Source organism: Anomaloglossus baeobatrachus, chromosome 1, assembly GCF_048569485.1.
Source record: "Anomaloglossus baeobatrachus isolate aAnoBae1 chromosome 1, aAnoBae1.hap1, whole genome shotgun sequence".
Taxonomy (NCBI): Eukaryota; Metazoa; Chordata; class Amphibia; order Anura; family Aromobatidae; genus Anomaloglossus; species Anomaloglossus baeobatrachus.
Window position 1 is genome coordinate 500,679,968 of NC_134353.1, and position 144,179 is coordinate 500,824,146.

Consider the following 144,179-nt stretch of genomic DNA (forward strand, 5'->3'; position numbering starts at 1 on the left):
ATAAAGTGATACTGTGCAAGTATAGAGTTCACAATCAACCTCAAAATTCAAGAGGCCGCAATCATTCGCCTCAACGCGTTTCCCCATTTCATGGTTCATCAGGAGGCCGATATCAATCTGTTGTGGCCCGATATACCTATGATAGCCAGTATGCTGCTAGTTTTTCATGATGCTAAGGGGGCCACAAGGTGCATCAATCTACCTTATAACCCCTCAGGTGTCCTCCAAGCCCAGATCCTAACCAATCAGCATGGTGATTATTAATTGCCTTACTTACTTTTACAGTGTAATCTGTCAATGCTCCTCCACATGCCATGCAATGATGACCGCGTTCACTTCCGCATTCCACAATGAAACGCACCAGCATCCCGCCCCCACACACGTAGGACTGTGCCACAGCGGACCTTCAGACAGGATTCCCTAACCCCCAAGGGAATTAATGAACAGTTATCCTACACATGTTTCTTGTAACAACAGGGTGACACTAGATATGGTCCTGAGATAAAGAGTCTGGCAAAGCTCTCCTGTTTATAGGATAGCAATAAGTTATGTATTTATTTATCATTTCAGGTGTCCTTCATGACCCAGAATATAATAAAGTGGTATTAGTATTTGTGTGATAATCCTCACAACAATGTCCCCTCCTCACAATAAGCCCACCCAGTTACCCCCCCCCCCCCACCCCACCCCCGATAAGGGATCCGTTTGGAATATTCTTATAGCCTAACAAATATATCTATAATATAAGTTATGATGTTACTTCTAGTCCTTTTCTACCATAGCGTTTGCGGGTTGTTTATATATAATCCGGCTAATCAATCATTGTACTGGAATCTATGATCTAGAAGTGTCATGCATGACATGATCTAGAAGGCATGCGTTCCACTGTGGAACGCAGAAGTAATGAGGCTATGACAGTGATCGGCCCGCTCAGTATGCGCCCTGGACCCACCCTATTCTTGAGGGTGGAGTTAGTGACGCTGCGCCTATGTGCGGTGGGCGGGGTGACGCATGTGCATAGGATGCGTTCTACCTTGGAGCGCATTTGGGGCACGCCCCTTTGAGCGCACGCTGTGGCACAGTCCTACGTGTGTGGGGGCGGGATGCTGGTGCGTTCCATTGTGGAATGCGGAAGTGAACGCGGTCATCATTGTATGGCATGTGGAGGAGCATTGACAGATCACACTGTGAAAGTAAGGCAATTAATAATCACCATGCTGATTGGTTAGGATCTGGGCTTGAAGGACACCTGAGGGGTTATAAGGTAGATTGATGCACCTTGTGGCCCCCTTAGCATCATGAAAATCTAGCAGCATACTGGCTGTCATAGGTATATCGGGCCACAACAGATTGATATCGGCCTCCTGATGAACCATGAAATGGGGAAACGCGTTGAGGCGTGAGGCAGTATAAGCTAAGTATCATATGTCCCTGCTATAATTTAGGTTCTCACTGAGAACGATTGCGGCCTCTTGAATTTTGAGGTTGATTGTGAACTCTATACTTGCACAGTATCACTTTATGTATATGCACTGCACTTTATGTATGCGCACTGCACCTTATCTTTGTGTTTAGGGGTTCACAGTGACATAGCAGGGACAGCCGTCGAGGACTGGGGGCGCCTCTACGTATCTTTAGGGTGCCAACCTCCACGGCTAGGTAGGATGCAGGAGGGAGTGGACATTGTAGGGATTGATTTTCCCTCTCTCTTCTGTGCACTGAGTCACTTTATTCACATGAATTGTGGTATTTTACCTTTTAGAAGTATCATTAAATGTTGTTTTAGTTAGGGTTTTATGGAATTTGGTGTTTGTGGTTCCCAGTGTGTGTGGTGTGTTGTGCGGTGCGTGTGTGGCGGTGTGTGTGTTTTGGGGGAGGTGTGCACCCCCATTGTGCTCCATCCCCCATGCTGCGCTCCCCCATCATGCTCCATCCCCCATGCTGCGCATCCCCATCGTGCTCCATCCCCCATGCTGCGCACCCCCATCGTGCTCCATGCCTCATGCTGCACACCCCCATTGTGCTCCATCTTCCTTGCTGCGCACCCCCATCATGCTCTATTCCCCATGCTGCACACCCCTATTGTGCTTCATCCCCCCCATGCTGCACACCCCCCATCGTACTTTATCCTCCCATGCTGCGCACCCCCCATAGTGCTTCTTCTCCCCATGCTGCGCACCCTCCATCATGCTTCCTCCCCCCATGCTGCACACCCCCCATCGTGCTCCATCCCCCATGCTGCACACCCCTCAGAGAGGAGTATAACAGGAGGACTATAATAGGAGGAGTAGTCCTGGAGGTGAGTATAATAGGAGGAGTAGTCCTGGAGGCAAGCCGAACCGCGACCGCTTCGCTCATCTCTAGTTAGGAGTATAATAGGAGGAGTAGTCCTGGGGAAAGAGGAGTATAATAGGAGGAGTAGTCCTGGGGGGAGAGGAGTATAATAGGAGGAGTAGTCCTGGGGAGAGAGGAGTATAATAGGAGGAGTAGTCCTGGAGAGAGAGGAGTATAATAGGAGGATTAGTCCTGGGGGGAGAGGAGGATAATAGGGGGAGTAGTCCTGGGGGGAGAGGAGAGGAGTATAATAGGAGGAGTAGTCCTAGGGGGAGAGGAGGATAATAGGGGGAGTAGTCCTGGGGGAAGAGGAGGATAATAGGAGGAGTAGTCTTGGGGGGAGAGGAATATAATAGGAAGAGTAGTCCTGGGGGGGAGAGGAGTATAATAGGAGGAGTAGTTCTGGGGAGAGAGGAGTATAATAGGAGGAGTAGTCCTGGGGTGGGGTGGGGGGAGAGGAGTATAATAGGAGGAGTAGTCCTGGGGAGAGAGGAGGATAATAGGGGGAGTAGTCCTGGGGGGAGAGGAGTATAAAAGGAGGAGTAGTCCTTGGGGGAGAGGAGTATAATAGGAGTAGTCCTGGGGGGAGAGGAGTGTAATAGGAGGAGTAGTCCTGGGGAGAGAGAAGTATAATAGGCCCAATGTGTGCGGGGGGTGGGGCCGAGCGACCAACGTGTGCGGGGCCAAGCGGCCAACGTGAGCGGTGGGCGGGCCCAGCGGCCAACGTGTGCGCGGGGCGGGGCCGAGCAGCCAACGTGTGCGGTGCCGAGCGGCCAACGTGTGCGGGGGCGGGGTCGAGCAGCCAATGTGTGTGGGGGGCATGGCTAGCCCATCGATCGGCCAATGCGTGCGGGGGCGGGGCCGGGCTGAGCGGCCAATGTGACGGTTGTCACTGTAATGATGTAATTTTTGAGCAAGACAGACAGACAGACAGAATAAGGCAATTATATATATATATATAATAATAACTAAAAGTTGTTAATATCATACCATGTTACCATTTTACCATTACTTCAGTAAATACAGTAAATTTATCACTTAAACATGAGCCATGCATGAGGGAGTCACAGTCGTGGAGTTGGAGTCCGGGAAATTGAGAAGTCGGAGACGGAGGCTTGGCTTACTGACTCCACAGCCCTGCTGATAAACTGGAAATAGGCAATGATGAACCGGAAACAGTGTCAGGATGTGATAGGCCTGCTATCACAAATCCATCTACTCATGTAGAGGCAGAAGAGGAAGTGACCAGCTCACAGTCAACCAGGGCAACTGAGCATAGTTTTACATTGTCAAAAGCCTCACCATCCACCAACAGAGGCTCTCGCCATTTCAAACAGACCAATGACATCCAGTTGGATAATTTGGATTTTTTCCAGGGAGGCACTCTCGATGCTCAGACATTCTGAGGCAGAAGTCAAATATGATTATTTAGGTTTTGATGTAGCAGGTTGCATCAGTGATATGCCACATGATAGATTAGGACAGCAGAAACTCCATTGTATACAAACCAGCAGCAAACGCAAAATTGACATGAAGAAAGGGATTAACCTGGAGCTGCAGAATCGGACCCCAGCCAATGTAAAAGAGTTTGTGCTAGATAACTGCTGATCAAAAGATGGAAAAATTGGCTGACTAATTTGAAGAACTGAAAATTCTTAGGACAATCAATGTCTGCCTCAGCTCTGTGACAAGTTTAACAAAGTTAATCATATTGAAAAAGTTGGAATTAAGTGATAACATCTTTTGGTGGACTGGCAATCCTATCATAAACATGTCCAAAACTCACACCTCAACCTAATTGGAAACAAAATAAAGGACCAGAGCACAATAGAAGCACTGAAAAAATTAGAGACCCTAAACCTCTGTGACTACCAAGAAAATGTCTTCAAGCTCCTACCCCAGGTCACGTATTTAGATGGGTATGACTGTGATGAGAAAGAAGCACTTGACTCTAATGCACAAGTCTATGTGGAAAATTTAGATGATGAAGATAATGAGGAACTATGATGAGGATGCTCCCCCAGGTGCAGAAGATGATGAAGAAGATGCGGAAGAAGAGGACATGAGCGGCAAAGAGGAAAGAGGAGGAGGATGAAGAAGCTTCTAGAGAAGAAGAGGATGAGACTGCCCAAAATGCAGAAAAAGGTCAGAAAAGAAATTGGGACCTTGAAGATGAAGGAGAAGAGGATGAGTAAAATGCAGGACAAGGTAGATGTAGAGCGAACCTTGTGACTGACAGAGTACTGAACCCCCAAGACCCATTTTGAAAAAAGCTGTTCTACTTTTGACCTTGTTTTGACCTTGTTTTTACCTTGAATTTCCCTGACTTTTATCTTCCCCATGCTTGGTATTCTTTACTGCTGTTCTTGCAAATGTTTCTAATTATAAGTTTTATTTTGTGTTTTAGCAATTAATTCAATACAGCCCCATTTTTTTCCAATGCCCATTTTTCAGATTTTCTCTTTGTTCTGTGTCCCTTTTAGCTGCCTTTAAAAAAAGTCAGTTACAGTGGACCTCAAGTATCAAACCTGTCCTAGAATAAAAAGTGATACAGATGCACACTAGCCATATTTGAATCTGCAACTACAAAATTAAAGGCAGAAACTGTATCAATACTTGAGGACAAGGGGTTGACATTAAAGGGGTTCGCCAGTCATATACCAGTGACTATAATTACTCACTTCCTTTTCTGTACTGATATGGTAACCATATTATGACTTTGTTACCTGGCAGTAGCCTCCAATTCCGTTATCTGCAGTAGGATGTGCTTATATTCCAGGTCGAAGGCCGGTTTCACAAGTTCAATATTCATGGTCCAAGTGCCGACTGCTTTGTTTGGAGCTGCCAGGGTCTCCTAACCTGAACTCAACAGCTTCATAGACATCTATCTGGCTGTTGAATTGTGGCCTGGAGACCCCCGACGGTTCGGAACATCGTGGATTGTGCTTAGACCGTGAATGTTTGATAGCTTAAATGGAACTTGTTACCAGGTTTTCCCCATATGGAGTGCGGCTACCACCATGAAGGCGGCCTCTTTAGAAACATTCTGGAATGTTCTGGAACAGCTTCTGGTCCCCTTTGCAAATCCCCCCAAAAAATCTTATTATTCATAGATTGTAATCTTGCAAGCAGGGCCCTCACTCCACATTATATTTGTTGAATTGTGCTATTCTGTCATATCTGATATTGTCTGTATATGTCCCTTTTGTCCACTTTGAATAGTAAAGTGCTGCAGAATATGTTGGCGCTATATAAATGAAACATATTGTTATTTTAGACAGCTGTCTTTTTGTATCTGTAATGTTTTCACTACTAGATCACTAACGATCTCCAACCCCCCTTCCAAATGTTACTCATATCATTTCAGGGATGCATAACATATTTCATATAAAAGAGAACACTCTTCCTAGGTTGGGGCAGTCTGTGGTGTGCACATGTATTGTAGGAAGGCGTTAGCGCACAATGCGCTCCTGTCCCACAAATTAAGAGGAGTAGCAGAACCAGTGTTCCCCAGAGCTGTTTGTCCCCCAGTAACGTGCATAGCCCCCAGAATTGTATGCTTCCAGTGCTGTATGCCAACCAAGCAACGTGTGTACCCCCAAGTGCTGTATGTCTCCCCAAGCAATATGTATGCCCCCCTGTATGCCACCCCAGTAACGTGTATGCCCCCAGTAATATGTATGCTCCCAAGTAATGTGTGTGCCCCCCAGTAATGCATATGTCCCTCAGTAATGTATGTGCCACTAAGAAAAAAGTATGCCCCCCAGTAATGTATTCTCTACCAGTAATGTGTATGCTCCTCAGTAATGTATATAGAAGCTTGTAATGTGTATGCCCCCCTATATCACACTCCCGGGATCCCGGCGCCACCCGTCACTCACCAATCTGGTCCCCGGTCGCTCTGACCGCGGCCGCTGCTCCCGCTCTTCCTCCTGTGCGTTCTCCATGCTCCCTGCCCGTCGGACCCGGCATCCCGCTGCGGTCCAGGATTCTGCTTCCGGCTCCCCTGCATCTCCTCCTCCTCTACGTCCTGCATTGGTCTCCGGTGCTCGGGCTTCGCGCATGCGCACTAGGGCACGGGCGCGCTCACTCACCTCTTCTTAAAGGGCTAGCATCGCTGACACAGGATATGGCTGATTACAGGTACAGGGTATACAAGACTTCCTTTTCTGTGTGGGCGGTGCCTTTTCAATGTGTTCTTGTAGCTTGCCTCTTGCGCTAAGTGTACAGGTCCCTCTGTTCTTCATACCCAGGTTAAACCTGTCTCTGTCCACAGTGTCCGACTGCCAGCCTGAGTCTGTCCAGTCTTCCGGTTTCCCAGGAGTTGCCCCGGTGACTATCAGCTGTGGATCCCATCATCTTCCACCAGCCTGTACCCGTCGCCATTTCTGGATTCCATCTGGCAACATCAGCCTGCACTCCTCGTTGGAACCGGACTCCGTCTGTTGTTACCACTTGGCACCTGTACCCGGTTCCAGTCATCCGTCCTGCCCACATCTATCATTGGACTAATGGCCATATCCCATATGGACATCTGAAGGACGCGAAACCTGAACTCACTTGTTTCCCGGCTGCTGTCCATCTACGCCCTCTGGGGGGGCCGCCAGACAGTCCCTGTATAGGGGCTCACTCCTGGTTGTCTCTTTGGGGGAGTCCGGTGCACGGTCCCGTGGATCCACCTCTGGACTGAACACCCTAGTAATAAGTATACCCCCCCAAGAATGTGTATTCCCCACCAGTAACGTGGATGCCCCCAAGTAATGTGTATGCCCCCAGCCTTCCCTGTGATGTCTATGCCCTCAGTGATGTACAGTTTCTACAAGTAGTATTCAACCCCCTGCAGATTTAGCAGGTTTGATAAGATGCAAATAAGTTAGAGCCTGCAAACTTCAAACAAGAGCAGGATTTATTAACAGATGCATAAATCTTACAAACCAACAAGTTATGTTGCTCAGTTAAATTTTAATACATTTTCAACATAAAAGTGTGGGTCAATTATTATTCAAGCCCTAGGTTTAATATTTTGTGGAATAACCCTTGTTTGCAATTACAGCTAATAATCGTCTTTTATAAGACCTGATCAGGCTGGCACAGGTCTCTGGAGTTATCTTGGCCCAATCCTCCATGCAGATCTTCTCCAAGTTATCTAGGTTCTTTGGGTGTCTCATGTGGACTTTAATCTTGAGCTCCTTCCACAAGTTTTCAATTGGGTTAAGGTCAGGAGACTAACTAGGCCACTGCAACACCTTGATTTTTTCCCTCTTGAACCAGGCCTTGGTTTTCTTGGCTGTGTGCTTTGGGTCGTTGTCTTGTTGGAAGATGAAATGACGACCCATCTTAAGATCCTTGATGGAGGAGCGGAGGTTCTTGGCCAAAATCTCCAGGTAGGCCGTGCTATCCATCTTCCCATGGATGCGGACCAGATGGCCAGGCCCCTTGGCTGAGAAACAGTCCCACAGCATGATGCTGCCACCACCATGCTTGACTGTAGGGATGGTATTCCTGGGGTTGTATGCAGTGCCATCCAGTCTCCAAACGTCACGTGTGTGGTTGGCACCAAAGATCTCGATTTTGGTCTCATCAGACCAGAGAACCTTGAACCAGTTTGTCTCAGAGTCCTCCAAGTGATCATGAGCAAACTGTAGACGAGCCTTGACATGACGCTTTGAAAGTAAAGGTACCTTACGGGCTTGTCTGGAACGGAGACCATTGCGGTGGAGTACGTTACTTATGGTACTGACTGAAACCAATGTCCCCATTGCCATGAGATCTTCCCGGAGCTCCTTCCTTGTTGTCCTTGGGTTAGCCTTGACTCTTCGGACAAGCCTGGCCTCGGCACGGGTGGAAACTTTCAAAGGCTGTCCAGGCCGTGGAAGGCTAACAGTAGTTCCATAAGCCTTCCACTTCCGAATGATGCTCCCAACAGTGGAGACAGGTAGGCCCAACTCCTTGGAAAGGGTTTTGTACCTCTTGCCAGCCTTGTGACCCTCCACGATCTTGTCTCTGATGGCCTTGGAATGCTCCTTTGTCTTTCCCATGTTGACCAAGTATGAGTGCTGTTCACAAGTTTGGGGAGGGTCTTAATTAGTCAGAAAAGGCTGGAAAAAGAGATAATTAATCCAAACATGTGAAGCTCATTGTTCTTTGTGACTGAAATACTTCTTAATACTTTAGGGGAACCAAACAGAATTCTGGTGGTTTGAGGGGTTGAATAATAAATGACCCTCTGAATAAACTTTTCACAATTTAAGAAAAAAAAAAAAGAAATAACATTCTTTTTTGCTGCAGTGCATTTCACACTTCCAGGCTGATCTACAGTCCAAATGTCACAATGCCAAGTTAATTCCGAATGTGTAAACCTGCTAAATCTGCAGGGGGTTGAATACTACTTGTAGGCACTGTGTATGCCCTAAGCCCCTCCTCTGATGTATTTGCCCCAAGCCTCCCCTGTGATGTATATATAGCAGTGCGTGCCATGTCTGTTAAAGTGGCAGCCATCACGCAGCTTGGCCTGCACAGCCACATGCCCGGGAGGAGCTGGATGGGAGACAACCCAGAAGGAGGTGAGTGAGGCTGGCTGCCAGCTTCCCCATATTAAAAATATGTCTAATTTGTCTTTGTGTGTACATGTATAATGTGTGTATCTATGTATGTCAGTATATATATATTTATGTCTGTTTATCATGTTCATTTCAGTGAATGCTTTGTAAACATTTAAAGGGCTTGTTTTAAGCCCTAAAGTTTTAAGTCTGCAGTCACTCTATATGACTACAGACTTGTGAATCCTCATTAGAGAGGAGCAAACATGTTCGTTTTGCTTTCACTAATTTCAAATTCGGTACAAGCATTTCCCTATCTGGTTCTAGGTCATTTACACAAGCAGGACAAACCTCTGGATCTACTGCTTCGTCCACTACTTCTGCTTCCTCCACCTCCTCTAGGGCCTCCACCTGCTCCCTTAACCTCTCTCTTAATGTAACACATGTTCCAACATTGCAGAGAGAATCCCCGCACCTCCGCACAGCTCAACGGGAATCAGGCAGTGCTGAAATTAATATGCATTGGAGAACACAATCACACAGCTACAGAGTTGTGGACCGCTATCCAGGTCGAGTTTGATTAATGGCAGGCTCCACTTAACCTGGAGCCAGGGAAGGCTGTGTGCGATATCGGCTCTAGGCCTGGGACGTCATACATGTGCCTTGCATGGCTCACATCCTCAACCCGGTTGTACAGCAATTTCTACGCCACTATTCTGATCTGGATGTGCTGCTGAAAGCATGGTTGCTGTGTACTCAAATTTAAAAATGGAACTGCCAGGCCACATCCTGTGTTTTGCATGGACTACACCTGACTGTTGTGGAAAGACTATGGGGAAATGAGGGGGGGGGACAATTGATGCCACTGTCCTGCTGTCTGCCTGAAATGTTCTTAAATATCAAGACTCCAAGATGAGTCTCTAAGTTGTGTCTTGTCTGTACTGGCAGGGATGTGGGAGCAAGAGGCATAATCCTGTCACTCTTCCACCTCCTTATTTTTAAAATAGAAATGCCAGGCCACATCCATGGACCATACCTCACTGCTGTGCAAAGAAATGATGGGGAAAGGAGGGGCTTGTCTGTAGTAGTAGGGGGTATGGGAGCAACAGCCATACACCTGTCTTTCATCCACCTCAATATTTCTTATGTCAATAGTCTAAAGCGGGCTTTACATGCTGCGATCTCGCTAGCGAGATCGCAAGTGATCGTACCCACCCCCGTCGGTTGTGCGACACGGGTAAATCGCTTGCCCGTGCTGCACAACCTCGCTTAGCCCCGTCACACGTACTTAACTGCTCTGTGACGTCGCTCTGGCCGGCGATCCACCTCCTTTCTAAGGGGGCGGTTCGTGCGGCGTCACAGCGACGTCACACGGCAGGCATCCAATAGAAGCGGAGGGGCGGAGATGAGCGGGACGTAACACCCTGCCCACCTCCTTCCTTCCACATTGCCGGTGGAGGCAGGTAAGGAGATGTTCTTCGCTCCTGCGGTGTCACACACAGCGATGTGTGCTGCTGCAGGAACGACGAATAACATCGCTAATAAACAGAAAACGATTTTTTGTTTCAGGACGACCTCTCTGCGGCAAACGATTTTGACCGCTTTTGCAATCGTTTTAGGTCGCTCATAAGTGTCACACACTGCAATATCGTTAATGATGCCGGATGTGCGTCACAAACACCGTAACTCCGACGATAATTCATTAACGATATCGCAGTGGGGCTGCACTGTAAAAAGTACTTTTGCTGTTTTAAGCTTTTCGACCACCCTAAAGGTGTTTTCTCTGCCTTAGGTTTGGCCTCCCATTGAATCCAAAGGGTTTCGAAAAGGTTAAATGAATCGTCAGATGAACTGTTCAGCGAAAATTTGAAAATTTGCCAAACATCAGCGAACCAAACTTTGAAAGGTTCATTCATCTCTAATTAGGAGAACTGATCTCAATTTATATCATTTATTTCCCAGAACAAATTCCTTCAAAGTTTCAAAGTATAACAACATTTCTGCAAATTGGAAATATGACTTAGAAAAACTACAAAAACCATTTTCATAAAAGACAAAGTTTGGCTAGTCAAACTCAATGTCTTAAAATGAAAAACATACAAAAAGAAACACATTTTGAGAATAGTTCTGTTGTGCTTTTAGTTATGAGTTGTTTCTCTGATTTCACATCTCAGCATGATTCCAATTATGCGCTCTATAAATTGGTTATTATTTATGTGATTGAGAAATCATTTTAGGATTGACATTTAAAGTGCCGTATAATCAGTGTCCTCTGTTAGTACAATCCCACTCGTTTCTGTCAACCTGCTGTTGATGGTTAGTTGACAGTTTATAGAGCTGTGGTGCTTTTACAGGCAACCAATATATTCCATCTTTTGCTTTCACACTGAACCTGTGCATATCAGGGTAGGAAGTCACTAAACAACCTATTATACAAGGACAGAGCTTCCTAAGATGGACAAAAGTAGCTGGAACTAAACATATAAATACCTTATCACATGACACTCAGGGACGCAACACTTACTGGGGGGATTTCAAGTACAACAGACATGCTGTCAGAGCGGCAGCATGGGACACTATGGCTTTAACCATTCAGGATCCAAGCAAAGATGAATGAAGAAAGAAACAAAAAACTTCTGCTGATTTAGTAGAGAAATGGACTATTGTCTGCTAGAACCTCCAAAAAGTCATTACATAAGGTCAAGGGAAATGCTTTTGTCTTCCTTTTTGTAAATTAACAATCATTTTTGTTCAATTAACTCTTTCATTTTTTGTCAATAATTTTTATTCCATATAAAATACATTTCTTTATTTATAAACCTTGAAGTCTACCTTTTCTGCACCTCATCATGTTCTTACTTAAAAAAATAATTACCTTATATACTCGAATATAAGCCTGCGTATGGCCGTCCTGCGAGCGGAACTGCTGCGGGCGGTGGTCCTGCGGGTGGAGGTTCTACGGGCAGTGATCCTACAGGCGGTGATCCTTACCAGTACCGCAGTCGAAAGTCTTGTGGGCAGAGGTACTTACCAATGCTCTGGGTGGAGTTTCTACAGGCGGCATCCTGAAAATGTCCGCTGTGCTAGCTTGCTTCAAATAATGGCGCCCGGAGTGCAGAATGAGCTCTCGCCTCAAGATTTCATCTGCGCAAGTTTCACCTACAGGCACCATTTCTTTGACTGCTGACATGATGGGTAAATTTTGGAGGCTTTACTAAAGTTAGTCATATTAAATACCAGCTGTGCTGGCAGTTAAGCAAGGGATCTGAAGAGAAGATAAGTATTCACCTTCAACTTAGCAACTCTCCTGAGGGCAGAGCAAAGTACTGTAATGCGCAGGTGCGAGGAAAGGTGAAAGACTGCCTGCGCATGCGCACTACAATACTTTGATATGCCTTCAGCAGGGCAGATCAAAGTGCACCTGCGCAGGACCGCAATGCCAGCCTGTGTGGATGACGTAATAAGCGTCACCTGTTATGATCCGGAACCATGGAAGACCACCATAAATCATTGGTAAAAGGTGACAAGAGCATTGGCAACTAATCTGGCCACCATCCCCTTACTAACCATCACAACTAGAAGTAGCCAAGGGGTGAACTAACATCCTGTGCACCGCGAACCCAGCCGGAGAACTAGCTATGCTAAAGGAAGGAAAGATGAATAACTCTCTACCTCAGAAAATAGATAAAGAATAGCAAGCCCCCCACATTCAAAGACTGCGGTGATATAGGAAAACACAATACACAGATAGATGATAGGATTAGCAAAGGTGAGGCCCCCACTGACTAATTAGGACAGGACAGGAAAGGGGCTGATGGTGGCAAGAGAAAAACCCTTCAAAATTCCAAATTCCTGATAGTACAAAAAGGCCCTCAGATCGCACAATCTACACTCCGTCCTATACCAGGCGCTCTTGTCATACCAATGAACAGAAAACAGGAATCATTACAAATTCAAAAAGCCACAAACACATGGACTAATAGGAGCAATACTCCAAACATAACTGCAGGGAGTTTCCCAGCTAAGCAACTGAGAGGGAAGATCCCTGCATGCAAATAAACTGAAAACAACCACAGCAAATGACAAACTCAGATAAGAGTAAAAGAACCAAACAACAAACAAAGAGCAAAGCACTTATCTGGGGTAGATGTAGTATGGAGCAGGATGAAGCAGGCTGATGAACAAAGAACAACTGACATCCGGCATAGCCTGCTATCAGACCAGGATTTAAATAAGCAGAGAATTAGCAATGGAAACGTCCATTGCTCAACACACCTGGCCTCTGTCCAAACCATTCCTGGCCACAAGAGGGAGCCTCCCAGCAGCCAAAGCATAACTGACATTCACAACAGTCACCCACACTGGGCTGGGTAGAAGGAGAACCGCGATTGCAGCAGATAGGAGGTGCAGGACTGGAGAGTGACGACACCCATCGGACCGGATCGTCCCCTAAGTGAGTATTAAAAAAGTATTTTCATGCTCTACAGAGCAGTCTGTGCTCTTATAAACAGCATTCTGGAATGCTGTATGAAAGAGCTCACAGGTGGTGGCCGGAGCTTATAGGCCCCAAATCTGGAGACAGGTTGACATTAATAGCCAAACTGTTAACTTCCCTTTACTCTATCTGTCTTGCTGCATTCTATTTGTGGCGCCCCTGACCTGGTCAGGCACCACAGAGTATTGCACCCATGCGGGAGCAATGCTTCCAGGTAATCTCCAAAGGCCAGGATGAGGTGCACACACAAACATATAGTGACCAGGCCTCCCACATTACCAGAGGGGACCCTTGGGTAGCCAGAAGGGGTTAACTTTCAATTCCCAGCTGGGGGTGTGTTCAGGGGCTAGTTGCTAGGAAGCAGGGCAGAGAGAGAGAGGAAGAGGAGAGTCTGGAGGAAGAAGTTGAAGTGTGTGGAAGGGAGCAGAGGAGCTCTCGTGTCAGACAGGTCCTGAGGAGTGCAGTAGCTGAAAGCGGGGGAGAAAGGAGTACCGTGGGTCGGCCTGAAAATCATCCAGAGAGAAGGGTGGCTGAGTACGGAGATCCCGGTATCCGAGCACACAAGGGGAACTAGGTCCCCAGTACAGGCAGCAGATCATCCAGAGCTGCTTAACCTACAGGTGGGGGGGGGTACTTCATGCCCTCACCACGACTACACAGAGCTTGAGCCAAGCAGCAATCACCAGGCCCATAAGGGGACAGGGCCAGAAGCCATCCCACCAAGGCCACGCTGCCGGCAGACGAGCCAGAGAGAGGGGAGCAGGGTGGTAACAGCTTCCCTGGAGGGGTCCTACCACGCTTCAAGCAAAGGATCCTCCTAAAACAGAAAGAGTGCAAGGAAGGCGAGTGGACAGCTACCCTCAGAACGGCCTCCTGGAATTCCTGGTTCCACCTGGTTATCACAGTGTCGCCCGGGCATCTCACCGTGACCTCCAAACAGTGAGTAAACACGTTGAAAGACTTATTGGACTGTGTTTGAGTCATTCTGCGACCTGTGGTCCCACACACATACACCGGGGCCTGGGGCTTGCCTCACTCTCAGGGGGCTAATATACTGACTGCACCCACCATCAGCCCCAGGCATCCCTTAATCTGCAGTGGCGGTCCCCGCTGACCGCAATACTGAGAGTGGCGTCACGACAATCCTAAAAGAAGGTTCCCTACCTGTGACCAGACTGTTCCATCCACGTGGAGTCCCTGAAGGTACTGCACCGACACATACTAGCGGGGCTTCACAACTTCTGGCGTCACGAACAGGATAAGGACTAGACCTGTTCAGACAGGTGACCGTGTGCCTCAGAGGTCCGACCGCAAAAATTGAACCGCCGCCATATTGCCATCTTCAAAAGCGCGCGCTGCAGCCCGCGCGAGGGAGAAGAGCACCGCCCACGAAGAGGTGTGGCCGCCCCAGAACCCCCACAATTCGGAGAGCGTTCTGACCCAGGAAGTGGAAAGGGGGCGCGGAGATTTTTGAAGAAAAATGGACGCTGCAGGAGGTAATGCCCCTGGTCAGGGCGACGCAGCCCAAGCGATGCCAGCCCCCGTCGCGCTGGACGCAGCAGCGCCTGGTGCCGGTGCCACGGTCGCAGCCGCGCCGGCTGAAATCTCCCCCATAATGCCAGTTTCCTTGCTGTATGTCCCAGGAGCGCAATGGCTGCCCCAATACGCCGGTAAAATAGACACGCTGACCGGGTTTAAGAAGAAGATCAACACCCTGCTAGACATGCACGCGATGACTGGTAAGCAGAGGGCCGCTGTGGTGCTGGGACAATTGACTGAAGCAGCAGAATTGGAGGCTGAGTCCTGGACCAATGATGACCGGGGCTCTGTTGAGACCATCTTTGCCAAACTAGCAGCTGCTTTTGAACACCGCACAGAGGGAGAGCTGAGGACGGACTTCTATAACTGCCGTCAGAAGCCCCAAGATAGTATAAGAGACTATGCCCTCAGGCTGCAGGCTGCACTACGGGCTCTCAAGCTGGTGGACCCTGTCAGTGATCAGGAAGGAAACCGGATGATGAAGGAACAATTCTTGCGGGGCCTGCGCTCTCCTGAGGATGGGAAGCAGATGAAGCTGTGGTCCCTGGAACATCCTGACGTGGACTTTGCCATTCTGAAAGACAGGGCAGTGAAAGCACTCCAACCTCCTGTGGACGCAGACCCCGTCGCACCAGCATGGCCTGCCAGTTCCACGGCTGCAGGAGCGGAATCCTCCTCGCAGTCCCTGGTAACTGCAAAAGGACTCAACGCGCCAGCAGAGACTATAAATACACTATCCTCCCAGGTGCAACAGCTCACTAAGGATGTCGCACAAATCCTGAAAGCAATGCAGTTGCCCTCAGAAACCAAAGTCCCTCATCGGATCCTGCTAGCTGACAACCCAGAGGACGTCCCTTGGATGCGGAGGAGAAGAGGTCCCCCAACCCGAGGCAGGAGCAGTGATCGCTATGACTCATCTGGACAACCCATCTGTCGTCGTTGCCAGGAGGCAGGACACTATGCAAGGGCCTGTCCTTTAAACGAGCCAAACCTGGGGCCGGGGGCCAGTCCTCAGGATTAAGAAGATCAGGCCCAGGTCGCTGCTGTGATCAGTACGTGGGTGGACGTCCTGTCCTGTCCATTGTCCTGGACGGGATCCCTACCCCGGCATTATTGGACACCGGCTCTCAGGTCACCACGATCCCGTATGTCCTTTATCGTAGGTTTTGGTCGGACGACGATCTCCGACCACCGGACCCTTCCCTCACCATCTATGCTGCCAACGGACAACCTATAGACCAGATCGTGGTCAAAGAGGTAACCATAAAGGTGGGAAGGCAGGAAATGAAGGGACAAGGACTGATTGTTGTGGACACTGATATTAGAGAAAGGAACCCGCAAATGATTTTAGGCACTAATGTCATAGAAAATTGCCTAGGGGAAGTGTTGTTGTTGCTTCACCAGATTGTTGAAGGTGCTGAGGGCAGGTCGCAAAGAGCCTTGCAAAAGGAGATCCGAATCATTCTGAGGAAGCAACAGGTAAAACAGACTGGCGGTGAGATTGGTAGTGTACGGGTGATGGATGCAAACCCCATTGTGATACCCCCACGGAGTGAAATGATGATGTGGTGTAGAGCAGCGGTAGGTCTCAGAGGACAAGATTACCAGGCTGTACTAGAGCCCACTCATTCAGACCACTGGCCCACGATTCTGACAGCCAGGGGGGTGGTTGATGTACACAAGGGACGAGTGCCTGTACGAGTGTTGAACTGTGGGGAGGAGGAAGCCAGACTACCAAGGTACGCTACCATAGCCAAACTGTTTACATGCTCAGATGACGCCATAACACCTGTAGGTCCCCTGACACAAGCTGACTCAAAAGAGGGCGAGACCTCCCAAAAGCAGTTAGAGGATTGGTGCCAGAAACTACACGTGGGGACTGACTCTACACCCGACTACCAGAAACATGGGGTTTACAGGGTCGTGCAGGAATACGAGCAGGTCTTTAGTAAGAACCCACTAGACTTTGGTAGGATCAAAGGGGTGCAACATCACATACCCACAGGCAGTCATCCTCCCATTAAGGAAAGACATAGGCCTATTCCACCAGCCCATTACCAGCGCACAAAGGACATGCTGAAGGACATGAAGGAGGCAGGCGTCATAAGGGACAGTTGTAGCCCCTGGGCGGCTCCCCTGGTCCTGGTAAGAAAGAAGGATGGCACGATGAGGATGTGTGTGGATTACAGACGGATAAATCAGATAACACACAAGGATGCCTACCCTTTGCCAAGGATAGAGGAATCCCTCGCTGCCTTGAAAGCCTCTAACTACTTTTCTACCCTAGATCTTACTAGTGGCTACTGGCAAGTATCTGTAGCAGAAGAAGATCGGGAGAAGACGGCCTTCACCACCCCAATGGGCCTCTGTGAGTTCAACAGCATGCCATTTGGACTCTGCAATGCCCCCGGGACCTTCCAGAGGCTTATGGAATGCTGCCTAGGGCACCTCAACTTTGAAACCGTCCTGCTCTACCTGGATGATGTCATCGTGTACTCCAAGACCTACGAGGACCACCTGAAACACCTGGCTGAAGTCTTTGAAGCACTATCCCGATATGGAATGAAGCTGAAACCATCCAAGTGCCATTTACTGAAGCCAAAGGTCCAGTACCTAGGTCACGTGGTCAGTGCAGAAGGAGTAGCACCGGACCCAGAGAAGGTCACAGTCATCCAGGAATGGCCCACACCTACTACCGTCCGGGAGGTACGTCAGTTCCTTGGCTTGGTAGGCTACTACAGAAGGTTCATCAAGGGCTACACGAAAATGGCAGCGCCTTTGCAAGAGCTCCTGGTAGGCCACCCAAAGAAGAGAGGAAAGATCTCCGGCCCGCCATTTCACTGGGGAGAAGCAGAAGAACGCTCCTTCAGACAAATGAAAGGGGCCTTGACGGGTGAAGAGATCCTAGCCTACCCTGACTACGGTCTGCCATTCGTACTGTACACAGATGCCAGTAATGTGGGACTGGGAGCAGTGCTTTCACAGGTGCAGGGAGGCAAAGAGCGTGTGATTGCTTACGCCAGCAGGAAGCTCAGGCCTACTGAAAGAAACCCAGAGAATTATAGCTCATTCAAGCTAGAGTTCCTGGCCATGGTATGGGCTATCACAGAGCGGTTCAAGCACTACCTGGCAGCCACCAAATTCACTGTCTTCACGGACAACAACCCCCTGACCCACTTGGATACTGCTAAATTGGGTGCCATGGAGCAGCGTTGGGTAGCCCGACTGGCGAATTATGACTTTACTGTCAAGTATCGAGCTGGCCGCAAGAACGGCAACGCAGATGCTCTGTCCAGGATGCCTCACCTAGCAGACGAGGGTGAAGATGAAGATGATCTTGAAGAGATTGAGCTGCCAGCGTTCCATCGCCATGGAGCAAAACAGTGTCGGCAGTCGCGTGCCAACCGCCAAGAGGTGACCCTGAACCCACTACCTCACTACAACTGGAAGGAGACCCAGGAAAATGATCCAGCGGTAGGCTTGGTAAAGAAACTGATCAGCCAGCCTGGCGCCAGCCTTGACAAAGGAGCCCCACCTGAGGCACAGTACCTATGGAAGGAGAGGGGTCGATTATTCATCTATCAAGACAAACTTTACAGGAGCATCATTGACCCGAGGACGCATGAGAAGGTGTGGCAAGTGATTGTACCACAGAAGGATACGAGGATGGTGCTAGAAGCCTATCACAATGGTGCAGGCCACTTTGGTTGGAAGAAACTGGAGGCCCTACTTAAAGTAAGATTCTACTGGGTGGGCATGAGATCTGCCCTAGAGAAGTGGTGTCGAAACTGCGGGCCCTGCAATCTTAGAAGAAAAGACCAGCACAGCCAGAGAGCACCACTCCAGCCAATCCAAACTAAACGGCCCTTGGAGATCGTGGCCCTGGACCATGTAAAGTTGGCACCCAGCAGACAAGGCTACAACTACGCTCTCACTATGGTTGACCACTACTCCAGATTCCTGGTGGTAGTACCAGTCAAGGACTTGACAGGTCAAACTGCAGCCAAAGCTTTCCAGACACACTTCTGTCGACCACATGGCTATCCAGATCAAGTGCTCACTGACCAAGGACCAGCCTTTGAAGCTGAAGTGTTTAAGGAGTTTTGTAACCTATACGGCTGCCAGAAGATCCGTACTACGCCTTACCATCCTCAGACCAATGGCATGTGTGAGAAGATGAACCACATCATTCTCGACCTTCTGAAGACGCTCCCACTAGAAGAACGAAGTCAGTGGCCGGAAAAACTGCCCGATCTAGTGGACATGTATAACAACATCCCTGTGAGTTCCACGAACTGCACACTGGCATACCTGATGAGGGCCAGACCAGGGAGATCGCCAGTAGATCTGGAAATGGGAGTTGAGACCCCTGAAGACCATCTACAAGGTGCTGATTGGGATTCCAACCGCCAAGCCCAATACAAGAAAGTACAAGAGTGTGTGGAGCGAAGCCTGACTCAGCAGCGTGAGAAACAAGAAAAGGCCTACAATCGAAAAGCACCTGCTGTTCCTTTGATGCCAGGAGATATAGTTCTCAAAAGGAAGAGAAGACGTCATAAACTTGACAATCACTGGGAAGAAGAACCCTATACTGTGTTACCATCGACGCTTAGCAATGAAAAGACATGCCTTATCAGCAAAGATGGAGGAAAAACAACAGCTGTCGTTTCTAGAGATCGCCTAAAGAAATGTCCTGAACAACTAAGAATCCCTGAAGAAATTCCCAACCCTTTGCCAGTTCAAGAACCAAAAGAAAAGATGATCCATACTGTACTTGGAGATTTTCCAGCAAGTTGGCCTCAATACAATGGAGCAGTAGTTATTCCGGTTATTACATTCCCTCAATCTGGAGAAGTAAGAGACCCAGAAGAACCTGTTCAGAACCTGGAAGAGCCAAATGTAGCTGAAGCAGAAGACCATGCACTGTATCAATACCCAGTACACCCATTATTCACATTGAGACACATACATCGGGTGGGAGGACACAACCTCAGACAGATGACAGTATAGTACTGCGTAGGTCAACCCGCAGCAACTTTGGTCAGCTCCCATTACGCTATAGAGAAAGTACAGTTTAGTTCAAAGTGACGGTATGAAAGGTAATGTTTAACCTGTTTATAGTTAAGTAACGTTTAAGCGAAATGTGCCCACAAGGACTATTGTGAGACCTCCTTAAAATGTTAGACCACTGGTTATGAACTGGCTTTAACCACAAACTTTGCATTGTAAAAAGTTGCCTCCTTGGTATCAACCCCAGAGTCTGCCTGTTGAGGGGCATGGCTCTACACCAACAAGGGGGCACGCCTGTTTATGGGGCCTGCCCTCCAACACTCGGAAGCGGGTACGCCTGTTTATGGGGCCTACCTTACACCACTCCCCTCAGGAGAGGAAGATTGGAGGAAAGGTCTGGGGAATGTGATGGCCCAGCCCTGGTCACCAAAAGGACCGGCGACCTACCTCCTGGAGGTTTTTGGGTGGGGTTCGGACATGTGGGTGGTTGGTGGTGGAATGGTACCTGGTATGTTTAAATGTAAATAATTGCCCCTGTGTGGGAAAAGTTTGTATTTACCTTTTTCTTTCTCTTGTCTTTGCAGCCCGAGGACGTGCTGATGATAACTAAGGGGGAATGTGGCGCCCCTGACCTGGTCAGGCACCACAGAGTATTGCACCCATGCGGGAGCAATGCTTCCAGGTAATCTCCAAAGGCCAGGATGAGGTGCACACACAAACATATAGTGACCAGGCCTCCCACATTACCAGAGGGGACCCTTGGGTAGCCAGAAGGGGTTAACTTTCAATTCCCAGCTGGGGGTGTGTTCAGGGGCTAGTTGCTAGGAAGCAGGGCAGAGAGAGAGAGGAAGAGGAGAGTCTGGAGGAAGAAGTTGAAGTGTGTGGAAGGGAGCAGAGGAGCTCTCGTGTCAGACAGGTCCTGAGGAGTGCAGTAGCTGAAAGCGGGGGAGAAAGGAGTACCGTGGGTCGGCCTGAAAATCATCCAGAGAGAAGGGTGGCTGAGTACGGAGATCCCGGTATCCGAGCACACAAGGGGAACTAGGTCCCCAGTACAGGCAGCAGATCATCCAGAGCTGCTTAACCTACAGGTGGGGGGGGTACTTCATGCCCTCACCACGACTACACAGAGCTTGAGCCAAGCAGCAATCACCAGGCCCATAAGGGGACAGGGCCAGAAGCCATCCCACCAAGGCCACGCTGCCGGCAGACGAGCCAGAGAGAGGGGAGCAGGGTGGTAACAGCTTCCCTGGAGGGGTCCTACCACGCTTCAAGCAAAGGATCCTCCTAAAACAGAAAGAGTGCAAGGAAGGCGAGTGGACAGCTACCCTCAGAACGGCCTCCTGGAATTCCTGGTTCCACCTGGTTATCACAGTGTCGCCCGGGCATCTCACCGTGACCTCCAAACAGTGAGTAAACACGTTGAAAGACTTCTTGGACTGTGTTTGAGTCATTCTGCGACCTGTGGTCCCACACACATACACCGGGGCCTGGGGCTTGCCTCACTCTCAGGGGGCTAATATACTGACTGCACCCACCATCAGCCCCAGGCATCCCTTAATCTGCAGTGGCGGTCCCCGCTGACCGCAATACTGAGAGTGGCGTCACGACAATCCTAAAAGAAGGTTCCCTACCTGTGACCAGACTGTTCCATCCACGTGGAGTCCCTGAAGGTACTGCACCGACACATACTAGCGGGGCTTCACATATTGCCATTTCATTTTACTTGTTTATATGTATACTTGCCTGGACACCACTGTTTGTACTGTAAATTGACTTCTTTTAAGAACTATAACTAGTACTTATGTTTGGATGAGAGTTTACGGTATATTTTGAGAATTCAATCGCTATGGTATGGCATTCTTTTTCAAAAGCTTTTTTTAAATCCTGTTAGAAATGGATCCCAATACTTCTAATCCTGGACCAAAACAAAAAAAAGGTCATACGAAGCTGGTTTTAATCTTAAGGTTGTCTCAAGAGCAGAAGAATGCAATAACAGAATTGCAAGTAGGGAATTTTGTGTTGACAAAAATCGAGCGAGGGAGTGGCAAAAAATGGAAGCTGATTTGGAAAAGATTCCAAAGACAAAAAAAGCTTGAAATGGTTTAACAACTTCATATAGGGCTCTAGAGACTGTATTGCATAAATAGGTAATAGAGTGTCAACAAAATGGTTATTGCGTTATACGCAAGGGAGTTCACTTATGTACCCTTCAAATGGCAAACAAATGGATGACTAATAAAAAATACAAGGCACTGAAAATTTTGGTGCATCAGCAGGATTGTGTACCCTCTTCATGAATAGGTTTACTCTATGTTTGTGGCAAAGAACAAAGATTTCAAAGAAGTTGCCAAGACCTTGTTCAAAAAGTGATGTCATTCCATTCTTTCATCATAAAACAAAGACGGATCCATAACTATGACCTGGGAGGAAATGGGAATATGGATGAAACACCTATGACCTTTGATCTTCTAAGCAACAGACCTGCGTGAAGTTTGGGAGACTAAACTATTTTACTCAGAACCACAGGAAATAAAAAAAAATATTTCACAGTCGTTCTTTTATGATTGGCTAATTGAACTAAGCTGTGGCCTTTCATTATTTTTCAAGGAAAGACCTTGCCTAAAAAGGTCAAATTCCCACCACAAATTACAGCGCGCGCACATGTTGAAGGCTGGATGGATGAAGACGGAGCAAAAAGATCGTTGGAAGAAATTTGGAATGGACAATTAGGAGCAGCCTTAAAGAAAAAACCCTCATTGCTAATTTGGGATATGTCCAGAGCCCACACATCTGATGACATAAAAAAATTGGCAAAATCTTCTCAAGTTACTTTGGCCGTTATTCCAGGTGGGCTTACATCTCTATTACAGCCCCTAGATATGTTTTTAAATAAATCTTTCAAAGACCGTGTGCGAAAGATATGGCATGAATGGATATCACCTGGTCAAGCCCAACTGACAAAAGTTAGAAATCTGATGAAGCCCAACATAGAATTGATAGCAAAGTGGGTTCGTGATGCATGGGAAGACATTCCAGAGGACATGATGCAACACGCCTTCAAGAATGGGGCATTAGTAATGCTATGGTTGGCAGTGAAGAAAGCGCTGAGAACAACAGCAGTGATGGTGAGGACTGCGAACTCAGTGATGATGACAATGTCTATGCTGATACCCTCACAAAAGCTAAAGCTGAAGCTCTGTTTGGACATACAGTCGATGAGGAGGAATCCAGTTTTGAAGGATTTTAACTCTTGTCTTTTAGCTTGGTTGCTGATTGAGCTAAGGTTTTTGTACTTTTAAAGTTGTCGTTAATACTCTTTTCCGCTAGTTTACTGTTTTTCTTTGAAATACCATAAAGATTCAAAAACACTTAACCTACTGATGCCTCAATTAATGTAATTTTATTAGTATCTATTTTTATTTATGAAATTTACCAGTAGCTGCTGTATTTCCCACCCTAGGCTTATACACGAGTTAATAAGTTTTCCCAATTTTTCGTGGGAAAAGTAGGGGCCTCAGACTATATTCGATTCAGCTTATACTTTAGTATATACTGTAAGTTATATATATTTTTTAACATAATCACAGATGCATATTCTTTACTGTAAGAACAGTTAGACAGTGGAACTCTGTCACATAATGTTGCAATGGTTGATTCCCTGTTAAAATTTAAGAGAGACCTGGATGCCTCTCTTGAAAAATATAATATTACTTGTTGTGAATGTCATCCGAGTGGATGCTGGTGTGGAGCTCCCTCTGGTGGCCAGGATTGGTAATGAAGCTGAGTCTGAATCTGTGACCCAGACAGGTGTTGGAGTTAATTGGGAATCCAGGAAATCCTGCTAATCAGCCTAGTGTATTTAGGAGAGCATTTTCTGCCTGGCGGCCTCCAGTAATAATGCTTCCTGCCTGCTTCTGAAGATGTCTGGGAGTTTTCCCTTCAGTTTCTCCCATTTCTTCTGTGCCTGAATCTACTCCAGATAAGTTTGCTAGTTTCTGTGCTTAATTGCTGGAATTGCACTTTAGGTTTTTGTGCTTATTCCATTTGGTTCTGTGTTTGGTTTCTTGTATGTGAGAATCTGTCTTTCTGGTTCTGTGAGCAGGGCAGTTCCTCCAGCAAGAAAGGGAGCTTTTAACCCAAAAATAGAGTCTGCATAAGAATGAATAAATATTAAAAAACCTCTATGGTTAAAAATGTATAATTTTCATTTCATCATATAAATATTACAAAAAAATACAAAATTTTATTGGTGCTGGTACCCACCCCAATATCTGTGGGTACCAGCACCAATAACATTTTGTAATTTTTTGTAATATTTATATGAGATACTTAGCACACAAAAATAGACAGTTTTATGTGAGCCCAACAGCCAAGGCAACCTCTTAATGTTCGGTCCTTATCAAACTAATGCCTCTCTTTGGGTTAAAAAGCCCTACAATTTATGGGCTAATAGGAATCTGTTAATAAAGAATTAAAATTGCCTAAGGCTGAAGAGAAGTGCTCAATCAGATTACATGACCCCATAATCTAAGAAAATGTAATCAAAAGACTGGATAGCACTGGTATATGCCCCAGTGTCTCCTGTGATGAATATACCCCAGCGACTCCAGTGATGTATGTGCTGCAGCCCCAAGGTCTTCTGTGTGATGTATATGCTCCAGCCCCAGCATTCCCTGTGTGATGTATATGTGTAGCGCCCCTGAGGCTTCAGTCGCCACAGGGTACTGCACCTCACTTAAGGTGCGGTACTCATCCCGGGTCTGGAGGAGATCGGTAGGGGTTCCACATCCATTCATTCCATACATACAGTAGGTTGCCCTCCCCACTGGGGACCAAGGCTAGAGTCGGGTCTTAAGGTTGCTATTTCAAACACTGGAGCTTCCACCCACTAGCGGCAGGGATTCAGGGGAGGAGCGATGACCAAGGGGGGTAGAAGCACATACACACATACAGACAGGGAGTTGGCTTCCAGAGGCTGACAGGAGGAGCTGGTTTACCGGTCCTGTGGGACATAGGAGAAAATATGGTTGCTGAGGGGAGAGCTTCATTGCTCCCTCGCAACCGCCGCAGTTTAGGGTGCAGAGCCCTAAGGTAGCGTACACTTCAGGTTGCACCACTAGAATCTGCTGGACAGTGGGATTTCACGTCCCTCTGGCCAACACAAGATCCCAGAGCACAGTGGCAAATAAGCCCGGAGTCACGATCACGGTCAGGCCCCAAAAAGGACTTGCGCTGCCTGCAAACGGGACGGGAACTAAAATACAACTACAGGGGACCCTGTGTAGCTTCACGCAGCAGGGACCCACACACACAGTGCAAGGAGGAAGGTCCCATAGACTACCGCACCGGTTCTCGGTTCTGACCTCCGAAGGATCCGGGATCGGCTGGGATCCCATCACGGCAGAAACCAGTACTCCATTGGCGGCTATCATACAGTGAGTAGAGACCTTGAACCGCAACCACTGTGTCAGCCCGTCCTTGCCATCGCCTCGCGCTTCGGGGCCAATGGCCACTACCACCACCATCATCCTCCCCTGGGGCCTGGCTCTACCTTTGGGGAGCTGAACCATCTAAGCTGTGACACCATCTGGCCCAGAGGACAGCACCCGCATCGGTGGCTAATCCCTGGCCGCACACCACAGGTGGCGTCACAAGACAATTACTCCCAACATCCTCAACCCCTTCATCCCCATCATCCCACTATCCATCCCTTTTATTGACACCGATGGGGTCACAAAACCGAGCAGGGCCACCCGTGACATCCCGTGACCCTCACCGGCCTGGTGACGAGTATTCCCAAGACCCCGTGGGGCCCGTCATATGCTCCAGCTTTCCCTATGTCATGTATATGCTCCATCCTCAGCATCTCCTATATGATGTACATACAACAGTTCCAGTGTATCCTATGTGATGTATATGCTCCAGTCTCGGATCTGCTATGTGACACAAATGTTGCAGCCCAAGTGTATCCTATATGATGTAGTCTCTCCAGTCCCAGTGTCTCTTGTGTGATGTATATGCTGCAGCCCAAATATACATCCATGTTCAGAACTTACCACTGCAAGATCTTTTAAAAAATGATTGCAAAGATTCACTGCCCTGCAGGTCTGGAAAAGCAGTTGCGAATAATATAATCAATACCACCTAACATTATACGCCTCACTAATGAAAAGCAATTCCAGCCATTATATTAGGGGTGGGTTTATTAAATGTTTGACAAAAAATACTGTAGCAGGAAAATGGATGATGGCATAAATGGCCCCTGGCAGAAAAAAAAAGGATCCCCACTTTTTGACTATAAGGCTATGTGCGCACTGGGAAATGAAATTTCCTTGCGTAAATTCCGCAGGCTCACAAAGATGTTATCACCTGCGGAAAAAATCCGCACCAAATTCCGCACCAAAATCCGCATGCGGATTGTCGCGTTTTGTTGCGGATTTGGTGCGGAATTGGTGCGGATTTGGTGCGGTTTTTCCGCAAGCTGTTCCCTGCATGATTTTTACATTACATTAGGGAAAACCCGCAGCTACCTGCGGAAAAGAAGTGACATGCACTTGTTTTTGCTGCGGGATTTCCGCAGCAAAACATGCAGCTGTCAAATTCTGCCTAGTGCGCACAGGATTTTTTTTCTCCATAGGATTTGCTGGTGATTCACTGCAGAGATGTTATGAACATTTTCTGCAGCGAAACATGCAGCAAATCCGCGGAAAATCCGCGGCAAAATCCGGTAAGTGCGCACATAGCCTAAGGCCATGTGCGCACATTTGTTTTTTTTCTTGCATTTTGGCTGCGTTTTAAGCTGCACTATGTCATTGACAAAATGCATGCGTTTTGCTTCCCCAGCAAAGTCGATGATAAATCACAATTTTCCATGTGCACGTTGCTTTTTTTTAGACAGCATTTTGTTTGACAAATATTTATCAAAATTGTTGTTATTAAAAAACAGCATGTCACTTCTTCATTGAGTTTTGGTTGCATTTTCCACCCATTGAAATGAATGAGGTGTGTTAAAATGCAATCAAAATGTTTAACTGTAAGTTTGCACTGCATTTTGGTTGCATTTTGGATCTGTTCTTATCAACAAAAATGCAGGTCTCTCGGTTTCTCTCTCTATCGGTCTCAGTCTCTCTCTTTCTGTTGCTCTTGGTCTCTTTCTCTGTCGGTCTCGGTCTCTCTCTCTCTCAGTCTTGGTCTCTCTCTCGGTCTCGCCCTCTCCTTCTCCCTCCTTCATACTCACTGATCACCGGTGTGGCGGTAACACTGCTCCTGCCGGCCTCTCCTGCTTCTGAAAGTGCCTGCCGCTCGTTAGGCTCATCTCATATTCACTTCACCCACTCATTAGGCTCATCTCGTATTCCCTGCTTCCCTCGCCCACCGGCGCCTATGATTAGTTGCAGTCAGACATGCCCCCACGCTGAGTGACAGCTGTCAGACTGCAACCATCACAGCCGCCGGTGGGCGGGTCTATATCATGCTGTACAATAAATAAATTTTAAAAAAATGACGTGCGGTCCCTCCCAAATTTTGATACCCAGCCAAGATAAAGCCACACAGCTGAGGGCTAGTATTCTCAGACTGGGGAGACTCACATTATTGGGAGCCCCCCAGCCTAAAAATATCAGCCAGCAGCTGCACGGAATTGCCGCATCCATTTGATGCGACAGTCCTGGGACTTTACGCGGTTCATCCCGAATTCCCTGCTGCCATGGTAATCGGGGTAAAAAGGAGTTAATGGCAGCCAATAGCTGCCACTAAGACCTAGCTTAGTGATGGCAGGTGTCAATGAGACACCCCCCATCACTAAACTGTCAGTGAAACTAAATAAACACAAACACTGAAAAATCCTTTATTTGAAATAAAAGACAAAAAAACCTACCCTCTTTCACCACTTTATTAACCGCAAACCAACCCTCCAGGTTCGACGTAATTCACGAGGCCCCACGACGCTTCCAGCACTGCTACATCTGACGCTGACAGCAAGCGGCCATACAGCACGACCGATAGCTGTGATCTCTATTCAGCAACTGAAGTGAGTCGCGCTATCAGCGGTGACGTCACTCAGGTTATCTGCAGCCACAGCTAGAGTCCTCCACCTGTGAGAGCAAATCACCTGAGTGACTGAAGTGAGCCTAGCGATCAGCGGTGCCGTAACTCAGGTGATTTGCGGTCACAGGTGAGTCCTTCACCTGTGACCGCAAATCAGACCGCGACACAGAGACAGAGCCACGCGATGACAATGAACTTGGGTGAACCTTTGAACTCATATCTACGGACCCCGCACTACTGCCTGTGTCACGGCACTGACGTCAGAGGTTCACCAGAGTTTATTCTAATCGCGCGGCTCTGTCTCTGTCTACTGTCAGAGGGCAGTCATGCTCTATTGTGCTGCTGTGACAAAACAGGGATGTAGCAGAGCTAAATCGCCGTGGCACCGGACTGTCAAAAATGGATCCAAAACGCATGCAAAACGCATGCATTTTGGATGCATCTTTTTGTCAAACGCAGTGTTTACAGTTGTCAAAGTCTGCCAGAGGCTACATTTTTTTTGCCAAATCAAGAACGCAGCATGCGGATGTATCACCCCAGGGTTGAGGGGTTTTTACCTGAAACGTCGCCGAGCCGGGGGTGCAGATCCTCTGCGTCATCACGGCCTGGCCTGGTTTCTTGACCCCAAGACGTACAGGAGGGAGGGAAGGCGGTGGACGGGAGGCAGGATGGAGGATGGGGGTGGTAGTGACAGTTTAGGAAAGTCTTTTTAGATCATGACGCCACCTGTGCTCCGCGGCCAGGGATGGGCCGGCAGTGCGGATACTGCTCTCCGGGGCTGATGGTGAGGGTCGCAGCCGGGATGGTGTCGCTCCCCACAGGTGGAGTGGGGTTACCCCGGGGAGGATGCTGGAGGAAGACGGGGGTGGTGGTGGTCCGCATTGGCATCGCAGTGCTGGTAAAGGAGAGGCAGAGACAGGGGCTGCGGTTCCAGGTCTTTTACTCACAGGTAGTTCAGGCGCTGCCCCAGAGTACCGGTGTCCGCCACGATGGGCTCCAGCGATCTCGAATCCGTGGAAGGTCAGATCTGATGTGTGTCAGTCTATGGGCCATTCCTCCTTTGATGTATCGGATCCCCTTGGCGTCAAGCACTTGGGGAACCCGGTGTCAGTAAAGTGTCCCGTTCTGTATGCTGATAGTGCGGTTCCGATATGTTATTTGGCTGCAGACTTGGTGGGACGGGTCCGGTGACTATTCTAGCCGTTCCCCGCGGCCCTTGCAGAATTGGTAGAAAACATGAAGTACATCTGCCCTCACGTTCTGTATCCCGACAGCGCCGGTCCTGTGGAAGCAGCTGCCTGCTTCTCCCCAGCGACCATGTTGAAAACCCTCGCCCACAGAGCTACTCGCGGCATGTCCACTCTGCTCTGTGTCTGAAGCTGTTCTCCCCTTGTTGTGTTGTGTGTTCCAAGCTGTTGCCCCCAGCCGCTGCCACCGGCCGGTTCACTACTCTCACTAAGTCAACCTGCTCTTTCCACTTTGTGCTTCTGACTCCCCCTGGTGGTTGCTTCTCCCTGACCCCGTGTCCCCGGTTCCAGTGGATCAGGGAGCCCCTGGTGCGGTGGCGTCCTGTAAACCCAACCTCTGTAGTGACCCATTACTGTGACTAGACCCTGGCCCGGTCCTCATTGGGGAGGGCAATCCACTGTGACTGTATGTATGAGTGGAAACTGGTACCGACCTTCATTGGACTCAGGATAACTACAACACCCTAATGGAGGTACAGTACCCTGTGGCGCCTAAAGCCTCAGAGGCGCCACACGGACATAGCCTAATTCTCATCATTTCATAGCTTACACTGAATGCAGCTAATGTCTTTGTATCAGAACTATAGACTGTAAACATATGACTTGGAATCTTAAAGGGGTTGTCTGGCCTTGGGGTTGACTGAAGACTTGTGAATCCTCAGAGCTTGCTGTGGCGGGTGCTAACAGGTGTGTATCCTCATGTGCTGACTAGACGTGTGCAGCTTCCATCAATACAACTGAACTGAGCGAGGCTGGATACGTCTAGTTGGAATGTGGCCGAAGTATACAAATAGAGTGACTGCAGAATTGCACCATGAAGCCAGACAACCCCTTTAATGATTTATTATTGTATTTTTTTTCCCAATGTGTGTATACTATAAACAAAATGTTGACTATGATTTTTTATATGCTGTCCAGCTCTCAATACTTGTCCATTCACTGTAATGAACATCACACTCGTAATACATTAGGAACATAAGCCCTGTTCATACCACAGAACAGTACAGTGCCTCGGGTACAGACCATTGTATATGTATGGCTACTTTCACACATCCGGTTTGAGCCCTGCGGCTCAATCCGGCTGTGAAAACTATGCAACGGATGCGGTGAAAACACCGCATCCTTTGCATAAGTTTTTACATGCGGCCGGTTCGGTTTTTTCCGGTTGCGGCATGCTACTGAGCATGCGCAGTGGAAAATACCGCATGCGGCGACCGGATGCGGTTTTTTCCGCATCGCGCCGCATCCGGCCTCCATAGGGATGCATTGAAAAATGCGGCGCGATGCGGTGTTTTTTGCCGGAGCAAAAAACGTTGCAGGGTACGTTCGATCCGGCCGCCGCGTCGGCTAAATCTGCCGCATGCGGCAAAAACCGGACCGAACGCAAGCCCCTAAGGCACAATGCGGCACTAATGTAAGTCAATGCAAAAAAAACCGCAATCGGCGTTACAAAAGCCGGTTGCGGTTTTTCTGCAGAACGCCGTATTGTGCCGTAGAGCAAAAATCCGGATGTGTGAAAGTACCCTATCTCCTAATAATAAAAACGAAACCAGAACTGTAAGTAGCCTTCTACGCCTGCACCAACATGGCGCTCGGGCTCCGTCATACTCCTACTTTGTATTGCACTTCCTGCCACATGACCTACCTCCCGGCATGCACCGTGTGGAAACCTGCGCTTGGCTTCGGAGGTTTGATTCTATTGGTTGTTGCTCTGCAACCGGAAGTTATCTTTGTTCTCCGGCAAATTTAAATGTTGATTCCAGCACAGACGCAATTGTGAAGCTCTGCCCAGTGTTCTGCAGGTTAGCGGCCGCTCCATGACGCTGGCTGACCGGCGGTGAGAAGCGAGCGACACAGGTGGGAACCATTACAGCATGTTACAGCGGCGGCCAGTGCTCCATTCTGACATGCGAGCAGTGTGGTCCGTGTACAGTACCATCTGCACTGCGCTTGTGTGTGTATGTATAATATATATGTATATAATATATACACACACCTGACAGGGATGTAGTGCATGTGGCACTATACATAGGTAATATAAAGTATATATACACACCTGGCGTGATGCACATAAGATGTATATTTCTGTGCCAGGTGTGTGTGTGTGTGTGTGTGTGTATACATATTTCAGTGTATAGTACAGCATCCACTACATTGCTGCCAGGTGTGTGATTGTCTACAGTACATATATATATTTTCTGTGTATATTGCTACATTGCTGCTAGGTGTGTGTGTGTGTGTGTAAATATATTTATTTTAGTACCATGTGTGCTGCATTGCTGCCAGGTGTGTGTGTGTATATATATATATATATATATATATATATGTGTATATGTATATATGTGTATATGTATATATGTGTATATGTATATATATATATATATATATATATATATATATATATATATATATATATATATATATAATGTATGTGTAAATATTTTCTGTGTGTGTGTAAATATTGTGTGTGTATAATGCTACATTGCTGCCAGGTATGTGTAAAACTTATCTATTCATATATATTGCTGCCATGTGTGCTGCATCGCTGCCAGGTATGTGATTGTCTACAGTGTATGTGTATATATAATATATATATATATATATATATATATATATATATATATATATATATATATATATATATTTTCTGTGTATATTGCTGCCAGGTGTGTGTGTGTGTGTGTGTGTGTAAAATATATAATTTTAGGCTATGTGAAATTTCTGCAGCGATCTGAAGAGCACATGTGCGCTTTAAATCACTGCAGAAATGTCCGTAGTGAAGCCGATTCCATGCGCTCTGCCTGCAGCTCCTGCCATAGACAGAGCAGGAGCTGCCGGCAAAGCGCAGGAAAGAAGTGACATGTCACTTCTTAGAACGCAGTGCTTCGGCACGGCCCCTGCACAATCTCCATAGACTGTGCAGGGGACGCAGGACGCATGCAGTTACGCTGCACTACAAAGCGCAGCGTAACTGCATGAATTACGCAACGTGCGCACATAGCCTTACACACACGGCAGCAATGCAGCACACATTATACTATACACAGAATATCTATTACACACATACCTGGCAGCGATGCAGTAACACACGTACATATATATTTTACACACACGGCAGCAATGCAGCACACGTTACTAATATATATATATAAATATATATATGTGCTGCATTGCTCCCAGGTGTGTATGTGTACATATATTTTATGTTTTCTGTGTATAGTGCTACATTGCTGCTAGGTGTAATATGTATATAACACACACACACACACACACACACACACACACACACACACACACACACACACACACACACACGTGATGCAGGGAACTTGTTGGTACTATACACAGTGAGTACAAACTTCTATGTATAGTGCCACGTGCGCTGCCAAATATGAGTATATGTAGAAACTTCCTTTTTGCTTGTTACTCTTCAGGCAGGATATAGTCACATTAAAGTGGCTTCTCTCTACCCTGGCTGCAGTTTTTCATAAAACAAACCATCCCTGAGTCCAGCACTGAGTCTCTGCCACTGTCGTGTGTCCGTTATTGTCCGCAGTGCACACATCACATTAGCAGCGCTGTAGTCCATAACTGAACCTGCTGGTCCTTCCAAAGTGGAGGCTGAGTTCAGTTATTGGCTGCAGCACTGTCAATGTAATGTCAGCAAGTAGTGGTGGAGACTCAGTGATGGACCTGAGGAGGGTGAGTAAATACTGTTTTGCTTTTCTGTTAAAGGGAATCTATTAGCAGATTTTTGCTGCCTCATCTGAGAGCAGCACAATTTAGATAAAGACCCTGATTTATAACGATGTATCACTTAGTTTACTGGGTGCAGCAGTTGTGACACAACCATAGTTCTTAGGGTACACTGACACAAGCATATGACTCGGATGAGTGCCATTCAAGAAAATCTCGCATTGCACTCAGACCAATGTTATTCAGTGAGGGACAGTGTATCAAATACTTCTTTTTCACCACTGTATAATTTTAGCTAGAAATCAAACAAACTTTGCATAAGTCAATAGTACAGATGACAAATATAAAGTGTGTAAAATATGTCATTAGATGGCTTTACTCTGAATTTCTAATCTCAGGCTTTTCTTTGTTACAGCTCACTAAGGCTAAGTTCACATTTCCGTTGTTTTGCATCAGTCACATGCGTCGCTTGACGCATGTGACAGATGCGCTGTACAACGGATGACAACTGATGACAAAGAACAGAATTCTTTGTCGGATTCCGTTGTGTGCGGGGGGGCGGAGTTCGGGGTGGGTGGAGCCGAGCGCGGCCGTGGCACTGAGGACATCAGTGCCGCGGGGACTGCAGGACAAGTGTGTGTGTGTGTGTGTGAGAGTGTACACATGCTGAGTGCGGGAGGGGGCAGAGCCGAGCGGTGAAGTGTCTTGCTCCGTGCACAGCCAGGGTAAATATCGGGTAAAAGCAAAGCACTTTTTGCTTGGTTACCTGATATTTATCTTGGTTACCAGCATACACCGCTCAGCACTGGCTCCCTGCACCCGTAACCAGTGTAAATACCGGGTAACTAACCAAAGCGCGTTGCTTAGTAACCCGATGTTTATCCTGGTTACCTGTGCGGGGAGCCAGAGAGCACATGCGCAGAGAAATCAAACGGATTCCACTGCACAAAAAACGTTACATGCTGCGTTGCTCCCGCCCGGCGGTCAGTCAAAAAAAACGACTGACCACGACGCAGCGAATGCAACGTAGCATCATCAGTCACAATCCGTCGCCAATAGAAGTCTATGGGGAAAAACTGGAATCCTGCAAAATATTTTGCAGGATACCGTAATTCCTCAAGGCGACGGATTGTGACTGATACAAAACAACGGAAGTGTGAACGTAGCCTAAGGCTATGTGCGCACGTTGCGTAAATACATGCAGATACGCTGCGCTTTGTCTATGGAGATTGTGCAGGGGCCGTGCGCACGTGGCGTCTTAGAGCGCAGCGCTTCGGCTGCTGCCCGAAGCACTGCGTTCTAAGAAGTGACATGTCACTTCTTCCGTGCGCTTTGCCGGCAGCTCCTGCTCTGTCTATGGCAGGAGCTGCAGGTAGAGCGCATGGAATCGGCTTTTTTTTTTTTTCTCTACGGACATTTTCTGCAGCGATTTGAAGTGCACGTGTGCTCTTCAGATCGCTGCAGAAATTTCTGCAGGGCTAATAAAAAATGACGTGGGCTTCGCCATATTTTTGTATGCTAGCCAGCTATAGCAGGCAGGTACAAGCTGCCCCCCAAACCCCAGCTGCCTATTTGTACCCGGCTGGGAACCAAAAATATAGGGAAGCCCTTTTTTTTTTTTTTTTAAATTTCATGAAATTTAAAAAAAAAATAAATAATAAATAATAATTACGTAGGCTTTGCCCAATTTTTGTGTCCAGCCAGGTACAACTAGGCAGCTGGGGATTGGAATCCGCAGTGCAGAGTGCCCAAGCTTTCTGGGCACCCCCGCTGCAAATTGCAGTCCGCAGCCACCCCAGAAAATGGCGCTTTTAGAAGCGCCATCTTCTGGCGCTGTATCCAACTCTTCCAGCTGCCCTGATGCCGGGTGGCTCGATGGGTAATAATGGAGTTAGGGCTAGCTGTATATTATTAGCTGGCCCTAAGACCAAAATTCATGGTGTCACGCCAATATTAGACATGGCCACCATGAATATAGTAAAAATAAAAAAAAACAAAACACACAGAAAAATATTTTTATTAGAAATAAAACACAAGACAATTAGTGACTCCATCTTTAATGAAATAAAGACAACCACCTCCCCCACCCCCCTCCGCAGTAATCCTGGGTCAAGGGTCCCGCGCTCTCCAATCCAGATCCAATATCATCTGATCGGTTTGCTGGAAGGTAAAAAGCCGGCGTCACCGTGATACTTACGATCAGCTGATGCGTCAGGTGCTGCATCAGGTGGCCACATCAGGTGATCACCGCCAGGTCCTGCAGCTATCGGAAGTCTGCACACAGCCGGAGCGGCGGTATCGGGAAGAGGAGCTGGGAGCGGACATGGCACTGGGAGTCTGCAGACAGGTGAGCATGACTTTTTTTTTTTTTTTTTGCTGTTCACTTTTGATTTTGCAGCTGCTTCCAACTCCGGACATGGCGGCGAACGATAGGTGGAAGTGGCGGTAATGTGAGGATTCTCGCTTCTGTGTTTACCAACAGAAGGAATACTCTTCCTGTACATGTCACTTTACTACCCACCCCTTGCGTTCATAGATGAATTTTTAGTCATAGAAACGCACTAAAACGCAGCTATATTTGCAATTTGCGTTTTTTCATTGCGTTTTTGAACATCTCATTGAACTCAATGTGTGGAAACGCAGTGAAAAACGCAAAAATAATTGACATGCTGCGTTTTTGTGGGCACCACAAAAACGCAGCTGGAAAAAAACGCTGTGTGCAAACATGAAAACTCATAGACTTTGCTGGGGAAGCAAAGTCATGTGGTTTTCTGAGCAAAAAACGCACCTGAAAAACGCACAAACGCCGCAAAACGCACTGTGCGCACATAGCCCAACTCTTCTGGAGCCCTCGTCGTTGGGATCGCCAACCTCGGGCGCTTCCCAGTCCAGTACTGGCTCGGCGGCTACTAGGGCTCTGCCACGGTCCAGCTCACAGCCTGACGCCGCGCTTCTCTCCCAACCGCTGTTCTGAGACACTTCTCAGGTGATGTCTCCTCTTCCAGGCATCCCGACTTTTCCTGTTCCTGCCCTAAGCTCTTTTCCTGCTCTTTCTTTACTTTCTGCACTTACCTCATGTTGTCCTTGAATTACAGATTCACTTTAAACAACTGTTGGGGACAGATTTTTCTGAAAAAATTGGAAAATCCCTTTACGACTAGCTGTGTGCAGTGGATTTTGCTATTTTACACTTTTAAAATATTTATTATTGAAAATGCCTCATAAATATAACATAAACACCCCCCCCCCCTCCCCCTTGGTTTGAGGAGTCGTACGACCCCTGGGTCCGGAGCCCTCTCAAGCCACCACGGATCCGAGCAGCCCGGCTGCTAACGTTGGGGCGACACAATAGCAGTGCTGCTCTTACCTCCCCACATACTAATGCCACCGCAGTACCCCCACATGGTAATAATGCCTCATTTATGCCCTCTAGATGGTAAAAGTGCCCCCTCAAAATTATTGCCCTTGGCAAGTGCCCTAGAAAAGCGTCCACATTTTGCCCCTAGAATGTAATAATGCCCCCAGTGTGCCTGTGATGGTCGCAATACCCTCTGAGTGCTCCTATAAAAAAAATAATGCTTCTTAAGTCTCCACTACTTTAACATTTAAAAATGTCTCCTGAGTCTCCTTGGTACACAATATGATGGTCCCCATAGCTATCTATACAAAGTATAATGGGCCCACAGCTCCCCTATACACATCCCCTTATTACATACATGGTATTGCGCCCAAACGCTGCACAGTAATGAACACCGCCATCTGTCGCCACAGTAACTTATGTCCCTTCCTCACTGCACACAATCTTAGATCCTCTCTGCGTCTTACCATCAGCCCAGAGCTCCGTGTGTAGCAGAGGGAGGCGAAGCCGGCACAGGTCCCGGAAGAACAGCAGGGAATCCTCTGCACAAAGTGCGCTGCTGTATGATAGGACCTAAACCTTGTGACGTGGCCAAGCCGATTTAAAGGTGCAGTGTCACTGATATGGTTAGCTGTATTGTAGCTCCGAGTGGGCCCCCTCTGAGCACGGGGCCCGGGGCAACCGCACCCTCTGACCCCTCCGCCGCTAGCTATGCTACTGAGCTCACTGATTGCAACAATGTCTAGTGACATCACTGCTCCAGCAAACCAGAGATTGAACCAGTGGAGACAATATGTTGGACCCCTTCTCCCCCGCACCCCTTGAGGGCAAGTGGAGCACAATATTTTTATCTATTATTATTAATAATAATTAATAATATTATTATTTTTCATTTATAAATAAACTGAATTTAGAAGAGGAAAAAGTCTAAAAGTTAACCACTTTAAGGTGAGGACTTTGACTTGGCCATTCTAAAACTTAACCTGCTTTTTAACCCTTCTTTTGTTGACCGACTTGTGTGTTGTGTCCATGTCTTGTTCCATGACCCACGATCTAATGAGATTCAGCTCATGGACTAATTTCCTTTTAGAATTTGCTGGTATAACTTAGAATTAGTTTTTCCATGGTGGCAGTTGTCCTGCCCTAGATGCAGTTAGAAAAGCAAAAAAAACCAATACTACCATCATTGTGTGTTCAAAGATAGAATGAGGTATTTATGCTGTAGTGTAGTGGCTTTTCCTTCTATAAATATAACTTTTCTCACTTAAATAAACCTGTTTTGTTTCATCAGTTCACAACACATTGTTCCAATAGCATTTTGGTTTGTCCAAGTCCTCTTTAGGGGTGCTTCACACACAGCGAGCTCGCTGCCGAGATCGCTGCTGAGTCACGCTTTTTGTGACGCAGCAGTGACCTCATTAGCGATCTCGCTGTGTGTGACACTGAGCAGCGATCTGGCCCCTGCTGTGAGATCGCTGCTCGTTACACACAGCCCTGGTTCGTTTTCTTTAAAGGCGCTCTCCCACTGTGACACACAGATCGCTGTGTGTGACAGCGAGAGAGCGACAAATGAAGCGAGCAGGGAGCAGGAGCCGGCGTCTGACAGCTGCGGTAAGCTTGTAACCAAGATAAACATCGGGTAACCAAGGTGGTTACCCGATATTTACCTTAGTTACCAGCCTCTGCAGCTCTCACGCTGCCTGTGCTGCCGGCTCCGGCTCTCTGCACATGTAGCTGCTGTACACATCGGGTTAATTAACCCGATGTGTACAGCAGCTAGGAGAGCAAGGAGCCAGCGCTCAGTGTGCGCGGCTCCCTGCTCCCTGCACACACAGCTAAGCGGTGTGCGCTGGTAACTAAAGTAAACATCGGGTAACCATACCCGATGTTTACCTTAGTTACCAGTCTCCGCAGCTTCCAGACGGCGGCTCCGTGCAAGCGCAGCGTCGCTTGCACGTCGCTGCGGGCTGTTCACTGGTCGCTGGTGAGATCTGCCTGTTTGACAGCTCACCAGCGACCATGTAGCGATGCAGCAGCGATCCTGACCAGGTCAGATCGCTGGTCGGATCGCTGCTGCATCGCTAAGTGTGAAGGTACCCTTAGCCAACTCAAGATGGCCAAGGATGTGTGTTTTTTTTTTTTTTTTTTTTTTTTTTTTTTTTTTTTTAGAGAACAAATGGCTTTCTCCTTGAATTCCTGCCATGTGGACCTTTTGTTCAGTGTCCTCCTGATAGTGGACTTATTTACATTAAAGGGAACCAAACATCAGGATTTTCCTATATAAGGTGCAGCCAGTACAGTACTGGCACAGGCACAGGTACAGGTACAGGCACATTGTGTACATACCATCAGGGGGCAGCTCGGGTGTTTAGGCTGTGAAATCCAACTTTAAAAAGTTTGAAAATTCATGCACTTTTTGATTGACGTGTGCACCTCTTCTGCTAATGCCCGGGCGAGTTATGCACGTGTATCCCTGACCCTCACCCCCCCCGCCGCCTGTTCCTCCCTCTCACTGGCCTTATGTAAATTTCTAATTCTCTGTTACACGGCGTTGGAGTTAGCGCCTGCTCATAGCGCTCATCTCCAGTGCCATGTTTCTGAGCACGCGGGAGCGCGCGCGGTCACAACAGGACTTGATAACAGCTGATCTTACCCCGATTAGCTGCAGCAGACGTCTTCTACGATATCGTCTGCTGCAGATAATCGGTAAGATCAGCTGTCCTCCAGTCCTGTTGTGACCGCGCGCGCTCCCACGGTCACAACAGATCTGAAGAAGCGAGGGCGCATGCGCCGCCCTCTCATGCACCGCCGTCTCATGCACCAGAATACAGTGGGCTTCAGAAACATGGCGACAGACATGAGCGCTATGCGCAGGCGCTAACTCCGACGCCGTGTAACAGAAGATTAGAAATTTACATACGGCCAGTGAGAGGGAGGAACGGGGGGGGGGGGGGGATACTCGTGCATAACCCGCCCGGACTTTAGCAGCGAGGTGCACACATCAATCAAACAGTGCATGAATTTTCAAACTTTGTAAAGTTGAATTTCACAGCCTAAACACTCGAGCTGCCCCCTAATGGTATGTACACACTGTGCCTGATAGTGCCAGTACTGCACTGGCTGCACCTTATACATGAAAATCCTGATGTTTGGTTCCCTTTTAACATTAGCTGATACAAGGGGACCTTTTAAGGGTACTTCTCACATAGCGAGATCGCCAGCGATCTCGCTGCTGAGTCACAGGTTTTGTGACGCACCAATGACCTCATTAGCGATCTCGCTGTGTGTCACACTAAGCAGTGATCTGGCCCCTGCTGTGAAATCGCTGATCGTTACACACTGCTCTGGTTCATTTATTGGTTGTCGGGCTCCCGCAGGGCAGCACACATCGCTATGTTTGGTGCTGTGACAGTGTCCCAATGACCGCCGAGATCGTTATACAGGTCGCTACTGCGTCGTTGGTAAGGTCTGACTGTGTGACATCTCACCAGCGACTTATTAGCGATCCCTATCAGGTCGTATCTGTGACGCCCTGGACTAGCCAGGTAGTCAGACATAACATCACACACCCCCTCCCCTGGATAGTCTACATCAGTCAAAACCCTTGTTGCCTCCCTCCAGGGTCTGATGTACACACCAGGTGGGGCGGAGCCAGGTTGGCCCCACCCACCGAGGAGTTCACAGGCCTGGAGGCGGGAAAAGCAGTCAGTTCAGTTAGGGGAGTGAAGCAGTCAGATTAGTTTTGGAGTGGAGAAACTGCTAGTGTCTGGGTAGGAGCTCAGGCACTGTCAGCAAGGTCGGCAGACGGTGGTGGCCGTCTGCAGGAGTTGGTGCAAGTCAGCGGAACCGTAGGACCGGGGACGGGCGGTGGCCCCCCCGGTACCGAGCCGGGGAGCAGATTTGTACCAAGCACACAGGCAGGGCCATTTGACCCCGACTAGGCTAGGAGCCGCCGACAACGGTCAAATCCGAGAGTGACAGGAAACCCCTGGGGTTCCGAACTCCCAAGACCCGACAGAAGGCAACAGTCAACACAGTGAGGACACAAAGCCACCGCCATAGGCTAGAGATCCAAGGGCCAGCGCCTGCGGACAAAACGGGCTCCTCCGGTACATACACGCCGGGGAGCGGACTACCTACCATTTGGCAACCATCGGAGTCAATACTTTCTACAGAGGTGCAGGAAAAGACAGCCACCATCAAACCTGTCCAGGGAGAGCAAAGACACTGCAGCCGGCTGCGGGACCCGTCCATCCAGCCGTTTGGTTTACCAGAGACTCTGTAAATCTGTGCCTGAGTGAGTACAACAGTACCATCCGGCACCACGACGCGCTGCCCCTGCAAGCCTGCCCCCCAGCTATCCTGCCTCCCCGTATCACCACCGGGCCCTGGGATTACCAACCTCTGCCCACAGAGGGGGAACAAACATCCTAGCTGCTCCCTGCCATCGCTCCCAGGATCCCCGTTACCAGCAGCGGTGGTGCCCACTATTACCACGACCCGTGGGTGGCGTCACGGACTATCTCCCCAAAACAAACAACCCCCTTTTCACTCGTGGGCGAGGAGCGCTGCTCAAGTCCCCAGGTCCGGCCCATCCGCTCGAGCCACCAAGCAGCAGCCGCGGACCCGAGTGTAGCGAGCGCGGCTCCTCTGCCCGTGACATATCGTTGTCGGAATTGCTGGTACGTCGTTTAGTGTGACGGTACCCTTAGATGCTTAGAAGATATCTTGGGTTCATTTTTAGCCTCGCAGATTATATGCCTTGCTATTGGAGTGATCTTTATTGGTTGACCACTCCTGGGGAGGGTAATCAGGATACAATCCCAAGATTTGATCTTTTGACGCTGCGTTAAAAATGCAGCGTCTTGCTGTCCCAGCAAAATGCATGGGATTTATAGAAATCTCCCGCCTACTCCTCTTCCTTTTTTTTTTTTTTTTTTAATTCGGGGTGAAATGATCTGCGGTGCATGTTTCAATTCCACAACATGTGAATTTCATTTTATGGTACTCCGAGTCTTCTGTTCAGGTTGTTCCCATATATTTGCATTAGATGAAAGTAAAGTGTGATACCAGGAAGTATCACAAACAAAGCAGCTTACTTTGTAACGCATGACCTACAATCAAGAGAAAAAATGTGATACAAACACAAGTAACCTAATTTATATACTAGGTGCAGTAATGCTTCAGAAATTCTGCAACATAAGCTCTGCCATACTGTAGAAATATAATACAATTCTTTTTTTACTTGTCCTCAGCAACTGGTGAAAGAGCAGAAAAAAAAACGTATTTTTTCGGACTATAAGACGCACCCTGGTTTTAGAGGAGGAAAATAGGAAAATTTTTAAGCAAAAAAATGTGGTCATGACACCCTGTTATGGGGCGAGGATCTGCTGCTGACACTGTTATGGGGGTAATGTCCCCAAATTCTCTACTAAGGTACCCCAGCCTGGTAATGATCCTCCTGCCTTGTATATAATCCCATATATATATCTCTCTCGCCCATCCTGCGCAGCGCTGTGTGGAGCCGGCCACGCTCCCTGCAGCACCGCGATCTCCTTCTGTCTGTGATGGCGCGGCTGTGTGGATACGTGCGCACAGTGATGACGTCATCGCTGTGAGCCCCGCTAGTCTCCACACCGCGCGGCCGGCAATCAGGAGGACATCGCAGTGCTGCAGGGGAACGGTGAGTGTACTGATTCACTGCACCCCACACTGATGATGATGCGCGGGGAGCAGTGAATACAGCCGCACCTGATCACTCCAGGCTGTAGTTGCCAGGGGTGATCACGGCTGGCTGTTTACTATGCGCGAACCCCCCCGTCCACCTGTCAGCGCTGAGAGATGGGCGGGAGGATGGGCGTGCATATGTAATGAGCGGGCCCACGTGGTCACGGCAGTCTGCTACAGCCTACTCGTGCCCCCGATGACCCGCTCCACCGCAGCACCCTCATTCCCCAACATTTGGGGCAAAAAAAGTGTCTTACGGTCCGAAAAATATGGTAAGTGCCAGAAGCGACACTGCTGTCTTATAGGGCTTCATTCATGCTTACTTGCTGTCACGTGTCAACATTTCTACCTTCCATTTGGGCACTATATAAAGAGGATACTTGGCTTGCTAAAATGTCATGATACGTTCAACCTGCAGCACAGCACCAATAATGTCACGGTACTAAAGGAGTAAACCGTGGGCGTGCAGCTGTAGGGATAAATTCCACCTCAAAAATGTAGAATTGCAGCATTTCATCCACTTCTGCAAGGAATTTTTCATGTGTGTTTTGGTCCGTCCCTTTTTGCAGAGGAGTAAGGCTATGTGCGTATTGCATGCAGTTACGCTGCGTTCTGCACCGCAGCGTAACTGCATGCGTCATGCGTCCCCTGCACAGTCTATGGAGATTGTGCAGGAGCCGTGCGCACGTGGCATACTAGAACGCAGTGATTCGGCTGCTGCCCGAATCGCTGCGTTCTAAGAAGTGATGTGTCACTACTTTTGTGCGGTTTGCATGCTGTCTACAGGGAGAGGCAGCATGCAGAGCGCACATTCTCTGCCGGCACCATACGCTTCAGAACGGAGCTTTTCAGCTGCACTCTGAAGCGCACCTTTTAGGTGCAGAGCGCACATAGCCTTAGGGTATGTGCGCACTAGGCGTTTTTTTCACGCTGCGTTTTTGTGTCAAACGCACCCGCGGCTAAAAAAAACCGCGATAAAAACGCATGCGTTTTTACTGCGATTTGATGCGTTTTTTGCTGCGTTTTTGCTCACTGCGTTTTTAATCAGTGCACAATGCCTTTAAAGATTGTTGATGGAAAAAAAAAAGGTCTGATGTCATTTCCTAAAATGTTCATTGTATGCAGGAGAGCAGACAGCTGCAGAACTAGGGTATGCACTGCAGGAGAGCAGACAGCAGCTGCAGAACTACAAGTCTCAGCATACTCCATCCACTAGTATATGCAGACAACAGCTGCAGAACTACAAGGCTCAGCATCCTCTATCCAGGACTGTATGCAGGAGTTTTTTGCCCCCCAAAAAAATGACGTGGGCTTCGCCATATTTTTGTATGCTAGCCGGGTACAGCAGGCAGGTACAGGCTGCCCCCAACCCCAGCTGCCTATTTGTACCCGGCTGGGAACCAAAAATATAGGGAAGCCCTTTTTTTTTTTTTTTTAATTATTTCATGAAATAATTAAAAAAAAAAAATGACGTGGGCTTCGCCCAATTTTTGAGTCCAGCCAGGTACAACTAGGCAGCTGGGGATTGGAATCCACAGTGCAGGGTGCCCATGCTTTCTGGGCACCCCCGCTGTGAATTGCAGTCCCGCAGCCACCCCAGAAAATGGCGCTTTCATAGAAGCGCCATCTTCTGGCGCTGTATCCAACTCTTCCAGCTGCCCTGATGCCGGGTGGCTCACTGGGTAATAATGGAGTTAGGGCTAGCTGTATATTATCAGCTGGCCCTAAGCCCGAAATTCATGGTGTCACGCCAATATTAGACATGGCCACCATGAATTTCTAGTAATGATAAAAAAAAAAAAACACAACACACAGAAAAATATTTGTTAGAAACACAACACAATTAGTGACTCCATCTTTATTGAAATAAAGAACCCCCCCCTCCGCAGTAATCCTGGGTCAGGGTCCCGCGCCGTCCAATCCGGATCCAATATCATCTGATCGGTTTGCTGGAAGGCAAAGCGATCAGATGATGTGTCAGGCTCTAGGGGCTGAAGCACATCACACATCAGCTGATTGTATAAACGGCTTTTATACAATCAGCAGATGCATAGGTGAAAAAAAAAAAATAAATAAATACTCACGTCTGTGCTGATTACCGGCAGTTCCTGCAGCGATCGGATGAGAGTCTGATCCTGTCCCATCGCTGCAGCAGCTGCCGGTAATCAGCTGATGAAGTCCCCTGACGGCAGGATCAGCTGATAGCCGGGCGCGAAAAAGCCGGCGACACCGCGAGAATTACGATCAGCTGATGCGTCAGGTGACTGCATCCGGTGATCCACCGCCAGGTCCTGCAAGCTTCGTACGTGACCCGGGGAGACTGCACACAGCCAGAGCGGCGGGACCGGGACAGGAGCGGGCATGGCACCGGGACACTGCAGACAGGTGAGTATATATGACATTTTTTTTTTTTTTTTCTACTGTTCACTTTGGTTTTCGCCGCTGCCTCCACCTCCCGCCCAGACATGGCGCCGCACGGAGCTGACATGCACCGGGCGGGTTGTGGAAGCAGCGGTGACGGTACCGGGAGGATTCATGCTTCTCTGTTTACCAACAGAAGGAATCCTCTTCCTGTACACGTCACTTTACTGCCCACCCCTTGCGTTTTTTATAGCTACGTTTTTAGTCATAGAAACGCAGCTATATGCGTTTTTCATTGCGTTGTTGAACATCTCATTGAACTCAATGGGTGAAAAACGCAGAACTAATTGACATGCTGCATTTTTGTGGACACCACAAAAACGCAGCTACAAAAAAACGCTGTGTGCGGACAGCACTTCTGAAAACCCATAGACATTGCTGGGGAAGCAATGTCACTGCGTTTTCAGCACAAAAGCGCGGCAAAAACGCCTAGTGCGCACAAGGCCTAAGTGTTGTCCACAACTTTTAGAAGTTGGATCTAATAGCCCTAGGGTGGTCTAAGAAATTATTAAAGTGAATATGATGGCTGATAAATGCTGCTGAATTCACAGGCAGCATGGATCAGAAACACGCTATAAGATTTCAGCCAGGTATGTCTGACTCTGAAATACTTCACCAATTCAGAGGAAAACCGTTTAATAGCCGCCAGGGACCAAGCCGCACTGGAAACTAGTCGGACAAGTAGGTGTCAGGGGGGCTTCTCCTCACCTGCTGCCTGATGGTTTTCTACTTGTGGGTGTAGCGCCCAGAGAAGGGGGTACTCTGTCCCGGGCGGTAACCAGATGGGGATGTCACTTTGGTGGCCGTTGCCAGGTCCTGTGCTCTGGGCCCCTTTTGTTAATGGTGTGTATTTACAGGGGAGATAAGAGTTTTTGTCATTTGACGCCACGTGCGGGTTGCGGTTAAGGATGGTTTAACCGACACTGCTCAATGTATGTACTCCCACGGATGGTGGTAGTGGCAGCTTTGATGATAGGCCCTCCGCAGGTAGGGCTGTGCCTGGGAGATGTAGTGGGGCAATAATGGAGACCACACCAAGTTGTCTTTAACAGTCTCTACTCGCTGTGGACCCAGGGGTTGCTGGTTCAGGTCCCAGGAGGACCAGTGCCAATGTAGTGACCCAGGTTGCTCTGTCCCCACCACTCACTGTAGATTGAGTCCCCGTATTGTGGAGTGTTTGGGAACCCCGACTCTTCCTTTTGGGCTACAGTCTCCTTCTTACAGTGGGCAGTGTGGACCCTGTAGGGAGGTAAGTGCCCGACCCCCTGATCCTAGTTTACTGCTGATGTCCCCGGATTTTTTGGTCCGGTGAAGTCCATGAAGGTGTCCTCAACGGACAGTTATTTGCCAAACAGTATAAAACTTGCGCTTTATCTAGGGACCTGTGCCCCGTGTGTTCTCTGGTCCCAGCGATTTATCTCCGGTAACCGTCCTGGCGACCGCTCTCCTGTGCCCCCAGGGTCACCGTTACACGGACACAGCTCAGGCACGTCCGCACACCTCTCCTGTGTTCCCGACCTCTGACTCTCTAACTGCCTCTGACTGCTGACCCCTCCCACCAGGCTGGCTATACCCAGGGACTCCTTCCCATGACGACCATCCCCCTTACATGGTTAACCCTCTATGCCCAGTGTGGAGAGGAGAACTAGGATTTAGATGTGTGTTGGTGGAATCGGCACTGGTACTCCAGGTCCCAGGGGGTAGGTCCTGCATCCTCCAAAAAGATTTGGTTTCCTGTAGTGCCCTGAGGGTCTCAGGGGTGCTACATGGGCATGTATGGACACTGGTCACTCCATTGGGCAGCTGTTTAACCCCCTTAACAATCACGGGCAGTAAAGTTACATCCTAGAGGTCAGTGTTAATCTCTAACTGCTGATGCAGGTGGGGATCCACGCACATGTCAGCTAATTTATACAGGTGACGTGTGCCTAGAAGGTACAAGTGGAATTGCTATCCACCCGTACCTGTTAACCCCTTTAAATTCCGCTGTCCAGATGTGACAGCGTCATATTACCGGCGATAGTAGATCGGTACTCGCAGGCCAATACAGGAAGTCATGTGATGTCATTTTCGTACCCCTGAGGCTTCAGTCGCCACAGGATACTGCACCTCACTTAAGGTGCAGTGCTTAACCCGGATCCAGAGGAGGTCTGTACCGGTTTCACTACTTACACAACTCACACACAACCAGGCTAGGGTAGGGTCTTAAGGCAGTCTTCACACATTGGGGGTTGACACTAGTAACGGGGACCTGGCGGAGTTAGGAGCCAACACAACAGTTAGAGTTCTCCAGCAGGAGAGGAAAAGAGCAGACTGTCTCACCGGTGGCTCTGGTGGGACACAGGAGTTCATACGATTGCCGAGGGGAGAGCTTCGTTGCTCACTCGGCGCCACGCAGGGTGCAGGACCCTAGGGAAGATCATTCTCCAAGTTGGTTTTCCAGAATCTGCTGGGACGGGGAGATTGCATGTCTCCCTGGCCAACAGTGCCTGAAGCACCGTGCCATTTAGGATCCAGGGCCTTGATCTGAGTCAGACCCCATTGCAGAACTGCAGCACCTGCAAACAGGCCAGCAGTTTTCACTCAAGACGGACTGGGGTCCCTAAGTAGCTTTTAAGCTACGGGGATCCAACTTACACGGCACTAGGAGGAAGGGGCCCGCCGACCACCACACCAGACTGACCTCCAAAGGGATCCGGGTTCGACAAAACCCACCACAGCGGTGACCAGTGCTACTGCGGCAGCGACCAGGCTTCTTTTAAGAACTGAGTAAAGACACCTGGAACCCTCAGAGACTGTCCGTCTGTTCCTTTTGCTGCTCGGTGCCCGCCATTACTTCACTCCTCCTCCCCGGGGCCCGCTCCACCTGTGGGGAGCGACACCATCTCTGCTGCTACTACCATCCGCAACGGAGGGCAGCGGCGGCTAATCCATTGTCGCGTATCACAGGTGGTGTCATGACAATCATCCACCTCCTACCCCCCTTCTATTAGTGTATCAGGCGATCAAAACGTAGCATCTGTGCAAAAATGGTACAATTAAAAACGACATCACGAGACGCAAAAAATAAGCAGCAACTGAGCCGTATATCGCAACAAATCAGAACGCTACAGGTTGCGGGAGAATGTACCTTTTTTTTTTTTTTTTTTTTTTTTTTTTTTTTTTTACCCTTTAGAAAAAAGTAAATCTATACATGTTTGTCTATGAACTCGTACCGACCTCAGGCATCACACCAACACATCAGTTTTACCATATAGTGATCACAGTGGAGACTTGATCCCAAAAACAAGTTTTGGGGGGGATGGGGTTTTTGCACATTTTTCTGCATTTGGAATTTTTTTTTTTTTTTGCAGTTTTCCAGTACACTATATGGTAAAACTCATGGTTTAATTTTAAAAGTGCAGCTCGTTCTGCAAAAAACGAGCCCTCACGTGGCCAGTGACTGGAAAAATAACTTGCGTCTCTTGGAGGAAGAATATCGAAAAAAAACGGAAAGCGCAAAATCGTCTGGTCGTGAAGGGGTTAAATGTTTTTTTCTCAAACGCTGTAGCCTTTTTAGGGTGAAAGGCCTTCTTACCTCTTGGGCCTCTCTACGGCTGCACACATTGCACCAATGATGTGTGTGTGCCGCTGCTATAGATAAACAAAACAATCACTGATCTCGGGGAGACCAGCCAGAGAAAACAGTGCACGCAGCCACCAAGGGCACTCAAGACAGTGAAATTCTAAAAGGGCCACTTAATATGGTGGTTTCCTAAAAAAGAGCCACTCCTTGGCTAGGTCCTTCCCGGAGGGCTATCTGGCTAGTTTCTGTGAGACTCCTTACAGAGGCTCCACGGACTTTTTTGACCTGCTATAGATTGTGACATCCCCATCAGTGGTTGAAGACAATCGTTAAAAGGTTTTATTCTGTTCAGACAAAAGTGAAGGCTGCAGTGGTCATGGTACGCCGCTCCCTCCACTGGATGTTGATGCAGTGAAACACAAATTAATACGAACTGCAGTGGAAGAGGGTAAGTTACTATGCTAGATTAGTCCTTTGTAAGGAGGCGGCACATAATTGCTTCGTTCCGTGCGCTGCATAGTTTAAGGGAACCTGTCGGGTACAATATGCACCCGGTACCACGACCATTTCTGGGTGTATATTGCTAATCCCTGCCTAACTGGCCCTGTATACACTAGCATAAAGAGATCTGTGGTGCCCCAGCATCTGGTTGCCACAACAGTGTTGCCCCTCCAAAGGGTTAATGCTGAGCCTGGAGGTAATTGGGGAAGTCTATTGGCCAGTAAGTACCAACATTCAACACAGTTTCTCCCTCAGGCCAGCAGAGGGAGCTCTAAACCTGGAGTTCCAGGGAGCACTTTTTTAAGCTCTGACCTGAGGGAGAAGTTGGGTAGTCTGTGAGAGCAGTTCAAGGAGAGAGGAGCTGAGTAGACGGTCTTGTGAGCTGGGGTTTGGAGCTAGGCTAGCTCAACCCAGGAAAAGCAGGAGCCGTAGCGAGGCACGTAGAGAAGATTCTAGGGGAGAACTGGTCAGAACCTGTTCGCCTCAGAAGAACACACTAAACATTAGACATCGGAGTCTGTGGTTGCCAGGGTGTTAGATCCCCCAGTAACCGAATCCGAAGGGCAGGAGGACTGTAGGTCTCCTGGCCCCCAAAACAACCCAAGGTACAGCTGCATCACCAGGGCCCGGTGCGGACCCCAGCAGGGAAGCATCAGAGAGGGCCAGCGCAGCCTATCCTACGAGAAAGGGATGTACCACCAGTCCCAGCAGCAAGAGGACCATTGCTAAACCCAGAGTGCAGGGTCCTGTAGAAGCAAAGGAAGAACAGGGAGTAGGCCTCAATACTCGACTGGCCAAGGAGATCAGCCCAGGTACTTCCAGGCCGACCGGATCCCCTTCACCACCTGTGACGGTCTCCCGGGACTGGACTGTTACAAAGTAAAAGAAAAGAAGGTAAAGAGACTGTTTGTGTCGGTTCTTTACACTACCTGGTTAGCCGTGCACCATTTCGAAAGCACCATAGACTTTAATAAGCACTAACGGTTGCCCCGGGGTACCGCTCCACCTGTGAGGAGCAGAACCATCCCAGCTGCCATTACATCAGCCCGGTGGCCCTATCCAGCAGCGGCGGCTCCATAGCCGCAATCCACAGGGGGCGTCACGAATATAATTCTACAAACTTTAAAGGGAACCTGTCATCAGAAATTTGGCTTTCAACAAATGTTTCCCTCTCTGCAGCTCCTGGGCTGCATTCTAGTAAGGTTTCTATACTTTTTGTGCCCCCTTTTAAACCAAAATAAATACTTTATAAAACTGTACCTTTTCGGTTTGAAAATCTTGTAAATTATCCATGGGGGCGGGCCGTCTGGCGTCCGTTGCTGTATCTTACGCCGTCCCCCATGCTCCAAATCATCCCTCAGGACGCCGCCCACTGCGCCCGAGGTCCCGTGCACGCCGGGACACCTAGTGACATGGTCGCAAGCGAGAGTATGGGCGGCGCTATGATTGCATCGCAAATGCCCGCCCATACTCTCGTGGGCGCGCTCTCCCCTCTGTACGTCGCTCAGATCCTCCGCTTCTCCTGTAGTGGCCTGCTCCACTCCTCCCATCTATTTCCTGCTGCAGGGTACGATGGGAAGGAGGTGACGTCGGGCCGGCGCAGAACGCTGGAGGCAGTGGGGAAAGGGCGGGCACGAGAGTATGGGCGGGCACTTGCGATGCAATCACAGCGCCGCCCATACTCTCGTGCCTGCGACCACGTCACTAGGTGTCCCGGCGTGCACGGGACCTCGGGCGCAGTGGGCGGCGTCCTGAGGGATGATTTGGAGCATGGGGGATGGCGTAAGATACAGCAACGGATGCCACACGGCCCGCCCCATGGATAATTTACAAGATTTTCAAACCGAAAGGTACAGTTTTATAAAGTATTTTTGGTTTCAAAGGGGGCACAAAAAGTATAGAAACCTTACTAGAATGCAGCCCACGAGCTGCAGAGGGGGAAACATTTAGGTTGAAAGCCAAATTTCTGATGACAGGTTCCCTTTAATTAAAGTTACCACCCCCACTACTGCCATATTAGTTGACCCCGCCAGGGTCATGGAGTCGGGCCCCGCCACCACTGACTACCCCCGGACTAGTCCAGCCCGACACCGGGTGTCCCAAAGCCCTGGGGTGGGCGAGTCAGATCTTTAGCACAAGATGAAAGATCTTTAGAAATGCTTTTCTAATGAGCGCGGGGACTAGTCCCAAGGGTGTTATATCCCCCGACTAGTCTGCCCTCTTAGCATGTTAGCATGCCCACAGGGGATTAGTAACATGCTAGTCAATGCAGTGTCACGAGTGGTGCTGTGCGTACCTGTGTTCACTCTTCTGAATGCCTGTCACTTCCAGTCCAGTCATGCGCAGTAGACTTCTCTGAAGCCGGGACGCGTACAACCGGCTTCATACTCCGAATGACCGGAAGTGCCTGGGCATTCAGAAGCGCGAACACGGGTACACGCGGCGCTGCTCGTGACGCTGCATTTTAATACATCCCTGTGGCGTGCTGCCAGTCTAAGATGGTAGACTAGTCGGGGGGATATAGCGCCCTTGGGATTAGTCCCCTCGCTCATTAGTAGAAGATAAAAGATCTTTGGAAATACTTTTTCTAAAGATCTCTCTATCTATGCCAGTGTATGTGTCGCGGGCGGAGGAGGGGACGCTGCGCTCTCCCACTGCTCGGGTCCGGCTGCGGCCTCCGCGGCTCGGTGGCTCGAGCGATGGGCCGGATCCCGGGGACTCGAGCGGCGCTCCTTGCCCGTGAGTGAGAAGGGGGATTGGTTTTGGGGATTTATTGTCCGTGACGCCACCCACGGTTGTGGTGATTGTGTGGACACCACCGCTGCTCTGTATGGGGATCCCGGGAGTGGTGACAGGGAGCAGCTTTGTTTCCGGTTGGTTGTCCCGGGGCCCAGTGATGGGGTAGGGGTGGATGACAGGCCGGGTGCGGGGCCTGGTGAGGTGCAGGGTCGCGGGGGCAGCACTGTGCCGTACAGCACGGTGGTACTCACTCAGCCTGAGACATTGACACAGTTCTCGGTAAAACACACGGCTGGAAAGACTGTTCCCACGGACGGCTGCTGTTGCTTTTCCCCGGTAGTTAATGGTGACTGTCTCTTTCCCTGCTTCTTGTGTAATGTTGGTAGCGATGAGTTCCCACCGGTTACCCGCTCCCCAACTTGGATATGGGCCAGAGGAGCCCCTCTTTGCCCGCAGGCGCTGGCCCTGAGAAACTGGTGCCTTGGCGGTGACTGCGTCTCTCTCATACGGTTGGACGGTTGCCTTCAATCGGGACTTAGTTGTTTGGAGACCCGGAAGTCCCCTTCACTGACTGATTTGGCAAATTCATGGCGACTCCTAGCCTTGCCGGGATCCGAAAAGCCCCTGCCAATGGTGCTGGCTTCTCTTTGTATACCGGTCCGGTACCGCCGGGCCACCACCCGTCCACGGTCCTTTCGGCAACCTCCGATCAGCCTCCACTGCAGACGGTCACCGCCGTCTGCTAACCTTGCTGTCTCTGTCCGGGGCACACACCCGGACCAACTTCAGGCTTTCAAACTGTCACTTTTTCTCTTTCACTACCTTCCCTCCTTCTACTTCCTCCTCCAAACTCTATCTGCCTGTGTTTTCCCTCCTCCAGGACTGTGAACTCCTTGGTGGGTGGAGACCAACCACCTGGCTCCACCCCCTGGTGTGGACATCAGCCCCTGGGGAATGCAACAAGGATTTCTGGTCTAGCTTAGGTGTACCTAACCGGGGTGTAGGGTGTGGTGATGTCATTACCTGTGACCCCTGGCTTGCCCAGGGCGTCACATATGCAGGGATTAGCAATATACACCCAAAACTGCTCGTAGTACTGGGTGCATATTGCACCTGACAGGTTCCCTTTAAATCGGGGGTGGACATATCATTGGTGCAACCGCACGTCGGCCCAGCAGGTACGGGGCGCATTTCCACTTCTAAAGCAGGTGAAATTGTGCATTTTGATGAGATATTGGACTGCAAAGGCCCATATACTGTTCTTGCACCTGGGCCTCTTCTGTAGGTGTCTGCTAGTGTATTAAATGGTTGCTAAATCTTTATTAACATGACATTTCTGTTTAGCTGCCATCCTGAAGAAATATCCTACGCATTTGGCAAAAGATTTGATTTACTTGTAGCTGTTCTTTGTTATTATGCCAAGGTTCATTCACTTGCATATACTTTAGTATAATGCTGTTATTTGGAGCTGATTAATAAGAACTTTATTGAAGCATTCTCTCTTCCATTGTCTAATTGTGTATGCTTTTGTGGCATATTAATTGTAGGCTGATTATACATAACTGTGACAATAGGAACTGGCAAACCATAAGATCTACGTTTGTCCCTTTTTAAAATAAATGGGCTACTTGCCAATATCGGAGGCAAAAGTTATGGACGTGGGTGTTCCCCCGCCGCCTTCTTTCTCTTATTCCATAAGATTAGTGCTGGCAAATCCCAGAAATCAAGATATTGTATTTGGACTAAACATTTTGCCTATTTGTGTGGACAACTCTAAATGTTAGCACCTCTGGTAACTAATGAATGATCTAGTCTGGGTTATTTGGCTAAAAGCACAGAATTTATGACCAGATTTTGATGTTTTCTTACCTTTGCAGGTCTTGTGCGTTAATACTGAATTAAAAGAATGGTGGTCTACGATTATGAAGAACTGCTCAAGTATTATGAGCTACATGAGACAATCGGTACAGGTAACAATTGATTTTTGTATATGACCAGCTCCACATAATGTGCAACCTTTGCCAAGGTAAACTGAAAACCAGTTTAGGCCTTTATGATAGACTTTTGTTTTTACTTTTGTCATGTATGTATGTATGTATGACCAGAGCTTTGTCTAAAAATTTATATTTTATTAGACAAATATTGTCTAAAGGATTATAGAAAAATTCATACAAAAATACAGTTGGTGCAAATAGATGTGCTGATATTAGGTAATGTACAGCAAGGGGGAAGCCATTTTAAATTACTCCACGGCAAGTGAGGTGGTGAGTGCAATGAATGAGCAGCGACAATTAAGCAGCACTTTTTATTCTAATTGTATGTTAAATCACCATACTAGACCAACCCAGAGCAAAGTAAAGAACCACTCTGAAATCCCTAGGGGACTCAGCAAAATCATGCATAGTCTGAGGCAAGGTGGTGGGATCATGTAAAAAAAAAAAAAAATGCTGCTTGCCCATAAATTAATAGCCCAGCTCAGCCCCTCACATGCAAAACCACTTCCAACGCGCGTTTCGCGTCCACCATATACTCTCTTCTTCAGGGAAGGTATACCACCGTATTTTTCGGACGATAAGACGCACCCTGGTTTTAGAGGAGGAAAATGGGAAAATAACATTTTTAAGCAAAAAATGTGGTTATGACACACTGTTATGGGGCAAGGATCTGCTGCTGACACTGTATGGGGATAATGTCCCCAAATTCTCTAGTAAGGTACCCCATCCTGGTAATGATCCTCCTGCCTTGTATATAATAATAATAATGATGGCGTGCGGTTCTCCCAATTTTAATAACCTGCCAAGAGTCTCACAGCTGGGGCTGGTATTCTCAGGCTGGGGAGACTCAAGTTATTGGGAGCCCCCTAAGCCTAATCATATCAGCCAGCAGCCGCCCAGAATTGCCACATCCATTTAGATGTGACAGTTCTGGGACTTTTCCCAGCTCATCCCGATTTGCCCTGATGTGGTGGGAATCGGGGTAATAAGGAGTTAATGGCAGCAGCCCATAGCTGCCACTAAGTCCTAGCTTAGTGATGGCAGGCGTCTGAGACACCCCCTCATCACTAAACTGTAAGTGAAAGTAAATAAACACAAACGCATAAAAATCCTTTATTTGAAATAAAAGACAAAAAACACCCTCTTTCACCACTTTAACCCCTAAAACACCCAGGTCCAACATAATCCACATGACGTCCCATGACGCATCCAGCTCTGCTACATCTGACAATCAGAGCGGCCATAGAACACGACCGCTCTCTGAGGATCAGGCCGCAAGTGAAGTGAGCCGCGCGGGATTAGAGATGACTTCAGCTGTCACCGCACATCACCTGACTGAAGTCACCGCGGATCTCGTGGTCACTTCAGCCACGGCCGTATTTGCGGTAACAGATGGTGGACTCCCGCTGTATACTCGCCTCTCCTCACTCCACGCAGCATCACTAGTCTTCCTGTCTGTGCCAGCAGCAGCGCCGCTGACCTGTGTGGAGCCGTGTGTACAGCGATGTCATCCCTGTGCTCACCGCTCTCTACACAGATCAGCTGGCCGGCAGACAGGAGGACACCGCGATGCTGCAGGGAACAGTGACCGGTGAGTATACCGTACTTATTCACTGCCCCCCCCCCCCCCGCACTGATGATGGTGCACGGGGGGGCAGTGTATATAGCCACACATGATTACTCCAGGTTGTAGTTGCCTAGGGTGGTCACGCGGGCCGGCTCTTTAGTATGCGCGCATCCCCCGCCCATCATCCCGCCCACCTGTCAGCGCCGGCTTCAGGGCTGAGAGGATGGGCGTGCATATGAAATGAGTGTTCCCACATGGTCAGGGTAGCGCTGCTACAGCCTGCTCCTGCCTCTGATGATCCGCTCCACCGCACCCATTCCACCGCACCGCAGCCATCGGACTATAAGATGCACCCCCCACTTTCTCCTAAAATTTGGGGGGGGGGGGGGGGGGGAGTGCATCTTGTAGTCCGAAAAATATGGTAGGTGATCCCTTGCAGGACCTCAAATATGCGTTCATGTGACCGCATTGGTTGAGTTCCAGGACTTGAGATCAGTGTTCAGCAAATTATAGGCCTGTAAAGCAACGCATGACACACACACACACACACACACACACACACACACACACACACACCCACTACCAGTCATACTAGAGGAGGGTTGAACAAGAATGTCATGCCCCTGGTAACCAGGGATGCCGGGCGCCCATCCACACCCCCCACCCCATGGAGATGCCGGAGAAGATGGATGGATGCGCTGTCAGACAGGGCACAGAGGCGCTCACAGGCTAAAAGAAGCTGGACACCGGTAACATAGTACTATACGTAGTCATGTCATGTCTATTATATCTGTTTCTCATACATAATTGAAATGACAGTACTATATATAACAGCATTATAAAAATGGCGGCATTATGTACATAAATTAACAATTTCCCAACAAGCATCCTTCGTCTCCGGCATCCCTATGGTTGGCTGTGGGCGTTCCTGGATACCAGAGGCTCAGTGTTCTTGTTCATCCCTCCTCCAGGATATGGATATAATACACCTTTTTAATACAACTAGAAGCAGTGCTTCTACAGACAGGTACTTTGCAGGTCTGGGGTGGCCGTGCCCTACACCCCCTTGCATATCTAAACCTTTGTCGTGTTGCAGAAGCTATAACTTTTTTTCACTGACCTAAGGTGTGTGTGTGTGTGGTTTTTTTTGGGTTGTTCCACGAACATAATTTTAATTATTAGATGTTGGTGACACGCCCACAATGGGGCCTAAGGTTACTCGTTACCAGGCTGATTTTTCCATTTCTAGGATGCTGCGGTGGTGGCAAGGCCCGGTTCTGTGACCCTGGCATTGTCAGTCAATAAAGAGGGGATAATGATGGGGGTGATAGTAGTTCATGACTCCACCTGTGGTACTCGGCCGGAGATGGCAGACTCTGGAGGATGGGCGCCTCTGGAGCAGATGGTGATGTAGCTTGGTTGGTATAGCTCTCCAGAGGTAGAGCTGAGCCCCAGGGCAGATGGGGGTAGTAGTAGGTGATGGCGAAGGTGCAGGTGAATAACGTAGCGACACAGGGATGCAGTCTCAAGGTGTTTACTCACTGTAGCAGGTTCCAAGGTAACACGACTAGTCAGTGACCGCCTTTTTGGAGTGCTGGGTTTCACAGTGATGGGCTCCAGTCGATACCGGGTAGCTCGGAGGTCAAGACCGGTGTACATAAGAAAAGTGCCTTCCCTAGTCGTCTTCCTGCGCTGACTTCTGTCCCGCTCCTACGCACACAGTGCCCTGAGCCGGTGTCTGCGGGCCCTGTCGGGTGGCTTGAAGCTCTGTCCCTTGGCCCTATGTGGTCACCTTCCAGCGGATTCGTGTGCGGATTCGTGTGCGGGTTTGGCTTCGGTACTAGATGTGTCCTTAGCCTCTGGTTTTACTAGTGGAGTACTTTGGTTCTTCTCCTCTAGCCTAGGGACCAGTCCCCGTTCTGCGGCCAAGTCCCTCCACTTCAATATGTTCTATGTGGAACGAGGCCACAGGAGTATGACGCACTTTCCTGTGGACTCTAGGACCCCTTCTTTCTTGTGCCTGGGTCAAGCTGCACCAGCTCCAGACCACAGGTTTTCACTCCTCCACTGCTTCTTCCAACTGTCTGACACTAGTTTCCCCAACTCACTAGACTCCACCCCTAGGCCCTGTTGGATTAGGGGGAGGGAGGTACAATCACCAGTGGTGGATATATATAGCATTAATTGAGCCAAGCCCGGACCCGGACCCGGTGGGAAGCTGCTAATTTAGATTGTTGTGTGTTTTGTGTGCATACTTGTGGATGACCTCTTCCGTACTCAGGATGGAGCATCTCACCTCTGGCAGAGGTGCAGTACCTCTGTGGCGACTGAAGCCTCAGGGGCGCCATATTGGATTGATACGTTCCACAATTGGATGTGTGTTTAAAAAGAAAAATATTCTTCTAATCGACCATTACAAAGTACATAGCACGGGCAACTTTATAAGATATCTTAGGACAAGGACATTATTTATAATATTATTAATCGTATCACTTCTATCCAATTGGCACCTTGTAATCATGCTACGAGGGTGCCCATGAACTGATAGGGAATGATTTCCTTTTGTCATACTCCTTAAAATGCCACTATCCCTATTGCCAATGGCATCTGAAGGGTGAAAATGGTGGATTGGCACTGACCTGGGTCGTGGGGTGCACGCACACACGAACGCCCAAGCAAAAGTAGCAAAATTGGCCTAAAATGCATGTCAATAAAATAGGGTATTTTGGTTAACGTTGTTTTCATCCAAAAGATTTAAAGGCCATGCCACCACATCAAGGTGACCCATATCGGAATAGTTCTAGCTTTGAATATTTAAAACCTTACCATATGTCTAGTGATGTAAATGTAAGGATTGAGCTGGACCAGGGCCCAACATGGACACCCAGCAATGGGAAGCTATATAAACTTAAGGTCCAGCTCTAAGAATGGGAGTCCAAACCCATGTTTGCAGAACTATTTAAAAAAGAAAAAAAAAACAAAAACTAACACCTACAAGAAATAAACCGGAATAAGTGTGTACATGCAATGTGTGTGAGCATGTTGACACTGCATCTTGAACAGGCTCGCACACACAGCAGGAGCTTGTCTGTGGATAACAGCCAACTCAAGTTGTGTATGGTGCAGAGGGTTATTTCCATCTTCGTAGATGAGGAACATGAAAAAGTGCTTCACATAAGTTTTATTAAAACTTGCACTCATTGTTGAGATAATGTCACTTTAATTTTTATTTACAGCTTATTGCTTAGGAGACGACCATCAATGCACTTTAGTTTGTGAGCATTTCAGAGGAGCTTGTAGACATTGAGAGAAGTGTACAATCCTGCTAGATTGAAAGCAGTGCTTACAAGCTCTACAGAAAAAAAGCTTGTAAGCACTGTTTAGCCATCACTGCTAGACAGCAGCAACAAATTTAACAAATGTTTTGATAATTAAAAAATGTAATTTCTTGAAATAACAGCACATTGCAAAATGTCATACACCAAATGTCAATTTGTGGTGCAATAATTCTTTAATGGTGAAAACCATTCATAGTCTCTCATGTGATATCTTCTGCCATTTTCTTGTCTTTACAGTCCTGTTTATATAAACAACCATTTTCTGTCTTTCTTTGGTAGGTGGATTTGCTAAAGTAAAGCTTGCAACTCATCTTCTGACTGGTGAGAAAGTGGCAATCAAGATCATGGACAAAGAATCCCTAGGGGTATAATTATTTTGTGACATATAAAACTAAATTCGCAGATTTTTTTTTTTTTTTGTCTTTTGATAAACTGATACAAGGATAAAAAAAAAAATCTTTGCTCACAAATCAATATACCGTACTTTTCGTTTTATAAGACGCATCCCAAATCTAGGGGGCGGGGGGAAGGTAAACAAATATGGGGTCCGTTTTATAATCTGGCTATGTCTTACCGGGGGGGGGCGTCGTCGTCAGCGGTGGTCACAGGAGGCAAGGACAGTGCTGGAGTATGGTGGTAGTGCGGGGTGAGGGGGGGGCAGATACTCACTTTGGGGCGCTGGGCTCTGCTTTGCCCTTGGGATTCAAAGAAATACAGGCCAGAGTTAGTGCGTGCGCTGATAAGAGCTTGAGTTGAGAGCTCTCATCTGCGCATGCGCCAACCCTGGGCGCCATTATTTTAAAGGGAACCTGTCATCAGAAGTTTAGCTTGAAACCGGAAAGTTTCCCCCTCTGCAGCTCCAGGGCAAGATGGGAAAGAGGTGACGTCGGGTCATCTGGCCAGCAAGCGCTTGCGCAGAATGCTGGAGGAAGAGGGGAAAGTGCGATCACGAGGTTATGGGCGGCACTTGCTGATGACACTCTCAGCGCCGCCCATAACCTTGTGCCTGCGCAAAATGTCACCAGCGGTCACACGTGTGCACAGTCCCGCTGTAACGGTGTGCCGGGGGTGCCTGGGGGGTTGCTGTAATGGCCGCTTTATGTATCAGACTGACCCCTGGCCCAGCCGTCACTATTAAAGCATGGGCTCCACTTGTGGGGCAGTGTGTGGATGGTGTGGGCATTTCGCCAGACTCAGGTAAACACCGCAGACAGGCTTCTGGTGAACCAAAAAGCATTTTATTGCACATAACTTCTATACAGTTTCGGTACACAAATCTTCCAGCTTCCAAATCACAATTCTTGCCGGGGGACTACTCCTGTTTCTCTTCAGCGGGCGTTACCCAGCTACTCTTGTTTCTCTTCAACTATGCTCGTACTCCGGCTACTACAGGCTTTGCCCATAAGCTTCTGCTTCTCTGTCTATGCTTCTGCGGGTCTTACCCGTACACTGCTGGTTCTTGGTCAAGGCACTTTTCTCTTTCTCTCTTTGGCTATCTGCCACGGTCGCTCCCACACTCTGCCCCGTTGCTTCTTCTCTCAGCACCAACAGACTCACTCACTATAACTCTCACTCTGCTACAGAGCCCTCTAACCCTCCCCCTAGGCTGTCCTGCTCCTCCTTTCTCCTATACTGCTCCCATGGGGACCACTGTCCCACCCTGACACCTAGTGGGGAAACCCGTTATTGCCGTAAAACACAAATAACATCACATCAATATCTTTAACATCTCTGGCTACCCCAGCGTGAGGCATCTTCAGGGGGGGGAAACTGCTTCTTCGTTCTAGGGGTCCGTCCACCCCTTACACCGCTACAGCGCATGCGCGGAACCACGGGCGCCCAGGGGCGCCGTCCTGAGACATGAAATTCAGCGTTGGGGAAGGGGGGGGCGGCGTAAATCTGCTGGAGGAACAGCAACGGTCAGCAGAGAGCCTGCCCCCATGGACTATTTACAAAATTTACATAGCAAAAAGGTACAAGTTTATAAAGTATTTAATTTTGTTTAAAAGGGGCCACAAAAAGTACAGGAACCTTGCTAGAAAACAGCCCACGAGCTGCAGAGGGGGGAACTTTTAGGTTTTAAAGCAAAATTTCTGATGACCGGTTCCCTTTAAGTACTCACCGCCGACATCTTCAGAATGGCCTGTGCCTCGCCGTTGGCCGCACAGAGCACCGCTACCTGCAACCTGGCACAGAGCAGCGCCTGCAGCACAGCGCATAGCATTGTCCTGCCTCTTGTGACCCCTGCTCGCTCGACAGATGGGGCATTTCCAGTCATTATTGATCAGATATTTATAGCCTATTAAATTGTTGTTCTGTAAATATCTTTAGCGTAATATTCTATTAAACTTTATCAAAATCTATAAATTCACAATCCAATTCCCAATATTCCGCCCTCCTGTTTTAACACTGTAATAGGGTGCCCTACTGTCCCCACTTCAAGATTGGTGACTTATGGTATTACAATGCCAATGTTTATGGTAACTGTATGGTATTATGGTACCAATGTATTGAAGGCTATGTGTCTGTATTTCATTGTAAATTTTATTGTATGGTAATCTTGTGTAATACAGCCGGCTGCCACCAGGTGTCATGGATCCTGGGTCCCTTTATTGAGAAGGGTTGGTTAGGGAGTGACAGCGCATCAGGGGTTAAGTGAGAGGTTGATTCATCAGCACAGGAAGAGAGAAAGGCAGCTTCCTGTTTCATTCAGATAGGGAGATGCTGTTGTAATGGAGAGGACCAGAAGGGTCAGAAGAGCGGAGTGGAGTGAACAGGGTGGAGGTGGTTGAAGCAGAACAGAGACAGGACAGAAAGGGAAGAAGGAAGCAGTGAAGATATTTCAAGGGGGGTCATCTGCAGTGGAGTGTAAGTCCAGTGTGTCATGGAGACGTAAAAAGAGTTTAGGCATCATCTGCCGGTACCTGTGGGAAAGCAGTTGCGGCGAGAGAGCAAGTGGGTCCATTTGTCTGTGAGGCAAGCTGAACGATCCACCACCATGCTGGGGGAGTGGGTCACAAGTGGGAGGATAAAAGTCTTGTTCAGTGCAGCACGCAAAGACCGGGACCACCTGAGCATTGGCCACACCATTCCTTACCGTCAGAAAGAAGTTAAATCCTGGATAACCCCTTTTATCTAACAAATTGTCTTTTTAGGTATATTTTTGCACCTATTACAAACTTTTTTTTATATTTTTTAGGATGATTTGCCTCGTGTGAAAACAGAAATTGAAGCAATGAAGAATTTGAGTCATCAGCATGTTTGTAGACTCTATCATGTTATTGAAACCCCAAAGAAGATATTTATGGTTCTTGAGGTAGGTTCCCTTTCATGTGATATTACATATTATACTATATTGTGCAAAAATTGTAGGCTGAGTGAAAAAAATTCTGCACATGCTTTGATGAATAGAAGCGTTAAGTGCAATTTTAATCAATGGCAAATTTTGAAATTAATGCATAAGAGAAATCCAGTACTCGTAAACAGTACGATCTAATACTCGTGTATTTGTTCCGAATAGCATGTGTAATGCAAGTCATTAAAGGAAAAACTCTCAAAGTATCCAACCCCCCCCCCCCCCCCTTCTCTTCTCTCTCGCTATTGACTTTCTGCCTGCATTTTAGCTGCTTGTATCAAGGGAACTTGTCACCAGGTTTTTCTCCCTTTTATGAGCTGTGGCCACTACCAGTGAGCCTGTGTGTGTGTGTGTGTGTGTGTGTGTGTGTATAAGTGCCCAGGCTTCGCTGTATAACGTAAAACGTAAAAACACCTTTATTACACTCGCCCATCTTGTGCGGTCGCCGACCTCCCGCCAAGCCCCGTGTGCATGATGCGGAATGTTTTTCCTGTTTACCATTACAATCATGATATAATGGATGGTATAATTCAATAGTATAACTTATCCTGCAAAAGAAAAAAAAAATGCTCACACAGCTATATTTATGGAAAAAGTCAAATTATCGCTCTTGGAATAAGGAGAAGAAAAAACAAAAGTGCTAAAAACAAAAAAATAAGTACTTTAATAGTACCCTTTGTGGACTTGAAGTTGCGATTGTCTGAACCCTTGTGCTATATACAGGAATTCCATAGCATTGTTGCATATAGTGATAATCAGTCTTCTTTGAAGCTCTGCCGCAAGCAGGGTTTCCAAGGAGTGCTGCTATGACAGGCACGGAGGTCTTCAGCAGACCCTCTGCTATTATAACAATAAATATAACAATTGGCGATCCCTGATCATGTTCTGGGTGAGCTGATGGGTACTTAGAATGATGTGCCTCCATACTGGGACGTGTTAAATGCAGCAATTGGTTTAAGAGATTAAGGCCGGGGCAACACGGATCTACTGTGATCCTCGCATGACACTTGGTTCACTCTGGCAGCACAGCGGGAGCAGAGTGTCACTGCAACTGAGGTCCAATCATGCAATCGGACCACAGCTGCGGGGGGTGGGCCGGCACTGCGGAGGGGAGGGAGGGATTCATCTCCCTCTCTCCTCCGTTGTCAGCTATTGCCATTCTCGCCCTGCACTCGTGGTACACCAGTGTACCTCGAGTGCAGTGTGATTTTGTTTTGTTTTTTCTCGCCCCGTAGACTTGAATGGGTGCGAGAGAAAGAAAATGATCTCATTACAATCATAGCCTGCTGCGATTGTTTTTTTTCGGTCCGATTTAGGGCTGAGAAAATAGTCGCTCATGTGTGCTGACACACAGGCTAATATTGGTCCGAGTGGAATGCTATGTTTTATCACATCCCACTCGCTCCGATTTTCACGCCGTGTGTCGTAGGCCTAAGGCTATGTGCGCACGTTGCGTATAGTCACTGCAGAAATTTCTGCAGCGATCTGAAGAGCACATGTGCGCTTTAAATCGCTGCAGAAATGTCCGTAGTGAAAAAAAAAAAGCCGATTTCCATGCGCTCTGCCTGCAGCTCCTCCCATAGACAGAGCAGGAGCTGCCGGCAAAGCGCACGGAAGAAGTGACATGTCACTTCTTAGAACGCAGCGCTTCGGCAGAAGCCGAAGCGCTGCGCTCTAAAACACCACGTGCGCACGGCCCCTGCACAATCTCCATAGACTGTGCAGGGGACGCAGGACGCATGCAGTTACGCTGCGCTACAAAGCGCAGCGTAACTGCAGGTATTTACGCAACGTGCGCACATAGCCTAACAATCGCAGGTAGAGCTCTGCTCCACCCATGACTATTAGAGACAAGTCCTGGCTGTAAGATCCAGCCATGGCTTGCTGAGTATATACAGTCTCAAATGACAAGTCTGCACTCACTCTGTGACTGCAGTCTTATGAATCCTCATATAGCATACGCTGTCAGGATTCACCGGTGTCAGAGCCTGGAACGTGGCTGTATGTGACATGGATACTCGCAGCCAGAGGGCACGGACTTGCTTAAAGTGCACTAATCACCAGGATTTCCTATATAACCTAGATCCAGTATAGCTCTGGGTTTATCAGACTGATACTATACACACCTTTTTAGTGCTCAACTCGGATGTATAGGTTTTGAAACACAAAGTAAAGTTTATAAAATCATCAGCTTCTCGAGTGACACAAGCTGAGGATTAGATAATATCTGGAACATCTGGAAAACAGCTTATTAGAAGAAGAGGTGAGCGCTACCACCAGTCTTGTCTCATGCCAACTGTTAAGCATCCTGAAACGATTAATGTGTGGGGTTGCTTCTCAGCCAAGGGAACCGGCTCACTCAGTCTTGCCTAAAAACACAGCCATGAATAAAGAATGGTACCAGAATGTCCTCCAAGATTAACTTCTCCCAACTGTCCAAGAGCAGTTTGGCGTCCAACAATGCCTTTTCCAGCATGATGGAGCACCTTGCCATAAAGCAAAGGTGATCACTAAATGGCTCATGGAACAAAACATAGAGATTTTGGGTCCATGGCCTGGAAACTCCCCAGATCTTAATCCCATTGAGAACTTGTAGGCAATCATCAAGAGACGGGTGGACAAACAAAAGCCAACAAATTCTGGCAAAATGCAAGCATTGCTTATGCAAGAATGGACAGCTATCAGTCAGGATTTGGTCCAGAAGTTGATTGAGAGCATGCCAGGGAGAATTGCAGAGGTCCTGAAGAAGGGTCAACACTGCAAATATTGACTTGCTGCATTAACTCATTCTAACTGTCAATATAACCTTTTGGTACTCATAATATGATTGCAATTATACTTCTGTATGTGATGTAAACATCTGACAAACACAATTAAAAACCAGAGGGCAACAGATCATGTGAAAATATAATTTTGGTGTAATTCTCAAAACTTTTGGCCATGACTGTACAGATCATACTCAGCCACGCGACCGCCGTTCCCTGGCTTTGACATCTGTGAATCCTCAGTGTGCAGTTATAGTGACTGTAAGATGTATATGCTGTCTTTTTGGTTGTCACTTGAATCACTAGTTGTCTTTTCTTGCAGTACTGTCCGGGTGGAGAATTATTTGATTACATTATTGCAAAAGACCGTTTATCTGAAGATGAAGCGAGGGTGTTTTTTCGGCAGATTGTATCTGCTGTTGCATACATTCATAGCCAAGGATATGCCCACAGAGATCTAAAACCGGTGAGTGTCATATCTATCTTTGTTCGTGTTTTAGCCTACATATAGTATACTTAAATTTATTTGTTCTTTGTAGGAAAATCTTCTTATTGATGAGGATCAGAACTTGAAACTAATAGACTTTGGACTTTGTGCAAAGCCAAAGGTATGCAAGTGTCTTTTCATCACCAGAAATTACAGTAATCCCTCTTGTGGCGCTATGGTTTATAGACCCTTATTTGCTGCTAATAAACTTGCAAACTTCCTTTTTTTTTTTTTTTTTTTTTTTTAATTTTTTTTTTTTCCATATTTCTGTTAACAATTGCGCCATCTACTGCTCATCCTGTCGATTGCAGCTAAATTGTCTGAAACCTTTATCCCTTCAGCTGAAGAATAGGGGAAATGGATATGCTTCACCGATTTTTACCAGCGACCATTTTAAAATTCTGTAATATCAATCCCATAGTTGTATTATAAGCATTTGGCTGAGAGAGTAATGACATGACTTCCTAGTAAGGATAGAATTTGAATGTTACTTCATCACATTAAATATAACACTTTGTAGAAATTTCTAAGACATGCAAGCTTGGTGACTTGTGACAGAGGCCTGTTACCTTAGTATGTTTTACCGTATTTTTCGGACTATAAGATGCACCTGACCATAAGACGCACCCTGGTTTTAGAGGAGGAAAATGGGTAATATAAAACCATAACCAAAAAATATGGTCATGACACACTTATGGGGCGAGGATCTGCTGCTGACACTGTTATGGGGGTAATGTCCCCAAATTCTCTACTAAGGTACCCCATTCTGGTAAGGATCTTCCTGCCTTGTATATGATCCTGCTCATATACCCCCATCCTGCTTATAATATACCCCCCCATCCATCCTGCTCATAATATACCTTCCCCCCCCCCCCCCCCCCCCCCCATATCCTTCCTGCTCATAATATACCTCCCCCATCCATCCTGCTCATGATATACCCCCCGATCCATCCTGCTCATGATATACCCCCATCCTGGTATATGGCCTGTATCCTGTGGCACAGAAAAAAATAAACATTTTATACTTGCCTTTCCTCAGTCCCTGAAGCACCGATCTGTCTCAGCTGCAGCGTCGCTGTGTGGAGCCGTCACCGTTGTCTGCAGCATCGCGAATCGATGTCTTCCTGTCTGAGCCCGGTCAGCTGATCTGGTGGACACTAGCGGTGCGCACAGCAATGACGTCATCGCTGTTCGCGCCGCTAGTGTCCAGATCAGCTGACCGGCACAGACAGGAAGACATCGCGCGATGCTGCAGGGGGACTGCTCCACACACTGTGACGGGTGAGTGTACTGCTCCCCGCGCTGATTATGATGTATGGGGGGCAGTGAATACAGCCGCACATGATCACTCCAGGCTGTAGTTGCCAGGGGTGATCACGGCCGGCTGTTTACTATGCGCGCACACCCCGCCCACCTGTCAGCGCCGGTTTCACTGAGAGATGATGGGCGTGCATATGTAATGAGCGGGCCCACGTGGTCACGGCAGGCGCTGCTGCAGCCTGCTCATGCCCCCGATGGCCCGCTCCACCGCAGCACCCTCATTCCCGGCCGCAGCCCTATAGTCAGACCATAAGACGCACCCCCCACTTTCCCCCAACATTTGGGGGGAAAAAGTGCATCTTATGGTCTGAAAAATACGGTATCTCATCTTTTCTTCTCAATTCTGGAGTAGTATGTTTTCTGGCTTGACTTCTCAGAGTTTGAGTGCACTATTGCTTCTAGGTATACTTCTCCCCCCCCCCCCCCCCCCCCCCCGAAATATCTGTTTCAAAGAAAATATAGTTGAAGAGATATACCCATCTTCAAGATTCAGTCCCAATATGTAGTCGTAATAATATTAGCAAATACAGTTTAAATGAGAAGTTTACATACGCAATCTATAAAGATACACGTTTGTGGGTTTTTTTTCTCAGTATCTGACATTAAATCAGAATAAACCTTTCCCGTTTTAGGTCAATTAGGAACCAAAATCTAATATATATAAAGGTGTGTCCGCTAAAGGAATCCGCACCGTCTCATTTACAATCACGAAATTTTGCACAGACACTTCATGTGACCCAGGGAACATCGTAGACTGTTTTTGACAGGAAAATTTAACCCCGCTCTTTAGTTACACTCCAAAAAACATGCCTCCATTAAAGTAAATGGAGCCTGGAACTACTGGTTTTAATAGCAGCTGTGATTGGTTGCTATAGGAACAAAAGACTTTGTTAGTATAATCTTATATGTGAGGTAATATGATGTCAGTGGGGAGACAGACATAGACACAGAGTAAAGGCCCAGTCACACACGACGACTTACCAGCGATCCCGAAAACGATGCGACCTGATAGGGATCGCTGACAAGTCGCAGGGAGGTCGCTGGAGAGATGTCACACAGTCAGATCTTGCCAACGATGCAGGAACGATACAGGTCGCAGTAGCGACCTGTATAACGATCTCAGCAGTCAATGTGACCCTGTCGCACAGTGTCAACACAGCGATGTGTCCTGCCCAGCAGGACATCGCCTTTGAAGAAAATTGCCTGGACCATTCTAGAACGACTAGAGATCTCACAGCAGGGGTCTGATCGCTAGTAGATGTCACACATAACGAGATCGCTACTGCGTCACAGAAACCGTGACTCTGCTGCGATCTCGCTAGCGATCTCGTTATGTGTGACGGTACCTTAACCCCTTCACGACCGTGGGCAGTAAAATTACGTCCTATTTTAACGTGACTTAACGACCAGGGACGTAATTTTACGGCCTAAACTTCATTTGATTGCCGTGGCCATAGCAACGGCTTTCAAATGATGTCCCCTGCTGTTTCTTACAGCAGGGGACCTTTGCTTGACCCCAGGGGGGGTGGCATCGCCACCCCCCCATAGGCGATCGATGTGATTGGCTGTTCAAATCTGAACCGCCAACCACATCGTTCGCACTAATTTCGGCAAAAATAATGCCCGAATTAGTGCAAGACTGTGAGATCCAGCTATGAGATGCCGTAGCAGCTACAGCAGATCATAGGTGGATCTCAAACATGTCGCCCCCAGCCCCTGCAGCACTGATTGGAGTGATTGCGCGTCATAGCACGATCGCTCCAATCAGTGTGCAGAGGGGCGGTCTGATCTGCGGGTGGCCGCCCTCCCCAGGCCTGTGCTGGTCTGGGGACCCTCCCCCAACATGTCTGCAGCGTGGAGTGGCTGGTACTTTTGGTACCACGCCACCGCTGCTGCCGCCGCAGACGCCGCCTCTGCTGTCACCGCGCCTGCTCCAATGGTAAGTATTGCGCTCCCGTGAAGGCCCCTGCGCGCTCCCGTGAAGGCCCGCCCCGATCTGCCCCCCCTACGCCCCGATCTGCTCCCCACGCGATCTGCCTGCCTCCTCTGTCATCTCTATTCTGCTTCCAAGGTTCCTTCCTTCTGCCTTTTGCTTCTCCGCCCCCTCTGCCCCCCCTCTCCCCATCCCCCCCCCCCCCATCACCCTCTGCCCAACCCCCCCCCCCCCACCCCGACGTCCTCTTACCTGCCTTCAATCAATTCATCTATCCATCTTTCTATCCATTATCTTTTTATCTATCCAGCTATCTATCATCTATATTATTATTTATTGCTCTTAAAGCGTTAACACAGGGACCTGCAAAAAAACGCACAAACGGTGCGTTTTTTTTTAACACTAGTGTGCTAATCCTTCACTTTTCTTGAGAAAAATTCTTCTAGTGCACACAGGGCCTAAATTTGCGCACTGGGGTTTCAGATTTCCACATAGTGACAACAGACTTTACCCACCCCACACCTCCCCTGTGTTTCAAAGTGTAATACTTTTACATTTTGCATTTTTCGTTTACAGGGTGGCATGGATTATCACTTAATGACCTGTTGTGGCAGTCCAGCATATGCAGCTCCAGAACTCGTACAGGGAAAAGCTTACATAGGATCTGAAGTAGGTCTCATTGGACAGAACCTTATAGCAAAATACTGGAAGCCGTTATATATAATGGAACTTACATAGTCTCTTATGTATTTCTGTATCACCAGTTTGAGCATGCTAAACTGGACACATCATGGTGTAGTGGCTGCAGTGATGACTGAAAGGTGTTGCAACATTATATATGTGTGTGTGTGTGTATACAGTATATTATAATATATTTTATAATTTATCTCCTCCCTGATGTCACTACTGCCATTTACAATCCTTCCAAGCAGCTGGTGGGGTGGTGCTGGACTTTCACTACTGTACCCAGTCGGCTTTTCAGACTGTTCTGTCTGAGCCCAAACTTTTCAGAGAATAAATACCAGGCTGCAACCATCCAGGCAGGCCCTTATTCATGCTACATGTAGTTCAGGCAGCATGAATCGACTGAGGGGTTCTCTTTTTAAGGTGGCTGGAATATGCAATAGATGTTGTAGTGTCAATAGCACAGCATTCATTAATAACGTGTGTGTTTACAGGCGGACATATGGAGCATGGGAGTGCTGATGTATGCACTAATGTGTGGTTACCTACCATTTGATGATGACCATGTCATGCTCTTGTATAAAAAGATAATGGTAAGCTATTTTCTTAGAAGTATTCCACTCTTTGCTTGTGTTTGTCTTTTACATGTCTATATTTCTGTCCTCTTCTGTCTGCAGAGAGGTAAATATGAAGTACCAAAGTGGCTTTCTCCTGGAAGTGTACTACTGCTGAGTCAAATGCTTCAGGTATTGCTGGGATCTCTTGACATGGTTTTAGGTTAAGTTTTTACACCCTGTAGTGGCAAAGATCAAGCCTGTATGTTTTTGAAGGTAAAAGTCTGTTTACCCGCAGAGTCTTGCAGCCATTGGCTACTGCCTTTCAGTGAATTTTGTATGATAAGTAGTAGTTGTATGTCTCTAGTCTCCTTACACCTAAAATACATTTATCTGTAGGTGGATCCCAAAAAAAGGATTTCCGTGAAGCATCTTCTGAGACACCCATGGCTTTTTCAAGGTTACCCCTGCCCTGTGGAATGGTACAGTAAATGCCCGGTGAGTGTTCCTATAGAAAACTCCTGGGATCTGGTAATGTCCAGTCATGTGGTTCTTGTACACTTGACTTCTAAATTCGGGCAACTATGGCTGTACTTCCCCTAATTTACATGGTTACTGCATATCCATATGCCTTCAAAGCTGCCATTATCCTAAAATTAAACCAGGATGCATTTTATTTTTTCATTAGGTTGATACCAATTAATTCTCAGAAATAGGGCATTAAAATGATTTTGTTCTGCCCATAGCTTGGATACATGGATGAAGATTGCATTACAGAGCTATCCGTATATTTCAGGCTTAGTAAAGAAAGCACGTCTCAACTCATCTCTGAGGTATACTCTTGCTTTTCAGGAAGGTCTCTCCTTGTATCCATTAATATCGCACTGCTATAGATGTACTGTGCGGAGTTTTACTATGAACATGTGCTCACTTTCTGCATCACAGAAGGGCTGTATTTACCGAGTATTAATGTTCCCTAGGACATTCATATGAGCTGGACTCCCAAGGTTGTCACTGACTTGTACAGATCTCACAAAATTAAAGGCCTTGTTCTTTAATTAAAATACATTAAAACCTTGGTCACTTTCCCAGCTAAACTTTGTATTTTGTAATCCTTTTGTAAATGTATTGTGTAAGTGTATTAATATACTTTAAGGATCTGACTTCCCCTTTCCAGCGCTACTTCGGTCCTCTTCTGACCCTCGTGACCTGGAGTTTCACCACTCATCACAGACCAGCATCTCCCTGCTGCCTCCTCCTTCACTGCAGAGCGCCGCAAGCAGGAGCAATGCTGAGCTGTGACTAGCGGTGAAACTCCGCCCACAGCCCAGTCATTCACTGAGACTGGGGCCGACCGCGGTTATGTCGGGTTAACTGGAAGTTTTAAAACAAGGCATAGACAAAGAACGGGGATGGCTTAAAGGGAACCTGTCACCAGTTTTTTGCCCTATAAGCTGTGGCCACCACCAGTGTGCTCCTATATACAGCATTCTAACAGGCCGCTGGGTGTAACCTAAAAAACACTTTATAATACATATTTGCATATATATTATTCTGCGCTAGACTAAACCTCATCTGGAGTAGTACTTGTTTTGATTTGTGAATAATTAAATTACAGTGGAATTATGATCACACTACTGCTACCTATCTGCTGCTTCAAACCAAGAAGAGTCGGGGAAAGCCTGTACGTTTGGTGCGCTCATCAGCTGCCGTGGAACCCTCTTGCTCGAGTTTTAAGGATCTTCGGGTATTTGTACGTTTGACATAATGAAATATTGTGTATATTGCAAAAATGGCACTGTAGGTTTGAACTAATTCTCCTCACCCTTTTTTGGGGGGGGGGGGGACTGTCCTGAAGTTTCTAGACAGTTGGCAAGCCATATTCTTACACTGCTCCGTGAACGCACCTAGGAGGGAGACTAGTGCCCCTGCCTCAAAATTGCGCATTTATACCTAAGCATTCAGGAATGGACTTGCAGACCTAAATTCTGCCCAAAAGATTGATTAGTCAATGGGCTTCTCATGACATATATAACACAACACGCTGGCATGGATAGGTGCTAGTTTGCTGTTGATTTCTCCTCCTCCCTGTCCCCTTGGATCCAGCTATATTGATGACCACCTTCTGAGAAAAGGTCCACTGAGGCCTGTGATTGGCTGCGGCGCTCACTTGACTAGGTCAACACGTAATTGAATTTCTTCAGATCTTTCCTACAGACTAGTGTAGCAACATCTTCTGAAGCCATGAGGGTAGCCACTGATGATTATGTATAATATTTTTTTTTTTTTTTTTTTTTTTTCCTTTCGCCCATGACAGCACCACCTAAGAGAGAGGTTCTGCCCACCTTAGGACAGGAAACCCAGTGAAATAAAAGGACAGCACCTCTCCTCCGCATCAGTTTGGTTTCTTGTCCTGATGGGACAACCCACGGAATCTTCCAGGTCCAACCCGGTGTGGAAGTTTGGTTCTTGCCAAAAGCCGGCATTCGGGATTGGACGCACCTCCCCAGGGCTTCAGCTGTCTGCGGTGGTGGGGCGCGGGCCTGAAACGGGAGCTCTTCGTCGCCCCAGGCTAGGTGATCCTCACATGGAGCTCGCGAGACGGGCGTCCTGCTAATGGAACGCCGGGGTGAAGAGTAAGTGACGTGGCACCCGGAATTTCGTCACCTGCGCATGCACAGGGTGTTCCAAGATGGCGCCCAGCAAGCGGATTCTGGGTGGGACATTTGAACCGGGGAGGTACAAGGAGTCTCCTTCTCCGCATTCTGGTGAGTATGGCTTCTCCCCTATTCAGGATAAAAGACAGCTCTCCAAAAGAGCAGGATACGCTGGAACACCAGGCTTCACAGAAGCAGCAGTGAGGGGTGCGCTCCTCCGGCAGGACTAGTCGCTCCAGTCTGGCAAGTCGACATTCCGGGGGTTCTAAGAAATCCAAACCTGGAAGTCATAAACCACCTCTGTAACCGGTACCAGATCTGCCATCTGAAGTCAGGGATTCTATGGGCTCCCTCTGTCGGCACCGAAAACACAAAAAAAAATCTAGGAAAGATTGGGGAGATTCAGATAAATCGGGCAGCTCTGAACGGGGTTCCAGAAAATTGTCACCTGCCTCTTCCTCAACCTTGGACTTCTCATCTTCCTCAGACGAAGGCGGCAGACCATGCTTCCCATCCTCTAAGGTGACACCCCTGGTGAAAGCTGTCCGCTCCACTATGGGGCTGATGGATGTGTTAGATCCTGAATCCACACAAGACCTCATTTGGAGGCCTGGAATGTAGGAAGTAAAAGGTGTTCCCAATTCATCAAAAGGTCCAGGACCTGATCATGGATCAATGGAAGAAACCAGATAGAAGGGTATTCCTGTCATCTTCCCTGAAAAAGTATCCTTTTGATGAAACGGCTACCACTTCATGGGACAAGTCACCTAGAATTGATGTTGTGGTCTCCAAGGCATCCAAATCCACTACCCTCCCCTTTAATGTAGGTTCATGCCGTGATCAATTGGACCGGAAGTCGTATGGGTTTCTCCGTGGTACATGGGAGGCTGCAGCAGGAGCTCTTCGCTCGGCGGTGGCAGGTACAGGTGTAGTAAGGTTCCTAATGGTCTGGGTCCAACAATTAGAAGATCAACTTAAAGGGGGCATGTCTAGAAAGGACATGATCTCCTCAATTCCACGTATACAAGGGGCTGCAGCCTTTCTAGCGGATGCCTCAATCGAGTCACTCAAATTATCTGCAAAGGCAGCAGCTCTTTCCAATTCAGCCAGAAGGGCCCTCTGGTTAAAATCCTGAAATGGAGACATACAGTCCAAGAGCAGACTATGCAGGATGCCTTGTGAAGGAAACATTTTGTTTGGATCACAGCTGGATGACCTGCTGTCCAAAGTGGCAGACAAGAAACAAGGATTTCTGGCTGTACAAACTCCATTCCCTCGTAGCCGTAATTTTCGGAGGAAGCAATTTTTTTCCATAAGATTGCCCCAGAAACCAAGACTCCTGGAAGGATAGAAGGAAGAAGTCCTCAGAATTTGTTTGGTCCATCCTCCGCTACCAAGCAAAAATGACGTTATCATCCCAGTGGGGGAGGGGGGGGGACTCTCCTTCTTCCTTCCTGCATGGGAAAAGATTTCATCCAGCCCGTGGATTCTACGGGTCATCGCAGAAGGGCTGACATTACAATTGGAGTCGCCCCCTCGGGGTTATTTTATTGTAACATCCATAAGACAGGGAGAGAAAAGAAGGGCTTTAGAAAAGGAAATCAATTCCCTTCTCTTAAAGAAGGTGATTCAGGAGGTCCCCAAGGGAGAGACAGGGCAGGGGTTCTATTCCCGACTGTTCCTTATTCAAAATCCGAACACGTCCTTTAGGACCATTGAGCCTCCTCAGATTGATAATCAGAGCCTAGCACAGCACTCCTTTAAGATGGAATCTCTCAGGTCCACGATCAACCTGTTGTATCCAGGGTGTTTAATGGCAGTCCTCGATTTAAAGAATGCCTATTATCATGTTCCTATCCACGCAGCTTCTCAACAATTCCTAAGATTTGCCTTTCAGAAGGAATACACTTAACTTCATTACCAGTTCAGAACATTGCCATTCCGTATCTCCATGGCACCCAGGATCTTCACAAAGCTAATGGCGGAAGTGATGGCACACATCAGAATCCAACAGATCTTCATTGTCCCTTACCTGGATGACCTGTTGGTGGTGAGTGGATCAGAGGCTCTCTGCAGAAATCATGTGGGGATAGTGATCTCCATCCTAGAGCACTTGGGGTGGATCATAAATCGGGAAAAATCCAGAATACAACCTCAACAGTGTCAGTCTTTCTTGGGGCTGATCGTGGATTCAGTCGCTGAGAAGTCTTTTCTCCCGGAGGAGAAGATACTCAAGTTACAATCTCTGGTCACCTTGGCAATGGAAAAAACAGTCATGACCTTCAGACAGGCTGTCTCTCTTGTGGGGTCCCTCACATCCTGTATCCCCGCGGTTTCTTGGGCTCAGATATATATTGAATCCCTTCAGATGGAGGTCCTGACCTGGCAACAACAGTCAAAAGGCTGCTTGGATCCAAAAGTGTTGCTTTCACTGTCCTGGTGGCAGGACTTAACTCATCTGTCCGCAGCGGTGTCATGGTGTCCCGACATCACGGATATCCTCACAATAGATGCAAGGCACTTAGGCTGGGGAGCTCACCTGTTACAAGGACTATGGGATGATCATGTGAGGAATCAGTCCTCAAACGTCTGGGAACTTACTGCGATAAAATTGGCACTCAGCTGATTCCTCCCTTATCTGACAGGTCAACGGGTCCAGATACTTTCAGACAACAAAGTTACAGTGGCCTACCTGAATCAAGGGGGGACCAGATCTCCACTACTGCTCGCCCTTACAATGGAAAATTTTCAAATGGTAGAGTCCCGTCTTCTCTCGGAGTGCACTTCACATTCGGAAGGACAACAAGGAGGCTGTTTTGGTGTGGTGTGTGTTGTGTGGTGTTTTTTTTTTTTTTTTTTTTTTCTTCTCTCCTCCTCTCTCTCTCAGCAGGCATCTGCATCAAGGAGACCGGGCACTGAAGCCCCCCGAGTCTTTCGGTTAATTGCACACTTCTGGAGGACTCCAGTTTTGGACCTTTTTGCAACCAGTGCCAACAGGAGGTGGATAGTTTCTGTTCTCTCAATCCCAGGGATCATCCCATGGAGATAGATGCAATGCAGATCCCCTGGTCACAGGGTCTTCTATATGCCTTTCCACACCTGGTTCTTCCGGCAGTGCTCATGAAGGTTTGGGAAAACAAAGCCCACATTATCCTCATAGCTCCCTTCTGGCCAAAAAGACCCTGGTTCTATTGGCTCCTAAAACTGGCAATATCAGACCCTTGGCTACTGCTGGACAAGACAGACCTAAAAGACAAAAAAGACTGCCTGCACTCAGCCTCATCGACCTGACGTGTGAACAGGCGCATAGCTTAACATAAAATACAAAAAAAGACAGTTTGCGCTCTGCTAATGCTAAAGTATGGAAACCATGAATGTGTGAACATGGACCTGCATTACTGCTAAGAAAAATGAGCTATTTAGCATATAGAAATGGCCATTTGTATATCTGCCCAGGTGCCCCTTCACAGCATATCTCGTAACTGGGTACCTAACGCTATTCTGAAGCCTCTCTCTGGGTTAAAAACCTCCTGTGTATGGGCACGTAGGAACCTGCTATATAGAATGAGATTACCTGTGGCAACTGGGCAGATATACAAATGGCCATTTCTATATGCTAAATATCTCATTTTTCTTAGATTTTCCTTAGCAGTAATGCAGGTCCATGTTCACACATTCATGGTTTCCATACTTTAGCATTATCAGAGCGCAAACTGTCTTTTTTTGTATTTTAAGACAGACCTAAAAGTCCAGGGACCAGTGTGCCACACACAGGATCCTGCCCTCCACTTGACAGCGTGGCATTTGAAAGGCAGCTGCTCCTAGCACAGGGATTCTCTGAGAATTTAGTAGAAACTCTCCTTTAAAAGTAGGAAGCCGGTCACCACTGGTATTTATGGAAGGGTCTGGCGGAAATTCCTGCAAGTTTCCGGGGCACAGATAGGAGGTCCCCCTCCTTTCCCAGCCATACTGGAATTCCTTCAGAAGGGGTTGGAGTTGGGCTTACCCACTAGCACCTTGAAGGTACAAGTTTCGGCCCTACGAGCCCTCTATATTCATAACCTCACAGAGAATAAATGCATTAGCAGGTTCATTAAATCCTGTGCTAGAGAGACTTCTGTCTCTTCTCCTCGTATGCCTTCCTGGGATTTAAATCTTGTCCTTGATGCCCTTATAGATGCCTTGTTTGAGCCCCTTTCGGATGTTCCCCCTCAAGACCCTGAACCTGAAGGTGGTGCTACTCCAACACTTTGACGTCTGCTAGACAGGTGGGGGACCTACAGTCGCTCTCCATTCTCCATCCATATACTCAAATTTTGGTCGATGGGGTGGTAATGCGTACAGATCCCTCATACCTGTTTAAAGTGGTAAAGTCCTTTCACAGGTCCCAGGAAATCATATTGCCTTCCTTTTGTGACCCTCCTTCCAATGAAAGAGGCCAGGCTCCATAGATTGGATGTGAGAAGGGCATTTCTAACCTACATAGATAGAACCAGGGAATGGCGAAAATCTCAGGCCCTGTTTGTTGCGTTCCAGGGAAAGTCCCGGGGCTGTAAAGTGTCTAAAAGCACCTTGGCTAGGTGGATCTGGGATGCTATCTCGCTGGCCTACTCAGCTAAGTGGGTGCCAGTTCCCCTGCAGATTAGGGCCCATGCCACTAGGTCAGTTTCTACTACTTGGGCTGAGAGGGCAGAGGTCTCTATTGATCAGATATGCAGGGCCGCCAATTGATCCTCTTCCTCTACCTTTTTCCGTTACTATAGATTTGACTTGTCCTCCACGGCCGACCATTCTTTTGGTAGACTGGTATTACAGGTGGTAGTCCTTCCTTAAGGTGATTTGTCTCTAGAATCTCTCAGGTGGCGCTGTCATGGGGGAAACGGAAAAATCTTAATTACTTACTGGTAATGGGATTTTCAGAAGCCATTTATGGTACCCTTAGTTCCCCTCCTATTCACTAGTTGTGGGCACCTTTCAGGGAGTGTTAGGCTATGTGCCCACAGGAAAAGTGTCCTGCGGATATATCCGCAGGACATTCCGCAGGAGTTCCCAGAAAGCCGCAGCACAACTTTGTCTGTTTTATTTCTGCGGTTGTATTGCAGAATTCCTGCGGATATGGTGCGGTCATACTGCATTGAGGATACAGTACCATGGATTCGGCACTGCATCCTCAATGCAGAACAAGTGTTGGAGTGATCGGGGCATTCATGCACTTCACTTTCCGGCAGTGTCTGTCTGCACTTTGCAGGAGAAGGTGGGCAGGCCTGAGCTAGCTCCGGCTGTCACATGACCACAGCTTGTACAGGCCCCGCCCACCTCCTGTTTTCCTGCTTCTGGCTCCTCTGCACCGGAGGAAGTGACTCCAGTGTCTATCAAGGCAGGTAAGTATAGAATCGTGCAGAAAAATCCGCAGGAATAATTCACATGCTGCAGATTTTTCCACAGGGAAATCCGCATTATTTCCGCTGTAGAGAAAAACGTAGCATGGGCACAGCACTTCCAAAATGCCATAGAAATGGCAGGGAACTCGCTGTACTGCAGATTTTTGAGAAATCTGCGGAATTTCCGCGAAAAAATCACGGCGAATTTACTGCAACCTAATGTTTGTTCTTGGTGGCGGTACAATTTTTTTTTTTTTTTTTTTTTTGTTGGTCCTCTCTGGCTCTGTAAACCTACTGATGCGGAGGAGAGGTGCCGCCCTTTTATTTCAGTGGGTTTCCTGTCCTGAGGTGGGCGGAACCTCTCTCAGGTGGTGCTGTGATGGGCTTCTCAAAATCCCATTACCGGTTAGTACTTAAGATTTTTTTTTTTTTTTCTTTAGTTGCCCCATCCATGACCCTAATAACATTGTTTAGGCTGGAAAACACTTTAATCAGTATTACAACATATGAAAACTAAATAAAAGCTTAATTGTATGTATTTTCATACTTTTAACAGGACCGGAACAAGTTGAGTTTTGACGAGGCGGAGAACGGTGAACTTCCATATGTTTTTGGCTCCATGGAATTCTCTGATGACGATCTCTTTTATGAAGACTGTACACGCAGTAGTGTGGAACCGATCACCATGAAAGAGGTATAGAAATGGCTGTTCTGCCTTCATAAAATTGATGTTAGATCAGATAGACTTGTGGGATGGATGACTGATTATCTTGTACCAATGCTGACTTATTCCTTTTATGGATTTGTTTAGCGCACAAAATATCGTGCTGAACTGAATAGTGTGAGTTCTGCGCCTTCAACACCCATGGAGCATAAGAGCCAAGTAAAACAAATGGAAGATAAAGAAAACTCTGACACCAAGCTGTCCAAAAATGAAGGTCCCTTTTTGCATCCAGCACCATGGACTCCAGTTACTAGGAAAAAGGGGATACTTACCACGCCCAACAACAATATTCTGGTACCAGGAAAAGGTAGGGTGTTGTTTTTTTTTTTGTTTTGTTCTATTTCTCCTTTACAAGTTGAAGCATAGAGCACAAAGGCTTTGTAAACGTAGGTGTACGTTTTTCAGTTGACTATGCGCCTGCTGTCATCTACTAGTGGTGCGTGTGTGTGTGTGTGTGTGTGTGTGTGTTATATTTTAGGATAGTTTGGAGAAAGTGCAACATTTTTGTTTTTAAAAACTAGTCAAAGCGCCCCCCCCCCCCCCCATGACAATTTTGGGTTTTGCGCAAAGTTCCTAAGCCACGTGTACGAATATTATTTATTAAAAAAAAATAAATATTGACTTAATCATCTTCAGGGGAGTGGGGGTTAATCTGGTCCTCTGTGCATTTGGGGAGTGCCATGGTGATACCTGTCCACCACTGAAGGCACATAAGCATCAGAACTAGACCATAGCAGATAGCTCGGTATGATGAATGTGGTAATTCCATTATGCCATAATAGGGTGGTGAATTTTACTGCATGCAGTATTGTTCGTGTATCTGACTTCTGCTTTTATGATGAAATTCTTAGTAAAAGTACAGTAATTACAATTGCTTTTTAAGATATACAGCACATGCTTATACCTAGAGTTCATCAATATATTAGAGAAGGTGGACTTCTGTATGCCACATTGTGGAAAGCGGTCATGATCTACGTTAGATCTTCCCGACATTAGCTTGAACTATATTTGTAGTCTTCCATGCTCTGGCAATAAGCCCCTCTTTACTGCATACAGGAAAAGTGACAACAGAACTGGATTATACAAAGGTTGTGCGCCCTCTAGTGGACAAATTCATATAGTATTTGAGAAAATACATTTTAGAGGATATATTTATTAATAATGATAATAATAATAATTTAATTTTTTTGTGGGGGTGAGAAGGCATTGGAAGAGTTTTCATCTATCATTTTGAAAACCTGTTACCTGCGAATTGTCAGGTTTAAACTCTATAGGTTTACCCCCTTCACGACCGGCCGATTTTTCGCTTTCCGTTTTTTTTTTTTTTTTTTGCCATTCTTTTTCTGAGACGTAACTTTTTTTTATTTTTGTCAATATGGTCATGTGAGGGCTCATTTTTTGCGGAACGAGCTGTACTTTTAAATGAAACCATTAGTTTTACCATATAGTGTACTGGAAAATGGCAAATTCCAAATGCAGAAAAATTGCAAAAAAAGTGTGGTGGCACTATGGTTTTTGAGATTTTATTCACTGTGTTCACTATATGGTAAAACTGATGTGTGGGTGTGATGCCTCAGGTCAGTGCGAGTTCGTAGACACAAACATGTATAGGTTTACTTTTATATAAGGGGTTAAAAAAAAATCGGAAGTTTGTCCGAAAAAGTGGTGCACGTTTTATGCCATGTTCCGTGACCCGTAGCGTTCTCATTTTTCGGGATCTATGGCTCAGTGACTGCTTATTTTTTGCGTCTCGAGCTGACGTTTTTAACGGTATCATTTTTGCGCAGATGCTAAGTTTTGATCGCCTCTTATTGCATTTTGCGCAAAAGTTGTGGCGCCAAAAAAACGTCGTTTTGGCGTTTGGAATTTTTTTGCCGCTACGCCGTATACTGATCCGATTAATTGATTTTATATTTTGATTGGGCGTTTCTGAACGCGGTGATACCAAATGTGTGTATTTTTTTTTTATTTTTTTAACCCTTTAATTTTCAATGGGGCGAATGGGGGGTGATTTGAACTTTTTAGTTTTGTGGGTTTTTTTATTTTACTAGTCCCCCTAAGGGGCTATTGCGATCAGCAATCCGATCGCTCTGCACTATCTGCTGATCACAGCTACAAGGCTGTAAACAGCAGATACGCTCACTTTCTCTTTTGCTGTGCCGCTGGCACAGCGAAAGTGAAAGCAAGTCAGGTGTAGTACAGGAGTCATCACATGACCCTGTGCTACCATGACAACTATCGGAAGTCACGTGATCGCGTCACGTGACTTCCGGTATCGGGCGGTAAGTAAAGTTTACCGCGATCGCGCTTATAATGGCGCTGTCACATATTGACAGCGCCATATAAGGAGTTAAACGGCACGAGCAGATAACGATTCTGCTCGTGCCTAGCAGGCACACATCTCGGCTGTGAAAATCAGCTGAGATGTGTGCCGATCGCAGCATGATGCTGCCAGCAGACCGCGGGCAGTAACGTTATGACCGCTAGGACGTAATCTTACTGCCCGCGGTCGTTAAGGGGTTAATGGGAAAATCTAATGGCATAATATTTTTAGGAATGTAATGGCGATTTTGCAAGTTTTAAGACATCCACTGCTTTCATGAATTTGAGTTCAGCCCATTTTATGCCACCTAGAGAAATGTATATTAAGAGTAAGGCAAATTTGCAATAGAAACTTTTTCTTTTTTGCACAAAATTTCTAGGGAAAAGCTCCAGTGTCAGATGTTCACACTATAGATTCTGAATGGGGGGGGGGGGTGGATCAATGGGTCGTGAACACAACCTTTTTATTGCTGCTTTTGCTTTCCATAGAAATTCATAAAAAAAAATGATAACATGCATTAATAAATGAAAAAGGTGATAAAGCCACATTAATCAAAGTCCGGATGCAAGCTACAAAGTCAATATTATTGGACTATAAAGGATAAACAATGAAGGCAATGTTTGTTTTTATGTGGCAGTACAGTGGAACCTTGGTTAACGAGAACAATCCGTTCTGGGACTGTGCTTGTTAACCAAGTTACTCGTTCAGCAGAGCAAAATTTCCCATAGGAAATCATTGCAATGCAGACAATTCGTTCCACAACATGTTAACTGTCCCATCCTGGTCCACTATTGTGCCATTCCACACATGCACGAACACACACACAAACTCACACAAGCACGCACGCACGCACACACATATAATGCTCACCTTACCTTCCGTTCCATCGCCGGTCTCCTGGGACTTGCTGTTCTCTAGTACGGGCTGTGTGTCGGGTTACCATAATGACGAGGGAGGAACTTCCGCTGCCAGAGCGCTGACGTCAAACGCAGGAGACGCTTGCCTCTGATTGGCCAGCGCGCTGCCTTTGAGTAGCGGTGACAGAGGAAGTTCCTGCTTCGTCGCTATGGTTGCCGATGCACAGCCTATACCGGCGACCTACAGGAGACCGGCGATGGAACTGAAGATACACATTATGCTCACCTCACCTTCCGTTCCATCGCCGGCCTCCTGGGTCTTGTAGTTCGCCGCGAGGCCGTCGCAATGTACCGGCGGACTACAAGAACCATGAGGCTTGTTAAGCGAAATTCTCGTTAACTGGGTTACTCGTTAAGCGAGATTCAAATGTACTGCTATTCTTCATTGATGGAGGGATGGACATATCTGAGATCACATGTACAATAACCAATCTTTGGAGAGACAATTTGATTAAACAATTGCTTTATTTTTATGCTATAGAGGGTTAAAATTCTGTGGATTTTTCCATGACTAATTGTGTGTATAATCTTATACAGGGCTTGGCATCTACATACATAATTGCTAGTTGCGGACGTAACCATATCCCACAATGCACTGTCAGTCGTGCAGTTGCAGTTCACGCCCACATCATAGCCATGGTAACCAGGGACAACGGTGAAGGCGGAACCCAAATTACAAGAGACCATATAGTGTAAACACACAAACGGCACACAGGGGAGATACCACAGTGAACAAAGCTCAAGAAACACAACACCAGATACCAATATACAGCACACAACAATGAAGAGACAGTGCACAGGGGTGAAAGAGGTCAAATGACGCAACACATACAATACACAAATGTAGAGGGATAACATACAACAGATATATTGGAAAGCGCAAAAAGACACATGCCCACTGCTCCTGTCAACACAACTAAGCATAGACTGATGTTCATTTCACCGCACTCCCGATGAGATAGCATCGGGCCTATTTCTAGTAACCAAAAGTACCAAGATAAGACATGTTTGTTCAACAAATCTTTGGTGCATTATATATAATGCACCAAAGATTTGTTGAATAAACATGACTTATCTTTGTTTTAGGTTATGCTAAGCCCCAACTGATCTGTAGAATGTATGGACCCCAGCCCTTTCACTTTGTCACTCCTGTCAACCCTGTTTGTGGGGGTTTCAGTAGGCCCTGTTCATTTTTGATTAAAATGGCGATACGATACCTGCTATATAATGATTTTCCAGTGCTTAATGGCGTTTTAATTCTTTTGTCAGCTTAAAGGGAATGTCCACTACTACTAGGACAATACTTTCTCATCCCCCTTGTCTATACTTGCCTCCGGTGCGGCTGTTTGTTACAGCGATGTCTGTCTGAATCTGCGTTCCTGGGGTCTACATGACATTGGTCGCGTGGCTTGCCTGTCATAACAAGCAGTGCTGGATTCCTTCTCATGTTTGAGCAGGAACGCAGCGCAGCCCTCACATCCTGCTCAAATGTATAAAGGTGGGGAGACAGACGCCAGGCGCTGATTGGTCACATGGCCAGCATGTCATAACAATGTTGCGTGTGCCCTGGGAACCTGGCTTCAGACATCGCTGGAATTGTGGTTACACAGGAGGAGAGTATAGGCTTTATTTTTACAAGGGAAATGAGGAGTAGGGGTTGTCTAAGTAGTGGGACAACCCCTTTAGCTACTATGTTAGAAATGTCTTTAAAACGTTTACCTGCTGTTGATTTAATATAATATCACTGTTATTACAGATAAAAATTCCGCAAAAAAAGAAACCCCTATAAAAAAAATGAACGAGGCCAGCAGTGAAATGAACCCTGTATTAAGCCCTGAAAGACGGTAAGTGACTATGAATCGTCCATGTGGTGGTCTACTGGTGCATTGATTTCAGTGGCTGCTGTTTAACTCTTCATTTCCCCAGTGGCCCAGATAAAGTGATGATATGTGACTGGCATTCCTGGGTGATAAGTTGCCAGGACTCAAACTAGTTGCTGTTGACATCGAAGGACCTGTTATCCAATTTGGACAACTCCCTTTTACAACAGTGGGGAAGGTTTACTACAGAATTCTAGGCCTATGTGCGGCAAAAAAACCTTACAGTACATACCTTGCACCACTGAGGAGAGCTAGACGCCTTAACCCCCTCCAGTCGCTGTTACTACTGCGCTGATATGTCTTATACAGTCTAATAATTGGACAGGAGCAGTAAATCTGCCCCAGTGAGTGGTGATTAAAGGCAATCTGTCAGGTCCCAGTCAGGATTTGAAAAACCAAGCACAGCACCCTGTAGGGAGCTAAGAAAAATAATACCCTTCATGTAAAACAATATGCTCATTTTTAATCTTTAATTCTACATGGAAAAGGGGTCCTATGGGGAGACAAACAATTCTAATAGCAATGCCCTGATAAACTAAAGATGAGATCCATAGAGCTGTCCTCCACACTCACAGTACCTATAATTCAGTGTAATGCTGGATGTTTTCCTTGCTGCTCACACTCCCTTCTGGGACGTTGCATTACACATCAGGGGGCATGACCTTATCCATGGTGTTATCAGGGGGCTGGCTGTTACTGTCCTCTTCTGTCTGAGAACAGGAGTCATGGCCTAATCAATGCTGTTAACAGCCAGCCCCTTCATAATATCTGCATCCATGCATTCCAAGAACGGGGGCGTTCAAGCAAGCAGATATCAGGGGGCTGGCTTTTACTAACAGCATGAGCAGACTACGCCCTTGATGTGTGATGTAATGTCCCAGAAGCGATGAGGAGCACCAAGGAACAGCTCCAGGGTCACACTGAATTCCAGGTTCTGTGCAGGTGGGGAACAGCACTGTGCCTCTCATCTTTATAGTTTGAGGACATAGCCATTATAAGAATTTTTATATCTCCCCAGAGTACCCTTTTAAAGGGAACCTGTCATGTCGTTAGATATTAAACCACTCTCAATGTGTTTTTTAAATAATGCAGTGTACATTACTAGCATGATTTTCTTAATTAAAAAAAAAAAACAAAAAAAAACTTAAAAAAATAGAATGTCTTAATGGGTAAACACTTGACAAATGAGATTTAATGTTGATAAATGTAAAGTAATGCACCTAGGATGGAGTAATCCTACAGCCGTGTATACAATATATGGAAGTAAACTCGGGACTACAGAACAGGAGGAGGACTTGGGTATTCTCATTACAAATAAGCTGAGCAGCAGCACTCAATGTCAGGCAGCAGCTGCTAAAGCAAACAAGATGCTAGGGTGTATAAAAAGAGAGATTAGATCCCGTGATCCCAACGTATTGTTACCCCTCTATAAATCACTTGTAAGGCCACATCTGGAATATGGGATCCAGTTTTGGACTCCACATTTTAAAAAGGACATTCAGAAGTTAGTCAGTTCAAAGGCAGGCAACTAGACTATTACAAGGAATGGAAGGCCTCAATCATAGGTCTTGCATTACTAGTGCTTGTGAAGGACCTGTGCTGATGTCACAATCATGTGACCATAATGGGCGGAGCTCAGCAGAGAAGTACTGGTGAGGACCTGTGGTGCAATCAATTACAATGCAAGGAGCGTGGCTAAGTTTGAAAAAAAATGCCTGAACTTGAGTGACAGTGACTGATAACTGGAAAAAGCCCACCCCTATGACTAAAACCCAAGATATTTACTTAATCATATAAAGGGTTTTTTTTTGTTTTGTTTTTTTTTTGTAAGATAAATACATTGTTTTTTAAAACCGTGTTAGTGCTGCACATTGCATCATTTAAAACACCTTTGGGGGCAGTTTAATATCAAAAAATCCCTTTTTGTAGTTTGTGCACCTTCCTATAAACATGTCTTTCTTCAGCGCTCTATTGGGAGACCCAGACGATTGGGGTATAGCTACTGCCCTCCGGAGGCCACACAAAGCACTACACTAAAAAGTGCAAGGCCCCTCCCCTTCTGGCTATACCCCCCCGTGGTATCACGGGTTCTCCAGTTTTCAAGCTTTGTGCGAAGGAGGTCAGACATCCACGCATAGCTCCACAGATTTTAGTCAGCAGTAGCTGCTGACTATTTCGGATGGAAGAAAAGAGGGCCCATATAGGGCCCCCAGCATGCTCCCTTCTCACCCGTGGATGGTGTTGTAAGGTTGAGGTACCTATTGCTGGTACAGGGGCTGGAGCCCCACATGCTGTTTTCCTTCCACATCCCCTTGTAGGGCTCTGTGGAAGTGGGATCCTGCCGGCCTCTAAGCTCTGACGCCGGGCTCCATCCACAGACCCATAGCACCTGATGGATATGGAGCAGGAGTACAATCAGGGACAAGGCCCTGCATCATACAGGTACTCTGTGTCCCCGGCAGGCACAGACACACTCCGGGCTGGCTGGGTGTTGTAGTGCGCCGGGGACCGTAACGTTGGAGTTAGTGTTCCTACAGTTTACTGGGGGACTTTGTGTTGTGGGAACGCAGCGCCGACCCCCACTGGACCGGGCGGCGCTGCTGTGACTTGTGGTGCGCCGGGGACACGCCGACCGCGCTTTTACGGCGGCGGCGTTTATAAATCCAGTCCCCGGCTTTTGCGGCCTAGCTCCGCTTCGTTCCCGCCTCCACCCTGTCAATCAGGGTAGGGGAGAGACGCTGTTTCGCAGCAGCGACGAGGGCTGGAGCCTGATTTACATGCTCCAGCCCTCTCACTAGGCACAGAGGGAAGCAGGCTTCCCGCTCTTAGTCAGGAACGCCCAGGGCCCGCCCCCCCTCCTCTCCCAGGACGCCGGCAGCCATTACATGCAGTCTGGCTAGAGGAAGGACGCAAGGCTCTGGGAGACCTGGACTAGGGGGCTTTTGGAGACCACACACCCGCTCTTAAGCGGGCGGTAAGCGGCATTTCAGCTGGCCCCTCTAGTGCCTCAGTGTGTATTGGTGTACTGTGTCACCAGATATATATATTTAGTTATTTCTTACACTGTGAGGTCGCTTCCTGGCTGGATACCCCAGATCGCTCTGAGGAGGCAGCAACATGTCATCCACAAAACGCAAGGCTGCCAAGGCTAGGGCTGTGTACACTGCGTGTGCTGCATGTGGGGCTGCTCTACCAGCAGGTTCCAAAGACCCCCATTGTGTGCAATGCTCAGATCCGGTGCTGCTTCGCCAGCCGGAGTCCGGAGGGGTAGTGACCCAGGCTGAGACGCTTGTAAGTCCTGCCCCGGTGTCAGGGACAGACTTTGCAGTTTTTGCTGATGGAATGTCTGTGACTATGGCAAAAATCCTTGAAACTTTGCAATCCATGACTGGGGCTCAGTCTATGGACACGGCGAGGTCTCTGTCCTCTAATCCCCCTCAGTTGGAATTAATCCAGACTGCAAGGGGGTCCCCGGCTTCCCAGGCTGAGTATTATGACTCAGATGATAGCCCCAGCCACCCTAAGCGAGCTCGCTGGGAAAGACCCTCAACGTCATCACACTGCTCAGGGTCTCAGCGCAATCAGTCGCCCTGTGATGCGTCTGAAGAGAGTGATCAGGAGTCTTATCCTGGAACCCCTCTCAATCTGGATACCCCGGATGGGGACGCCATGGTAAACGATCTTATCTCAGCCATCAATAGACTGTTGGATATTTCTCCCCCAGCTGCTTCTGCAGAGGAGGCAGCTGCAGAGCAGGAGAAGTTTCGTTTCCTCTATCCCAAGCGTAAATTGAGTGCTTTCTTGGATCACTCTGACTTCAGAGAGTCAATCCAGAAACACGACGCTCATCCAGAAAGGCGTTTCTCTAAACGTTCTAAGGATACACGTTTTCCTTTCCCCCCTGATGTGGTCAAGCGCTGGACCCAGTGTCCAAAAGTAGACCCCCCGATTTCCAAACTTGCAGCTAGATCCATAGTTGCAGTGGAGGATGGCGCTTCACTTAAGGATGCCAATGACAGACAGATGGACCTTTGGTTAAAATCTGTCTATGAAGCTATCGGCGCGTCGTTTGCTCCAGCATTCGCAGCCGTATGGGCACTCCAAGCTATTTCAGCTGGTTTAGCAAAAGTGGATGCTATCATACATCCAGCGGCGCCGCAAGTGGCGTCCCTTACCTCGCAGATGTCTGCGTTTGCGTCTTACGCTATCAATGCGGTCCTAGAATCTACCAGCCGCACCTCAATGGCGTCCGCCAATTCGGTAGTTTTGCGCAGAGCCTTGTGGTTAAAGGACTGGAAAGCAGATGCTGGTTCCAAAAAATGTTTAACCAGCTTGCCTTTATCTAGAGATAGACTGTTTGGCGAGCCATTGGCTGACATCATTAAACAGTCCAAGGGTAAAGACTCTTCCTTACCCCAGCCCAGATCAAGCAAACCTCAGCAGAAAAAATGGCAGCAGAGGTTTCAGTCCTTTCGAGGTTCGGGCAAGACACAATTCTCCTCGTCCAAAGGGACTCAGAGGACGCAAAGAGTCTCAGATTCCTGGCGGGCTCACGCACGCCCCAAGAAAGCAAATGGAGGAACCGCTTCCAAAGCGGCTACCTCATGACTTCCAGCCCCCCCTCCGCATCTCCGGTTGGGGGCAGGCTCTCCCGCTTTTCCGACATTTGGATGTCACAGGTCAAAGACCGGTGGGTGACAAACATTTTGTCTCGCGGGTACAGAATCGAGTTCAGTTCTCGTCCTCCAGCTCGGTTCTTCAGAACCTCCCCACATCCAGACCGAGCAGATGCCCTGCTGCAGGCGGTGGACTCCCTAAGAGCGGAAGGAGTAGTGGTTCCTGTACCGCCTCAGGAACAAGGGCGAGGGTTTTACTCCAATCTCTTTGTGGTTCCAAAAAAGGACGGCTCGTTCCGTCCTGTTCTGGATCTAAAGCTGCTCAACAAACATGTGCACGCCAGACGGTTCCGGATGGAAACCCTCCGCTCTGTCGTTGCCTCAATGTCTCAAGGAGACTTCCTTGCCTCAATAGACATCAAAGATGCTTATCTCCACGTGCCAATTGCTACAGAACATCAACGTTTTCTACGTTTTGTGATAGGAAACGATCATCTTCAGTTCGTAGCTCTGCCATTCGGTCTGGCGACAGCCCCCCGGGTCTTCACCAAGGTCATGGCGGCGGTGGTAGCAGTCTTGCACTCTCAGGGACACTCGGTGATCCCTTACCTAGACGATCTACTTGTCAAGGCACCCTCTCAAGAGGCATGCCAACTCAGTCTACATGCTACGCTGGAGACTCTACAGACGTTCGGATGGATCATCAACTTTCCAAAGTCGAATCTGTCACCGTCACAGTCGCTAACGTATCTTGGCATGGAGTTTCATACTCGAGCAGCGAGAGTGAAGCTTCCGCTGAACAAGCAGCGGTCCCTACAGACAGGGGTGCAATCCCTCCTTCAAGGCCAGTCGCACCCCTTACGGCGCCTCATGCACTTCCTCGGGAAGATGGTGGCAGCCATGGAAGCAGTTCCCTTTGCGCAGTTTCATCTGCGCCCACTTCAATGGGACATTCTCCGCCAATGGGACGGGAAGTCAACGTCCCTGGACAGGAAAGTCTCTCTTTCCCAGACGGCCAAGGACTCTCTACAATGGTGGCTCCTTCCCACCTCATTGTCTCAGGGAAGATCCTTCCTGCCCCCATCCTGGGCAGTGGTCACGACAGATGCGAGTCTGTCAGGGTGGGGAGCAGTGTTTCTCCACCACAGGGCCCAGGGGACGTGGACTCCGCAGGAGTCCACTCTTCAGATCAATGTTCTGGAAATCAGGGCAGTGTATCTTGCCCTACTGGTCTTCCGACAGTGGCTGGAGGGAAAGCAGATCCGAATCCAGTCGGACAACTCCACAGCGGTGGCATACATCAACCACCAAGGAGGGACGCGCAGTCGGCAAGCATTCCAAGAAGTCCGGCGCATTCTAATGTGGGTGGAGGACACAGCATCCACCATATCCGCGGTTCACATCCCAGGCGTAGAAAATTGGGAAGCAGACTTCCTCAGTCGCCAGGGCATGGACGCAGGGGAGTGGTCCCTTCACCCGGACGTGTTTCAGGAAATCTGTCGCCGATGGGGAGTGCCGGACGTCGACCTAATGGCGTCCCGGCACAACAACAAGGTCCCGGCATTCATGGCGAGGTCGCGCGATCAAAGAGCTCTGGCGGCAGACGCATTAGTTCAAGATTGGTCGCAGTTCCGGCTCCCATACGTCTTCCCACCTCTGGCACTCTTGCCCAGAGTGTTACGCAAGATCAGATCCGATTGCAGCCGCGTCATACTCGTCGCCCCAGACTGGCCGAGGAGGTCGTGGTATCCGGATCTGTGGCATCTCACGGTCGGTCGACCGTGGTCACTGCCAGACCGACCAGACTTACTGTCCCAAGGGCCGTTTTTCCATCAGAATTCTGCGGCCCTGAACCTGACTGTGTGGCCATTGAGTCCTGGATCCTAGCGTCCGCAGGATTATCTCAAGGAGTAGTAGCCACAATGAGACAAGCTAGGAAGTCAACGTCTGCTAAGATCTACCACAGAACGTGGAAGATTTTCTTATCCTGGTGCTCTGCACAGAGAGTATCCCCTTGGCCATTTGCATTGCCCACCTTTCTTTCCTTCCTGCAATCGGGGTTGGAAAAGGGCTTGTCGCTCAGCTCCCTTAAAGGGCAAGTCTCGGCACTATCTGTGTTTTTTCAGAAGCGTCTAGCACGTCTTCCTAAGGTGCGCACGTTCCTACAGGGGGTCTGTCATATTGTGCCCCCGTACAAGCGGCCGTTAGATCCATGGGATCTGAACAGAGTACTAGTTGCTCTGCAAAAGCCGCCCTTCGAGCCTCTAAAGGACGTTTCCTTTTCTCGCCTGTCACAGAAAGTGGCGTTTCTCGTTGCGATCACATCGCTTCGGCGAGTGTCTGAGCTGGCAGCTCTGTCATCCAAGGCTCCCTTCCTGGTGTTCCACCAGGACAAGGTAGTGCTGCGCCCCATTCCGGAGTTTCTCCCTAAGGTATCCTCGTTTCATCTTAATCAGGATATATCCTTGCCTTCCTTTTGTCCTCAGCCGGTTCACCGGTATGAGAAAGACTTACGTTTGCTAGATCTGGTGAGAGCACTCAGAATCTATATTTCTCGCACGGCGCCTATCCGCCGTTCAGATGCACTTTTTGTCCTTGTCGCTGGCCAGCGCAAGGGGTCGCAGGCTTCTAAAGCCACCCTGGCTCGATGGATCAAAGAACCAATTCTGGAAGCCTACCGTTCTGCTGGGCTTCCGGTTCCTTCAGGGCTGAAAGCCCACTCAACCAGAGCTGTGGGTGCGTCCTGGGCTTTGCGACACCAGGCTTCGGCTCAACAGGTGTGCCAGGCAGCTACCTGGTCGAGTCTGCACACTTTCACCAAACATTATCAGGTGCATACCTATGCTTCGGCGGATGCCAGCTTAGGTAGAAGAGTCCTGCAGGCGGCAGTGACATCCCCGTAGGGGAGGGCTGTTTTGCAGCTCTAACATGAGGTATCTCTTTACCCACCCAGGGACAGCTTTTGGACGTCCCAATCGTCTGGGTCTCCCAATAGAGCGCTGAAGAAGAAGGGAATTTTGTTACTTACCGTAAATTCCTTTTCTTCTAGCTCTTATTGGGAGACCCAGCACCCGCCCTGTTGTCCTTCGGGATTTTTTTGTTGTTTGCGGGTACACATGTTGTTCATGTTGAACGGTTTTTCAGTTCTCCGACGTTATTCGGAGTTAATTTGTTTAAACCAGTTATTGGCTTCCTCCTTCTTGCTTTGGCACTAAAACTGGAGAACCCGTGATACCACGGGGGGGTATAGCCAGAAGGGGAGGGGCCTTGCACTTTTTAGTGTAGTGCTTTGTGTGGCCTCCGGAGGGCAGTAGCTATACCCCAATCGTCTGGGTCTCCCAATAAGAGCTAGAAGAAAAGGAATTTACGGTAAGTAACAAAATTCCCTTCTTAGGGTTTCTCCTCTGCAGTTTTGCTTGATCGACAGTTCTGTCTCCACTAAAAATCTTCTTGCATTCATAAGAAATGCAATTTATGTGGAAAACTGATTATTCTCCAGTCGCTGATCATATTTTTACGAATGTGCTGGTACTAATTTATTTTTATTTTTATATATTTTTTTTTTTTTTTTTTCCCCTCTCTCTCTCCCTTATTCGTGTGGAAGTCTAAAACTGGGTAACACAGGTGGCTGGGGCTGCACTCCCTCCCCACAGCATCTATCACCCATCCTGGAATAGGACATCACAGGGGGCAGTGAAACACTTATTACAGTTTAAAAATACATGTCGGGACTAGCTAGATAAGGAGAAATATAAAGTATTGTAAAATAAATTAAATTTAGAAAGGACAGGTCAGGTAACTTACCGTATTTTTCGGACTATAAGGCTGTGTCCACGGGAGCTTGCTCCTGCGGATTTTGCCGTGGAAAACCTGCGGATTTCTGGATTTTCCAGATAAATCCACAGGTGTCAGCAAGTACAGACACTCCCCATGTTATCCTATGGGACATGGGGAGTGTCTGTGTCCACGCTGCGGTATGTGCGGGTGTGGAATATGCTGCGGACGTCCCGCAGCCGCACATAACTGCATGTCAATTATTCCTGTGGATTTACCTGCGGAAATCTGCCTTGGTCCCATACTTACCTGCCTTGATAGCAGACAACACAAGTCACTTTCCCTCGGTGCGCAGGAGGTGGGCGGGGCCTGCACTAGCTTTGGTCATGTGACAGCTGGAGCTAGTTCAGGCCCGCCCACCTTCTCCTTCACAGTGCAGATGCTAACAGTGATACCGGAGAGAAGTGCTGCGTGATGGAGGTAAGTATGAATGCCCCGATCACTCAGCACTTGTTCTGCATTGAGGATGCAGTGCCCAAGCCATGGTACTCTATCCTCAATGCAGAATGACCGCAGCATATCTGCAGGAGATTCCGCAATACAACCGCAGCATTGAAACAGACAAAGTTGTGCTGCAGTTTTCTGGGAGCTCCTGCGGGTATAACCGCAGGACACTTTCCCCTTGGGCACATAGCCTAAGACGCACCGGACCATAAGACTCACCCTGGTTTTAGAGAAGGAAAATAGCAAAATATAATTTTAAGTAAAAAAAATGTGGTCATGACACACTGTTATGGGGCGAGGATCTGCTGCTGACACTATTATCGGGGTAATGTCTCCAAATTCTCTACTAAGGTACCCCATCCTGGTAATGATCCTCCTGCCTTGTATGTGTGTATGTATGTCCCTCCCTCATCCTGGTATAGCTCCATCTTGCTATATACTGCCATCCTGGTATGTGCTCCCATCCTGCTCATAAGCCATAATCCTGCTAATAAGCCATCATCCTGCTCATAAGCCATCATGCCGGCGTGGCTACCTGCATGACGTCATCGCTGTGAGCACTGCTAGTCTCCACACAGCCGCGCCGGCACAGACAGGAGGAGATCGATGCTGCAGGAGAACCAGGAGTATACGGATTCACTGCCCCCCGCGCTGATGATGATGTGCAGGGGCAGTGAATACAGCTGCACATGATCACTCCAGGCTGTAGTTGCCAGGGGTGATCATGCGGCCGGCTGTTTACTATGCACGCACCCCCCCACCCATCATTCTGCCTACCTGTCAGCGCTGGCTACAGTGCCGAAAGATGACGGGCGGGAGGATGGGCATGCATATGTAATGAGCGGGCCCACGTGGTCACGGCAGGCGCTGCTGCAGCCTGCTTGTACCCCCGATGACCCGCTCAACCGCAGAACCCTCATTCCCCGCAGCCCTACATTCAGACTATAAGATGCACCCCCCCACTTTCCCCCAACATTTGGGGGGGAATAAAGTGCGTCTTATAGTCTGAAAAATACGGTACCGACCGTTCAAGGTGTTAAACATCGATTGGCAGCTGACAAACTGGTTAATCACATTACTCTTTGTAGTACACAAGACAAAAATTAGGGGGTCTTGTATGTTTGGATGCTTGTTTGGTAAATAGGCTATTCTGTAGAAGAGGGATAGCTTAAAGGAAAAGCATAATCCGAAAACTACCTATTGTATAAATTGCCATTTTGTGTTAAATCATTTAACATTTTTGGCCATGATTTTCCCCCATATCAAACTCTGCATTAAATTAATAGAACTCTTGCAATTTTCACACTGGTCACTGGGACATTTTTAGACCCCCTTTTTTTTTTTTTTTTTTTTTTTTTAACACTTTGAGTCAGTCTGACCATTGTAGCATCTAATGTTTGTGTGCAAAGGTCAATGTGAAGGGAGGGGGAGCTGTTATCTCCTATTGTGAGTGTCCTGTTATCAGCTGTGTATAGAGGTGCTGTTCCATAGAGGCAGACTAGCAATGACAGGTAAGGAGCCTTGCTGTAATCTGCTGAAATAACATGAAGTATGTCTAAAGACCCGGTGGCTACTATGAAAATTTTGGTTAAAAAAAACCAAATCTAACACTTAAGCTTGAACATGGAAGTATTTAAAAAAATATATATTTCTTTTTCGCTCTATTGGGAGACCCAGACAATTGGCTGGGTCTCCCAATTAGAGCTAGAAGAAAAGGAATTTACGGTAAGTAAACAAAATTCCCTTCTTCTTTTTCGCTCTATTGGGAGACCCAGACAATTGGGTGTATAGGCTATGCCTCCGGAGGCCGCACAAAGTACTACACTTAAAAGTGTTAGGCCCCTCCCCTTCTGCCTATACACCCCCCGTGCTCCCACGGGCTCCTCAGTTTTTGCTTTGTGCGAAGGAGGTCAGACACGCACAGCACAGCTCCACAGATTAGTCAGCAGCAGCTGCTGACTAGGTCGGATGGAAGAAAAGTGGGCCCATATAGGGCCCCCAGCATGCTGCCTTCTCACCCCACTTTTGTCGGCGGTGTTGTTAAGGTTGAGGTATCCATTGCGGGTACGGAGGCTGGAGCCCACATGCTGTTTTTCCTTCCCCATCCCCCTTAGGGCTCTGGGTGAAGTGGGATCTTATCGGTCTCCAGGCACTGAGACCGGGCTTCATCCACAACTCCTGTGGAGCCTGATGGATAGGAGCCGATACCGTTCAGGGACATGGCCCTGCATCTTAAAGGTACTCTGTATCCCTATGGGGACCGCGCACGGCATCACCTCAGCTTTGCTCGGTGTGCTAGTGCACCGGGGACCGCGGCGCTGACCGGGTCTATATGTGCCATTACACACTCAGCGTCGCTGAGTGTGTTTATATGTAAGGGCTACCGCACTGACCGCCGTTGCCACGGGACACTGCGGCGCGGCTGGGACTTGTAGTTCGCCGGGGACTTTCACGCGACCGCGCTTTTACGGCGGCCGCGTTTATTACTACAGTCCCCGGCTTCATTGCGGCCTAGTTTCCCTTTTTTTCTCCCGCCCTCAGCCCTGACAGGCAGGGGAAGGGCGGGACGCTGCACGGAGCGAGCAGCAATGAGGGCTGGAGTATGATTTACATGCTCCACTCCCCTCACTGTGCACAGTATGAGCGCCCGTTTCGCGCTCTTTCTAGGCCACGCCCACAGCTTCCTCAGCTCGTCAGGACGCCGCAGCCATTCCTGTCAGCTCCACCGACGCTGCAGAGAGGGACATATTCATGGGAGACCCAGACACGGTCTCTGGTGGCCTCACAACCGCTTAGGCGGCTGGTAAGCAGCACATGTGGTGCTAGCCCCATGGTGCTGTATTGTATTGGTACATTATTTGTGTACTGTATATAATTTACACTGTATGAGCACAGTGCATTCTGGCTATATACCCTATTGTGTTACTCAGGGAAAACTATAGCATGGCGCCCATAAACGGCAGGGGTGCCAAAACACAGGCTTATTATGTTGCCTGCGCCGCATGTAAGACCCAGCTACCGGCAGGTTCCACTGACCCTCATTGTGTACAGTGTTCGATCCCTGTGACACTTCCTCAGCCGGATCCTCTGCTAAGAGGGGCCCAGGGGGAGCCACCTGTTGACACTGTCCAGGTGACGGGGACTGAGTTTGCAGCCTTTAAGGATCAACTCTGAGACTATGGCTAAGATACTAGAAGCCTTGCAGTCCAGACCGGTATCTCAGCAAAGGGACTCTGTTGAATCATTGTTCCCTGACCCCCCCCTCAGTTGGACCAACAATGTCCTCACGGGGTATCTCATACATCCCAGACGGAGGGTTCGGACTTAGAACCTAGCCCCAGATCGTCTAAGCGGGCCCGCTTAGAATTTCCCTCGACATCATATTGTTTAGGGTCTCAGCGGGGGGATTCTCTGGTTGATGATGCGGAAACAGCTGATCAGGATTCTGATCCTGGGAGCGCTCTCAATCTTAATTCTCCAGACGAGGACGCCATAGTGAATGATCTTATTGCATCCATTCATCAGTTGCTGGATATTCTTCCCTCAGCCCCTCCGGCGGAGGAGTCTGTTTCTCAGCAGGAGAAATTTCGCTTCAGGTTCCCCAAGCGTACACAGAGTATGTTTCTAGACCACTCTGATTTCAGAGAGGCAATCCAGAATCACCATGCTTGTCCGGATAAGCGTTTCTCTAAGCGCCTTAAGGATACACGTTATCCTTTTCCCCCGGAAGTGGTTTAAGGTTGGATTCAATGTCCCAAAGTGAATCCTCCAATCTCCAGACTGGCGGCTAGATCCATACTTGCAGTGGAAGATGGGGCCTCGCTTAAAGATGCCACTGACAGGCAGATGGAGCTCTGGATGAAATCCATCTATGAAGCTATCGGAGCTTCTTTTGCCCCAGCATTCGCAGCCGTATGGGCGCTACAAGCTATATCAGCAGGTCAAGCGAAAATTGAAGCGGCCGCGCCACAAGTGGCTTCCATTACCTCCCAGACCTCGGCAATTGCGTCTTACGCTATGAATGCTGTCCTGGACTCTGTGAGCCGTACGGCAGTTGCGACCGCCAATTCGGTAGTAGTCCGCAGGGCCTTGTGGCTACGGGAGTGGAAGGCAGATTCCGCTTCCAAAAAGCGTTTAACCGGTTTGCCAATTTCTGGCGACAGGCTCTTTGGCGAGCGCCTGGATGAAATCCTCAAACAATCCAAGGGAAAGGATACATCCTTACCCCAGCCCAAGCAGAACCTCTCCCAACAGAGGAGAGGGCAGTCGGGGTTTTGGTCCTTTCGGGGCGCGGGCAGGTCCCAATTCTCCTCGTCCAAAAGGTCTCAGAAAGAACAAAGGAACTCTGATGCATGGCGGTCTAAGTCACGTCCTAAAAAGGCCATTGGGAGCACCGCTAACAAAGCGGCTGCCTCATGACTTTCTACCTCCTCTAGTAGCATCCTCGGTCGGTGGCAGGCTCTCCCGCTTTTGCGACACCTGGCTGCCACAAATAAAAGACCGCTGGGTGAGAGACATTCTCTCTCACGGTTACAAGATAGAGTTCATCTCTCGTCCCCCGACTCGATTCTTCCGGTCCTCTCCGCCTCCCGAGCGAGCCGAGGCTCTTCGGCAGGCGCTGGGCACCCTGAAGGCAGAAGGAGTGGTGGTCCCTGTTCCTCTTCAGCAACAGGCCCACGGTTTTTACTCCAACTTGTTTGTGGTCCCAAAGAAGGACGGGTCCTTCCGTCCTGTCCTGGACCTGAAACTTCTCAACAAACACGTAAAGACCAGGCGGTTCCGGATGGAATCCCTCCGTTCCGTCATCGCCTCAATGTCCCAGGGAGATTTCCTTGCATCGATCGATATCAAAGATGCTTATCTCCACGTTCCGATTGCCCCAGAGCACCAGCGCTTCTTGCGCTTCGCCATAGGAAACGAACACCTGCAGTTCGTGGCACTGCCATTCGGCCTGGCAACAGCCCCACGGGTTTTCACCAAGGTTATGGCTACTGTAGTAGCGGTCCTCCATTCTCAGGGTCACTCGGTGATCCCGTACTTGGACGATCTGTTGATCAAGGCACCCTCTCAAGAGGCATGCCAACACAGCCTCGACGCTACCCTGGAGACTCTCCAGAGTTTCGGGTGGATCATCAATTTTCCAAAGTCAAATCTGACACCGACCCAATCGCTCACATACCTTGGCATGGAGTTTCATACCCTCTCAGCGATAGTGAAGCTTCCGCGGATCAAGCAGCGGTCACTACAGACAGGGGTACAATCTCTCCTTCAAGGCCAGTCACACCCCTTGAGGCGCCTCATGCACTTCCTGGGGAAGATGGTGGCAGCAATGGAAGCAGTCCCTTTCGCGCAGTTTCACCTGCGTCCTCTATCCTGGGAAGTAGTCACGACGGACGCAAGTCTGTCAGGGTGGGGAGCGGTTTTTCTCCACCACAGGACTCTGGGTACGTGGTCCCGGCAAGAGTCCTCGCTTCAGATCAATGTTCTGGAAATTCGGGCAGTGTATCTTGCCCTGAAAGCGTTCCAGCAGTGGCTGGAAGGCAAGCAGATCCGAATTCAGTCGGACAATTCTACAGCGGTGGCATACATCAACCACCAAGGCGGCACACGCAGTCGACAAGCCTTCCAGGAAGTCCGGCGGATTTTGATGTGGGTGGAAGCCACGGCCTCCACCATATCCGCAGTTCACATCCCAGGCGTGGAAAACTGGGAAGCAGATTATCTCAGTCGCCAGGGCATGGACGCAGGGGAATGGTCCCTTCACCCGGACGTGTTTCAGGAGATCTGTTGCCGCTGGGGGGTGCCGGACGTCGATCTCATGGCGTCCCGGCACAACAACAAGGTACCAACGTTCATGGCACGGTCTCAAGATCCCAGAGCTCTGGCGGCAGACGCCTTAGTTCAGGATTGGTCGCAGTTTCAGCTCCCTTATGTGTTTCCTCCGCTGGCACTGTTGCCCAGAGTGTTACGCAAGATCAGGGCCGACTGCCGCCGCGCCATCCTCGTCGCTCCAGACTGGCCGAGGAGGTCGTGGTACCCGGATCTGTGGCATCTCACGGTCGGCCAACCGTGGGCACTACCAGACCGACCAGACTTGCTGTCTCAAGGGCCGTTTTTCCATCTGAATTCTGCGGCCCTCAACCTGACTGTGTGGCCATTGAGTCCTGGATCCTAGCGTCTTCAGGGTTATCTCAAGAAGTCATTGCCACTATGAGACAGGCTAGGAAACCAACGTCCGCCAAGATTTATCACAGGACGTGGAAAATTTTCCTGTCGTGGTGCTCTGCTCAGGGTTTTTCTCCCTGGCCATTTGCATTACCTACTTTTCTGTCCTTCCTTCAATCTGGACTGGAAAAGGGTTTGTCGCTCGGTTCCCTTAAGGGACAAGTTTCAGCGCTCTCTGTGTTTTTCCAGAAGCGCCTAGCTAGACTTCCACAGGTACGCACGTTCCTGCAGGGAGTTTGTCACATCGTTCCACCTTACAAGCGGCCGTTAGAACCCTGGGATCTAAACAGGGTGCTGATGGTTCTTCAGAAACCACCATTCGAGCCAATGAGAGATATCTCCCTCTCACGACTTTCGCAGAAAGTGTTTTTTCTAGTAGCAGTCACTTCTCTTCGGAGAGTGTCTGAGCTAGCAGCGTTGTCGTGCAAAGCCCCTTTTCTGGTTTTTCACCAGGACAAGGTGGTTCTACGTCCGGTTCTGGAATTTCTCCCTAAGGTGGTATCCACCTTTTTCATCTCAATCAGGATATTTCCTTACCCTCTTTTTATCCTCATCCAGTTCACCAATGTGAAAAGGATTTGCACTTGTTAGATCTGGTGAGAGCACTCAGACTCTACATTTCTCGGACGGCGCCCCTGCGCCGCTCGGATGCACTCTTTGTTCTTGTCGCTGGCCAGCATAAAGGATCACAGGCTTCCAAATCAACCCTGGCTCGGTGGATCAAGGAGCCAATTATCGAAGCTTACCGTTCGGCTGGGCTTCCGGTTCCCTCAGGGCTGAAGGCCCATTCTACCAGAGCCGTGGGAGCGTCCTGGGCTTTGAGGCACCAGGCTACGGCTCAACAGGTGTGTCAGGCGGCTACCTGGTCGAGCCTGCACACTTTCACGAAGGACTATCAGGTGCATACCTATGCTGCGGCGGATGCCAGCCTAGGTAGACGAGTCCTTCAGGCGGCGGTTGCCCACCTGTAGGAAAGGGCCGTTTTACGGCTCTCTTACGAGGTATTATTTTACCCACCCAGGGACTGCTTTTGGACGTCCCAATTGTCTGGGTCTCCCAATAGAGCGAAAAAGAAGGGAATTTTGTTTACTTACCGTAAATTCCTTTTCTTCTAGCTCTAATTGGGAGACCCAGCACCCGCCCCTGTTTTTTTGTGTACACATGTTGTTCATGTTGAATGGTTTCAGTTCTCCGCGTTTCCTTCGGATTGAAGTTACTTTAAACCAGTTTATAATTATTTTCCCTCCTTCTTGCTTTTGCACCAAAACTGAGGAGCCCGTGGGAGCACGGGGGGTGTATAGGCAGAAGGGGAGGGGCCTAACACTTTTAAGTGTAGTACTTTGTGCGGCCTCCGGAGGCATAGCCTATACACCCAATTGTCTGGGTCTCCCAATAGAGCGAAAAAAAAGGGAATTTTGTTTACTTACCGTAAATTCCTTTTCTTCTAGCTCTAATTGGGAGACCCAGCCAATTGTCTGGGTCTCCCAATTAGAGCTAGAAGAAAAGGAATTTACGGTAAGTAAACAAAATTCCCTTCTTTTTTCATATCACAAAAACCTGATTTAAATCTGTCATTTTCTGATTACCCATTCCCTGTAACACATTTGCATCATGATTTTTCGCTGTCAGGTCCAATTTATAGTTTGTGTCCTGTTCCCTACAGGCACAAGGGCTCAATTGTAACTGCACCCACCCCCCATATGCTAGTAACCACAAATTCTAGGCAGTCCACCTAATAAACGTAAAAGCATATGCAAAATTGATTCAATTACAAAAAAAATAACAAAGAATGGGAAATTTAATTTTTTTTTTTTTAAGTCTTGTAAATTGAAACTACATTCTGATGTAATCCTGTTCACAATCGGAAATATTTTTTGTAGCATGCAATAGACCAGTTTGTCCACTAGGTGGTGCTACATGGCAATAATACTGTTTTTTTGTTTTTTTTTTCAGCTGCCGCTCAGTAGATTTAGACTTGAATCAAGCACATCTGGATGGTGCCCAAAAGAAAAAAGGCACAAAGGTATTTGGGAGCCTTGAAAGAGGACTTGATAAAGTAATCACTATGTTAACACCGAGCAAACGGAAAGGATGTACAAGAGATGGACCCCGAAAGCTCAGGGTAAAAGTTTGTTTTTGGATGTGCATGCATTTTGCTTATGATTTATCATAATTAATGTAGAAAATATAAGGCTACCATTGTTTTTTGTATACTATTACAGGCTCATTACAATGTAACCATGACAAATATGCTGAATCCTGATCTGCTGCTAAATGAAATAGTCAGAGTGCTGCCCCAAAAGAATGTGGACTACGTACAGAAGGGGTAAGGTAGTTTTGTTAATTCGAGAGCGACACACACACTCACTCATGATCTACATATGTGGCTCATAAATGGAGACAATATTTATCTAGTATATTACAAATATATATTAGAGATATAAAGTGTGTGTGTGTGTGTGTGTGTGTGTGTGTGTGTGTGTGTGTGTGTGTGTGAGATGAATATATATAAAGCTGTGTGTGTATGTCCGGGATTGGCATCTGCACCGTCGCAGCTACAGCCGCAAAATTTTGCATTCTCACACGTCCGGACCCCGAGAACATCGTAGGCTATGTTGTGAGGTGAAATTCTAACCCCACGCGTTCCAATTTACTAATCAATTTTGCCCTATCTACATAATGGGGGGGGGGAAGTGAAACGAAAAGTGTATCTGCACTGTCGCATTTACAATCACGAAATTTTGCACACCCCTCGTGACCCAGGGAACATCATAGACTATGTTTTGATAGGAAAATTTAACCCCGCGTTTTACAGTTACGCTCAAAAAAAACATGCCTCCATTAAAGTAAATGGAGGCTGGAACTACAGGTTATTAGTAGGAGCTGTGATTGGTTGCTATAGGAACAAAAGACATTCATAGTATAAGAAGCTTATGTGTGAGGTAATAAGATGTCGGTGGGGAGACTGATAGAGAGGCAGACGGGGCACATTACTTGGCCAATTTAGTTAAATCTGTGTGGAATATCTGTGGTGTTGAAATATATGTTGTGAAATTCTTCTATTAGCTTAGTTTTTGCCTTTTTAATAATTTACATTTCTATTTGTTTTGTGGTTTTTGTGTGCAGAATACATTTTTGTTAATACATTCTATTTTTGTTAAAAGCAGTTATTAACCCGGGCAGTTTGTTTAATTCGAGAGCCTCCCTCGCCCTCTTTATGTGGCTCATAAGTGGAGACAATATTTATCTAGTATATTACACATATATTAGAGATTTTTTTATATATTATAATTTCAAGAATTTTGAGAGGGAGGTTGTATATTAGTTATGTTGGAGACCACTTTGCGTAGTCAATCTTCCACACTTCTCCTTTTGCTGAATGACAGCCATTGCTTTGGATTACTGCCTGAATGGAATACTCAGCCCCGCAAACGCTGACACTGCAGCCGCTGAGAGAGCACAGTGGCAGTAGAAAAGGATGCACCTGCGCAGCGTGCTTCTTGTACAGTAATTTCGACAGTAACTGGTGCCCGAGGCTGTTTGGAGGGGGAGATGGGTATGCACGCACACACAGTTGGATCGTACAGTGTGTGTGCTTGTTTCCCTTTTTATGTCATCTGCTACCCAGTACTATGTGATTCTGTGTGCAGTGAACAGCTGCTGCCGACAGGAAAGTGGAATGACCACACAGCTGCACATGCTGTGCTCCTGACTCCTTCAGTGTCAGTGTGCTTAGGGCTGAGGATAAGCCGGACTCCAAAGTGAGTACTGTCAAACATCATAAGGGGAGGGGGGGGGCAAAGGATTGTAATAGAGGGTGAGAAATGGTGTGCTGAGTCCCTTGGCCACACCAAGAGCACACTGAGGACTCCTCATTTACAGATCAATGAAATATTAAAGAAAATGATACGTTTGTAGATTTTAGAGGGGCTCAGGTCCCTGTATGCATATAAAAGTGGTTTAACTTTAACCTGGGTTAAGAGGTTGACATACCCCCATTATACATTTAATGATGACCTAACCTTTAGGGAGTATATTATATTTTTACATGGTTATTCCCATCTTCATAGATGGGTGTTGACTTTTGCTTCTCAAAACAGTTTTGTAATTCACTGTTTAGTACAATTTCTGTTATGCGAGCTATACAGCAGCAGTGGTGGACGTGTAGGCAACAAGTTGTAAAGACGAGTATTGCTCAAGAACCGCTGCAATTACACATAATTTGCAAAACTGCTTGTTGTACCTGCCCCATCCAACAGTCAAGTACACACATGGAGTATTTGAGTTTTTACCTCAGTATTTGTAAGGCTACTTTCACATTGCGTTTTTGCTTACGTTCGTTCAGTGGTCCCATCGGGGCATCCGTCCGAAGTTTCCAACCCCCTTCCCCCACAAAACATTGTAGTTGACTACGTTTTGGTATCCGCCTGCAGAAAACTTGTATGCCCGAAAACGGTGCAAGACAGAGCACACGCTAAGAGTCTGCTCTATTATAGTCAATGGCCCTGTCGGCGCATGCGCGTCTGAAACACGTTTTTCGTGTGGGGGGGGGGGAGGGTTTGTTTCGGAAGGATGGCCCAACGGGGCCACTGAACGTAAGTAAAAATGCAATGTGAAAGGGGCCTAAGGTCACATGCACATGTTCAGTATTTGACTTCTTTTTTTTTTTTTTTTTTTTTTTTTTACCTCAGTATTTGTAAGGCTACATGTACAGATTCAGTATTTGGTGACTTCTTACCTCAGTATATGTAAGGCCACGTGCACACATTGAGTATTTGAGGGGTTTTTTTCACCTCAGTATTTGTAAAGCAAAATCAGGAGTGGGTAATAAATACAGGAGTGGTGCCCGTGTTTCTATTACACTTTTTCCTCTGATTATGCCACTCCTGGTTGTGGCTTACAGCTACTGAGGTAAAATCTCACCAAGTACACAACGTGTGCACATGGCCTTACAAATGGGAGCGTAAAAAACTCAGAGGCTGCTTTCACACATCAGTTTTTTTGGCATCAGGCACGATGCGGCGAAAAAACTGATGCGACACATCCGGCTAAAAAACGGATCAGTTGCATCAGTTTTTTTTGACGCATCTGTTGTGTTACTGAGCATGCTCAGTTCAAAAAACCAGATCCGGTGACCATATCTGTTTGTTTTGCCGCATTACGCCGGATCTGGCGTCCATAGGCTTCCATTCTAAAACACGCGATACAGCGCAATACGGTTTTTCGCCACAGAGCAAAAAAGTTCCCCTCAGCGTTCCATCTGGCCGCCGGACAAGCAAATTTTGCCGGATCAAGTGAAAGCTGGATGGAACGCAAGGCCATCTGGCACAATCCGGCACTAATAGAAGTCTATTGGGGAAAAAAACAGATCCGGCGGCAAGTCGCCTGATCAGTTTTTTGTTTCGTTTTTTTTTCTCACGTTTTTTGCCGGATTGTGCCTGATGCCAAAAAACTGGTGTGTGAAATCAGCCTAACTACTCAATGTGTGCACATGGCCTTAAAGATCCCTTGTAATAAAAGGGAACCTGTCACCAGATTTTTCCCTATTAAACTAAAAATCACCACCTGCAGCTCCTGGGCTGCCTTCTATGAAGGTGCACCTTGGCCCTGACTCCCCTTCCAGACCCTAAAAATAACTTTATAAAACTTGGCCCTTTGGTATGCTAATTACCTGTGTTGGCCAGGTGGGCGGGCTCATTTTCTGCTCCTTTCCCCCCTCCTACCGATGATCGCCGTCCTCCTGTCTTGATTGACGGGATGACGCCCTCAGTCATCCTCCTTGTCGCGTTTTCAAATCTCGCGCCTGTGCGGTTAGGTCTGCTTGCGCAGGCGCAGTTCGCTCTGCCATATCGTGGGCAGAGCAGAAAACAGCTGCCCTAGCTTGTGCTGGTGAGCTAAATGCGCAGGCGTGAGATTATGGGCGGGTAAGAGCATGGTGCTGTTGAGGTCATGCACAACGCTGCTCTGGCCGTCCATCTGGCCAACCAAGGTAATTAGCATACCTAACGGCCAAGTTTTATAAAGTTATTTTTTGGGGTTTGGAGGGTGAGTCAGGGCCAAGTTGCACCTTCATAGAATGTAGCCCAGCAGCTTCAGAAGGTGACTTTCAGTTTAATAGGTAGAAATCTGGTGACAGGTTCCCTTTTTATTACAAGGTCTCTTGCATTAATGAATCTAATGCTGGGTTCACACATAGCGATGCAGCAGCGATCATGACTGGCGACCTGACCTTATCAGGATCGCTGCTGCGTCGTTACATGGTCGCTGGTGAGCTGTCAAAGAGGCAGATCTCACCAGTGACCAGCCCCCAGCCAGCAGCGATGGGTGGAAGCGGTGCTGCGCTTGGTAACGAAGGTAAATATGGGGTAACCAAGGGCTTGGTTACCCGATATTTACATTGGTTACCAGCGCACACCGCTTGGCACTGGCTCCCTGCACGCCAGAGTACACATCGGGTTAATAAGCAAACCCTTGCTTATTTAACCGATGTGTAATCTGGCGTGCAGGGAGCCGGCAGCATGAGAGCGGCGGACGCTGGTAACGAAGGTAAATATTGGGTAACAAAGGAAAGGGCTACCCTTGGTTACCCGATGTTTATCTTGGTTACAGCTTACCGCAGGCTGCCAGAAGCTGGCTCCCTGCTCGCTTCAGTTCGTCGCTCTCTCGCTGTCACACACAGCAATGTGTGCTTCACAGCGGGAGAGCAACGAGCAAAAAATGAAGCAGGACATTCAGCAACGAGCGGCGACCTCACAGCAGGGGCCAGCTCGTTGCTGGATGTCACACACAGCGACTGGACATCGCTGCTACGTCACAGAAAATGGTGACGTAGCAGTGACGTCGTTGTCGCTGTGTGTGCCACCACCTTTAAAGGTAGAAGGGCCATTGTATTGATGTCTTGCTCTGTTTTTTGTGAAACTATTTTGCTATAAGGCTATGTGCGCACTTTGCTTTTTACCTGCTTTTTTGCTGCTTTTTCAACTGCAGCGTTTAATGCCAAAATGGTTGTGTTCTGCTTTTCAAGCAAAGTCTATGGGAATTTGGTTTTCTTGTCCGCACTTTGCAGTTCAAACTGCAGCCTTTTTGTTGCAGAACTTTGGTCAAAAACTCACCTTTGCAGGTCAGAACCCAAATGGCAAAAACAAAAACAGGACAATTGTTTTTGCCATTTTGGGTTTTGCACTGCAAAGCTGAGTTTTTGACCAAAGTTCTGCAACAAAAAGGCTGCAGTTTGAACTGCAAAGTGCGGACAAGAAAACCAAATTCCCATAGACTTTGCTTGAAAAGCAGAACACAACCATTTTGGCATTAAACGCTGCAGTTGAAAAAGCAGGTAAAAAGCAAAGTGCGCACATAGCCTTACAGTATATATACACCAAGGTGCCAGCACCATCTTATTGTTTCTGCCCTGTACACTGATGTCAAATACCTATTGTCCAGTAACTTGTGACATGTTTGGAATTTCAGGTATACTTTAAAATGCAAAACTCAGTCTGACTTTGGAAAGGTGACCATGCAGTTTGAACTAGAAGTGTGTCAGCTAAACAAGCCAGATCTTGTAGGGATCAGAAGACAGCGGCTTAAAGGTGATGCTTGGGTATATAAGAGACTGGTAGAAGACATCCTTTCAAGCTGCAAAGTGACGGAGGTCTAGGTACTACAGAATTGAATCACTGTGTACATAGAAATTCACTCTAAATATTCCTCTCTGTATCATAGTCTGTAAAATAACAATATGGGAGATTTAGCTTACCATTAGGACGACTCATTTGTGCAAATCATGTGAATAACTGTAAAATAAAATTGTCGTGTGTTGTTTTTTGTTTTTTTTTTTAATTGTAACCTTTCAATGTTTGTATGTTACATTTAAAATAAAACCATTTTAACATTATTTTTGAGTATTTCTTATCATTCCACCCACCCCTATATGGATATAACAGCAGAAATTCCCCCGAATGTGGAATGTTTCCTAGGACATGGGTGTTGGCAAATTTGCATAATTCTTTTGCTGTCTGTGGTTCTTAAGTAGGATTTATTGAGGTCGTTAATTAAGCCACAGCTGTGGTTACTAGAGTTAAACTGTATGCTCATATGTCGAGGAAAATAGGATTGACTCCAATAAATGTGTTCTTTAGTCAACAAAATGCCAGGCTCCCAACGATGAAGCTGAATGCTTTGTAATGAAATGTAAATTCATTACTTCGGTCTAGGACCAATGGGTAATGATCAGGACTCTGAATGTCTATTGCTAATCCCCTTTGAAAGGTCATCAAATCCTTCACATTAGTATCCTTGTACTACCAATAAGGCATTTTTAACTTTTGTTCTTCTTCTTCTTTTTTTTTTTTTTTTTTTTTCCCTTTTTATAATTTTATACAATGTCCTTCATATTATTTTTTTTTTTTCTCTTCTACACAAATTACTTTTTTATAGACTGTTATCAATGTCATGGTTTGGGCCACGCATTTTGTAATCCTCTTAGGGGAATTGAACCTGTGGTCATCCGATTAGCATTGCTGTACATCACAAGCATAGTATTGCAAAAATCAGTCTTTTAGGAATGCCAATGGCTTTTAGAAAAGTACTGTCATGACAGGCTTGGGAAGGGTGAGTCTTCAGCAGACCCCTGGCTGTCATAACCTCCAATTGGTCCCTCGTGATGCCATAACAGTGCACCCCCCTGGACCACTCTGTAAATGATGATGTTCTTGGGGATTGACCGCAGTACTTAACATATTAGCCATGAGCAGAGCTCCACTTCCCCCATGAAAGTTCGAGACAGATGATGGTTAAGGCCAGTTTCACACATCCGGCATTTTGCCGGATCTGGCACACATACAGTACATTAATTAACAGTGGAAGCGCAACACCATGTGGTTGTGTGCTTCATACACCACCGCATTTGTCCGCATGGTGTCACGCTTCCACTGTAAATGAATGTACTGTACTGCATGTGTGCCGCATCCAGCGAAATGCTGAATGTGTGAAACTGGCCTAAGTAGCATAGTATCTGAGCCTGTGATAAAGATGGTGGCTACATAACATGACATACCAGTGTGTCACATATTGGAAAGGGGTTAAAATCGCCCCTCCCGCCCCCACCCTTTTTTAATTTAAAAAAAAAAAAAAATGGGACATAACACATTTCTAGAAATGCTTATTTATCTGTGAAGGTATTAAATACCCATACTAATGGGAATTCAACCACATAAAGAAGGAAAGATCAAAATGCCAGAATGCGTTTGTGTTTAGGTGACATAGCTGAATAGGCTGTCTTGTGTACATACGTGAGGAATCAGTATTTGGAACTACAGTATATTACTTGAATTGATCGTTTAGCACCATGTATTTTTTGTTTCTCTCAAGCTTCAGTTTTTTAGTTTGCGCTGAGCTGGTGGGTGGAGAGTGCCTTGCTTTTAATGTCTTCCATACACAAACATGGAAACGGTTTCCTACAGCATGAAGCTCACAGGAGCTTCAGCATGGATGATTACAAGTACTGAGCTCTGTGGCTGTACTAGAATAAACTTGCTAGAAGCTGCAGCACAATCTGCTGAGTTGCTTGTTTCTTCATTGTCATTATACCTAATGCTCCTTCGCTCTCCATGAAGGAATTTTAATAGCTGTAATTTTAAACCTTGGTAACCTTGCTTACATAGACCAACACTGATCTTAGCTTACTATTTTTTATTTTTTTTTGTCTTTTGAGTAAATGATGAGTTCAAGGGATGGGGTGCAGGGGGAAACTAACTATTCTGAAAGTTATACAGTGGAACCTCGCTTAACGAGAATTTCGCTTTAACAAGCAAAGCTTTCTGTAAATTTGTAACCCGCTTTACGAGAAAGCTTTGCTGTACGAGTGAAATCCTCACTGCACACACTTCCAGTTCCATACATCCACCGTGCTCTGACTGACCCGCACTTGCAGTCCACACAAACACGCGCGCGCGCACACACATACAGGATTATGCTCTCCTTACCTTCAGTTCCACCGCCAGTCTCATGATTCTTGTAGTTCCCGGGTACATCGCGGCGAACTACAAGTACCATGAGGCCGGCGGTGGAACGAAAGGTAAGGTGAGCATATAATCTGTACCTTCCGTTTCATCGCCGGTCTCCTGGATCCTGTAGTGCGCCACTCCACTCCAGGCATCGGCATCCATAGCGACGAAGCAGGAACTTCCTGGTTCCTGTCACCGCTGCTCAAGGCAGCGCGCTGGCCAATCAGAGGCAAGCGGCTCTGCCTTTGACGTCAGCGCTCTGGCAGGAAGTTCCGCCCTCGTCGTTATGGTTACCGATACATGGCCCACACCGGAGAACAGCAAGTCCCAGGAGACCGGGGATGGAACGGAAGGTAAGGTGAGTATATAATATGTGCTTGGGTAAGTTTGGGCATGTTTGGACATGAGTAGTGTGTATTACACATGATCCATCAAAAGGAATTGACAGGTGCCCCGCTCCTATCAAAATGTGTCAAGTTGTGCTGTAGCACACCCTTTATCTATCAAAGTGTATCAAAATATGTTCTCTTTTCTTGATTCGTGATATATTTATTGTATTTTGATAAATCTTGGTGGTGTAATTCACAATCTATAATATTAGTTCATAGGACTAATATTATAGAATGTGTATTACACTACAGCATACAATTAACATTTGATTGGGCATATTATATATATTGCCAATTATACTATTACCCGTCCGGTGCTATTAATTAGCTTTTATAAGTCCCCGAGTATAAGGTTATACTGTTTGTATAAAAGACAGACATTAATATTATCTACCATTATTCACACTGTGTATTTGGTTTTGATTGGGCATATTATGTATACGGCCAATTATACTATTACCCCATCCTTTGCTATTAATTAGCTTTTATAAGTCCCCGAGTAGAAAGTTATACTGTTTGCATAAAAGACCGACACATTAAAAGTTTAAATTCTTTATTGATCAAATGTCAATTGCAATCAGTAAATTACTGCATTACAATTAGAACTGTATTAAAACAGAACAATATAAAAGTATTACAAGCAACGGCATAATACATTATTTAAAAATATACAAATATATATTTTCTTTGTCGCCCCATTGGGAGACCCAGACAATTGGGTGTATAGCTATGCCTCCGGAGGCTGCACAAAGTATTACACTAAAAGTGTAAAGCCCCTCCCCTTCTGCCTATACACCCCCCGTGCTCCCACGGGCTCCTCAGTTTTTTGCTTTGTGCGAAGGAGGCAGACATGCACGCATAGCTCCACAGATTAGTCAGCAGCAGCTGCTGACTATGTCGGATGGAAGAAAAGAGGGCCCTTAACAGGGCCCCCAGCATGCTCCCTTCTCACCCCACTCTTGTCGGCGGTGTTGTTAAGGTTGAGGTATCCATTGCGGGTACGGAGGCTGGAGCCCACATGCTGTTTTCCTTCCCCATCCCATTTAGGGCTCTGGGTGAAGTGGGATCCTAATCGGTCTCCAGGCACTGAGACCGTGCTCCATCCACAGCCCCTGGGGATTCTGCTGGATAAGGAGCCGAGTATCGTCAGGGACATGGCCCTGCTACTCTGAGGTACTGTGTCCCCGTGGGGACCGTGCACAGAAACACTCCAGCATTGCTGGGTGTGTTAGTGCGCCGGGGACCGCGGCGCTGACCGCACTTGTGCCATCACACGCTGCAGCGTGGCTGGGTGTGTAGTGTATTGGGGACTACCGCGCTGACCGCCGCTGCCATTGTTATACATGCGGCGCGGCTGGGACTGTTAGTGCGCCGGGGACATCCGCGCCGACCGCCCTTATACGGCGGCTGCGCTTATAACTATAGTCCCCGGCTTCTGCGGCCTAGTCTCATTCTCTTCCCGCCCCCAGGCCTGCCAGTCAGGGGAAGGGCGGGACGCTGTACAGAATGTCAGCACTGAGGGCTGGAGCATGCTTTGCATACTCCACCCCCCTCACTGTGCACAGTGGGGCACCAGTTTCCCGCACTTTCTAGGGCACGCCCACGGCCCCCTCCTCTCCTCAGGACGCCGGCAGCCATTCCTGTCAGCTCTTCTGACGCTGGAGAGGGGAGACAAGCTCTGGGAGACCCAGGCAGGGATTCTGGTGGCCACACAACCGCTTTGAGCGGCCGGTAAGCAGCACCTCAGGTGCTGGCCCCACTTGTGCAGAAGTGTACTTATAGATTATATGATTATAGGCTATACTTTACACTGTATAGTGCACGGTTGATTTTTGGCTATATACCCTCCTGGGTTGCTCAGGGGAGACAACAGCATGGCGCCCACAAGAAGCAGGGGTGCCAAAACACAGGCTTACTATGCTGCCTGCGCCGCATGTACGGCTTCACTACCGGCAGGTTCCACTGACCCTCATTGTGTGCACTGCTCGGCCCCTGTGGCACTTACTCAGCCGGAGCCTCTGCTAAGGGTGGCCCAGGGGGAACCACCTGCTAACACTGTCCAGGTGACAGGGACGGAGTTTACAGTTTTTACTGAAAGGCTTTCTGAGACTATGGCTAAGATACTAGAAGCTTTGCAGTCCAGACCGGTATCTCAGACCATGGGCACTGTGGAATCATTGCCCCCTGGTTCCCCTCAGTTGGAACAACCATGTCCTCCCGGGGTGTCTCATAGATCCCAGGGTGAGGTCTCTGACACGGACCGCAGTCCCAGACCGCCTAAGCGAGCTCGCTGGGAAATTCCCTCGACATCATCATTGTTCAGGGTCTCAGCGGGAGGACTCTCTGTATGATGAAGCGGAGGTAGCTGATCAGGATTCTGATCCTGAGGCCGCTCTCAACCTTGATACTCCTGATGGGGACGCCATAGTGAATGATCTTATCGCGTCCATAAATCAAATGTTGGATATTTCTCCCTCAGCTCCTCCAGTAGAGGAGTCAGCTTCTCAGCAGGAGAAATTCCGTTTCAGGTTCCCCAAGCGTACAACGAGTATGTTTCTGGACCACTCTGACTTCAGAGAGGCAGTCCAGAAACACCGGGCTTGTCCAGATAAGCGTTTTTCTAAGCGCCTTAAGGATACACGTTATCCCTTCCCCCCTGACGTGGTCAAGGGCTGGACTCAGTGTCCCAAGGTGGATCCTCCAATCTCCAGACTGGCGGCTAGATCCATAGTTGCAGTTGAAGATGGGGCTTCACTCAAGGATGCCACTGACAGAGAGATGGAGCTCTGGTTGAAAACCATCTATGAAGCTATCGGCGCGTCTTTTGCTCCAGCATTCGCAGCCGTATGGGCACTCCAAGCTATCTCAGCGGGTCAAGCGCAAATTGACGCACTCACACGTACGTCTGCGCCGCAAGTGGCTTCCATAACATCTCAAACGTCGGCATTTGCGTCCTACGCTATTAATGCTGTCCTGGACTCTGCGAGCCGTACGGCGGTTGCAGCCGACAATTCGGTGGCAATACGCAGGGCCTTGTGGCTACGGGAATGGAAGGCAGATTCGGCTTCCAAAAAGTGCTTAACCGGTTTGCCATTTTCTGGCGACCGTTTGTTTGGTGAGAGATTGGATGAAATCATCAAGCAATCCAAGGGAAAGGAAGCATCCTTACCCCAGGCCAAACCAAACTTACCCCAACAGAGGAGGGGACAGTCGAGGTTTCGGTCCTTTCGGGGTGCGGGCAGGTCCCAATTCTCCTCGTCCAAAAGGCCTCAGAAGGATCAGAGGAACTCCGATTCATGGCGGTCTAAATCACGCCCTAAAAAGACCGCCGGAGGTGCCGCTACCAAGGCGGCTTCCTCATGACTTACGGCCGCTTCACACCGCATCCTCGGTCGGTGGCAGGCTCTCCCGCTTTTGCGACACCTGGCTGCCACAGGTAAAAGACCGTTGGGTGAGAGACATTCTGTCTCACGGTTACAGGATAGAGTTCAGCTCTCATCCTCCGACTCGATTCTTCAGGACATCTCCGCCTCCCGAGCGAGCCGATGCTCTTCTGCAGGCGCTGGGCACTCTGAAGGCAGAAGGAGTGGTGGTCCCTGTTCCTCTTCAGCAACACGGTCACGGTTTTTACTCCAACCTGTTTGTGGTTCCAAAGAAGGACGGGTCTTTCCGTCCTGTCCTGGACCTAAAACTGCTCAACAAACACGTAAAGACCAGGCGGTTCCGGATGGAATCCCTCCGCTCCGTCATCGCCTCAATGTCTCAAGGAGATTTCCTTGCATCGATCGATATCAAAGATGCTTATCTCCACGTTCCGATTGCTCCAGAGCATCAGCGCTTTCTGCGCTTCGCCATAGGAGACGAACACCTTCAGTTCGTGGCACTGCCGTTCGGCCTGGCGACAGCCCCACGGGTTTTCACCAAGGTCATGGCTACAGTAGTCGCGGTCCTCCACTCTCATGGTCACTCGGTGATCCCTTAGACGATCTGCTGGTCAAGGCTCCCTCTCGAGGCATGCCAGCACAGCCTCACCGCTACTCTGGAGACTCCAGAGTTTCGGGTGGATCATCAATTTTCCAAAGTCAAATCTGACACCGGCCCAATCGCTGACATATCTTGGCATGGAGTTTCATACCCTCTCCGCGATAGTGAAGCTTCCGCTGAACAAGCAGCGTTCACTACAGACGGGGGTGCAATCTCTCCTTCAAGGTCAGTCACACCCCTTGAGGCGCCTCATGCACTTCCTGGGGAAGATGGTGGCAGCAATGGAGGCAGTTCCTTTCGCGCAGTTTCACCTGCGTCCTCTTCAATGGGACATCCTACGCAAATGGGACAGGAAGCCGACGTCCCTCGACAGGAACGTCTCCCTCTCTCAGGCAACCAAAGCTTCCCTTCGGTGGTGGCTTCTTCCCACTTCATTATCGAAGGGGAAATCCTTCCTACCCCCATCCTGGGCGGTGGTCACGACGGACGCGAGTCTGTCAGGGTGGGGAGCAGTCTTTCTCCACAGGGCTCAGGGTACGTGGACCCAGCAAGAGTCCTCACTTCAGATCAATGTTCTGGAGATCAGGGCAGTGTATCTTGCCCTGAAAGCGTTCCAGCAGTGGCTGGAAGGCAAGCAGATCCGAATTCAGTCGGACAACTCCACAGCGGTGGCTTACATCAACCACCAAGGAGGAACACGCAGTCGGCAAGCCTTCCAGGAAGTCCGGCGGATTTTGATGTGGGTGGAAGCCACGGCCTCCACCATCTCCGCAGTTCACATCCCAGGCGTGGAAAACTGGGAAGCAGATTTTCTCAGTCACCAGGCCATGGACGCAGGGGAATGGTCCCTTCACCCGGACGTGTTTCAGGAGATCTGTTGCCGCTGGGGGATGCCGGACGTCGACCTAATGGCGTCCCGGCACAACAACAAGGTCACGGCATTCATGGCACGTTCTCACGATCACAGAGCTCTGGCGGCAGACGCCTTAGTTCAAGATTGGTCGCAGTTTCAACTCCCTTATGTGTTTCCTCCGCTGGCACTGTTGCCCAGAGTGTTACGCAAGATCAGGGCCGACTGCCGCCGCGCCATCCTCGTCGCTCCAGACTGGCCGAGGAGGTCGTGGTACCCAGATCTGTGGCATCTCACGGTCGGCCAACCGTGGGCACTACCAGACCGACCAGACTTGCTGTCTCAAGGGCCGTTTTTCCATCTGAATTCTGCGGCCCTCAACCTGACTGTGTGGCCATTGAGTCCTGGATCTTAGCGTCTTCAGGATTATCCCAGGAGGTCATTGCCACTATGAGACAGGCTAGGAAACCAACGTCCGCCAAGATCTACCACAGGACGTGGAAAATATTCCTGTCGTGGTGCTCTGCTCGGGGTTTTTCTCCCTGGCCATTTGCCTTGCCCACTTTCCTGTCCTTTCTTCAGTCCGGATTGGAAAAGGGTTTGTCACTCGGCTCCCTTAAGGGACAAGTCTCTGCGCTCTGTGTTTTTTCAGAAGCGCCTGGCCAGACTTCCACAGGTACGCACGTTCCTGCAGGGGGTTTGTCACATCGTTCCTCCTTACAAACGTCCGTTGGAACCCTGGGATCTGAACAGGGTGCTGATGGTTCTTCAGAAACCATCGTTCGAGCCGATGAGGGATATTTCTCTCGCACGCCTTTCGCAGAAAGTGGTTTTCCTAGTAGCAGTCAATTCACTTCGGAGAGTGTCTGAGCTGGCAGCTCTGTCATGCAAAGCCCCCTTCCTGGTGTTTCACCAGGACAAGGTGGTTCTGCGTCCGGTTCCGGAATTTCTCCCTAAGGTGGTATCCCCCTTTCATCTCAATCAGGATATCTCCTTACCCTCTTTTTGTCCTCATCCAGTTCACCAATGTGAAAAGGATTTGCACTTGTTAGATCTGGTGAGAGCACTCAGATTCTACATTTCTCGTACGGCACCTCTGCGCCGCTCGGATGCACTCTTTGTCCTTGTCGCTGGCCAGCGTAAAGGGTCACAGGCTTCCAAATCAACCCTGGCTCGGTGGATCAAGGAACCAATTCTCGAAGCTTACCGTTCTGCTGGGCTTCCGGTTCCCTCAGGGCTGAAGGCCCATTCTACCAGAGCCGTGGGTGCGTCCTGGGCTTTGAGGCACCAGGCTACGGCTCAGCAGGTGTGTCAGGCGGCTACCTGGTCGAGCCTGCACACTTTCACGAAACACTATCAGGTGCATACCTATGCTTCGGCAGATGCCAGCCTAGGTAGGCGAATCCTTCAGGCGGCGGTTGCCCACCTGTAGGACGGAGCCGTTACGGCTCTATTATGAGGTATTATTTACCCACCCAGGGACTGCTTTTGGACGTCCCAATTGTCTGGGTCTCCCAATGGAGCGACAAAGAAGAAGGGAATTTTGTTTACTTACCGTAAATTCCTTTTCTTCTAGCTCCAATTGGGAGACCCAGCACCCGCCCCTGTTTTTTTGTGTACACATGTTGTTCATGTTGAATGGTTTCAGTTCTCCGATATTCCTTCGGATTGAATTTGCTTTAAACCAGTTTACAATTTTTTTCCTCCTTCTTGCTTTTGCACCAAAACTGAGGAGCCCGTGGGAGCACGGGGGGTGTATAGGCAGAAGGGGAGGGGCTTTACACTTTTAGTGTAATACTTTGTGCGGCCTCCGGAGGCATAGCTATACACCCAATTGTCTGGGTCTCCCAATTGGAGCTAGAAGAAAAGGAATTTACGGTAAGTAAACAAAATTCCCTTCAATTCTCTTACATAATAATTTAGTACATTACAATTCAGCATTCTGACTGTTACATTGTGAGCCACATTGATTGTAGTATCAGGAGAGTCCTTTTTTTAGGCATCAAACTTGCTTGTGTGATACCTAATGGAGAATGTAAAGATTGAATTGGTCGGCGGGGTGTAGATAGAGTCGGAGGTTTAGATACACCACTAGCTTCATTGATAGAGCGGTTTTAGACGGATTAAAATTGCCTAAGTAGTGGGATTACCCACAATGGTAGACGGTATATTTAACTCTGCCATTGCCTGCATAAACGTATTCCATCCCTGGGGTAAATTTCTGTTAGTCAAGGAATGACTCTGTGTTGTATTACGTACTAAATCCAACATGTTGGATCCAGGTATTACAGATCCTTTGAAAATAAACTCGCTTTTATCATTCCATGTTGCAATATTTTTGTTCTGCAGCAGTCTGTTTAGTAAAAATTCAGCATTCTTTTTATATCGCTGGTTTACATGACTTACAATTTCAATGACAGTTTTGTTTTCATCAGGGTCTGGATTTGACATTTGCCGATGATCAGGCTCAGGAGTGTTAATGATCTTTAAAGTTGATAGTTCCATCGCATCATGTTTAGCATGAACCAAGTATCTCTCTAGTACCTCACTACATTTTTTAATTTTCACGTCGTCCGGTATGTCAGTCCGGTATGTCAGACATCTTTACAACACTGCGTACACAGCATAGAATGTCTGATTTATTGTAAAATTCACTTTTTAGAAGTATTTTTCTTTTGAATATACACAGCTGGCAAAGCTGGTGGAAACAAGCCTATCCTTAAGCGCAGATCCTCAGGGGTATTGGCTCTTAAGTCTAACAGCAAATACCCATAAGGCTCCCGTGTGGCGTCCTCAAAAGCTTCTAAGAAGAAGCGTGTTTTTCCGGGGTACATTTGGCGAGCTAAAGTTACAATTTGTAATTTATCTCGAGGGTTATTTAAAAAGTACCATGTACTTTGTTCAAATTTATCGTGCGACTTTTCTTACCCTGACAAAATATTTTTTGTACCAGGTAGAAAATGCTGAGGTTTCTGTGGTGTACATACTTGGCAAATGCTTTTTCTATCTCACAATTATCACTAGCACTCTCCATGAGGTCATCAACAATAGTCAAATTTACCTTTGTCAGGCGGGAATAAATTATCTACGAATGTATGCGGCAGACCCTCCACAAATCTGATATTGGGAAAAGAGAGAAATTTCGTCATATAATTTTTGCCAGCACGAATAAAACCAAACAATATTATCTGGTTTGTGCGAAAAATGAGTATCAATATTCTGTAATAACTGTTTTACAAAATAACTTTTTCCAGAATTAGACGGCCCAGCTAGAATACATGAGAATGGGTGCTGCAGTCTTGGGTCCATCTTGAGCCACAACTAATAGACAATGTTACCACCCTACCCCTTTGGCTAACAGCCGCCGCTTTGTGTAAACACACTTTTGTGTTTTGCGCAATGGCCTTGTCTCAATGTCCCAGTACTTTTTATTTCTCACAATACCCGGTTGTTCAATGATAATTTGTCTGTGTTTCTGAGTCAGAATTACGCTGGTAGTCCAGAACTAGATCTTTTAGACTGTTGAAATTAATAGACTGTGTGTTAGCAACATTTAGTGTTATACCCTTCACTTTTAAGACCGTTTTACCAGTGTTGAATTTGTAGCCGTAGGTTTTTGGTCCTGCAGATACAAATTCAGTGATGTACAGTGCCTACAAGTAGTATTCAACCCTCTGCAGATTTAGCTGGTTTACACATTCGGAATTAACTTGGCATTGTGACATTTGGACTGTAGATCAGCCTGGAAGTGTGAAATGCACTGCAGCAAAAAAGAATGTTATTTCTTTTTTTAAATTGTGAAAAGTTTATTCAGAGGGTCATTTATTATTCAACCCCTCAAACCACAAGAATTCTGTTTGGTTCCCCTAAAGTATTAAGAAGTATTTCAGGCACAAAGAACAATGAGCTTCACATGTTTGGATTAATTATCTCTTTTTCCAGCCTTTTCTGACTAATTAAGACCCTCCCCAAACTTGTGAACAGCACTCATACTTGGTCAACATGGGAAAGACAAAAGGAGCATTCCAAGGCCATCAGAGACAAGATCGTGGAGGGTCACAAGGCTGGAAAGGGGTACAAAACCCTTTCCAAGGAGTTGGGCCTACCTGTCTCCACTGTTGGGAGCATCATCCGGAAGTGGAAGGCTTATGGAACTACTGTTAGCCTTCCACGGCCTGGACAGCCTTTCAAAGTTTCCACCCGTGCCGAGGCCAGGCTTGTCCGAAGAGTCAAGGCTAACCCAAGGACAACAAGGAAGGAGCTCCAGGAAGATCTCATGGCAGTGGGGACATTGGTTTCAGTCAATACCATAAGTAACGTACTCCACCGCAATGGTCTCCGTTCCAGACTCCGTTCCAGACGAGCCCGTAAGGTACCTTTTACTTTCAAAGCGTCATGTCAAGGCTCGTCTACAGTTTGCCCATGATCACTTGGAGGACTCTGAGACAGACTGGTTCAAGGTTCTCTGGTCTGATGAGACCAAGATCGAGATCTTTGGTGCCAACCACACACGTGACGTTTGGAGACTGGATAGCACTGCATACGACCCCAAGAATACCATCCCTACAGTCAAGCATGGTGGTGGCAGCATCATGCTGTGGGGCTGTTTCTCAGCCAAGAGGCCTGGCCATCTGGTCCGCATCCATGGGAAGTTGGATAGCACAGCCTATCTGGAGATTTTGGCAAAGAATCTCCGCTCCTCCATCAAGGATCTTAAGATGGGTCGTCATTTCATCTTCCAACAAGACAACAACCCAAAGCACACAGCCAAGAAAACCAAGGCCTGGTTCAAGAGGGAAAAAATCAAGGTGTTGCAGTGGCCTAGTCAGTCTCCTGACCTTAACCCAATTGAAAACTTGTGGAAGGAGCTCAAGATTAAAGTCCACATGAGACACCCAAAGAACCTAGATAACTTGGAGAAGATCTGCATGGAGGAGTGGACCAAGATAACTCCAGAGACCTGTGCCGGCCTGATCAGGTCTTATAAAAGACGATTATTATTAGCTGTAATTGCAAACCAGGGTTATTCCACAAAATATTAAACCTAGGGGTTGAATAATAATTGACCCACACTTTTATGTTGAAAATTTATTAAAATTTAACTGAGCAACATAACTTGTTGATTTGTAAGATTTATGCATCTGTTAATAAATCCTGCTCTTGTTTGAAGTTTGCAGGCTCTAACTTATGTGCATCTTATCAAACCTGCTAAATCTGCAGGGGGTTGAATACTACTTCTAGGCACTGTACGTGTCATCAGGTATCTCACTGGTCAATTCCCCAGGTAATCACCTAAAGTCGGGTTCCACTCACCAGCTTTCTGCACAAAAATTACTGAATCGGTGTCATAATAAAGACATCTTTCCTACAACCTGTCCAGTAGAGAATACAGCTCTAGTCGGGCATACGCCGTTGTAAAACAGGTGATAAAAATGTTTTTGTTGACTGTGTGGTGTCCTTTTACATATTTCCAATTGATGGTGGCTGTTTCATCATCAATAAAATGAACCATTGAGATGTCATAGTACAGTAGAAACACACGCTGAAAAAGCTCATCAGGATCACGAACAATGCTGGTACATGGTAAATTAGATCTCTGTGCAAACTTGCCCCATAAAGAATTTAAGAACAATTTAGAGATCTGTCTCTTAGCCGGATTCACCCCTATATTTTCAGGGCGTAATTGCACACCTTCTCTCTCTAGAAAGGAGTCAATGTATTGCTGTTTCTTTGCATAATCAGTGCACCAGCTGGGATAGCCGGAAGCCTCCTGCTTATCCCTAAGATGTAATGGGGCAAACAAATCATCACTGGTTTCAGGAAAATGCCAGATTTCATAGATGTGCGCTATCCTATACCCTTTTTCTATGGCCATCTCAAGTTCTATAGTGCACCATGTACCAGTCAGCGATCGCTCCTCATCGGTATGCCCCCAAACCTCTGTGAATTTACAGCGCATGTGTGGCAAAGAATAAACATTAATTTTTTATTGAGTTTTAGCGGCAAAACAGGAAAAAATAAATCTCTTGGAGGGTAGACCTTGACTTTGGCAATACCAAAGTATTTTTTAATGAACCCAAAATTCTCGTAGATAATGTGCGGATGACCTACAGGGTATGTTTTAGTTGGTTTACAAAAGGGTACAGACTTGTGAAATAGTAATGTAATGTCTCCCCATCTTTCAGACTGTGATAGAGTTTAATGGCATTAGTCCGACCCCCATAAAGCGCATCGCGGGGGTCTAAAGGTGTAGGGAAATCCATTTGGTGAAGAAATGTTTGAAGGTGAAAAAATCGACCTAATAAGGCAAGTCTTCTCTGCTCAGCCACCACAACCCCTTCATGTAGCTGACCACTGCCCCTCTCCCATAAACTTCCTCCCCACCATCACCGAAGGAGAGCTTGCACGTCTTCTCTCAAAAGCGCACCTCACCACCTGCGCACTTGACCCCATGCCATCCCACCTCCTTCCCAACCTCACCACCATCCTTACTCCAGCCTTAACCCACCTCTTCAACCTATCTTTAACGACTGGAACCTTCCCCTCTGCCTTTAAACATGCAACAGTCACACCTATCCTAAAGAAACCTTCCCTCGATCCAACCTCTACTACCAGCTATCGCCCCATATCACTACTCCCACTTGCCTCAAAACTCCTGGAACAGCATGTCCATGCTGAACTTTCCTCCCACCTCTCCTCTAACGCTCTCTTTGACAACCTACAGTCCGGCTTCCGTCCACATCACTCTACCGAAACTGCCCTGACTAAAATCACAAATGACTTGCTTACTGCCAAAGCGAACAAGCACTTCTCTATACTCCTACTCCTAGACCTGTCCTCAGCCTTCGATACCGTTGACCACTCCCTCCTATTACAGACCCTCTCTTCCCTTGGTGTCAGAGATCTTGCCCTCTCTTGGATCTCTTCATACCTCTCAAATCGCACTTTCAGTGTCTCCCACTCTCACACAACCTCTTCATCCCACCATCTCTCTGTTGGCGTCCCTCAAGGCTCTGTCCTAGGACCCCTACTTTTCTCTATCTACACACTTGGCCTAGGACAACTCATAAAGTCCCATGGCTTCCAATACCACCTATATGCCGACGACACCCAGATCTACCTCTCTGGCCCAGATGCCACATCTCTGCTGTCCAAAATCCCTAAATGTCTATCTGCTATATCCTCCTTCTTCTCCTCTCGCTTCCTAAAGCTCAATGTGGCCAAAACTGAACTAATCATCTTTCCTCCGTCTCACCTACACTCTCCACCTGATCTATCTATTACAATAAATAACACCACGCTCTCGCCAGTACCCAAAGTTCGCTGCCTCGGAGTGACCTTTGACTCTGCCTTATCCTTCATACCACACATCCAGTCCCTCACCACCTCCTGCCGTCTTCAACTCAAAAATATTTCCAGAATCCGCCCTTTCCTCAATTTGCAATCTACTAAAATGCTAGTGCATGCCCTCATAATCTCCCGCCTCGACTACTGTAACATCCTCCTCTGTGGCCTCCCTGCCAACACGCTCGCCCCTCTCCAGTCCATCCTTAACTCTGCTGCCCGACTTATCCACCTCTCTCCTCAATACCACCCCGCTTCTCCCCTCTGCATGTCCCTCCACTGGCTTCCAATCTTCCACCGTATCCAATTCAAACTTCTAACACTGACCTACAAAGCTGTGCATAATCTTTCCCCTCCGTACATCTCCGAACTACTCTCCCACTACACTCCAACACGTCACCTCCGGTCCTCCCAAGATCTCCTCCTCTCCTCCTCTCTCATTCGCTCCTCACGCAACCGACTCCAAGACTTCTCCCGAGCATCCCCAGTCTCCTGGAACTCGCTGCCTCAACACGTCAGACTATCCCCTACCCTTGCAAACTTCAAACGGAACCTGAAAACTCATCTGTTCAGAAATGCCTACAATCTACAATGAACTCGCTGCCGCCCGACCACCGTGCGGAGCTGCCGCCCGACCACCGTGCGGAGCTGCCGCCCGACCACCGTGCGGAGCCGCCGCCTGACCTACACCCCACCTATTGTCTCCTCCCCATAATCCTATAGAATGTAAGCCCGCAAGGGTAGGGCCCTCTTCCCTCTGTACTAGTCTGTCTACTGTAACTTGTATACGTATTTTGTATGTAACCCCCTTCTCATGTACAGCACCATGGAATTAATGGTGCTCTATAAATAAATAATAATAATAAAATAAGGTTAGAATCTTTTTCAACCATTTCATTCCACTCATGTTCCCACATCAATCTCAGTGTGTACCCACAGCACTGCAAGTAACGCTTTTTAGCTAGAAAGGCGTAATATAATTGACCGTACGATGTGTTTGTGACCGTGTTGGTATCATTTTCATTATAACACACAGGGCAGCCGTGGTAAAAACATCCCTGAAATTCAAAGGCTATGCGTTGATTGTTAACATAGGCATAGCCGTCTAAAAAATATTTACTGACTTGTTTTTCACCACCTCTCAAAGCATGCTGAATGGTAATGTTCTCTGTGTGTGCTACAAACATGAGCCACTGTATAGCGGGGGAAGAGAAACGCTTTTTTGTTTTGTGATAATTATCACCGGGTAAAATGGCCATGGTATGTTTAGGAAGAAATTTAAACCTGTACATTGACATGCATACAGATGCCAAGGTGATGAGTTGGAAAGGATCAATGCATCTGGACACTTCAATTTTTTTCTTTTCTCGTTTACAGTATATTTTAACTTTTTTTTTCTCGTCATGTCCCTAACACGTTCCCTATAGAGTACACACTAGCGCCTCAGAATCTCAACATCTTGCTTGCAATAAGATTTTAGTTCCGTCTTAAAGTCAGAAGTGGTGTTTGTGTGGCCCTCATACCATTCTATAAATTCAGTTTTCTCACTAGCTGTCATACTCCACACCGTAATATTTTACAGGTGGTAGGGGACCCACAGTTTTGATTTTCCTTGGTGTTAAAAAAGTGTGGAAAATGTCCTTTTGAGTCTGAAAACCCAATAGCCTGCGGTAGTTTACTAAGCTTCATGGGAATGAAATTGAGCGAGTCTATGAATCTTATACCCAAATCAGGCAGCATAACACACAAGAGACGACCACCTTGGGCTATCAGCTTCACTTGTAGTTTTTCAGATATCAGCTCCTTAACAATAAAGTATGCGTCATATCTGCCGGCATTGTGCGCTATACACGTATAGCCTGAAAATTTACCGCTCGTTAGAAACTGAACAAAGTCATGAGTGCATGTTTTACCTTCAAACTCCCAGGAAGGGTGACCATACAGCGTTGTTGCATAAATGTAATTTGGGATGTGCGTACCGGTCTCCTGCATGCATTCAATGTCATAAAACATATATCGATCTGTCTCGCCCTTTGGTACATACGGCCGCATGTAGTAAAGATGAGCATCAAATTTATTTAGACGAATGCCACAAACACTGCAGCGCAATCCTCTACATTTATGCTCGGTCTATTTCTGGGCACAAAATGGTGACATTCATCACAGAATGTTTTAAGTCTGCAAAAAGTTGGATTAACTGCAGCTAGTTGTGTGTGTTGGTCTAAGCACTCGCTTGAGCGAGAATACAGCCGACAGCTAGGACACCGGGGTTGTTCTACACCAGGGCTCTCCACACAACCCTCTCTTTGACAAGCTTTACAAAAATACTGACAAGAATGGTTATACTTGTGCTGATACATTGAGTTTCACCTCTCACAAAAGTAAGATTCGCCGATAAAGCCTTTCATATTCTTTATACCATAGTAGTGATTATCATGATGCAGTATGAAAACGGTTTTGGCACCAGATGAATTACCTGTGTCACAGTAACGCCAATCACCCTGGCTATAATACAGCACTTTCATGTGGACGTTCAGATGTTTTTCAAAACTCGCAATATCACTAAAGCTTACTAGGTGATTCTCAGGGATACTTAGCGCTGCTTGTACGGCTTTAGCATGAATCAGTAAAATTGTATCACCAACATCACTGTCAGCAATCAATGCGCACACACTAGCGGCAAAGCACAGATTTGTGTTGTAATTGTTCAAGTCGTACAGCCAGTGTCTCCTTTGTTTAAGTATTTGGGTGCTTGCTATGGATTTTAAACGGCGTTTCACGCCACCTCTTCTGTTTTTAATTATTGTTACGACTAATTTCAGGGTGTTGGATGCTATGCATTCTGCATTACTTTGCAGTGTGCAAGCAACAGAATTTAAAAAGGATACAGAGCTAAAATTCTCACGACTTTGTTTTGTAGTAAAAAAAGAGAATTTTGTTTACTTACCGTAAATTCTTTTTCTTATAGTTCTGTCTTGGGAGACCCAGACCTTGGGTGTTTAGCTTCTGCCTCCGGAGGACACACAAAGTACTACACCTAAAAGTGTAGCTCCTCCCTCTGAGCTTATACACCCCCTGGTGAGCAGTCACAGCCAGTTTAGTGCAAAAGCTGAAGGAGAATAGCCACTCACAAGTAGAACAGAGCAAGAACCGGAACAACCGGAGACTCTGTCCACGACAACAGCCGGTAAAAACACGCGGAACAAGGAAATTGCCAACAGGCAACAGGGAGGGTGCTGGGTCTCCCAAGACGGAACTATAAGAAAAAGAATTTACGGTAAGTAAACAAAATTCTTTTTCTTTATCGTTCCTTTGGGAGACCCAGACCTTGGGACGTTCCAAAGCAGTCCCTGGGTGGGAATAAACAGAAAAACTAAGAAGTAGGCAGAACCTAACTTCACAAATGGGCGACAGCAGCCTGAAGGATGCGTCTGCCCAAGCTCGCATCTGCCGAAGCAAGAGCATGCACTTTGTAGTGCTTCCAGAAGGTATGCAGGCTAGTCCAAGTGGCAGCCTGACAGACTTGTTGAGCCGTAGCCTGGTGCCTAAAAGCCCAAGAGGCACCGACAGCTCTGGTCGAGTGTGCTTTGATCCCCGGCGGGGGAGGCACCTGAGTACTCTGTTAGGCGTCCGAAATGGTCGACCTAATCCAACGGGCTAAGGTCGGCTTAGAAGCAGGAAGGCCTTTGCGCCAACCTGTGGTTAGCACAAAAAGAGAGGTGCACCGCCTAAGCGCAGCGGTGCGAGACACAGATCCGGAGAGCACGCACCGGATCTAGAGTATGCAGCGCTTTTTCAAAGCGATGAACAGGGGCCGGACAGAAGGAAGGTAAGGTAATGTCCTGGTTAAGGTGGAAGGGAGAGACCACCTTAGGAAGAAAGTCCGGAGTTGGATGGAGAACCACCTTGTCTTGATGAAAAAACAAAAAAGGTGACTCCGAGGAGAGCACAGCCAAATCAGAGACTCTCCTGAGGGAAGTTATGGCAACCAGAAAGGCCACTTTCTGTGAAAGCCGATACAAAGAAACATCCCTAAGAGGCTCGAAGGGGGGTTTCTGCAAGACCGTGAGAACCAAGTTAAGGTCCCAGGGATCCAAAGGCCGCCGGTAAGGTGGAATGATGTGAGACGCGCCTTGCATGAAGGTGCAGACCTGAGACAGCCGAGCGAGACGCCGCTGGAATAAAACTGACAGAGCTGAAACTTGTCCCTTGAGAGAGTTGAGGGACAGTCCTAGCCGCAGACCGGACTGTAGAAAAGACAGAAGGGTTGGTAAGGAGAATTGCCAAGGAGGATGGCCGTTAGAGCGACACCAGGACAGGAAAATTTTCCAAGTCCTGTGATAGATCTTAGCAGAGGAAGACTTGCGGGCCAGAGTCATAGTGGAGATGACTTCAGGGGGGATACCAGAAGCCGTCAAAATCCAGGACTCAAGAGCCACGCCGTCAATTTGAGGGCCGCAGAATTCGGGCGGAAAAACGGACCTTGCGAGAGTAGGTCTGGACGGTCCGGGAGATGCCACGGCATGTCTATGGACAGTTGGAGCAGATCCGGATACCAAGCTCGCCTGGGCCAGTCCGGTGCAATGAGGATGACTCGACGACCCTCCATTCTGATCTTGCGCAGGACTCTGGGCAAGAGAGCTAGAGGGGGAAACACGTAGGATAGACGAAACTGGGACCAGTCCTGAACCAGAGCGTCCGCGGCGAAGGCCTGAGGATCGTGGGAGCGAGCCACGTAAACTGGGACTTTGTTGTTGTGACGGGATGCCATGAGGTCCACGTCCGGAGTGCCCCACCTGCGGCAGATCGACTGAAATACTGCCGGATGCAGGGACCACTCGCCAGCGTCCACGCTTTGACGGCTGAGATAATCTGCCTCCCAGTTGTCCATGCCTGGGATGTGGACTGCGGATATAGTGGACCTGGAGTCCTCCGCCCATTGAAGAATGCGGTGAACCTCCATCATTGCCAGTCGGCTGCGTGTCCCGCCTTGATGGTTGATGTAGGCAACCGCTGTCGCGTTGTCTGACTGGACTCGAATGTGCCTGCCCGCCAGTAGGCGGTGAAATGCTAGGAGAGCTAGAAGCACGACTCTGGTTTCCAGCACATTGATTGAAAGGGCTGACTCGGACGGAGTCCAAGTGCCCTGTGCTCTGTGGTGAAGACATACCGCTCCCCAGCCGGATAGACTGGCATCCGTGGTGAGAATCACCCAGGACGGGGCCAGGAAGGAGCGCCCTTGGGACAGGGAGAGGGGCCGAAGCCACCACTGAAGGGAGCTCTTGGTCCGTGGCGACAAAGCCACTAACCTTTGTAAGGAGGAAGGCCGCTTGTCCCAACAGCGGAGAATGTCCAGCTGCAGGGGGCGCAGATGGAACTGGGCAAAGGGGACGGCCTCTATGGACGCCACCATTTGACCCAGCACCTGCATCAGACGCCTGAGGGAATAACGGCGGGACCTCAGGAGAGAACGCACCGCCAACTGGACAGCTGGACATTGACAGCTGTTTGCTTAAGGGCAACTTCACAAGTGCCGGCAAAGTCTCGAACTGCATCCCTAGGTACGTGAGACTCTGGGTCGAAGTCAGAGTGGATTTGGGAAGATTGACAAGCCACCCGAATTGGGCTAGAGTGGCGAGAGTGAGCGAGACACTCCGCTGACAGTCTGCGCTGGATGGAGCCTTGACTAGAAGGTCGTCCAGGTAAGGGAGCACTGCCAATTCCTGGAGGTGCAGAACCGCAATCACTGCTGCCATGACCTTGGTGAATACCTGAGGGGCCGTGGCTAACCCGAAGGGGAGAGCCACGAATTGGAAATGATCTTCTCCTATTGCAAAGCGTAGCCAACGCTGGTGTGAAACTGCAATTGGCACATGTAGATAGGCATCTCTGATGTCGATGGACGCTAGGAAATCCCCTTGGGTCATTGAGGCAATGACTGATCGCAGAGACTCCATGCGAAAGCGCCGCACCCGAACATGCTTGTTGAGAAGCTTGAGATCCAGGATGGGTCGGAAGGTACCGTCCTTCTTGGGAACTAGGAAGAGGTTTGAGTAAAAACCTCTGAACCGTTCCCGGGCGGGAACTGGAACAATTACCCAGTTGGCCTGCAAGACTGCCACGGCCTGTGAGAAGGCGGCGGCCTTGGAGCAGGGGGGAGTTGAGAGAAAAAAATCTGTTTGGCGGGCTGGAAGAGAATTCTATCCTGTAGCCGTGCGAGATGATATCTCTCACCCACTGATCGGAGACGTGTTGGAACCAAGCGTCGCCAAAGTGGGAGAGCCTGCCACCGACTAAGGACGTTGCTGGAACGGGCAGAGAGTCATGAGGAGGCTGCCTTAGTGGAAGGACCTCCTGCGGTCTTCTGCGGACGCGGTTTTGAGCGCCAGTTGGATTTCTGATCCTTGGCTGAGTTAGCGGACGAGGCGGAGGGCTTAGAGGACGACCAGTTGGAGGAACGAAAGGAGCGAAACCTCGACTGCATCCTACCCTGGGCAGGTTTCCTGGTCTTGGTTTGTGGCATGGAAGTGCTCTTCCCGCCAGTAGCTTCTTTAATAATTTCATCCAGCTGTTCACCGAACAGCCGGGAACCAGCAAAAGGAAGCCCGGCAAGGTACTTCTTTGAAGAGGCATCTGCCTTCCACTCTCGAAGCCACAAGACCCTGCGGATAACGAGGGAATTAGCCGAAGCCACCGCAGTGCGGTGAGAAGCCTCTAGGATGGCAGACATGGCATAAGAAGAAAAAGCTGAAGCTTGAGAAGTTAGGGCAACCATCTCGGGCATAGATTCTCTGGTGAGGGAATGCATCTCCTCTAGGGAAGCCGAGATGGCTTTGAGGACCCACACTGCTGCAAAAGTTGGGGAAAACGAGGCCCCTGCCGCCTCATACACGGATTTGGCCAGAAGGTCAATCTGACGGTCAGTGGCATCCCTAAGGGAAGTGCCATCAGCCACCGACACAACGGTCCTGGCTGAGAGCCTAGACACCGGAGGGTCTACCTTTGGGGAGTGAGCCCACTCCTTGACCACCTTAGGTGGAAAGGGAAAACGGTCATCAGAACCACGCTTTGGCAAGCGTTTGTCAGGACAGGCCCTGGGTTTGGTCACAGCGGTCTGAAAACTGGAGTGGTTAAAGAACACACTCTTTACTCTTAGGCGAGGTAAACTGGTGCTTTTCTGCCATAGAGGGTTGCTCCTCTGATACTGGCGGATTGAGATCCAGTACAGAATTAATGGAAGCAATCAAATCACTTATTTCTGAGTCACCCTCAGAAAGATCAATGGGGCACATGGAGTTAGCCTCCGAACCCCCTCCCTGTAAAGGCATCCTCCTCATCCTGTGAGTCAGCTCTTGAATCAGAGCCGTGGGAAGAGGAGGGAGAGGAGACCCTGTGGCGCCTCTTAGGAGGATGGGGTCTGGGCCCTGATGATGAATCCTCAGTGAACTCCAGTGGACGGGGTTCAGAGGATAGGGATCCTTAGCAAGCGCGTTAGAGGCACCCTGTGAAGGGGGCTGATGCATATTCATCAACGTCCTGGACAGAAGTCCCATGGACTCAGCAAATGACTGGGATATAGACCTAGAGAAGGACTCTACCCAGGCCGGGGGTTCAGCCACAGGGGCAGAAGCAGCCTGAGAGACCACTGGGGGTGAGACTCCAGGCTGTGGCACCGGCAAGTTAGAGCAGACCTCACAATGTGGGTAGGTGCTTGGTTCAGGCAGCAGGAGCTTACAAGCAGCGCATGCAGTATAAAGCTTTGGGGCCTTGCTCCTCGTGTGAGACATGCTGCTGGAGTGGGGAAGACAGCTCCTACAAATAGAATGCACCCCAGGGAGTATATTCAGAAGTCCACAACTGGAGACCGGCTGTGGCTTACCAGACCGCTGGAGCCGTGTTGTGTGCCCTCCAGATCCCGAAGCCCGGACCCCCAGGGAACAGCACCTCAGCAGGGATGCAGAGTGTAGGATGGCCCAGCGCCGAATGAACCCTGTTAAAAAAAATGGCCACCGGAGCGAAGAGAAGGGGCGGGACTTTGGGGCCGTCCCTGTAAAAGAGCGGGATCTGGAGGGCCATAGAGACCTGCAGAGAAGGAATCACTCACAAGCGGTTGGGAGTGTCCCTCCCCTGTGCAGGACGGCCGCCGGGAGGAGCCGTGCCTGTCCCTTTGCATGAGTGACATGCGAGAGCAGGTACCAGAAACTAGGCCTCCGGCGAAGCCGGGGCCTAAATTTGAGCAGCGAGGCCGACGAGCAGGCACCATCGGCGCGGTTCTCAGACGAAAACCAGAGAACCCGCCGGGAATGCCAAAACAAATACAGCAAACACTCTCCCCATACAATAAAGTACATGGACCCCCACATATGAACGTCTCAGGTACTTAGCTGCTGAGACGCAGGGCCAGGTCCCTGGGGATGAGTTCTCCGGTCCAGCAGGGTCCTCAAGGGGCTGTGGAACGGAGACCGGTCTCCTGCCCGGCATGGAGACCGCGCTGGCTCCCACTTCAAGCCAAAGCCCAGAAGGGATGGTGAAGGAGCACGGCATGTAAGGCTCCAGCCTTGGAAATCAACCTTACAACACCACCGACACAGTGGGGTGAGAAGGGACATGCCGTGGGTCCAAACGTTGACCCGCGCTTCTTCAATCTTCTTCCAAAAAAGAAATCATATGAGAATGCATGTGTGGATGTATGCCTCCTGAACACAAAGCGATAAACTGGCTGTGACTGGCTCACCAGGGGGTGTATCAGCTCAGAGGGAGGAGCTACACTTTTAGGTGTAGTACTTTGTGTGTCCTCCGGAGGCAGAAGCTAAACACCCAAGGTCTGGGTCTCCCAAAGGAACGATAAAGAAATGGGATCTAACGTGTCACCTCCTTCAAGTCTTAACTGAATAAAGTCACCAGGCTCAATGTCTCTGATGATTCTGTCCAGTAATGATTGAATGCCCTTATGGATAACATTCAGGGCCTCTTCAAATGATTGTATACGATCTAAATTTACAAATTTGAAATGATGGGTATACATGAGGGCATTGAAATTGCAGAGTTGTCTTTGGGGATGATAAAAATGTTGTAAAACATCAGCATTAACGGTCCGCACATCATCACCAAAGACAACAGAACCATCATTTACATTTTCACCGTGTGTTTCAATATGGGTGCTGCTTTGAGCATTTGGAGGCACATTGGGGCTAATGCCACCAGGAACATCTTGAGTGTGTAAAGATGGACTCTGTGCATGTATCAGTATCTGTGGATTTTCTGTAGTTCTAGATCTGCGAGCTGCAACCCGTCGACTTCTATCTGCTAGTGAGCGTTTCGATCTAGCCAACAGCGCTAGAGCCCTTTTAATTTACTCTCGATCTAGAAGACCTCTGTGGTCCTATTTTGGGCAATTTCTGCAGACCATGACCATGATTGACTTGACACAGACTGGTTGTGGAGTGTCAGCAACACAAATCATTCCCACGATTGACCAGACACAAGCGGCTCGTGAAGCACTCTATAGAGAAATTGACCAGTTAGCTGACGGTAAGAATGTGTGTCATGATTTTAATATCTTTAATCCTTTGAAGAGGAGGCGAGCACATTCAGGACCGAGTAAAAGTAAAAAGCAGAGAGTTGACTCTAAATCAGCTTACACAGTGAAACCTGTGTGGTCTGATGAACAGGAAAACATGCTTCACGCTATGTCTGGTCAGTACATCCATAGTAAAATCTATCAGAACAAACTAAAATATTTCTGTGAAACGTATGAAAGATTGATAAATGTATGCCCAACACCTGACATTATCGCAGAACTATATGCATTCAATAGAGAACATGCTATTGTATCATCACAATCTAATAAAAATAATTTGATGTGACTAGGCATGGTTGGTTATGGGCTGCAGAAATTGCCCAAAATAGGACCACAGAAGTCTTCTATATAGAGAGTAAGTAAAAAGGCTCTAGCGCTGTTGGCTAGATCGAAACGCTCACTAGCAGATAGACGTCGACGGGTTGCAGCTCGCAGATCTATAACTACAGAAAATCCACAGATACCGATACATGCACAGAGTCCATCTTTACACACAAGATGTTCCTGGTGGCATTAGCCCCAATGTGCCTCCAAATGCTCAAAGCAGCACCCATATTGAAACACACGGTGAAAATGTAAATGATGGTTCTGTTGTCTTTGGTGATAATGTGCGGACTGTTAATGCTGATGTTTTCCAACATTTTTATCATCACCAAAGACAACTCTGCAATTTCAATGCCCTCATGTATACCCATCATTTCAAATTTGTAAATTTAGATCGTATACAATCATTTGAAGAGGCCCTGAATGTTATCCATAAGGGCATTCAATCATTACTGGACAGAATCAGAGACATTGAGCCTGGTGACTTTATTCAGTTAAGACTTGAAGGAGGTGACACGTTAGATCCCATTTTTACTACAAAACAAAGTCGTGAGAATTTTAGCTCTGTATCCTTTTTAAATTCTGTTGCTTGCACACTGCAAAGTAATGCAGAATGCATAGCATCCAACACCCTGAAATTAGTCGTAACAATAATTAAAAACAGAAGAGGTGGCGTGAAACGCCGTTTAAAATCCATAGCAAGCACCCAAATACTTAAACAAAGGAGACACTGGCTGTACGACTTGAACAATTACAACACAAATCTGTGCTTTGCCGCTAGTGTGTGCGCATTGATTGCTGACAGTGATGTTGGTGATACAATTTTACTGATTCATGCTAAAGCCGTACAAGCAGCGCTAAGTATCCCTGAGAATCACCTAGTAAGCTTTAGTGATATTGCGAGTTTTGAAAAACATCTGAACGTCCACATGAAAGTGCTGTATTATAGCCAGGGTGATTGGCGTTACTGTGACACAGGTAATTCATCTGGTGCCAAAACCGTTTTCATACTGCATCATGATAATCACTACTATGGTATAAAGAATATGAAAGGCTTTATCGGCGAATCTTACTTTTGTGAGAGGTGAAACTCAATGTATCAGCACAAGTATAACCATTCTTGTCAGTATTTTTGTAAAGCTTGTCAAAGAGAGGGTTGTGTGGAGAGCCCTGGTGTAGAACAACCCCGGTGTCCTAGCTGTCGGCTGTATTCTCGCTCAAGCGAGTGCTTAGACCAACACACACAACTAGCTGCAGTTAATCCAACTTTTTGCAGACTTAAAACATTCTGTGATGAATGTCACCATTTTGTGCCCAGAAATAGACCGAGCATAAATGTAGAGGATTGCGCTGCAGTGTTTGTGGCATTCGTCTAAATAAATTTGATGCTCATCTTTGCTACATGCGGCCGTATGTACCAAAGGGCGAGACAGATCGATATATGTTTTATGACATTGAATGCATGCAGGAGACCGGTACGCACATCCCAAATTACATTTATGCAACAACGCTGTATGGTCACCCTTCCTGGGAGTTTGAAGGTAAAACATGCACTCATGACTTTGTTCAGTTTCTAACGAGCGGTAAATTTTCAGGCTATACGTGTATAGCGCACAATGCCGGCAGATATGACGCATACTTTATTGTTAAGGAGCTGATATCTGAAAAACTACAAGTGAAGCTGATAGCCCAAGGTGGTCGTCTCTTGTGTGTTATGCTGCCTGATTTGGGTATAAGATTCATAGACTCGCTCAATTTCATTCCCATGAAGCTTAGTAAACTACCGCAGGCTATTGGGTTTTCAGACTCAAAAGGACATTTTCCACACTTTTTTAACACCAAGGAAAATCAAAACTGTGGGTCCCCTACCACCTGTAAAATATTACGGTGTGGAGTATGACAGCTAGTGAGAAAACTGAATTTATAGAATGGTATGAGGGCCACACAAACACCACTTCTGACTTTAAGACGGAACTAAAATCTTATTGCAAGCAAGATGTTGAGATTCTGAGGCGCTAGTGTGTACTCTATAGGGAACGTGTTATGGACATGACGAGAAAAAAAAAGTTAAAATATACTGTAAACGAGAAAAGAAAAAAATTGAAGTGTCCAGATGCATTGATCCTTTCCAACTCATCACCTTGGCATCTGTATGCATGTCAATGTACAGGTTTAAATTTCTTCCTAAACATACCATGGCCATTTTACCCGGTGATAATTATCACAAAACAAAAAAGCGTTTCTCTTCCCCCGCTATACAGTGGCTCATGTTTGTAGCACACACAGAGAACATTACCATTCAGCATGCTTTGAGAGGTGGTGAAAAACAAGTCAGTAAATATTTTTTAGACGGCTATGCCTATGTTAACAATCAACGCATAGCCTTTGAATTTCAGGGATGTTTTTACCACGGCTGCCCTGTGTGTTATAATGAAAATGATACCAACAAGGTCACAAACACATCGTACGGTCAATTATATTACGCCTTTCTAGCTAAAAAGCGTTACTTGCTGTGCTGTGGGTACACACTGAGATTGATGTGGGAACATGAGTGGAATGAAATGGTTGAAAAAGATTCTAACCTTCAAACATTTCTTCACCAAATGGATTTCCCTACACCTTTAGACCCCCGCGATGCGCTTTATGGGGGTCGGACTAATGCCATTAAACTCTATCACAGTCTGAAAGATGGGGAGACATTACATTACTATTTCACAAGTCTGTATCCTTTTGTAAACCAACTAAAACATACCCTGTAGGTCATCCGCACATTATCTACGAGAATTTTGGGTTCATTAAAAAATACTTTGGTATTGCCAAAGTCAAGGTCTACCCTCCAAGAGATTTATGTTTTCCTGTTTTGCCGCTAAAACTCAATAAAAAATTAATGTTTATTCTTTGCCACACATGCGCTGTAAATTCACAGAGGTTTGGGGGCATACCGATGATGAGCGATCGCTGACTGGTACATGGTGCACTATAGAACTTGAGATGGCCATAGAAAAAGGGTATAGGATAGCGCACATCTATGAAATCTGGCATTTTCCTGAAACCAGTGATGATTTGTTTGCCCCATTACATCTGCAGATTTAGCTGGTTTGATAAGATGCACATGTCACGTATGTGGTTGGCACCAAAGATCTCGATCTTGGTCTCATCAGACCAGAGAACCTTGAACCAGTCTGTCTCAGAGTCCTCCAAGTGATCATGGGCAAACTGTAGACGAGCCTTGACATGACGCTTTGAAAGTAAAAGGTACCTTACGGGCTCGTCTGGAACGGAGTCTGGAACGGAGACCATTGCGGTGGAGTACGTTACTTATGGTATTGACTGAAACCAATGTCCCCACTGCCATGAGATCTTCCTGGAGCTCCTTCCTTGTTGTCCTTGGGTTAGCCTTGACTCTTCGGACAAGCCTGGCCTCGGCACGGGTGGAAACTTTGAAAGGCTGTCCAGGCCGTGGAAGGCTAACAGTAGTTCCATAAGCCTTCCACTTCCGGATGATGCTCCCAACAGTGGAGACAGGTAGGCCCAACTCCTTGGAAAGGGTTTTGTACCCCTTGCCAGCCTTGTGACCCTCCACGATCTTGTCTCTGATGGCCTTGGAATGCTCCTTTTGTCTTTCCCATGTTGACCAAGTATGAGTGCTGTTCACAAGTTTGGGGAGGGTCTTAATTAGTCAGAAAAGGCTGGAAAAAGAGATAATTAATCCAAACATGTGAAGCTCATTGTTCTTTGTGCCTGAAATACTTCTTAATACTTTAGGGGAACCAAACAGAATTCTTGTGGTTTGAGGGGTTGAATAATAAATGACCCTCTGAATAAACTTTTCACAATTTAAAAAAAGAAATAACATTCTTTTTTGCTGCAGTGCATTTCACACTTCCAGGCTGATCTACAGTCCAAATGTCACAATGCCAAGTTAATTCCGAATGTGTAAACCAGCTAAATCTGCAGAGGGTTGAATACTACTTGTAAGCACTGTACATCACTGAATTTGTATCTGCAGGACCAAAAACCTACGGCTACAAATTCAACACTGGTAAAACGGTCTTAAAAGTGAAGGGTATAACACTAAATGTTGCTAACACACAGTCTATTAATTTCAACAGTCTAAAAGATCTAGTTCTGGACTACCAGCGTAATTCTGACTCAGAAACACAGACAAATTATCATTGAACAACCGGGTATTGTGAGAAATAAAAAGTACTGGGACATTGAGACAAGGCCATTGCGCAAAACACAAAAGTGTGTTTACACAAAGCGGCGGCTGTTAGCCAAAGGGGTAGGGTGGTAACATTGTCTATTAGTTGTGGCTCAAGATGGACCCAAGACTGCAGCACCCATTCTCATGTATTCTAGTTGGGCCGTCTAATTCTGGAAAAAGTTATTTTGTAAAACAGTTATTACAGAATATTGATACTCATTTTTCGCACAAACCAGATAATATTGTTTGGTTTTATTCGTGCTGGCAAAAATTATATGACGAAATTTCTCTCTTTTCCCAATATCAGATTTGTGGAGGGTCTGCCGCATACATTCGTAGATAATTTATTCCCGCCTGACAAAGGTAAATTTGACTATTGTTGATGACCTCATGGAGAGTGCTAGTGATAATTGTGAGATAGAAAAAGCATTTGCCAAGTATGTACACCACAGAAACCTCAGCATTTTCTACCTGGTACAAAAAATATTTTGTCAGGGTAAGAAAAGTCGCACGATAAATTTGAACACAAAGTACATGGTACTTTTTAAATAACCCTCGAGATAAATTACAAATTGTAACTTTAGCTCGCCAAATGTACCCCGGAAAAACACGCTTCTTCTTAGAAGCTTTTGAGGACGCCACACGGGAGCCTTATGGGTATTTGCTGTTAGACTTAAGAGCCAATACCCCTGAGGATCTGCGCTTAAGGATAGGCTTGTTTCCACCAGCTTTGCCAGCTGTGTATATTCAAAAGAAAAATACTTCTAAAAAGTGAATTTTACAATAAATCAGACATTCTATGCTGTGTACGCAGTGTTGTAAAGATGTCTGACATACCGGACTGACATACCGGACGACGTGAAAATTAAAAAATGTAGTGAGGTACTAGAGAGATACTTGGTTCATGCTAAACATGATGCGATGGAACTATCAACTTTAAAGATCATTAACACTCCTGAGCCTGATCATCGGCAAATGTCAAATCCAGACCCTGATGAAAACAAAACTGTCATTGAAATTGTAAGTCATGTAAACCAGCGATATAAAAAGAATGCTGAATTTTTACTAAACAGACTGCTGCAGAACAAAAATATTGCAACATGGAATGATAAAAGCGAGTTTATTTTCAAAGGATCTGTAATACCTGGATCCAACATGTTGGATTTAGTACGTAATACAACACAGAGTCATTCCTTGACTAACAGAAATTTACCCCAGGGATGGAATACGTTTATGCAGGCAATGGCAGAGTTAAATATACCGTCTACCATTGTGGGTAATCCCACTACTTAGGCAATTTTAATCCGTCTAAAACCGCTCTATCAATGAAGCTAGTGGTGTATCTAAACCTCCGACTCTATCTACACCCCGCCGACCAATTCAATCTTTACATTCTCCATTAGGTATCACACAAGCAAGTTTGATGCCTAAAAAAAGGACTCTCCTGATACTACAATCAATGTGGCTCACAATGTAACAGTCAGAATGCTGAATTGTAATGTACTAAATTATTATGTAAGAGAATTAATATATATTTGTATATTTTTAAATAATGTATTATGCCGTTGCTTGTAATACTTTTATATTGTTCTGTTTTAATACAGTTCTAATTGTAATGCAGTAATTTACTGATTGCAATTGACATTTGATCAATAAAGAATTTAAACTTTTAATGTGTCGGTCTTTTATGCAAACAGTATAACTTTCTACTCGGGGACTTATAAAAGCTAATTAATAGCAATGGATGGGGTAATAGTATAATTGGCCGTATACATAATATGCCCAATCAAAACCAAATACACAGTGTGAATAATGGTAGATAATATTAATGTCTGTCTTTTATACAAACAGTATAACCTTATACTCGGGGACTTATAAAATCTAATTAATAGCACCGGACGGGTAATAGTATAATTGGCAATATATATAATATGCCCAATCAAATGTTAATTGTATGCTGTAGTGTAATACACATTCTATAATATTAGTCCTATGAACTAATATTATAGATTGTGAATTACACCACCAAGATTTATCAAAATACAATAAATATATCACGAATCAAGAAAAGAGAACACATTTTGATACACTTTGATAGATAAAGGGTATGCTACAGCACAACTTGACACATTTTGATAGGAGCGGGGCACCTGTTAATTCCTTTTGATGGATCATGTGTAATACACACTACTGACATGTTTGGAAATGTTTGGATGAGTTTGGGCATGTTTGGGCATGTTTGGACATGTTTCCAGGATGGGAAATTTAACACATTGTGGATCGAATTGTCAGCATTGCACTGATTTCCTATGGGAAATCTTGCTCTGCTGATCGAGTAACTTGGTTTACAAGCACACTCCCAGAACGGATTGTTCTCGTTAAGCAAGGTTCTGATATTCACTTGCACAAAGTCTGTTTAACCCTTTGAAGCCCATGACAGATACATCCATGGTGGAGCATGCTCCGGTTCTGAACTCACTCGATGTGTAACTGATGCTGGCTAAATTAAATAGAAGATATGTATCTTAACAGCCAAATCTGAGCTCTGCCCGCTGCTGTTAACCATTTAAATGCTTCTGTCTCTGACAGCATCATTTTAATTGGAGCAGTTCTCTGTGCACGTGAAACGGTCCGATAACTGTAGGGACCCGGATCAGTTTCCATACAGTGGTACCACTGACCGGAAAGGCAAACCTCCAAGCCAGGGGTATAACAATAACCAGATTTATTAAACGAACTCGCCCCTGTTTTTATGGGGAGGATAGCAATTAAATTACTTAAACTAACAGTAAATGGACTAAACAATAAACCTAGGGGGAGCGTAGCCTGGCTGGAGATGTGAGCAAACGCTGAGAGGGAGTGCTCCGGGAACCGAAGTTAATCCTGAGATCCACTGGGCCGTGAGGAGGATAAAATCAGGCTGGGCCACGGTTTTCACTCAACTCATACAGGGCATTCCAGAGGCGTCTGTATTCTAGTTCAGAGCAATGCCCTTTGAGTCTATCTCCTCCACAATAGATCAGGATGGTAGATTCATATGCATACACTGCAAAATATTTAATAAGGAGATCCTTCTAATAACTGTTTACATTCCCCCTCCATATAATAATACTGTTATGAACAAAATTGCGGAAATCAGCAAAACTCCCAATGTACAAGTGGTGTGCACGGGAGATTTCAACAATATTATTCACCCATGTTGGGACGAACACAATGTGGGCACACACTTAGAAAATTACCCATTACCCTAATTCTAAATTTGGGAACATGGTGGCTGAATTGGCACTTTCAGATTTGTGTAGAATCAGAAACCCTGGAATCAAACTGTTCTCGTGTTACTCCAAAACACACAATGCTCTGTCCAGAATTGACCTGGCCCTGTGTTCGGAGGGAATACTACCAATGGTGGAAAAAACTGAATATTTACCCAGGGGTTTATTAGATCATTCCCCTTTACTAACTCGACTTAATCTTTTGCCCGGGCTTGATCGTACCCGTAGCTTGTGGTCGTTTAATCCGTTTTGGCTGCAGGTTATAGATGTAGACCCGGTTGAAATAGCCCTCTTTTTTCAAAATAATTGTACTGGGGAGATGTCGCTTAACATTGTATGGGATGCCATGAAGGCCTGTTTGAGGGGGACACTGATACAAGGGGTCAGTAGATCTAAAACAAAGTCTGCACAATTTGGGATCTTTCTTAAAGAACGGGTCCAGATGACAGAACAGCAGTGTATATATATATATATATTGTCAGGGAAGACACAGGATATGCTGGAATGGAGGGAGGCACAAAAAGCGTACGACACCAACATTAAGGAGCGGGCTACTAACAAAAGATTGTTTTCTCAACAGAGATTCTTTGAAGAAGGCGAAAAAGCAAGTCACTTATGAGCGGTGATTGCTAAAGTACAAAGGGGGAACACATTTGTGGGGGCATTAAGGAACAAAAATGGGACAATAGTTAATCAACCTGACCAAATCCTAGCCATTTTTTTTAATTCTGTGAACAACTTTACAGTACTAAATTGCAATATGACAAGGAACAGTCTCATATCTGGAAGGCATCCCCTTGCCCTCACTTTCAGATGAGGACCAGACCTATCTAAATAGCCCTCTTACACTGGAGGAATTGCAATTAGCAGTGTCCTCCATGCCCAATAAGTCACCGGGTTCAGACTGGATCCCCAAAGAGATTTACAAAAAGTTTGGAGACATACTGCTCCCCCAGGTGTTGAGGACCTTCCAACAGGCAGCCAAAAATAGCTCCTTGCCCCAGTTGGTGCTAGAGGCTGTGGTAGTCGTTATACTTAAACCAGGCAAGGACCCCCTCACTCCTGACTCTTTTATAGACCTATCTCTTTGCTACCTACGGATATCAAGATAATAGCCAAAGTACTGGCTTCCAGACTTAAAAAGGTTATACACTCATTAATTCATTCGGACCAGTCAGGGTTCATGCCTTCCAGATCAACGGCAGTAAATATACGACGGTTGCATCTCAATTTACAATTGCCAACCGATAACTCAGGGGACAGAGTAGTTTGCTCCCTCGATGCCGCTAAGGCTTTCGACTCTATTGAGTGGGAGTTTCTCTGGGCAGTACTTAATATTCAGGCTGGGGAGGGACTTTATTTCCTGGGTAAGACTACTATATATATGGATTAAATTTAACGGGGCACTTTTCAGGGGTGCCCGCTGTCCCCCTTGCTATTTACCCTGGCCGTCGAGCCTATGGCAGCGATGGTCAGCTCTAACACAGACATATCAGGGTTCAGAAGGGGGAGGACAGGAGGAAAAAATAGCGCTATATGCAGATGACACACTGCTTTTTTTTGGCAAATGCATCCACTTCACTGCCAGGGGCGATGGGGGTTATACAAGACTTTGGGAGGTACTCAGGCCTAACAATTAAGTGGGAATAGCTATTGGACAGTTATCCACAAATGAGAAAAATTGAATAGCAAAGTGAATTAATATTAAATAAGGATGCCTAAAATATAACATTTAATATACTCATCAATAAAAAGGTCACAGTGATTGTAACCTAAGTAAAAGCAGACAATGACAAACATAGGTGCCAAAATGGCCAGAAAACACCCAGGGCAACAAGATCCCAAAATGACGGATCTGCCAATGTGTTCAGCAATAAATGGCCATAGGCATGTGTGTGATAAATAAACTCCAATTCATAAATAGGAAGAAAAACCGGGAACAGTCTCACCAGTCAGCCGCAAAGTCCCCTTTTCTTGCCTCAATAAGTACCGTTGACAGATATACTGGTAGTCTAGGGTCTCATAACCTCGTCCTCATCCGTCTGACACAGGGTCCCCATATATGAAAAACCAGCCTATGGCAACAGCAATGACCTCCCAACGAGTTTCACATAAATCATCAGGGGAGTAGAGGATTAGTTTTCCTGGTCCATAACGACCAAAGGGAGTACACACATACTGCAGAAAAAGATTAAAATAATGAGCAAACACACAATATGTCATACGTCCGTTCAAGCTGGAACAAATAGTACATAGTAAAATGCAGCCAGGACTTATTTTCAAATTACCGCAGGCATACCTAGGGCACAGCGCGCCCGTACCATCGCATAGTAAAGTTTAAATGTGCCCACTGCTAAGAGTGGCGTCTGATGTCACGTCCGCCCACCACGCTAAGCCCACCTCCGGGTCATATGATCGCGGTTGGGACATGCACATCATGAGGACAACATCTCCATGTACGCAGGATTGCGCTTGCGCAGACCCGCTATGTTGTCTATGAACAAATGGCAGCGTGGAAAAGTTACAGAGTAAATATAATATAGCGCCATTAAGCTGGCAGCACCAAACAATGATGAGCCAAAACCAACACTCAAACAAAGTGTGAATTGTCCAAATAAGATATGCAGTAATTAAACAACACTGGCAACAAGGTAAACAGGGCGTATAGATGCAGGCTAATAGAAGGGAATCACCTAAGGAAATCCATAAAAGAAGAATGGAAAAGAACCAAGTACAGGATAAAACAAAAACCTGCATTAGAAAAAGTATTTTTTGTTAATATTCCTACCAGATGATGGTCAAAAAAGGGGCCACACCAGCAACGGATCTAGGAAGAGGAAAACCTCAAAACAAGAAAAAACACCACATCCAAGAGGGAAGGTGGGGGGGCAAAAGCATAGGTATTGGCAAAAAACGGTCCAGGGCAAGAAGGGAAGAAATACATTTAAAATTGCTATCTCTGGGCTAAAGGTCCCTACGCTGCAAAAAGACATCCTACCTTACCGTGGAGGTCAGCCCCCTAAAGACAGAATGGTGAGTGGTACCCCCACTCGGACAACGGCTCACCCCCCTAACCTTCCTGCTCTATTCTAAAAAGGGTGCAAAGGAAAGGATATCGTTCAATCCCTGTGGTTTGACCGTTTTCAACCAAAAGATCCACTTGGTTTCTTGTTTGAGGATCTTGTTGTCCCAATTGCCTCCTCTAATTGGTGGTGTGATGACATCTATGCCCTGGAAACTAATAGCTCTAGAATTCCCCTCGTGATTCTCCACGACATGCCGACATTTTCTGTAGGTCACTGCAGGTGTCACGGGAAGGAATTTACAAATGTCACTGTCCATCCTGAGAATGGGCCAATGTTTCTCAAGGATTTTCCTAACCTCCCCTGATCTGTTGCTGAATGTGGTAATATAACGAATGAGATCATCATTCGATGTCATCTTGGCGGGTGGATGTAAAAGGTCATTCCTATCCTTCTGCTGGGTTTCCACGAAGGCCTGATTAATGACATGGTTGGGATAACCCCTATGGTGGAGCCTGTTGCTTAAGTCACGTGCTTGTGTGCGAAAACCCTGTTCATCCGAACAGTTGCGTTTTAACCTAAAGAATTGTCCCTTAGGGATACCTTTTTTCAAACTTGTAAGATGCCCACTCTCCCATCGTAAGATAGAATTGGTTGAGGTTGTCTTGCAGTAGGTGCTGGTACGTATGTTACCCCTGGAATCCCTTTGGATCAGGATGTCCAGGAAAGGCAATTTCCATCTATTAGACTCAAGGGTGAATTTCAGACCCAGAGAGTTGTCATTAAGTGAGTCAACCAACCCCTGGACCTCCTTCTCTGTGCCCTTCCATAGAACGAATACGTCGTCTATAGAGCGACACCAAAGGCTAATATTGTCATGTGGGATGGGAGATTCATCACCGAACACATACGTCTCCTCCCACCAGCCGAGGAGGAGGTTTGCATGTGAAGGGGCCACCGGGCTCCCCATTGCGGTCCCCCTCAACTGGTGGTATATCTGGCCGTTAAACAAAAAGATATTACTCTTGAGGCAGAATTCCAGTAAATCCAACAGGAAGATATGCTCCTCAAACTGTCTCCCCCTGCTTCTCAAAAAGAATTTGACAGCCTGAAGACCCAGATCATGCCTGATTGATGAGTAGAGGGACTCGACATCTATGCTGACAAAAATAGTATCCTCATCAATTGTAACCCCCTCAAGTCTTTTTAACAAGTCAGATGTATCCTTGAGGTATGAACCTAGAGACGTTACAAAAGGTCTTAACAATTTGTCAGCATAGATGCCCGCATTTTGGGTGAGGCTCCCAATGCCCAAGACGATGGGCCTGCCTCGAAGGGGATCCAACCCCTTATGCACCTTGGGAAGGCAGTAAAAAGTGGGTGTCACAGGAAAAGTGGGCAGTAAGAAAATCAAACTCAGTTTTATCAATCAACCCCTTATCCCGTGCTTCCACCAACAACCCCCTAAGAAACACAAGGTATTCAGATGGCTGTAGGATTCCTCCTGAGTTCCTCATAGCTAGTACTGTCCCCAAGAATATCCATGCACATTTTCTTATAGTCAGGGGTGTTCATGAGGACAATGTTCCCCCCCTTTGTCAGATTCCTTTATGACAATATTAGTATCCTTTTCAAGCCCCACCAAACAATTAATCTCTCCCCTGGTCAGATTGTACCTTTTAGTGTGTTTATCAGTAACCAATTCTAAATCTCTTGTGACAAGATGGCAAAAAATGTCGATGGAATTGACCTCACTAGAGACAGGCGGCATCCTACTGCTTCTTGGTTTAAGGTCCGTAAAAGGACCCCTCCCCTCACTATTAGGATCAATCTCGCCAAGGCTATAAAGGAGTCTGACATCCTCCAGTAAGTCATCAGTGATACCCATCTCTTTACAAATCTTCTATTCTCGTTTGCGAAATGCTTCTTCCATTTTAATTTCCGTGTAAATAAATTCAAGTCCTTCACGGTATGGAAATGGTTGAAATGAGATGTAGGAACGAAGGAAAGGCCCTTACTGAGCACGGTCATCTCTGAGACAGCGAGGGGCCTATTTGAGAGGTTGATCACCTGGGTTGATCCACCTGAGGATTGGGACCCACTGCGTCTATGCCCTGGAAACTATTAGTTTCCAGGGCATAGACGTCATCACACCACCAATTAGAGGAGGCAATTGGGACAACAAGATCCTCAAACAAGAAACCAAGTGGATCTTTTGGTTGAAAATGGTCAAACCACAGGGATTGAACGATATCCTTTCCTTTGCACCCTTTTTAGAATAGAGCAGGAAGGTTAGGAGGGTGAGCCATCGTCCGAGTGGGGGCACCACTCACCATTCTGTCTTTAGGGTGCTGACCTCCACGGTAAGGTAGGATGTCTTTTTGCAGCGTAGGGACCTTTAGCCCAGCGATAGCAATTTTAAATGTATTTCTTCCCTTCTTGCCCTGGACCGTTTTTTGCCAATACCTATGCTTTTGCCCCCCCCCACCTTCCCTCTTGGATGTGGCGTTTTTTCTTGTTTTGAGGTTTTCCTCTTCCTAGATCCGTTGCTGGTGTGGCCCCTTTTTTGACCATCATCTGGTAGGAATATTAACAAAAAATACTTTTTCTAATGCAGGTTTTTGTTTTATCCTGTACTTGGTTCTTTTCCATTCTTCTTTTATGGATTTCCTTAGGTGATTCCCTTCTATTAGCCTGCATCTATACGCCCTGTTTACCTTGTTGCCAGTGTTGTTTAATTACTGCATATCTTATTTGGACAATTCACACTTTGTTTGAGTGTTGGTTTTGGCTCATCATTGTTTGGTGCTGCCAGCTTAATGGCGCTATATTATATTTACTCTGTAACTTTTCCACGCTGCCATTTGTTCATAGACAACATAGCGGGTCTGCGCAAGCGCAATCCTGCGTACATGGAGATGTTGTCCTCATGATGTGCACGTCCCAACCGCGATCATATGACCTGGAGGTGGGCTTAGCGTGGTGGGCAG

General features: G+C 47.4%; 1 protein-coding gene and 1 pseudogene across 2 annotated transcripts; both read left to right on the forward strand.

Annotated features, from left to right (window-relative positions):
* The first annotated feature begins 3,723 nt into the window (after positions 1 to 3,723).
* LOC142310263 (acidic leucine-rich nuclear phosphoprotein 32 family member A-like) lies at positions 3,724 to 4,529 on the forward strand (annotated as a pseudogene).
* A 26,375-nt stretch (positions 4,530 to 30,904) lies between these two features.
* Positions 30,905 to 106,106, forward strand: MELK (maternal embryonic leucine zipper kinase). 2 transcript variants are annotated; one of them, XM_075338624.1, is made up of 18 exons: positions 30,905 to 31,067; positions 53,095 to 53,187; positions 58,396 to 58,481; positions 61,316 to 61,432; positions 64,559 to 64,702; positions 64,776 to 64,844; positions 68,553 to 68,645; positions 69,155 to 69,253; positions 69,338 to 69,406; positions 69,614 to 69,712; positions 69,961 to 70,047; positions 70,833 to 70,967; positions 77,809 to 77,946; positions 78,064 to 78,283; positions 82,973 to 83,060; positions 100,169 to 100,337; positions 100,438 to 100,541; positions 105,683 to 106,106. In XM_075338624.1, the coding sequence occupies exons 2-18, from the start codon at positions 53,124 to 53,126 to the stop codon at positions 105,867 to 105,869; spliced, it is 1,968 nt and encodes a 655-aa protein (XP_075194739.1). In that variant the 5' UTR covers positions 30,905 to 31,067; positions 53,095 to 53,123; the 3' UTR covers positions 105,870 to 106,106. The 2 variants fall into 2 exon arrangements, with proteins under 2 accessions (XP_075194739.1, XP_075194745.1); XM_075338630.1 differs by having other exon boundaries at positions 70,833 to 70,961.
* Positions 106,107 to 144,179: the final 38,073 nt, after the last annotated feature.

Coding starts and splice junctions, on each gene's coding strand:
- MELK (XM_075338624.1), top strand. CDS start 53,124: ATGGTGGTCTACGATTATGAAGAACTGCTCAAGTATTATGAGCTACAT. Junction 53,188..58,395: donor ACATGAGACAATCGGTACAG/GTAACAATTGAT, acceptor TTTCTTTGGTAG/GTGGATTTGCTAAAGTAAAG. Junction 64,845..68,552: donor GACTTTGTGCAAAGCCAAAG/GTATGCAAGTGT, acceptor TTTCGTTTACAG/GGTGGCATGGATTATCACTT.